Source organism: Rhinatrema bivittatum, chromosome 9, assembly GCF_901001135.1.
Source record: "Rhinatrema bivittatum chromosome 9, aRhiBiv1.1, whole genome shotgun sequence".
Taxonomy (NCBI): Eukaryota; Metazoa; Chordata; class Amphibia; order Gymnophiona; family Rhinatrematidae; genus Rhinatrema; species Rhinatrema bivittatum.
Window position 1 is genome coordinate 139,082,513 of NC_042623.1, and position 123,552 is coordinate 139,206,064.

General features: G+C 42.8%; 1 protein-coding gene and 1 long non-coding RNA gene across 2 annotated transcripts; one reads left to right on the forward strand and one right to left on the reverse strand.

The window, feature by feature from the left end:
* Positions 1-1,755: 1,755 nt before the first annotated feature.
* Positions 1,756-94,271, reverse strand: RBP1 (retinol binding protein 1). Its single transcript, XM_029617406.1, has 4 exons — positions 93,900-94,271; positions 92,676-92,854; positions 12,400-12,501; positions 1,756-3,035 (listed from the first exon to the last, which is right to left on the reverse strand). Exons 1-4 carry the CDS (start codon positions 93,970-93,972, stop codon positions 2,982-2,984), a joined length of 408 nt encoding a protein of 135 aa, XP_029473266.1. The 5' UTR covers positions 93,973-94,271; the 3' UTR covers positions 1,756-2,981.
* Positions 34,644-38,520, forward strand: LOC115099660. Its single transcript, XR_003858842.1, has 2 exons — positions 34,644-34,718; positions 35,921-38,520. It is a non-coding gene; the product is annotated as an uncharacterized LOC115099660 (long non-coding RNA).
* Positions 94,272-123,552: the final 29,281 nt, after the last annotated feature.

Consider the following 123,552-nt stretch of genomic DNA (forward strand, 5'->3'; position numbering starts at 1 on the left):
GCTCTCTTCCCAGCGCGACTTCACCCATCCCATGTACCATATCCTTTGAAGCAGCGCATGTATTTTCACTGTTCACACCTTCTCTATTCGCAGCACCTGGGCTGACTTTCAGAAGCTGGCACTATGAAGAGAGGCAGAAGGAGGACTGCTGAAGAGGTAGCGCATGTTGCTTCAGTAGCCCTACTGGCTGTGTCATGCTGTTTCTAGCCCCAGATTTTTCACATTTTTTCATCCCTGTGTCTGTCTCCACAGTTTGCTAAGTTGGGGCACTGTCAAACAGAATCAGACTACAGGGACCATGGATAGTGATTGTCCCTGCTGCCTAGTACAATTACCAGGCACTTGACAATACACAAATATGGTAGAAGGAAGGAAGGAAGATCACTATATATTCTACACAGTAAGATTCATTCCTGACCAGTTAGATGCAAAACAAAGAGGCCCCCCCAAAAAACAATTACTGTTTATAGCCTTTAAATATATTGAATTTTCTATAGGAGACTTTACCTAATATCACAATAAAAAATCTTTATTTAAACATAGTACACCATCTTTAATACACATTTCTCATATAATACAGCTTGAGGGAGTTTAGGAATCTAAATTAACAGGGGTGGGGTGTTATTGGTAAAAAGTAAGGAGAGTGAGATTTTTTGCATTGTTCAAATCCTAAAATGTTTTTTTCTATAGTATAGTCAGTTGATTTGTGTTTGCAAACATAAGGTTTTAATGGTATGTATGAGTGACAGATGAGTGGTTTTATTATTAATGTCCTCAATATGTATGAGTATTATGTTATATGAGAAATGTGTATTAAAGATGGTGTACTATGATTAAATAAAACATTTTTTATTGTGATATTAGGCAAAGCCTCCTATAGAAAATCCAATATATTTAAAGGCTATAAACAGTAATTGTTTTTTGGTGGCTTTCATGATTATTCCTGATTAATAACATTAGGTACCTGTGTAGATACTTTCAGTGAATTTTTGTTACCATATACAAAACAAACCCATCTGGAGACCTTACTAAAAAGCAAAATGTTTTTGTTTGCTGTTTCTCTCAAAATCCTGGATAGATTATTTGATTTTTTTTTTTTTTGCCATTTATGTGTTATTTAATAATTTTTCAACTGTACCATGCTTTACATAGAAATGTTACACAGTAGAATACCAGCATTAGTCAAGCAAACATGGCTGATGAGAAGGGCATGTCCACACACCTAACATCCATATGGAGGAACTGTCCTGATAGGAGCAGTATTGTAGAAGAAAGGACCAACCCTGTGATCATTATTACTATCATAAATTGTCAAATCCTAAAAGGCTAATACACTAACTTAAGTTCTTTATTATAAAGAAAAGTGACCTGGTGGGAGTCCTCATGAAAATTCTAATTATGGAATTGAAACACTGGTCTTGATTTATTAATTAGTAATGCAGTAAATTTACTTTTTGGTTCCTTACTTGGAGTTTCTGGCCATAACCACCTACTACTTATTACATGCTTTATGACTCTTTTACTCCCTAGACCTAATTTGCTAGTTTTACTGCTTTGCACAATAAATATTTCCTGGTCACTAATGCTCTGTTTTCTGAATCAATTAACCAGAAGCACATAAGATGTCCATCACTGCATTTTTGTCATGTTTTAAATCTCATACATGGTAGTAAGCTGTAGCAAATGCCCTATCCATCAAATAACAGCTGTCAAAATGTCCGTAGACTGTGAAAAGACAGGACATGAGTTGCTGAGAAGAGTAGAAAGCAAATGTAATGACCATGAACAGTGACATATCAAAAGCCAGAATAATATTTCACTACAAGGGAAGACAAAGAAAGGGAATTAAATCAGAAATGTATTCAATAATGCCTTTAAAACAGAACTTTTCGTTTTTGCTGAGCATCCTGTCATTCCTAGCAAAACTGTGACATCCTGTGAATTACAGAGAGGAGCACATGATGAGGCGAAATAGAACCACAAGGAATACATGCCATAATGTTAGCGACAGCGAGTCGTTTTATTACCAAACAAGTGTCTAATTGTCATTATAAAAGAGGAGAAAAGAGAGATTCTGAAAGGTAATAAAAATTTAAAACAAACTACACTAGAGTGAGACGTGTGTGCTTTAATATCTAACTACATCTATGTCACCAACTCCTACCCACCGTAGATGCGCCACAGATCCAAGGCATTTTATCATTTGTTTACACAGGAGAAGTCAGGGTTGAATGTTATATACATCTTTCTGTCTAACTAATCATTGTATTAATATATAAAGTTTTCTTACTGGGATACTTCAGATAATTTCACTCAGTGGCAAATCCTTTATTTTTGAAGAATCTACTCAATTAGAAATATTGATAACCTCACTGCTAGTACATACAGCACAAAACAATCAAGACTTCAATTGCTTTAAGTTTTTGTGTTTCTAAATAGAGAACTGAGAGGGCGGGAGAGATTGCAATCCATGGCTGCAGACTCCACCATAAACTGGTTATTCACTTACAGGCAGGCCTTGTTCAATGATGATCACAACATACAGTAATAAGAACTCTGGAAAGGGGGGTATATATAGCAAAATCTCAGGGGCTATTACTTTCCATTTAATTTTCTAGTTTCCAGGCTTCCTTTTGTAAATCTGTGATGGCTATCACATAATCTGGCTATTCATCTACAGAAAGAGTTGATGGGTGGGGTGAGCTGAGGTGAGATTTCCAATTGTGGTAATGGCATTTTTTTTTTTTTTAGCCCAGCTGTGTTTCTAGATGTTTTTTAAATTTTATTTAAATAGTTTCTAACCCCTCTCTCCCTTTTAAATAGGAAGAAAAAAAAAAAAGCACAAGACAATGCTCTGAAATCCTGGTCCCAAGGCTTGGAGATCTTCACTTCGTCATCATTCAAGGACACTTTAAACAAGGGCCTTTGGCAACCGTCCATATTTTCACTTCATCTTCATTTCAGCAGACAGCAAACTGAAATCATTGTACCTTCTTGAAGACTTGCTTACACACGACATCGCCTACTCTCATTTCCTGAAAAGTAAATTTTAATCATCAGTGACTGACAGTTACTCCAAGAGCCAGTTCAATGTAACAGCAGGTGTTTCTATATGTGCCTGAAACACTTGGCTCATTAATGAGTTTGTAGATAGGAAGGCTGGCAGTTTGAATTATTTGGTTTATTCCAATAGAGTTACAGAAAATTTAATTGTTTCCTTAAAAATAATCTATAGCAATAGCTGCTACTCGTGCAATATTAAACAGCTAAATGCCTGTGAAAAATAGAAAGCCTTTAATGGTTGAAGGCTGCCAGTAGAGGTGGCAGTCATCACATGAAGTACTACTGTTGTGTTGGACCAGCAAGAGATGATTGTAGGGGGAGGTGGGGAAGCAGAGAGAGGATCAGGTTTCAGCAGTTAGAAGAGGAAGGAGAAGATAGGTTTGGAGGGCGATCCTCAATCCTGGGTAAGAACAGCAACTGGGGCTGGTGCAGATATTTACTGGAGCTTGACTTCAATTGAAGCAGTAGTAGAGCAAACTCAGCCAAAACAACTAGCTGAAGATGTATTTATTTAACACTGAACAAACTAATTCTATGTTTTTGTTTTTTTTACTATTTCATTTTATTTTATCATTTTTGAATATGTATTTTTTGTTGAAATTCACCAACGTACTTCGGATCGTGCGGAGTATACATTTTTAAATAAATAAAACCAAACACTAAGGGCTCCATAATGTTGCAGGAGCAGCCAGCACCTCACATTCAAACCACAGCCGGAAGTCTGCTAGTGGAAGAAGCAGATGTAAGTATGAAGCACTACTCTCCTCCCTACTGGATGGAGGGGAGAAGAGTGCATGGGGGTGGAGGATGGGGGGAAAGGATAATGCATGATACAAGTGAAGAAAGAGAGAGGATCATAAACATGTGGGGGTGCTGGTGGGGAAAGAATCCCCTTACGATCTGGTAGGTGGATAATATGGGGGGAGAGTGGTCCTCCTGAAACTAATTTGTTGAGGATTTAGGTTCTGCACTGTGAAATATACCTTCTTTAATTAGAAGCAATGTCTCCAACTGGAATGGGGACCCTCCCATTCAAATTTTGGGGCCCAACTGAATGAAATGAATTTCGTGAATTTATTTGAAATAAATACATATCCCTACAAAACAGACTAGTAGGAAAAAATCCCTTCCCTTAAGATAAAGTACTAATCTCTAGCTGCTTTTCCTACTTCCTGCAAAGTGTCATTTACAGGTTTAGCACAGAGTTACTATTTTGGAAAGAAAATAGTTCAGTTTCTATAAATAAGTTTCCCCAAATATTTATTAGCAGCCCTCAAGGGCCACAAACAGGTCAGGTTTTCAACATATCCCTAATGAACATGAAAGAGTTATATGCACACTGCCTCCACCATATGCAACTCTGGCTCATACATATTCATTAGGGAGTTCCTGAAAACCTAACCCATTTTCAACACGGAGGACTGGAAATAAATACCACCGACCTATTGCATTCCCTAAGAAAAGTAAGGTTGCCAATCCTTGCAGGCAATAGGTAAACTCAGAACTGGATTAAGCCTGTCAGGAGCATCTGGAGCCAATTAGCTATCTTATCCTCAAACCATAAACCTACTCTTGGACAGCACCTGTCAATTTAAATGCACATGATTTCTACGATACTATTATAAGTTACTATGTTCTGACAGAGCTTGTGTGGCTGACACTCAGGCCTATACAGTACAGTGCGCTCCAACGGAGCGCACTGTTAGCCTAGCCTTGGACGCGCATTTTCCCTTACCCCTTATTCTGTAAGGGGAGAAAAACACGCGTCCAACCCGCGGCACCTAATAGTGCCCTCAACATGCAAATGCATGTTGATGGCCCTATTACAGAAAGCTGCACATTTTACTTTCAGAAATTAGCGCCGACCTTAACTTCTTCTGGCACCGGGAAAGTGCACAGAAAAGCAGTAAAAACTGCTTTTCTGTGCACCCTCCGACTTAATATCATGGCGATATTAAGTCGGAGGTCCCAAAGAGTAAAAAAAGGTAAAAAAAAAAATTTGAATTCGGCCTGCGGCTGTCGGGCCGAAAACCGGACGCTCAATTTTGCCGGCATCCGGTTTCCGAGCCCGTGGCTGTCAGCGGGCTCGAGAACCGACGCTGGCAAAATTGAGCGTCGGCTGTCAAACCCGCTGCCAGCCACCGCTCCTGTCAAAAAGGAGGCACTAGGGACGTGCTAGTGGCCCTAGCGCCTCCTTTTGCCTGGATCTACCGCCGGACTTAATTTAAATACTGCATCGCGTGCACCGGCGAGTGGCCGGTGCGCGCACCGGGAGAGCGGGCGTTCGCCCACTCTCCCATGGACTTTACTGTATCGGCCTGATAGTTCTCACAGGACAAGCAGGATGGTAGTCCTCACAAATGGGTGACATCACAGGATGGAGCCCTGTACAGAAAACTTTTCTGTCAAAGTTTCCACAAAGCTTTGACTGACACTGGCACACTGAGTGCACTAAGCATGCTCAGCCTGCAATTATCCCTGTGAGCCACAGGTGCCTCCCTCAGTCTTCTTTTTTCCGCTCTGCAGTAAGCATAGCGGTTGGAGCTCTGTGAGGAAATTTTAACTTTTTTCCTCATGGAAACACTTTACTTTTTACTTCAATAGACATTTTTCCCTGCACGGGTCTCCCTCTGCGGACATTTTTATGACGCTCGGTGAGTACTTTGACTTATTTTTTCGGTCTGTTCCTGTCACCTTCTGGCCTGCTAACAGACTGAGGCCTTCCCTCTCCCTATTTTTTCAGTTAGCTACACATAGCCTGCGAGTGTCTCTCTGTGACACACTGCTTGGTTATTAGCGCTAGTGGGACGGGGACTTCAATGGTTTCCGTTACCGCCAGGGCCCCTGTAGTTTCAGGTCCTTTGTTCCCCGGTACCCTCGCGCAGTCGATGCCCCATCGCTACCGTAGGTACCCCCCTCAGACCGCCCTGGATTTTTAGGTGCCATCAGTACCCCTCCCCCGTGGTTCTCTGATGCCATCCTCCCTGCATCGTTTTTCTCAGTGCTACCATGTTTTTTACTCCTTCACGCTGTTTTTTCCTTGGGCTCCTTCGGTGCCACCTTACCCGGGTGAATGCCCTCGATGCACACCTTGTCTTGTCGCTGCCATCCATACTCGGGTCGATGCCACCGTTGCCCGGGACACTTCCATCGATGTCAGGGTCACTTTCCTCGATGCCATCCCTTAAATTAAGGATGCCATCGATGTCCAGAGCCTTTCCATCGAGGTCCATCGATGCCCAGGTGTTTTCCATCGATGGCTATTGATGCCAGATCGATCCCATCGGTGGAGGTCGATCCCCAGGTTGATTCCATCGATGGGCATCCATGCCTATACCTTTTCCATGGCTGGCATCGATGCCAAAATGGATCCATCGATGTTGGTGTCTCTTCCATCCATGGGGTCCGTGCCAACATCAATTCCATCGGTGCCCAGGTCAGTGCCATCGACACCCCTGTCCGTGGCGCCAATTCCACGCACACATTTGCTACCCGAGTCTGTCCAATCGATACTGTCAACGTCCGTGGCCATGCCACTGAGAACATCGGCGCCCGCCCCCATACATCGATGCCCTCGATACCCATGTCATTCCCATCGGTGTCTTCGACGTTCCTATCGATGCGGTCACCGACTCCATCGATGCCGGTATCTCTTTTCGATAATGACGATGTTTTTCTCGATTATTCGATGCCACATCGTTCCCATAGATACCTATGCCGATGCTGTCAATGCTCCATCACTGGCATCATTACTCTGGCTGAGTCATCAACGTTTTTTCATATCCAATTTTGACGATGCCCTCGAGGCCGCTTCGGCTGCCATCGATACTGTCAATACTGACATAGCACCGCCACGTAATGCCCTCGCCTGCATACAATGCTCCATGCTTTGGGTTCTTTTTTAAGCCCCTTATTAGCAGAGCAGGCATGCTGACAATCTGTCATTGATCGCCATCCAGGACAGCGAGGGCTTCCATCTCGGCGCTGGGGAAAGACGGGTGCTACGGGCCGAGCACCGTGGCACCCATCATCGCCGACAGTGATCGTCCGCCGCTGATGCCATCCAGCACATCGGTGCTATCCTACTTGATGCTGGACAATGCTCGGGCAGAGCAACATCACCACTGCCATCAGCACTGATCCGTACAGTTTTGGCAGCCCTGGGTGATCCAGAAACACCGGATTGAGGTCCGACAGATTCTGCATTGGCGTCTCCCATCTGGCCGGATATCAGAGCGGCCACCCCACCTTGTACCAAAGTCCCAGTACACTCCCCCAAGTGCTACGAAGCACATAGGGGGGAAGGGAGGGAGGTCGGGGAGTTTTAATTACACTATTCTTTCTTTCAACAGAAAGTAGTTACTCTCCGCACATCCTGGACCTTAGAAGTACCAACTTCCTTCAGAAGTCACAGGTAAAATGGTAACTCTCGTTTCCATGCTTCCAGATTGCAGTAAGTACATTACTCTAATCTTTCTAAGTGCTTTATGGTGAGTCAACAACGCTGCTGCTGGCATCAGCTTCGGCAGCCAAAGTATTTCATTGAATCACTATTGGTGAATGCTGTTTCTCTGCGGACTGCAACATCATTCACTCTTTTCCTTGCATGGACAACTGCACAACCACAGTCAGTCCATGCAAGGAGCTCTAACTTCTTCATGACTCACTATACATTTCCTAACTGGGATTACTGTCACTGCCATAAATCCCTTATACAAACACTTCTGGACACCACAGTCATAAAGACCTTCCTGTCCAGCATACACGCAGACATTCTAATAAATTTTTACAGGTCCCTGCATGCATCTTCTATTACCTCAGGCCCTCAATTCTTCATTGTTGGGCCATGGGGCTTTTTCACTATGCACTTTCCTCATAGAAAACTGCTATGGGTTACATTCAGTGAAATTCCAATATTAGTGGGTCTAAGCTGTGCAACCGCTTTCGTCCCTCATCCATATTCCAGATCTAGAACCAAAACCTAGTCTGATTCTGCTCATGCTCGCATTTACTCAGGGTTGTAAACTTTGGCTTAAAAGCTTCCCAACCCTATATGCGTCTATCCACTCCAGGCACAGTTTTCTCAAACTTCCTGAAGCTTGTAGTCATGAGTTATACCCTTATGCCTTCCAATACTGCCTCTGCAACAAACCTTTGTGCATACAGACAGACAGCATAAGGACAATGTGCTTTCTAACACACAAGCATGCATTACCTTAGCTGCCCTGCTGAGAAGCTACGCAGCTCTATCCTTGGCCCTTGCTCGCTTCATGCATCCTTGGGCCACTCATCTAAGAGATTTTCTGAACGCACTAGCAGACCTTCTCCATGTAGGTTTCTATCCTCTCGAATGGTCTCCGACTACATGTGTAAAGAGAAAAATCTTCTAACGCTGAGGTCAACCGAACTTGCCTTCTGCATCTGAATCGAACCATACAGTGCACAGATTCTACTCCCTACACATGTTTCCAATGTGTTCCCATAGATGCCTTTCTTCCATCAAGGGTCTCTTAAATATATCTCTTCTGCTGCCTCTCATAGCCAGCACTCTTCTAATGTTGAACCAGGACGGGGTTCACTATTCCTCTAACCCTCGCCCTGACCGAGACCAGTATGCTCCCATACTTCTCAATCTATCACACCAGTAACCAATATACCTTCTCACCAGTCAGTCACAAATCGTAGACTCACTGATGTTCTCAGGTACTGGTAGTGTCACAAAACCTTCCACACATAAATCCTACCATTCAAAATGGCAGGATTTACCACATGACGCATACAAAAGGGTATTACCCTTTTTTTTTTCTTTTTCCACACCACTCTTTCTCTTGCTCCCTCGGATTCTGCTCCACAGACATCCTCCACATACGTACACCTCTGTTCCAACTGATGTATCGCTTGGGAGTGGGGATACCCGATTTATGGTACATCCCTTCTGAGTCAGCTTACCATGGATTTTCCACTGATCAAGCCGCCTCTATTTTCACTAATGGAATGGAACATATATTTCATGCTTATAATTCTCATACGTTCTCCGTTCGAGCCTTTCCATTCCTCTCATTTCACAGTTTGGCATGGGAAATTCTTCCCTCATAAATGTCATTTCTGCAGCAATGTCAATGAGTTACACACTTCTAGTTACATACTCATCTGACCCTGCGTTCCTCCGACACTGAGTGGTTTTCACGTGTTCAACTTTCTATCTTTCTTAAGGTAGACGTTGCATCTCACCTTACTCAGGATATACTCTGCCCATTTTTTCCAACACTTCTCTCTCACCAGACCGAGAGGATTCTTTCCATTCTTGGACAGAAAGGCTACACTTGCATTCTACCTAGCTTGCCTACATTCCATAGGAATTCCACCTAACTCTTTCCTTCTGTGGAAAGAGCCAAGCTGCGAGTTCCAGTTGGCAAACAGACCTATTCCTCCTAATAAACGGTCTGTATCTCTTTTCCTACCAACCAGCAGGCATCTCACTACAACACTGTGTGTAACCACACTCTGTTGCATCCGCCTCAGCCTTAATAACTTCCCTTCGGCCGCTGCTGCTTGTATACATGTTATCAGGCTGCAACTTGGAGTTCTCTCCATACCTTCGCAGCCCATTATTGCTTACATATGACTAGCCGGCATGCTCCATGTTTGGCCAATCCGTCTACTCCTATTTCTTTCGGGTTAACTACCCAACATCCTTCCACCAACCCTTTAAGGATTTCAGGATGCCCTCCGTTCCAAACTCCACCCACGTCATCGCGCCCTTCGCGCGTCTTGGGTGCATTTGGTGCACTCTCTGGCATCCTCAGCTCGGTACTCACCCATTTGTGAGGACTACCATCCTGCTTGTCCTGTGAGAAAGCAAATGTTGCTTACCTGTAACAGGTGTTCTCACAGGACAGCAGGATGTTATTCCTCACGAAACCCACCCGCCACCCCGGGGAGTTGGGTCTCTATACATTTTCACGTTTATTTTAATTTCACTTGCGCTTTTAGCTATAAGACGAGACTGAGGGAGACACCTGTGGTCACAGGGATAATTGCAGGCTGAGTATGCTCAGTGCACTCAGTGTGCCAGTGTCAGTCAAAGCTTTGTGGAAACTTTGACAGAAAAGTTTTCCGTACAGGGCTCCATCCTGTGACGTCACCCATTTGTGAGGACTAACATCCTGCTGTCCTGTGAGAACACCTGTTACAGGTAAGCAACATTTGCTATTTGTTGATTGGAATAAAGTTATCCAAGACAGAATGTGGAAGACTAAACATTTAGCTATCCTGGTGATTGTCAGCTGCGGTCCTTGTGGGCCCCAGATGGGTCAGATTTTCAGGATGCCCACAGTGAACATGCATGAAATATATTTGCATGCATTTGGAAGAAGAGCCAGGTTAATATACAAATACAGATTGCTCTGAAAACCAAATCTATTTGGAGGCCATGAAAACTGGTATTTACAATTACAGGAGTATCAAAACATGAGTACATGAAATAGGTGCATATTCTGGAAATAAAAGATCCTTTTTTTTTCTTTTTCAGTAATCTATACTGTAGTTGTGGCACACATCAAAAGTAAATTTGTAGCACTTTAGGTCCTACTAGAAAACAATCTGATCATGCTACATAGTTTATTACTGTATATACTGTATAATATGAAAATATACAGTACATACTCACCACCCCCTCCTATTTAATATATTTTTAGCCCCATTGGGTAAAAAGGTTTGGTAGTATAGGTTTGATATATTTATCTATTTCAGTGATATTCAGATCCTGGCTCCTTTGGGAAGAAATCAAGACAAAACAGTGGTTAGGTTAAATCAATCTTTGCAGGCAGTGTCTGGATGGTTAAGGAAGAGCCAAAGGTTTTTAAATTGTTCAAAAACAGAACTATGGAGGATGGTCCTGATCAGTTATTGAAAAACCCAGTGCTGAGAGAATCAGAATTGCATCCTAAAAAATAGGTGAGATCATTGGGAGTGATTGACGAAAATCTGTCAATGGAAAGACAGGCAGCTAGTGTGTTACGCCAGACATATGGGAAATTGAAAATAGTTTGACAGCTACACCCATATTTAGATCTTCAGGCTTTGAAAGCAGTGACATATGCATTGATTTCTTCATGCATAGATTACTGCAAAATTTTATATTTGGGCTTATCTGGAAAGTTAATATGTAAATCTGAAATTATCCACAACACCGCTGCACATATTGTTACAGGGTGATCCAGAAGAACCTCGGACAGTCCTCCGTTACTCCAACTTGTTTCCAGTATCCTTTTGCTGCAAATGTAAATATTCTGTAATCCTGAAGAAAAACAACTAAAATGGCATGAGACAAGAGGTGTCTACGATGAAAAGGGAAATCTTTGATACAAATTCCTTCAGTAAAATGCTTCTGACAATCAAGATGATTGAAAAGATCATTTAAAGACAGTGCTCCACACTCTGGAATGATCGCCCCCTTGAGGCAATGGAGGAAATTGATTTTTAGAAAGTTTAGAAGAAAGTTGAAAACTTGGTTTATGTCTCAATCTTTTTAACATCTGATGTGGTAGTTATTGAACAGAATGGAATATGGAGATCTGTAGGCACTGAGCTTTTTGTCTCATTCCTTTATTATCTGATTTCATGTATTAATGGGGATAGTTTGGGTCTGAGAAGAAAAAAGAGATATTGGGTCCAGTAATGTTATTAAGTTATTTTACAATTATTTTTATTTATTTATGTATGTGTTTCTACCTGCATCATTATATGTATTATGTCGAACTTCGTTTTGAGCAATTTTTAATCAGTGAAGCGATATATAATTATTATTAAATAAATAAATACAATGAAGGAGAAAATAAATATTTATTAAAAAGGAAATGCTTGGGGAGGGGGGGGGGGGAGGAAACAAAAACACAAAACTGAATCACTCTTGTTCCATTGGTGGGCTGCAATCTCTCTTTCATTAAGAGAAAACTGGGGTGGGAGAGACCCAGATTTCACCTCTCACGCAGACTGTTCATCGGTTTTCTTACCACATGGTTAAAAACAGTTCTGTTATTTCATGGTCTCCTTGGTATGATCAATTCAGACTGAGATATCAGAGAGCAGACAGTTAACAGAAAGCCTTCCTGCATTTAGAAAATTGCCTTTTACATAAGGGATGTGAAAGAATAATGGCATTGCACACGATATTACTTTAGACTCGAGCCCGATGCAACACCAAAGTACTAATTACTCCACAGTAAGCTCAGATAATGGATGGCAAGCTGTTTGTTATTATATATATTTCTATGACAAAAAATGAGGGGAGAAGCAATTGCAATTAAATACAGGTTAGCTGTTACAAGACTATACCAGATGCAGTTCATCTCCTTCCACCCACTGGGTCCATCCACGGCCTTCTTTTTCTCCTTTCTGTACACAAACCAGTTTATCTCCAGCCCAGTTCACCGTGGTCTACACAAACACAAAAAGATGGAGTATAACATGGATATGCAGTTTTATCCTAGCGGTTCTGTTCATACAGAGCTGCATTTCACCACAGAAAGTTTGCTGTGCCGATTCCTGCTTGTGAACAGGGCCGGAGGAACCACTAGGCGAGCTAGGTCTGTGCCTAGGGCGCCGCGATTTAGGGGGCGCCGCGGCAGGCGGCAGAATTTTGAAAGGGCAAAAAGTGCCCTTTCAAAATTCTGCCAGCCCCTGCCTCACCGTGCCACCCTCCCGACACCCCCCTTGTGGTCCAGCGGAGGGCCCATGTCACATGGTAGGGGCTAAAGGCCACCGGCGCCATTCTGCTTAGTGGCAGCAGAGGCCCCGGGAGCGGCAGATCGCTCCCAGGCCCCCCACCTGGACCACCAGGTATTTTGTAAGTTTTCTTTTGCAGGGGGGAGGAGTCGGGGCTGCGACCGGGGGGGGGGGGGGCAGGGCTGGGGGCGGCAGGACAGGAGGGTGGCACAAGGCTGAAGGTGCCTAGAGCGCCCAATCCCCCTTGCACTGGCTCTGCTTGTGAATTAATACATTTGACGTTTACCATGAAACAAAAACAGGACAAATCAGGAAATCAGCATTTCAGTGATATTGTTCTCCTCTCTATCTTCACCCCAGTGAACTGTTCATCAAGGCACTCTGGTTTCAAGCTGGTGAGCATGGTTTGGTGATACTGTGACCTGGGCATGGACCTGTTGCCCCTAATCATTGTCTGTTGCAGAATCAAAAATATTGGATTTGTCTCTACGATTTCATAATATTTTGAATCAATATCTCCAGATTGAATTACATCTGATTTTTCTAAAGAACATACAGTTTCTACTCTTTCACCATTACTGACACAGATGGTGAGGCTATCTAGTTTGTTATCTTAATGCCTTTTGAACTGGGTAGAATATCTTTTTGGATTTATTTTACTTATTTGGATTTAGCTCATGCATTTTCATTGGTAGCTCAAGGCGAGTTACATTCATTCAGGTACTGTAGATATTTCTCTGTCCCCAGAGGATTTTCAATCTCTTTGTATCTGAGATAATGGAGGGCAAAGTGATTTACCCAAGGTCACAAGGAGTATCGCTGGGATTTAAACCCTAGCTTTCCTGGTTCTGAGCTCTCTGCTCTAACCACTAGGTTGCTCCTCCACTGCACTTTACTTTGTAATGGATTGTGTGTGTATGATCAAGAATACTAAGATGCACTGCTTCACTGTTACTTGTTACATTTTCTATTCTTCCTTTATAGTTATAATCATGTAGCTCATACTCAGTATATAGTTAAATTATATGTCTGTTGTGCATCTTGCAAAAATTTTCATTCCCTTATACATTTTTCACATTCTACAGTCTAAAAAGCATAAATCAAAACAAACCAAAGAAGGAGTTTGCATCAGTGATCTACATCAAGTTCCCCAACCTTTCCAAGTCTAAGGCCCACCTACATTTACAAAATTGTGTGGCATATCCCCGTCCATGGAATGGGTAGTGTGGACATAAAGAGAATTCATGTGCCCAAAAAGAAGAGCAAGGGAAGCACTGAAAATCTCTTCCATATTTTAAAGGAAGGAAAAGTGGATGAGACACACATGAACCTATCATAAAGAACAAGCTCTCTTTAAGTGCAGGAAAAGGAAGAAATCAGTGTATTGTGGGTAGCTGTATCAGTAAGATGCCTTGGCTATTGTAGCTACTCCAGTACTGCTGCTCCTAACTCTCAATAAGTCACATCTAGTGCTCAGTTCCTATGTTAATTAGCCTGCAGATAAGACAGAGGTTGTAAGGACCCAAACTACTGAAGTCAACATTTTCCCCAACCTCTACCAGAGACCTCTGTAGTTCTTTTAAAGTAATCTTAAGCCTCACAGTAACATTCTGCAGAAGTTCCCTTAACCTATGGCTACTGATTTTGGATGGATGACCTGATCACAGCAGTGTCATGGTGGTGCCAAACTGTTTCCAATTTACAGTGATGGATCCACTAGTGCCCCAATGGATATTCAAACACTGACATTATTCCTTAGACGTCTTCCAGTCTGGTTCAGAGGGAGTTATCTTCGAAGGATATTAATGAATCATTAGGGTTAGAGCACCCCAATAGAGAGGATATTAAAGACTCATCTGAGCTAAAAGATTCCTATTTATCCTTATCAACTGAAAAGCAAAATGTTAATACAAACAAAAAAAAAACCACTTTGAAATGTGTGTGTTAATGCCAGAAATCTAAGTAGTAAGGTGGGAGAGTTAGAGTGTATAGCAATGAATAACAGATTTAATTGGCATTTCAGAGACATGGTGGAAAGAGGATAACCAATGGGATAGTGTTATACCAGGGTACAAATTATATTGCAGTGATAGAGAGGAGCAACTTGATGGTGGGGTGACGCTTTATGCCTCGGATGCAATAAAGTCTGACAGGATAAAGATCCTGCAAAAGATTAAATGCACAATCAAATCTTTATGAGTAGAAATTCCTTGTATGTTGGGGACGAGTATAGCAATAGGATTATACCACCATCCACCTGGCCAAAATGATGAGATGGCAGTGAAATGCTAAGATAAATTTAGGGAAGCTAACCTAATTGGTAGTGGAGTAATAATGGGAGATTTCATTTACCCCAGTACTGACTGGGTAAGTGTAACATCAAGACATGCTAGAGAGAGAAAGTTCTTGAATGGAATAAATGACAGTTTTATGGAGCAGCTGGTTTAGGAACCAACGAGAGAGGGAGCAATTTTAGATTTGGTGAGAGATGTAACGGTGGTGGAGCCAGTTGGCAATAATGATCATAATATGATCAAATTTGAATTAATGACTTGAAGAAGGACAGTAAGTAAATCCATAGCTCTACCACTAAACTTTCAAAAGGGAAACTTTGATAAAATGAGTAAAAGTTAAACCCCCCCCCCAAAAAAAAACAAAACCTGAAAGGTGCAGCCTCAAAGGTTATATAGTAACATAGTAACATAGAAATGACGGCAGAAGAAGACCAACAGCCCATCCAGTCTGCCCAGCAAGCTTTCACACTTTTTTTTTTCCTCATACTTATGTTAATCTTGGCCCTTAGTAACCTTTTTGTTTCTGTTTCCCGCCCCCCTCCATTAATGTAGAGAGCAGTCTTGGAACTGCATCTGAGTAAAATATCTAGCTTAATTAGATAGGGGTAGTAACTGCCGCAATAAGCAAGCTACATCCATGCTTGTTTACCCCGACTATGTAATTCAGTCCTTGTTGGTTGTTGTCTGTATATAGATCCACTTTTCTTCATTCCCTCCTGCCATTGAAGCAGAGAGCTATGCTGGATATGCATTGAAAGTGAAGTATCAGGCTTGGAGTAGTATCCGCTGTAACAAGCAAGCAACTCCCTGCTTTTTTGTGAATGGAAATCTTTTTTTTCCCACATTACCTCTTGCCGTTGAAGCTTAGAGCAATATTGGAGTCGCATTAACTGTGTATGTTTATTGAATAAGGGTATTATCTCCGGTAGTAGCCGTCATTCCCGCGAGCCACCCAGTCTTCATACACATCCTCTAGACTTTATGGATCCACAATGTTTATCCCACGCCCCTTTGAAGTCCTTCACAGTTCTGGTCTTCACCAATTCCTCCGGAAGGGCATTCCAGGCATCCACCACCCTCTCCGTGAAGAAATACTTCCTGATACTGGTTCTGAATCTTCCTCCTTGGAGCTTCAAATCGTGACCCCTGGTTCTGCTGATTTTTTTCTGACGGTTCAGAGTGCTGCAGCAGTCACAAAAGCAAATAGAATGTTGGGAATTATTAGAAAGGGAATGGTGAATAAAACGGAAAATGTCATAATGCCTCTGTATCGCTCCATGGTGAGACCGCACTTTGAATACTGTGTACAATTCTGTTTGCCGCATCTCAAAAAAGATATAATTGCGATGGAGAAGGTACAGAGGGCGACTAAAATGATAAAGGGAATGGAACAGCTCCCCTATGAGGAAAGACTAAAGAGGTTAGGACTTTTGAACTTGGAGAAGAGACGGCTGAGGTGGGATATGATAGAGGTGTTTAAAATCATGTGAGGTCTAGAACGGGTAGATGTGAATCAGTTATTTACTCTTTCGGATAATAGACTGGGGGCACTCCATGAAGTTAGCATGTAGCACATTTAAAACTAATCGGAGAAAGTTCTTTTTCACTCAACGCACAATTAAACTCTGGAATTTGTTGCCAGAGGATGTGGTTAGTGCAGATAGTATAGCTGTGTTTAAAAAAGGATTGGATAAGTTCTTGGAGGAGAAGTCCATTACCTGCTTTTAATTAAGTAGACTTAGAAAATAGCCACTGCTCTTACTAGCAACGGTAACATGGAATAGACTTAGTTTTTGGGTAATTGCCAGGTTCTTATGGCCTGGATTGGCCACTTTTGGAAACAGGATGCTGGGCTTGATGGACCCTTGGTCTGACCCAGCATGGCATGTTCTTATGTTCCTATAAGCAATCAAAGCTTCTCAGCTGGCAAATGAACATATCCTTAGCATTTTAGCAGTCTGGACAAGAATAAATGGGAAGAATGGATGGGTTTACTGGTCACCCTCTGCCATCATATACTATGTTACTATGTAACATTTCCATGGTTCAGGAACTTTGCAGAATTCAGGTCACAGTGTTTATTAAGGCATAAGGATCAGCCCAATGATGTTTATGACCCAGGTTCTACTATAAATGAAAGAATCTAAATCAGCCAGGAAACCACTAGTAACACCAAAATAAGATCCTGCTGTATATACTGGTCAACAATGTGTTTTCTCAAAGTGACCTCATATAACGTGCCCAGAAAGCTACAGGCTCGAGGAGCTCAAGGGAGCGTTAGGCCTTTTTAATCATTGGTCACTGAGAATATTTTAACTAGTGCTTCCGATGGAAGCTAAACAGTATTTGAAAGATACTTCAACTAATGAAGTTATCTTCAAAAAACACTTATCTTGTTGAATGTATTAAGATGCCCTCCAGTCTAGGTTTTGCTGGTAGTGACAACGGATGCAGTCCACAAGAAGGTAAATGAGCCAGGCTTGATGAGATGAATCAGGCGATATCCGACACTGCTGCCCTGCCGTGAAAGGTCAGCCTTTTGGCATCGCACAATGTTCATTGAAATATACGGTCGTAGTGACATAAGAATTTCCGGGAATTCACAGTCCCCGTGCCGACAAGAAAAATCATCCGACTCCCTGAAGAAGGAGTTCTCTCCGAAACACCGCAGTGTCGGATATCGTCAGATTCATCTCATCAAGCCTGGCTCTTTTACCTTCTTGTGGTCTGCACCCGTTGCCACTACCAGCAAAACCTAGACTGGAGGGCATCTCAATACATTCAACAAGATAAGTGTTTTTTGAAGATAACTTCATTAGTTGAAGTATCTTTCAAATACTGTTTAGCTTCCATTGGGATCACTAGTTAAAATATTCTCAGTGACCAATGATTAAAAAGGCCTAACGCTCCCTTGAGCTCCACGAGCCTGTAGCTTTCTGGGCACGTTATATGAGGTCACTTTGAGAAAATGCATTGTTGACTGGTATATTATACAGCAGGATCTTATTTTTGTGTGACCCAGGTCCAGCATCCACAGCATTTGGGAGAGAGGAAGACCCAACCAGCCAGACACCTACTCTTTGGCTTTATAGTGTATTTGTACTAGGTTACAAAAATGATCACTGAAATGAGTGCGCTGGATTGGAGGTGGTTCAAAGTAGGGGAAAAATCCCAGGGTAGCTGGACATCTTAGCTCAATTGGGACAGAGCTGGAAGTGCAGAGGCTAAACAAAAAATCTAAGAAGTGAAAGTTTTGAACAAAGGAAGGAGAACTGAGAACAGGCCAGAATGGTATTTATAAGAAAAATGTATTTAATTTAATATTTCTATTGCCTGGTCAGCCACTTCAAAGCTGCTCTATAATTTCATTTCAAGGTTTATTACAATCAACATGCACAAGAAGATAGTTAGCACTGACACAGCAGAGAAATAAATCACAGTGATTTCACAGAAGAAAGAACTGCAGACCTAACAAAGTTTAAAAGGCAATAAGGGGATTCTAGCGCAGCTCAAACCTATTATTACATCCATTTATCTACTCTTGCACTATATATTTTAAATCTTATAGAGAATTAAAGAGGCCACCAGCTTACTTTGCTCTTGGGATGTCTCTATTTGACTGAATATCTCCTTTGGGGGTTGGTAATATCTGCAAGCATGCTCTGTGCTGTCATGGCAATCACACCATTGTGCCTTTTGCCCCCCCCACACACTTATAAGGAGGGCAATGTCATGTCTCAGTCTATGACTCATGGAGGAGGCTAGTATAGATAATTAAAACAAGACTTGTGGTAAAGACCGCTGTGAGGACAAGCAGAGCCCCAGGGACCCCTGACAGGGAAAGGAAGATTTATCAGCAGACTTTAAATATCGGTTCCAAATGAAATACAATTTACTGCTTAGCCATTTCAAAGGATTTGAAGAAAGGAAGCATTCAATATCTGTCATAATTAACTGAAACTAGAGAGAGAAAGAAAATATAGGAATTAGGCACAAGTCAGTAACTATTCCAGCAGGTAGATTGTCTAGCAGCTGAGCTGGTCCTGGAGTAGGGCTTTCCAAAACTGTCCTGGGAACCCCACAGTACATGAGAAATTTGCATAAACTAAACCTCCAGGGTATGCAAATTTCTCTCATGCATATTCATTGTAAATATCCTGAAAACTCAACTGGCTGTGCAGTGTATAGGGACAGGCTTGGGAAACCTTGGCCTCAAGAAAACTGGATTCCTTGCAATTTATTATACCTTTTACTGACCCTGAAGAAGAATTCCCCTCCTTTTAAAAGAGTAATGTCTTGGACAGTAAGATGTAATGACTGAGTAAAAGCACTAGCTGTGACTGTCCTTTGGCAGTTGTACTAGGAATCAAACAGCAGAGTGTAATACCCATGAAAAGAAGCTCATTTTGAATCGCTGCATGACCTTCAATGTACTGGGGGAAAATGACAACACTGAGAATATCTTCACAGCAGAAAATGCCCTTAGCAGGTTTATTGCTTGTGTGCTCCAGTAATGGGACTGAAAAGCATCCCATGAATCTCTTGTAGCAATCACAGTAGCTCAGTTTTCTGCACTGGTCGACCAAGGGAGTAGCAGTCTCCCTAACAGCAGTGGCAAGCAATACCAGGATCTTTCAGGGCTCTGGTCTTAACATGTATAAGAATGCAACACAATCTGGATATTTTCACCTTGTAAGATGGTTATTCATAAGGAAAATGGAAAACATGATAACAATGCACCAGCTAACAATACTTTTGCTGTGCATCACATCTTACTACACTCTGTTCAGGAAGACAACTGATATGGGAATACTCTGGTTATGGGGCCATTATGTACATGGATTTTTGCAGTTTTATTAAGAGCCAATGCTCCAATGTAAAGTTAATGAACATGTTTTTGAAAAAAACAAAGCAATCTACACTGAAAAAAATTCCCTTTTTCTATTTACTAAATAAAACCTACCTAGACTATTAAAACACTGAAGTTCTATTTTATTTGGGTTTGCTTACATCTTTTTATTGATATTAAGCAAGCACCCATAGCTGCTTCTGTTGACAGAACTTTGTAGGCTACTACCTCCATGGCAGGTATTTAGAAATTGCTGGTAATATATAGAGAAAAAGAATAGGAAAAACTAATGTAAAGGCCAATTAAAAAAAAAATATATATATATATACAATCAGTGGTTACAATCTACAAAAATGCATAATGTTATTTATTGGATAAGAGAAAAGAGAAGGGTTAAAGAGGAAAGTTTTATTATCAATTTGTTTGCAAGATAATATACAACTGAAAATGTGTTTCAAATTTCACCTGGTGCTGAAGGATCTTGTACTGGGAATGTCTGGTAAGTGAAACATGTGGAACATAACTTTTAATTTATACATGTAGATAATCTGAAACATATTATAGAAAAATGAATGGCAATTATGTTTGGAGGAGGAATTCAGGAAATAGGGATTGGAAAAAAACAGTTAAGGACCTCTTGGAAAGAGATTTAGGTGAGAGATATGTAGAAGAAGGTATAGGTTATGTGAGTAGATACTGGTGATATTACATTACAGATGTGAACTTCATTTGTAAGTTATGCTCTAAATGATTCTTTGGGGGATGTGAAGAAACAATTGCAGTAAAACAGCTAGATCAGTTAATTTTTATAATAATTGAAGGTATATGGTTATTTCTGTTTAAACTATATACAACAACAACATACACTCGTATGTTGCTAAAACATGCATACAAATAGCTCATCTTTAGTACATGCATTAAAAAACCCCACAAATGTAGTAGTGATATATACAGAGTGCACGTGCCCTATGAAAACTGTACTAAACATAGCATTTGTGTGGTATGCATAGTGCAAGTAGTAAATAGGTTCCAATTTTTCCTGTGATAACCAATACAAGGGAATATCCCCTGATTATTTTACCTCCTGTAAAGACATCAGGACCCTGGATCCCTCAAAATAGGATAGCCCCCTTACCATTTCCCTGGCTTTTCCCTTCCAGGACCATTGGGAAATGACCCATGCCTTACTGCAGGAGGACAGTTCCTCACCTCCTACCAGTCAAGCACTCAGTGTTGATTTTGCACTGCCAAAGTGCCATCTTAAAACTTTGAACCATGTGCATGGGGCATTTTCCAAAGGTCCTAGGATGAAAGGGAGTGTGTGCTGGTCATGCAGTTCCCCATCTGGGTGGGTGGGAGAAGTGCTGTCTGGGATCATCAGTTCTTGCTACCAAGGTGGGAAAAGCATGTGATGTTTGATCAAGACCGGTTCCAGTCACAAGCATAGCTATTCTTATACCTACATTTGTGCACCTAAATTAGCTGGCTAGTATGGAAATTAGTGCAATTTGGCTAACTTCTCTGCCCAACCAATGCCTGTCTCAGGCCAACCCATTTTTTGAAGCAACTAAAGTTAGCCACCTAGTGAAACTAGGCAGTTAAATTTAACCACATAGCTGGTAAATTTTCAAGGGGGATGATCTAACTGCCTATCACTGGAAAGTTAGGCAACCAGATCATTTGAAAATCCACAAAAAGTAAGTCACAGAAATTAACTGAAGAGGCAGCATATGCATACAGACAGATGATTGTTAGTGCAGTTACAGGATCTAAAGCAGAAATGTAGTAAGTTACTTGGTCAATAGGAAGGTGCTATAAGTTGTGGTTCGGGAAGGGGTTTGCAAAAAGCTAGATACTTTTCTAAGAATAATAAGAGTCGTCATCTATTATGATATTTCAAAGCCAAGAAACGGAGAAAATAATTCTTATTAAAACCACAAAAGGACAAAGCTATATATCAAGATGCAGAGATTGTTCAAAAATTATTATTCTAAGCTGTATAGTTCTGAAGTTATAGATAGGTCCCAAGAGGTCAACTATTTTAGGTATCATTAGTCCATCCAGCATCGCAGTTAGCTGATAAAGAATTGCTAGATGCTCCTATTATAGAAGGCAACATTTTGTTAGCCATTAAATCTCTTACAAAGTTTAAATCATATAGAATGGATTGGTTTCCAGTTGAATTCTATTAGACCTTTAATGTTACTCTGTACCTAAACTTAACACATGGGGCCGATTCTGTAAAGTGTGCTCGGATGTGCTCACTGTTTAACATGCGGTTGGCCGTGGATTTTCAACACGCGTCTATTACCCCTTATACTCTAAGGAGGTTAGCATGTTGAAAATGCACGGCCAAACCCCCTGGAAACTAATAGTGCTCATCACATTCAAATGCATGTTGATAAGGTTTTTAGTTAGTCACTCAGAATACTGCTTTTCTGTACACCCTCCGACTTAATATCCTAGCAATACTAAGTAGAAAGAACCAAAAATGTAAAAAAAACCAAAACCCCTTAGAGTATAATGAATAATAGACACATGTCGAAAACCCACAGCCAACCATGTGTTAAACAGTGAGCACATATATATTAAAAAAAAAAGTGCCGGCCGGCCCAGTTAGGAGAACGGACGCTCAATTTTAGCAGTGTCCGTTTTTCTAACTGATGGCTGTCAGCGGGTTCGGAAAACTGACGCTCGTAAAATTGCACATTGGTTTTCTGAACCTGCTGACAGAGCCACCTCTTCTGGGCCAAGGAAGCACTAGGGGTGCGTAATCATCCCTAGCCCCTTCTTTTAACGCGACCCCTCATTTAAATACGGGATTGAGCACCCAGGAGAGGTGGCTGGGCGTGCGAGTGCTCAACAGAGCACCCGTTCTCCCGCACTTCTTACAGAATCGGCTAGATCAGGAATTCATAATCATCATGCAGGGTGGAAGGCAGCTTTAATGAAGCTACTATTGTTAGTTTAAGAAACGTTGGGTAGAGATCCCTTTTTTGTGGAAAAATTGTAGACAGATTTTGCTAATCAATGTACATTGTAATAACTATGTTAAAACCATAAAGGTGAATTTTAAAAGCCCGACCTGAGCTGAAATTAGGGGATGCATGAATATGTTGGGCTGGTGTGCGCCAAATGAAAAGTTTTTTAAAAAGGGGTGGGGCATGGGTGTGGTCTGGGCATTCCAGGATTTAACTATGAACTTTGCACGTAAATATGAGCACTGTGTGCCAGGGTCCCCCTGCTGTGATGTGCGAGAGGTGAAATATAGGCAGATTAGCAGGTTTTTAAAGGTCAGGGCTATCAGGAGGAAGGGAGGCTATTAAAACTAGGGAGGTTTGGAGGTCCTATCCTTTAACTTGGCAATCTGGGAATGAACTGGGAAAACGGCTAATGGCATTAGCGTGCATGTCTTATAAAATTCCATCACCTACACGGTAGAAGTGGCATAGGCACCATCTACTTAAAATTGTGCGCACATGTGCACACAAACTATTTTTTTTTAACATGAGCGCATATATGCACATATTTTAGAAAATGGCCGTGACCCTGGACATGGGCCAGTAAACATATGCAAATGTGCGCCCCTGCGCCTCATTGAAAGTGCAAAGGCAGGTAATGTTTTAGGAGATTTAATATACATAAATAATCTGGAAAGGGGTATGATGAGTGAGGTGATCAAATTTGTGGATGACACAAAATTATGCAGAGTAGTTAAATTGCAAGCGGACAGTGCTAAATTGCAGGAGGACCTTGCGAGACTGGAAGATTGAGCTTCCAAATGGCAGGTGAAATTTAATGTAGATAAGTGCAAAATGATGCATATAGGGAAAAATAACCCTTGTTGTAGTTACACAATGTTAGGTTCTATTTTAGGAGTTACCACCTAGGAAAGAGATCTAGGCGTCATAATGGATAATACATTGAAATTGTCGGCCCAGTGTGCTGATCAGAAAAGCAGAATGTTAGGAATTGTTGGGAATTATTAGGAAGGGAACGGAAAATAAAATGGAGGATGTCATAATTCCTCTGTATTGCTCCATGTTGAGACCGCACTTTGAATACTGTGTGCAATTCTGGTCACTGCATCTCAAAAAGGATATAGCTGCACTGGAGAAAATGCAGAGAAGGGTGACCAAAATGATATGGGGCATGGAACGGCTGCCCTATGAGGAAAGGCTAAAGAAGTTAGGGCTGTTCAGTTTGGAGAAAAGACGACTGAGGAGGGATATGATAGAAATCTACAAAATCATGAAAAGACTTGAACAAGTTAACGTAGATCAGTTATTTACTCTCTCAGATAACAGAAGGACCAGGGGGCACTCCATGAAGTTAGCAAGTAGCTCATTTAAAACAAATCAAAGAAAATTATTTTTTAATTCAGCACATAGTTAAGCTCTGGAATTCATTGCCAGAGGATATTGTTACAACAGTTAGTGTAACTGGGTTTAAAAAAGGTTTGGCTAAGTTCCTCAAGGTTAAATCCATAAACTATTATGATAGATCACAAGCTATTATTACATATTAATTATCTAATGTTTGGGTACTTGCCAGGTCCTCATGACTTAGACTGGCCACTGTTGGAAACAGGATACTGGGCTTGATGGACCCTTGGTCTAACCCAGAATGGCATTTCTTATGTTATGTTCTTAAGATCATTAAGGAGAACAAACTGTCAAATAATGCAGGATTATTTTGTATTATACTATACAATTTTCAAACTGTTTGTGAACCAATATTAGCTATTTCACTAGATGCCAAAGATTTTTGATCAAATTGAATGGGCTAATTTATTTACAGTTTTGGATTGGGTTGATATGGGAAAAATGTTATTAAATTAATTTAGATTTATCAAGGCCCTAAAGACTATTTATGTACGATTTATTGTTGGATTGCTTTGTGTTTGTTCTGTTTAAGCTGTCCTTAGAACCATACACTATTGCAATCCATCAGGAGAAAATAATTGTTAGAACAAGGTTAAAAAATATATTGAATGTAATTATCGGCATATTATGTGGATGACATTTCGCTTTACATTGCTAAAACAGAATTAGAATTTAAAGCTTTTCATTTTTTTCAGCTATAAAAATCAATTGAGGTTTTGACCCTTGGGGTCTGTTTTTCAAAAGCATTTGAACATGTAAGACACAGTTTGATATGCGTAAATGGGCTTTTTGTAAATTATCTCTGGGATTGTACACATAAAAGTGTGCATGGAAGCGATTTCACCCTCACTTAGAACATAGAACTGTCATACTGGGTCAGACCAAGGTTCCATCAAGACCAGTATCTTGATTTCAACAATGGCCAATACAAGTCACAAGTAATGGCAGGATCCCAAATAGTAGATAGATTCCATGCTGCTTATACTCAGGGATGAGCAAGTTTACCTGGGTAATAAAAATGTATGGACTTTTCCTTCTGAAATTTGTCCAAACCTTTAAGCTTAGCTATGCTAACTGCCTTTACCACAGACTGCAGCAATGACTTCCAGATTTTTTTTTTCAGATTTGGTTTACATTTGCTTAGTAACTTTATGGAATGTACTCTAGTGTTTTTATTTTGTGCAAAGGGTAAAGAACCTAAACTGCATTTACCCATTCCACTCTACTCATGATTTTGTAGATCTCTTGTTAGAATAGCCCAATCAAATACAAAAATCCAATCCAATCAAATACAAAAATCTATTAAAAAAAAAACCAAACAAACTTTTACACAATCTAAGTATCAGTTTTACATCAATTAATAAATCAGTTACAATTCTTCAATCAATTTCTACAAATGTGCCCTCCACCTTTTCTTATGGGATATAGATTCATATAAACATGCAAATAATAAAATCTGTTCTCAATCATAACATACAAACCAAGCATTCACACTACACCCATAACTCTGCATATACATTAAAAACATCTCAAACACTACCATAATCAATATGGATATATTTTGATGTGCACCCCTACAGAGGCCACTGTTTCACCAAAATTCACTTCTTCAGGGGGCATTTTATAAAAATGAACAATTTTAGAGCACGTTATTTTCTAAAGGAAGTATCAGCTGTGGCACAGGTCCGGGAACATTTCACAAACACTTTTTCAAGATGTCTAGTGGGTTAGATCAGTGGTTCTCAATCTTTTTTCGGCCGGGACACACCCAACAGATGGTTCTCACATGCTTGACACACTGAACATGTGACCATCACAGGGGCTAAATGTAAATACACATTCTGCATTCTCAGGAACCCCCTCGGCCCCCAACAATGGGTGCAGAGCAGAACTAGGGCATTACCCGTACAACTTACCATACAAAAAAAAAAAAAAAAAAAGATATTCTGGTTCTGATGACATCTCAGTAAAAGCAAAACAAACTCCCTTTACTGGCAGGCACAATAGCCCTTCCTTATGAAAAGACAGTAATTTACCACTAATGCATGTCCTATTGAGAAAACACAACAAATAAGATTGATACAAATGCCTACATGCTAGTAAAATACATCACCTCGGTCACACACCCAGAATTGACTTCACCAAGTACAGAAAGACCACAAATTATAAATATGGAAACAAACTGGAATGGAAAACCAAAAAGCCATTCTGCGTGCAGTGTGAACCTGGAGAAATGGAAAGGGAGATATAGCACCTAACATAATAATGCACACAAACTAACCCACACAAAATTACACCTGCATTATGGAACACACTCAAATAGTAACAACCCTATCTATGAAAAGGCAACACTACAAATATTAAACCAGGCCCTAAACACTAATATACTTCCTATTAGGAAAACAGAACAAGCCAAGCTGCTATAGATTCTCACACAGAAATAATTGTAAAACTATACTAATAAATGTTACAAAACAGCTGATGAACAGAATAACATCCAACAATTAAAAACTCATAAAAATTATTAAAAATTGTCCAAATATCAATAAAATATTTCAAAATAGCAGACATCACATAATATCCAAGAATTAAAATGGAGGTCAATCAAGAAAAATAAACTTAAAAAGCCACCTTTACTTACCCTCTCCAGCAACTTTATTTATTTAACAACCTTTCTATACCGTGGTTTAGTAGTATACCATCACAACGGTTTACAGATAGGCACATAAATAAGTCTGGTTAGGATTATAAATTAGCTAGTAGGTGCCAATAAAGTTTCGGTTACATGATTCAAATAATAAACGCTATTTGGATCGTGGATTGGAAATTCCATTTACATGAATAATAGGATATCCATATATGAGAATACTGTACTCTTAAATTAATCTTTAGGTATCCTACTCCTTTCCCTTGTAGACCAATAGCACACACCAGAAGCAGCAGTGGCTGCTGACGCTCTGTCTTCACGGTCCTCTTCCTTAGGGCCCACAACCAGTCAGTCACTCACACACAGTCTCTTCCTCACAGACACACCAGTCACCTCCCTGATCAGTCTCTGTCTCACTCACACACCAGTCATCTTCTTGACCAGTCTGTCTCTCTCTCTCAAAAACACATCACCTCCGACCAGTCTCGCTCTCAATCACATACATGCTCTCTCACTTACATACAAGCTCTCAATCACACACAAATGCTCTTGCTCCCATTCTACCACACACACACAAACCTGCCATTCACGCACCCAGGCACCCATTCTACCACAGGCACAGAAACTGCCACTCTCATACACACACAAGCTCAAGTGGAGCCTCTTCATTGTTTGGCCCAATAAGCCTGGCCTCCGCTCTTCAGCTGCCGTCAGCCTGGCCTCCAGCGGCGGCACGCAGGGTCTCTCTGCACTTCAGCCACCGCCGGCCTGGCCTCTGGTGGCGTCACTCCCCTACCAACTGCATCAGCCAGTCTGCCCCTGGGGAGAAGGGAAGCACAAGTGGGGGCAGTGGGACACCGGGAGCCGCAACACATCAGCCGGTACTTGGCGACACACCGGTTGAAAATCACTGGGTCAGACAATGCCAGTTATCGATGTGAAATTCTTATTGATATCTTTTATATCCACTGTATGAATTAAATAAAAATAGATAAATGTCACCCAAAGGGGATGTTACGTGATCTATGTATTCTTTAAGTCATTGTTATATTTTAAAATGTTTACAGTGTATGGGTTATAAGGTTTACTCATGTTTAAAAATCAGTCAAGAAGGATGGCATTAACATCCTTTCCCCGTCTCTTAAAAGTCCTCCCACATTGGCTCATAAGTCTATTTCTCTTTCTAACCCAATTAACTATTTCTATCTATATGTTCCTAACCGCTGTAATCTATTCATTAATCTTACTTGCTAATCCTGTAAATATCAGCTGAAGAGACCACAGAGAAACATGCAGTGGGACAAGAGAGTGCCATGAGGAACCTGATGGTTCATATCCTATAATAGGTCAAGGTTTACCAACAGTCTCAGTACCTGCAGAGACTGCTCTGCAGGTGTTGCGATCCCCCCTGCTGCTGCGCTGCAGGAGGTCTCTTACCTTCCTCCAGAGGCCGCTCTGAAGCCAGGGCCTCGCCTGCGCATCATCCAGGACTTGCTCCAGGGCCTGAGAGGCCTAGCTGCTCCTGAGGCATGCCTGTGGCTTGCAAGCCTCAGCGTTTGGACTTCCTGTTGGGCGACGCCCTTCCCTAGGGGCTGGCCCGCAGCTCTCTACCCTAGTTATAGGACCAGCGGTGGGCGGTCCTGGCAAGCTCCTCCCAGGGAGTTGCCTTCTACCTCCAGTACTTAAGGACTTTCTGTTCACTGTGTCTTGGCCTTGGATCTGAGCATTACAGTCGCCTGTAACCTAGCCGATCCAGGTCCTCCATGGTTGATGGCGCCTTGTCCTGTCTCTGCTTATGTTCCTGATGTCCAGTGTCTCTGCCTTGATGTCTGTCTCTGACCCTGCCTAGATGTTTGTTCCTGTGCCTGCCAGCCGTAAGGGCTTCGGATGTGAGTTTCCCAGCATCAGGAGTCCTGTTCGCCTGGGTCTTCCCCGCGCCCTCCTTCTCAGCGTGGTCCGCGACCAGCCTCCCAGGGCTGTGTAGGGCGCGTCTGGGACAGGGTGGTCCGTGACTCAGTCCCACGGGTGGGCTGAGTAGGGCGCCCTGATGGACAGTGCAATGTTCCCGTCCAGCCTTGTCTACAGTGTCTGCTTCAGCCCGTACCCTGATGTCTTCCTCTGCCAGCCGAGGGGGCTTCGGATGTGAGTATCCCAGCATCGGAGTTCCTACTCGCCTGGATCCTTCTAGTGTCTCGCTTCAGCCCTTGTCCTGATGTCTCCGTCTGCTTCAGCCTGCTTCTGCCCTGTCTGATGTCGTCTGTTTAAGGACTCTGTCTGCCCTCGCCTCTGTCCGGCCTGCTGCCCATTGCCGTTCCCTGCGGCGGGTCCGAAAGGGCCGGGAACAGTCGGAGGACCATTCACTAGTCAACTTCCCCGTGTTGGCTACCATGGGCATGCAGGTCCGGCAGAGGGCCGGACTCCCTGTTTCTGTTCCTGCCTGCCTGGCTCACCATGCCTGCTCAGCTCACCTCCCACGGTGTGGCCTTGGGCTCCTCCTGGGGTCCTGCCGTGGCCCAAGGGCTCACCACCCGCCCGAGACGACCGCGCCCGCGCGCGCTCGTAACAGCAGGTACTGAGTCACCTGTCTGCAGCTTGACCTCTCAGAGGGACTCATCTCCATAAAGAACTGAAAGCAGCAAACAGACGGGAGGCAAAAAATAGACCGTGAGTTGCAAGAACAGCTTGGAAACCAGGCAAAGGAGCTTGCTGTGACAGAATTTGGGATATCAGAAAGCTCATGGTGGAGCTTCATAGCCTGGCCTGGAGAAGACAATACAGACTACCCAGAAAGGGGGAAAGTAGAATGGCTTACTGGAAGCAGCACCTATAGAAGGCAGTGTAAAAAGGCCTGAGAGATCCGAAAGAATGTACGTAAACACCAGGGAAAGAAAAGAGCTTTGGAAGCCTTAAGGTCCAAACTGGAAAATGCAGCAAAACAGCACCTGATAGAAAAGAAAGGTGTTTTAAGCAGATTGCAGCTGGCTACAATTAAAATAAAAGGAACCGGAGGAATTGCAAGTAAAATGCAAGAAACAAAACAGCTGTGATAGACCATTTTACAACTCAGATGAAAGTAGTTGAAAAGGTTGGTAAACCTTGACCTATTATAGGATATGACATGGACTGCTAGATGCAGTTCTAATTGGCCTATGGGAGGAAGTGCAGAGGAACTAGATGCAGGTGCTGCAGATAGAGGTACAGCAGATAGACCAGACAGAGGCACAGTCATGGAGCCGGATGCAGGTGCTGCAGGGAGTCCTGAGAGACGTGCTGCCAAGAGGCTGGATGGAAGTGCCGCAGAAAAACTGGATGGAGGTGCTACCGTGGAGAGCCCATAGAGGTGCTGTGGTTAGCCCAGCAGGAGGAGCTGTGGAGATCCCAGAGTGATGCCATGGAGACCCCAAAGAGAGGGGCTACAGTGGAGCCAATGCGTGGTCCTAAAGAGGGGCCAGGGACTGGCCAGAAGGCCCTGAGAGGAATTCCAGAGAGGAGGCACCAGATGCCGAAGAGCACCCGCAACTGGTACCGAGGGAACTGCTATATGATGTCACATATCCAGAGTCCGGCCAAGACAAAATTGGACCCAAGAGCCACCAAGGGAACTCAATTAAAGGATGGGAGGTGCAGTGGGTGTTGGTCATAGTGCTGTCTGAAGTAATCCTAATAGGTAGGAGGGAGCATAGCCCTAGAACCCCGACCCCAAGTCTAGCTGGTGGGGGGGCCTGTTGAAGGGGAATGTGAGGCACTTCCCTGGATGGGATCCAGGGGAGTGAAAATGCTCAGACCAATGGGTCCAAGCTGAGGGGGGTATTTGATGAAGGGGGTATTTTAGCCTGATATACCTTAAATCATACAGCGAGCGAGAGAGAGGGAGAGCTCTTTAGGTGGGACCCTGCTTGGACGGGAGTAATGTGAGCCCAGCTGGGATCAGGAGGCCCCTGTATCTCCAGGAGCAAGGAGCTCCTGACCCTCTCTGAAGTTGTGTTGGAAATATACTGCAAAAGATACAGTTATTGTCAGTGTGATTTTCGTTAATGTTAATAAAAGTTGAGCTTACATTAGAAAAGGCTGAGCTCAGTGTGGTTTTCTGCTCCAACTCAAAAGATTTGTTCATTCATCCTCACATATACATATTTGTTGTGAATATATTGAAAACTAGACCTATTTATTAGATATGTGAATCGGAACCGGAATCGATTCGGTTCCGGTTCCAATTCAAGTCATGCATTTTTTTTGTCCGGCCCGATTGGTTTTTTTTTTTTTTTTAATCGGCTGCGCCCAATCCGATAAACAAAAAAACCCACCCCGACCCTTTAAAACCGCTCCCTTAGCCTCCACCACCTTCCCGACCCCCCCAAAAAATGTTTTAAAATTACCTGGTGGTCCAGCGGGGGTCCCGGGAGCATTCTCTCACGCTCGGGCTGTCGGCCGATAAACAAAAAAACCCACCCCGACCCTTTAAAACCGCTCCCTTAGCCTCCACCACCCTCCTGACCCCCCCCCCCCCAAAAAAACGTTTTAAAATTACCTGGTGGTCCAGTGGGCCCTGGGAGCTATCTCCCGCTCTCGGGCCGTCTGCTGCCACTAATAAAAATGGCACCGATGGCCCTTTGCCCTTACCATGTGACAGGGTAACCGTGCCATTTGCCGGCCCCTGTCACATGGTAGGAGCATTGGATGGCTGGCGCCATCTTTAAAAATGGCGCAGGCCGTCCACTGGATGGGTCGGGCGGGTGGTGGAGGCTAAGGGAGCGGTTTTAAAGGGTCGGGGTGGGTTTTAGGTTGTCTCCTAACTTCCGTTAGTGTGCACTAACCCGATTAACGATTTTTTCACGATAAATCGGTGGAATTTCTATTGTATCACACTCTTTAACGATTAATGACGATTTAAAAAATATCGGACAATATTTTAAATCGTCAAAAAATGATTCACATCCCTACTATTTATTGATCTTGAGGATCAGAGTTGGCCACCTCTGTCCTAGATATTTATATACACCTTCATGCTCAAGTTCCTTTATATTATAGTCTTCAGTCAGGGAGAGGTTTCTAGTTTTGCTTAGTTTTTCTCTATGGAAGGTTGCCCTAGCACATTTGCCAAGGCCAAATATAATCCTGATGTCATCTCCTAAGTTCTTTACTACTTGGACTTATTCCACAAAATGGCCATCATAGGAGCTATAAAGCTTCAAGTCATTTACAAATAGTTGAGATGTTATCTGTGGATAATTAGAATCTCTAGAATTAAGGCTAAATCCATAGCCCAAAGAGTTAATGAGAGTACTCAGATGTATTACCAGACATAAGAAAAGTGGTGACAGGGAATCTCTTTGAAATATTCCTTGCTGGCTTTTGATGTTTGGCGTGGTAAGTTGTCTTTCGTAATTCAGATGGCGTGTAGTCTGCCACATTTTCATGGAGAACTTGATGTACTCAATCAATCCAGGGTTCACTCTGTACATTTCAAGGCAATTTATTATCAAAGAGTATCCTTTGAAGTACTGTGGAAACTGATGCCACAGTTTTTGGACACTTGCAAAATGATTTAAGTATTGAGAGATCACTGTCATACCTGCTCCAAACACTAGACATTCGATTTGAGGTTTCACATACCGCTTAGATATTAAAAGTTTCCTTTTACATTTCATGGAATTTGCTGCTGCAGGTTTGAATTCTTCTGCAAAACAGTTTAAGTACCAAGAAGGGAATGCCATTGCACCCACTCCATATGCACACAGTATCGAAGGAACACCATTGCACCCGCTCCATGTATCAAGGTATCCCATTTCAGATTTTGTGTACTGCATAAGGCTTTAAATGTTTTTCTTCCCGTTATGATGATGCGAGACTCTCCTGTGTGTTCCTCTCGATGCAGCACCCGTGCGAAACATGGCCATGTCTAGGAAGTATACACATTGTTACTTTGGAGGACTCAGCAAAATTAAAGGTGGAGGAGGGAAGCGGTATACACAATGGAGCAACCACAAAAGGATCGAGTGTAGCACAATTACAGATAAAGATACTTGGCATCCATTAAACTGAAGTCTCATTTGAACTCCAAGCATGTGTTTGCTCTTTACACCACCCTTTCTTTGTGCATTAATAATAAAATAAAAGAAATATTAAAAAGAATAAATGAAAGCAATATCTGCCATACCATTAATAAAATGCTGCCTAAGTATAGAAATATATGCAACCATTTATTGTCTCATGATGGTGACATCAGATGAACAGTCATCTTCGCTCTTGTAGTAGCTTATAACAGATTGCACTATGAGAAATAAGGGAGAGCGTTCCTAACTTATCTTATAATGCAAAACTGACTGAGCATGTCATAACTGCTTTAAATCAGTATTGATAAATCTATGCTAGAAGACAGTTAATTTGAAATAGGAGTCATAAGTCTGCCATTCAAAAAGGTGTGCTTAGATATAAATTCTATCTTATCCTATATGGTACAATTATAGAAAGTACAAAAACATTTTTAAAATGGCACTCAATCAATTATAAGGGCAGCGAGGGAAGGTGGGGGGGGGGGGAGTGCATCTTAAAAACAAATGCATGGGGTATTGCAAATCATACAGCCATCAGGTGCCTTAAAAAGATATCCAACGTCTCATTGATTTGTGGTTTCTTAACTGTGCTTTTCAAGAGAGAAACTGTCAAAGAAATGTGTGCAATAGCATGTATGGCTGCCAGCAGACCTATACAAGTATTTCATAACCCACGTATTTTATAAAATACTCGTAACTGTACCCCACAACACATGCAAATATATATAGGCTTGTGTGTGAAGAATACATGCAATGCATTGAAACCACATACTTCAATGCTGTGAATGTGCATACTTTTCTTACCTATTTTAAAAATAGAAGCTTCCACATCTCCACCTTCCCATGTCAACATAATGAATTTTAATACACAAAATTGAAAGTCTCCCAACTTACAATTCTGTGCTTTGCGATGTTTTACCGTAACTGCTTCTACAATGCCTCTCTTGACAGATGTTACGTTCCAAAAGTCTTGTCCTTAATCTCCTTTTTGTCTTGGCTACGTATAACAAATTGTAAGGGCACCAAATGATGTGCAGCACATTCACAGAATTACAAGTGGAAAAATGCTTAAGATAATTTCTACTTGTAACCAGATACATAAAGCATTTTGTCTTAATAGTCTGGGGACATAGGCTGCAACATCCTAATTCAAACGTGATTCAGTTTTATTATATAGACTAAAATCTGACTCCAACGCTGATGGGACTAATTTATCTCTAATGCTGCAGCCCCTAATGAAAGCTACAGTAACATTTTTCTTTTCAAAACAGCTAAGACCTTGGACTATGTGCCAAAAAGTTTCCTCAAAATCTTTATGATGTGTTTGGCTAAATGAGAAAACTAGACAGGACAACTAAATTTCTGATTATTGATCTTTTAGGAAATGTAAGAACTCAACTCTATCTGAATGCTTTTGTTCAAAGATATCCTTGTGTAACATTTCTTAGATTTTCTCCCCTGTGAAAAACCTCTCTTTCATGTCAACTGCTTGTGCTTGCGGAAGTACACAGGAGAAAGCCCCCAAAACACCTTAAAAGTCTGGATCCAGAGATCTGGCCCAGTCCACCTTAAGCCTAAGACAGCAGGGAATCCTGGTCCAGGTGGCGATCCCTGTTAAGGTGTATAACCAGCTAGGCCCAGAAGGGAACAGGAGGCCCAGGGGAGCAAAGGAAGCTTAGGGAAAGAGAATATTGCTGAACCGTAAGTTGTGATACTACATTTGTGTTGTTGAACTGTGAAGAATAGCAGAGCTGCTTTTGGTTGTTTTCTTATCATTAATAAGGAAGTTTATGCAAGCTTTCAGAGAGAGTCCAGCCTGAATCTTTCCTCTGACGACCATAACGTCACTCATTGGGCCAGTTCAAGGATTTCTGATCTAAAGCCTTGCACACGCAGAGAAACCACACCAAAAGAAAAAACAAAAAGAAAGGAGAGTTGTATTTATAATCAAGCTAAGGAGAAAAGCTTTTCTGAAGTGAGGGACTTAAATCTATAAGTCAGTGCTGAACAGCCAAGTTTTGTTTTATTTTCCTGCAAAGAGAAAGGAAGTTGAGTTTGAGTGTTCCACAACAGGGCACAGCAGCTCAGCAAACTTTTCTGGTGCCAGAGCCAATGGGCTAGCATGGAGCGAGCCATGCAAGCCCTCACTGAGGGCAGCAGAAAATCTGGGGAGCGTTCCACACCCTGACTGAAAAAATGGCCCAGCAGCTGGCATTGGTGAGCAGCCAGCAAATGGTACTGACCCAGGTAGCATAAGTGTAATCCCACCCTAGTGTGCCTGTCCTGCACAGATAGAGCCATAAAAGATTTTGTAAACTTTTTGGGGCAGGAACCATGGCTAGCTCTTCTTTGTGCCCCTTTACCCAGGGTTGGGGGAAAAGCTTACTTTCAGGGCCCAATGCAGGGGTGGCTTCTACCTTTCTGAAATTTCCCTGGGAGAGGGGTAATCTGTTCACTGTGTGCTATGTGCCAAAAAACCACATAGGACGCACTGGGTTAGTGTCCAAAATAAACTTTACTGTTCAGAAATCAGGTGAATAATGGTACAATAAATATGAATCCAGCACCACAGTCTTTTTTTGATTACAGTCTTTACCCTTTATCTGTGCAAGAATCAGAGGAAAGGGAGCCATCCACATTTGTGAATTGGTAAAGTGGGTCAAGATGCTGGATGGGTGTTCTGAAAGAGGTAGTCTCTTAGTCAGTAGATCTTTATTCTTGATCTTTTCTCTATTTTTTTTCTGTGGGGATCCCAATGGGGTGGGGTCAGATGTACAAACTGCAGCTTGGGCTGTTTTTCCATTCCAGGCAGGAAGGAGGGAAAAAAAAAATCTTCCTGCTGGACAATTAACCAAAGGTTTCTCATCCACCAAAAATACTAACACCAGATTTGTTCCTTGCAGCGGGTCACCAGTTCTGGGCATCCCAAACACAGGGTTCCCCATTCCCTGAGTCCAAGAAAGATGCAGGTGTTCAGCAAGGCTCCTACTATGAAAAAGTGCAAAATTCCAAAATATTCCCAGGACAACCACTCTGCACCTTGAGAGTACAGCAATGCAGTCCTCGACCTGTCCCGAAAGATCCCAGCAGAATGGAGCCCAAGTCCCCAGATAGGCCAAAAATACAACTGAGGCAAAAATCTACAACCATCCTCCAGAACTGCAAAATTATACAGTCTCCCAGAGCTCGAAGCAGAGAGCTCAGAAGTGGACATCCATTCCATTACCCTCAAAGCGAGGGGCTGCCCATGAATGGATCCTCCCCTAGCATTCTTCACTAACTGTACTAACTGGTACAAAGATTTACCAAGGGTATAACAGTAATGGAACCATAGGGTCTGTCACACAATTAATGCAAACCACAATGACGTAGGCACACCCTCCACTTCCTGTTCTGTTTAAGATGACAGGGGAAGACCTGGATGTGTTCTTAAAGAATTTTGAAAGAACTACCCGCCTGACAGGCAGGTCAGTAGCATATTGGACTACATACCTAGCAAACCTACTCACCAGCAAGAGTCAAGCAGCCTTCCAAGCAGCCAATCCTGATGGGAAAGCCAACTATTCCGTGGTCAAAACCACCATCCTGGAAAGAGCAGGTTACAACATAGAGACCTACTGACAGCATGTGTACAGAAGGTGTAATTACAGCCAGGGAAAACCATGTAAAACCTTTTCCATTGGCTAAAAGATGCCAGATGGAAGTGGTATAGCCTGAGGCAAAAAGAAGCCTTGAGGTACCCAATCAGGTCCTTTTGGAGCAATTTCTGGATGGACTGGATCAACCCATGTAGAATTGCATGTGTCAACACCAAGGACTCATTGTGGAGAAAGCCTTGGAAGTGGAAGTGGAAGATGCCTTTCATCAGATTCAGCTGATGCCAGAAGTAGAGTACAGACTGGAGAGATAATCCACATAGGCTCCCTAATGTGGCAGTGAGTGCACAGGATTGCAATAATCCTCACAGCAGGACAACTCTGCCTCTATACTTAAAGCACAGCTATTGGGCTACACTGCTTGTTTCAAATATGGAAAGTGATGACATTTGACCAGAGACTGCTGATACCAAGGAATTGAGGTCATGGATGTCAACATGGTAACTCAGCCAACACCAGAGGATAATATGTGCATTGACAAGAAGGAACCTTGTCAATGCACATATTAGAGAGGGACGCATCCTCCTGACTAGCAGGGGTCCGGACACTTTTTCCTTTTGCCAGGAATGGACATGAGGAAGAGCGTTGCCCTTATGACAAAGAAGAAAATGAAGAACCCTTGGTATGAATGGGGTAAACTTAAAAACTGAACAAGTGTTGTGACCATGTTCCTTCTGTAAGATGGATGACCTTGCTGATGAGGATTGCCTATAGCTGAAGAATATAGAATGGGACCGCAAGTTAGCAGAACAGCGCAAGAGAAAATGAAGCCACCTGAAGGGAGTGTTGAACCTTTTGTAAGCACTGTTGAAATCAAAGGAGAACAAATAATTGAAAGAACATATTAGGAAGAACCATCCTCAATGGGAGAATGAAGAGTGGGAGAAAGAATGCGCAAATACTTTTGCGAAAATGCAAAGCTGTAGCTTGGTAGATAGGACACGTGGGGAACTTTCAGACGTTGCAATTTTAGTGGAGCTGAATGAGGTGCCCAGCCAGTTCCTAATGGATTCAGGATGTGGAAAGACCCTCATATATAAAAGACTTAGCCCAGACAGGATGGATTAATTACAAGAGGTAGGTGACACTTGCCTGTGTACAAAGTGTTCAACAGCAGTACCCAACTAGTCAGGTTCTCCTGACGACTCCGGCGGGGTAAACCATTATGGACGTGGGAATACTTCCCGAGTTTCCATGTCTGGTGGTATTAGGGCGTGATTATTCCCAGTTTAAAAACCCGTGAGATCAGTTTATGGACAATCAAGCTAGGCCATACCTCTTGTTGGCAAGAACTCAGCTACACTGTTGCCAAAGGGCAATGGGGTATTCCAGAAACCCAGTAAACAAAGTAAAGGAGCATACTGGGACAAATTAGGAACAGCGGGCATCCAACGAACCTTTGAGCAATTTCCCAAATGGGATGGAGAAGAGAAACCCAAGATGGGTTAAACAGCCTCAGCATTGGGATGGGAAGGAAGAGAGAAATGGGGGGTTTCTTAGTATATCCCTAGTAAGGGCAAGCACTTACTCTCTCTTAGCTCAAACTTCCCAGGTTATGTGAAGAAATATACAGAAGAAAACCCCAAACACCTTAAATGACAGGATCCAGAGATATGGTCTGGTCTACCTTAAACCTAAGACAGCAGGGAATCCTTGTCTGGGTGGAAGGTATATAACTAGCCAGGCCCAGGAGGGAACAGGATGCCCAAGAGAGAGAAGGAAGTCTAGAGAAAGAGAATACAGCTAAACTGTAAATTGTAATACTACATTTGTTTAGTTGAAATGCAAAGAATAGCAGAGCTGCTTTTGTTTGTTTTTATCAGTAATAAAGACATTTATGCACGATTTCTGCCAGAGTCCAGCCTGAATCTGTCCTCTAGCTACCCTAAGACTGCTCATGGTGTCACAGTGCCTCCTATTCACTACTCATTGTACACAACCTCCTAAATCTTAAACTGGCTTACTGGAGGATGTTTCTCTTTCAATTGCTATTATTTTGGCTTTGAAAATCTAACAGTTTATTTCAATCATCAGGTTTTCAATATATGATTATAAAAACACTTGTTACTATTTTTTTCTTATCAACATGTCCAAAATAGGAATCTCATTGGAGCTGTTATTCATTTGACATTTTAAATTGTCTCCTAAATTCAGTTAATGTTAAAAAGCAGCTAATCTGTTGGAATTTCCTTTCCAGAGGACCAAGATATCATCAATGCATCTTTTTTCACAAGAGAGAGTGTTTTCTAAAAAAAGGATGATCAGTCAAGAAAAGTTCAAGTTTTGCTAAACAAAAAGGTTGATCAATGCGATCCCTACAACAGTGCCCTTTTATTTGTTGGTAAAAAAATAAATAAAAATAAAGTGTCTTAAAATGTAAAATAATTCTTTAGCTCCACCATTTTGTTTAGTCCACAGATAAATTATGTGGGGTCCCTTAAGGGTCAACTCGTTCAGCTCTCTTGTTCAACATCTACTTAGCACCTATTTGCAAGTTGCTAACTGGCCTTTGTGGGGGATTCCATCTGTAGGCAGATGACATACAATTTTATATCCCAGTTAAAAAGTCATGGACTGATACAACTGTGTCAATTTCATTATCCTTGTATGCTATTAAATACTGGCTATCCCATAACACACTAGCAACTCAATTTATCAAAGACAGAGATTGCGGTAATTTGAAACAGGAAACACTTTTCATTTCCCCTGCCATTAAACGTGTGCGACAATGAAATAAAGATTCTTCCCCATGCAAAAAGTCTTCATGTCATTGCTGATTCTAAATTAACAAGGACTAGAATCCGCTCTCCTATAAATTGCGCTTATTATGCTGCATCAAGCCTCTGTTACTCCCAGATTCTTTTCCCTCAGTTGTACAAACCCTGATCTTTCCTACATTTGGCTATTGCAAGATTATGTATTTGGGAGCCCCATTTACAGCTATCACAGAGCTCCAATTGCTCCAGAATGCTGCTGCCTGTCTTTCTGGTGACAGCATCAGAAACCAGATTACCCCTGTACTCCGACCTCCACTGGCTCCCTGTCCAATGGAGAATTAAGTCGAAAACAGTTGTTTTAGTGTATAAATTACTGACCCTGGATGCGTTTCCATGGATCAGTACTTTAAATTTACAATCCAGGTAGAGCACTGCGCCCTGCACAGACGGACTTGTTGAATGCCCCCTCTGTAAGGCAGGTGAGACTGGTGGATGGGAGAGAGTGAGCCTTTTTGGTTGCAGCGCCCCAGCAGCTCTGCTTGATGGGCTGTGAAAAAAAAACTTTTAGGAAAATGGCCAAGACTTTCTTTTTTTTAAACTGTCTTTTTCTCAATAGTTTGCTCTATCAGCAATTGTCCTGGTCTAGATTACTGATTTTGTACCTACTGTCTTTTGTATGTTTTATTTTGTTTGAATTATGAATGATGATTTGTACGCCACGTAGGGCCTTTGTTTAAGCGGCCTATAAATAAATAGAATTTGTCTCTTACCAAGGTTTATTTTTAAATAATGAAAACCACTTCCTTTTGTGATATATGTTAGCATATAGTGACTACGTCAAAAGTAACCCAGAAACAATTGGGACTTGTCACACTTAATAGGTTATAATAATTCCTCCAGTGTTACATTTTTTCTTGAGTTGGAACTGCTTTCTGTTTTATCAGATGAATTAACTGTGTGGATCTTTTGTTAGACCATAAGAACAAAATCTCTGAAACAGAACAAAGATTGGCTTCTGTGATCTTTCAAACAATATCTTTTCTAGTTCTCCTCAAGTATAATAGGCTTAGAGACCTCTCATTATTTTGCAGTTGAAATCAGGTATTTTCTTTCATTTAGCCGATTCCTTCTTGGACTCATGGAGTTTTGGCCTTTTTCTGGTCCCTTCCTCTAAGTTTCAACAACATTTCTCCTTGTAGTTTTGCTACAGTTCTGAATTGTACACACTCTGGTTCATAAAAGCTTCCACCTGAAGCAAAATTTTTGATCAACCTTCACTGAACAGGATTTTGTTGCGCTGTATCCCAGAGCTCTTCCACTCTGCTGTCTCTTAGCAGTCATATGACTTCTTTTAATGTGGTCTTAAGACTGTAAGGTTTGTCAAAAAGCAGCATTTCCTATTGCCATTGGATGATATGGCCCCTGTGTCCTATTAGAATTTTCTCAAAATGTATATTAGTCTTCTCCATGCAGTATCCATTAAAAAAACAAAAATTAAAAAAACAAAACAAAACCATAGCCTTATGTTTGTTAGTAATCCGAAGACTACATAATTCTAACATGTTCCAAAACTGTGAATATCTGCAGTGGTAATGGAGTCTATGTAGCCAACTTGGGGATTTCACACAGCTTTTAACTAGGTGACATTTTACAATAAGTTTAGTTCATGGAGCACTGTTAAATGTGAGAAACAAACATTTTAGATTTCCTGCTCCCTTACTCAGATTATGAAGCCAGGTTTTGTTTGCATATAGAAAATAAAATTAGCACATCAAGGCTCTATTTTCAAAGCAAAAGTCTTAATGTGGACAGTAGGGCATGCTGATTGAACAAATACAGCATTTGTTAACACATAGGAAAGTGAAAATTCCCAGTATGATCCAAGAGTCTAAAAAAAGATAGAGAAAAATAGCTCAGTGTTAATGAAGTGGTATGCTCACTAGCACTTCAGTTAACCTCATTTTTACTTCCAGACATGAAAAAGGTGAAAATAATTGACTTTATAGGAATCATAACAAAAAGAGAACAAATTTTGTAAGCATTATGAATTCCAAAAATTAAGAATATTTCCAAATTCAGTTTCATCATAGAAACTTCAACTTCCAAAAATAAATACTTATGTATATTATATAATATGTGAATTTAAAAGCTGTGGTATACTATCTATTCTGTAGCATTTATCTTATTAAATGAAACTATTCCTCCTAAAATAATCAATACTAATTCCATGCCAAATATTACAACGAAGACTCAAAGTTAGCCTTATATATACAACCTGCATTTATAGATATAAAAGATCTTCTTGTAGCTATAAATATTCATAAAAGTAGTGTTAATCTCAGTATTCAATTAAAAAGCAATCTCTAGATTAAACACCAATCTTAGCAATTAGTGAATTTTCTGCAAAGATAACCAGTTATCTCTAACTTCATTAAAAGAATAGAAGACGGTATGTTGGGAAGAGGTCACTGACATTGATATGAACTTCTGTGTGGGTCCTATATCAAAATGTTGTGGACTGCCACTCCTCCTAAAAGACAAAAACAAACAGCCCCCATAACTTCTTATAAAATGGAAATGGAAAAAAAAAATTCTAAGCTGGGGTCTCAGGTATTTTCTAAAATTGAAATATGATGGCAGTTAATGGCCAACGTACAAGACCAGCAACGCCATTAGCAATGTGACTTGGGAAATAAGAGCCCCAAATAAACAGAAATTACAACAGTGACAATAACATTGTTTTCAAGAATGTAATGGAAACATTTTAGTAAATAGCCACTTCATTAAATAAGCCTGCAAAAATGTATATTAACCGCAGCAGATAAAAGCAAAATAAAGCAGTGTTTATGTTAATATGTAAACAAGCGGTATAATAAATCAGTGTATTGATAACCATTCAATAATACTGAAAGAGAATGGAATGGATGCAGAAAGACTAGGGGGCACTCCATGAAGTTAGCATGGGGCACATTTAAAACTAATCGGAGAAAGTTCTTTTTTACTCAACGCACAATTAAACTCTGGAATTTGTTGCCAGAGGATGTGGTTAATGCAGTTAGTATAGCTGTGTTTAAAAAAGGATTGGATAAGTTCTTGGAGGCGAAGTCCATTACCTGCTATTAAGTTCACTTACAGAATAGCCACTGCCATTAGCAATGGTAACATGGAATAGACTTAGTTTTTGGGTAATTGCCAGGTTCTTATGGCCTGGATTGGCCACTGTTGGAAACAGGATGCTGGGCTTGATGGACCCTTGGTCTGACCCAGTATGGTTAAAAAAAAAATTGTTTCAAATGGAAATGTATTTCTTATAGTATTATAATATAATCAGTCCCACCCAGTACTAGAAAGAATCACAGCAGCCTTCAACTCCCAAATCATTAACTATACTACTTGGAACCATTATTAGCTACAAAGTTCATATAGCAGAAGCATTCAGTTCTATTTAGACCTCACTTACCAGAAGATGCTCATTATATAATGAGCTGGGACCTGCTATATGGGAAAACTCATTGCTGGTACAAGTTTACCTTCAAACAATGCCATGCATTTAAATGGCTATCGTGACAGTGAGCCTGAAAGGGTATAAGGCTTCTTAATCATTAGGTAACTTGTTTCTATTTGCACATGACATTGCAATTGTTGAAGTTCACTGAAAAAAATTTTTTGTTAGTGCCTGTAACTTGATTCACGCTACTGCACTTATCTTGTTGCAGAAAACATTGGAGCCGACATCACGATGTTTCGGAGTAAAAATACTCCTTCAGGGGAATGTGAAGAACTCACAATTTTACGCTGCTGGCGGTGATTATAGCGTGCGAAAAGCTATCGCTAAGTTTATCAGACCGTTTCACTGTCCATGAAGAAACGGCGGGGCACTATGACAAGCTGTCACTGATAGCCGTGCTGCTTAGCGGTGATTGAAGCGATGTGGAGGCTATCGCTGCAGATTGTGTTAGAAGATTTGGCGGCTCTAAACAAAAGGTTGATGTGGTACCTTTAATTGGCGCCAATTAAATTGCATTTAAATTGTGGTACCTTTAATTGGCGCCAATTAAAGGTACCACATCAACCTTTTGTTTAGAGCCGCCAAATCTTCTAACACAAACTGCAGCGATAGCTTCCGCATCGCTTTAATCACCGCCAAGCAGCTTAGCTAGCAGTGAGCAGCCTGTAGCGATAGCCTCCGCCGCGCTTCAATCACCGCTAAGCAGCACGGCTATCAGTGACAGCTTGTCATAGTGCCCCGCCGTTTCTTCACGGACAGTGAAACGGTCCGATAAACTTAGCGATAGCTTTTCGCACGCTATAATCACCGCCAGCAGCGTAAAATTGGTAGTTCTTCACATTCCACTATGCCAAGGTTAAGCCCCTGAAGGAGTATTTTTACTTCGAAACATCGTGATTTCGGCTCCAATGTTTTCTGCAACAAGATTAGTGCGGTAGAGTGAATCAAGTTACAGGCACTAACAAAAAATTTTTTTCAGTGAACTTCAACAATTGCAATGTCATGTGCAAATAGAAACAAGTTACCTAATTATTAAGAAGCCTTATACCCTTTCAGGCTCACTGTCATGATAGCCATTTAAATGCATGGTATCGTATGAAGGTAAACTTGTACCAGCAATGAGTTTTCCCATATAGCAGGTCCTAGTATATTACGTGAATTTTTTACATGCTATACTTGTGGGTTTATTAAGCATTATATAATGAGTTCATTGCATATGCTTTCCTCTTTTATACATTAGGTGTCTAATTTTCAAATAGCCCACATAAGAAAGTCAACAAATCCATGTGAAAGTTACACATGCCAAGTTTGCTTTGAAAATCAGTGTCAGCTTTGAAAATTATTCCACGAAATGTACCTGCAAAATTCAAGAATTTATGTGCATCCTTTAAAAAAAAAAAAAAGGAATCAAAGAAAGTATCAACATAAGTCTAAACCCCTCCCCAATTGTGCCCCCAGCAAACCTTCCACTTACTCTGGGTAAAATTACATACAAACATGACATACGTTGATATATGGGCAGCATAACATGAAGACTTTGGCTCAGGCCTTTGGCTCACTTACCCAGAATCCTTTGCTGCTTTAGCCTAACTCAAACAGACTCTGGTTATGAAGGAATTCAGACTGACCTGAGCTGGAATGGCTACTGGGAGACATCTGGAATGAATTCAGACCTAGCCAGATATGATGAAAGGTCATGAGGTCATAACGAACATATGGACCAAACTATGCTCTCACAGACTCCTTTCTCTCGACTGAAGAGGCCCAGTGTACTTGGATATTCCCATAAGATTAGGAGTCTGATCAAACGACTTGCACAGGAGTGACAGAACTGCTAAGAGCTACTAGAATGATTGATAGCCATCATCAGACACGTGGCCTACTGAAACTAATCATCAGACATGTGGGTCTCTGCTAGGCCTAATTGGAGCTTAAGGTGGGAGGTGGGACCAGGGGAGGCTTAGCCATAGGTCTCTGATGTGGACCCACGTGGTACCTGATACTCTATGCAGTCCTATTAGGGATCATTGTATGTTTTATCTATAAAAAGTCAGCCCTCACAAAACGTGGAGATAGGCAGGCAGAGCTTGGAAAAATATAAAGCTCCCTCTCTATCTCCCAGAGGTCTCATAAGATTGGCTTTTAATATTAAATAAACTTAAATTGGTTTGTATAAAAGTTGGACCTCTGTGTATTATTGAAGCTGCACAGTTAAGCTACTTTTAATGGCACTAACAAATTAGACAACGTGCACAAGTTTACCCACCAGTAGTTTGGGCAGATTTGTAAAAGGCCACTTCCACTTATGTAACTCCATTGAAAATTCACTCCATGCATGTAAATGGACTTTTGTAAAATTTCTATGATATATGCTGCTATTACATGTATAAAATCCTTTTGAAAAGTATGTCATACACTTTTGAAAAGACTTATTTGAAATTACCAGTTTGCCAACATAGCTGCAAGTTCATCAAGTCCATCTCCATTTTACTTCGATCCTCTAGCACTTCACCCTAAACTTCCATCAGTTCACCCAGACCTCCCCTCAAAAGCTGCAGTCAGACAAATTCAGTTTTCACTTGTACAAGTCAATTAGCAGCTGTAAAAAGAGTGTACAAATTAATCTGGTAATGTATAAACACATCTCTCTTACAAAATAGCAACTACCATGATTCTTCTGAACCCTGCCCCAGAATATCCCTAAGCCCATCCCCTTTTTCCACCGGTAAAATGTACATATGAAATGGAAAATGCATGTGTATTCTGGATGTTTATAACACAGAAATGTGATGGCAGAAAAAGATCATATGACCTATCTAGTTTGCCCATCCAGCTTACAATTCCCATCATTCCCTCAGAGATCCCCTGTGTTTATATCATGTTCTTGAAATCAGCTACTGGTTTTGTCTCCTCTACCTCCATGTGGAAGGTATTCCATGCATCCACTACCCTCTATGTAAAGAAATATTTCTTAAGATTACTACTCAGTCTACCCCCTTTCACCTTCATCCCATGACCCCCTTATTCTAGAACTTCCTTTCTGTTGAAAGAGACTAGTCTCCTGTGCATGGAAACTTTGAAAGTATTTAAGTTTCTGTATCATAACTCCCCTATCTTGCCTTTCCTCTAGGGTATTCATGTTTAGATTTTAAAGTCTATGCCCATATGCTTTAGAATTAAGACAACTGACCATTTTAGCAGCCATCCTCTGGACTGACTCCATCCTGTTTATATCCTTTTGAAGGTGCAGTTTCAAAACCTGTACACAGTATTCCAAATAAGGTCTCACCAGGGACCTATACAGGGGCAATATCACCTCCCTTTTTTTGCTGACTATTCCTCTCCCTATGTGGCCAAATATCTTTCTGCGTTTTGCAGTTACTTTATCCACCTATTTGGCTACCTTAAGATCAGATAGGATGATCCCCCAGATCGTGTTCTCCTTTCATGTTTAGAAGAATTTCATCCCCATACTGTACCTCACACCCTTGGGCTTTTGCAGTCTAAATTCATGCTTCTTCATTTTTTAGCATTAAACCTAGTTGCCAGACCAAAGACCATTCGACAACTTCCTGGCTGTCTACCCATTTGGAAATTTTGGTATCATTGACAAAAAGACTAATCTTTCTTGATGATCCTTCAGCAATGTTGCTTATGAAAATGTTGAAAAGAACCAGTCCAAGGACCAATCCCTGACACACACAACTAGTAATGATCCCCTCCTTGAAGTGAGCTCCATTTACCACTATCTTTTGTTGCCTCCCACTCAACCAATTTCCATCCCAGCCACGCACCCTAGGGCAGCGTTTTTCGATCGGTGTGCTGCGGCACACTAGTGTACCATGGCTGGAGTACAGGTGTACAGGGCTGCAGTCTCATGTCCTCCTGCCAGCAGGAAGTATCTGAGAACAGCACTTATTGGCAGCTGCTCCTGCTTCCCCCCTGCTGGCTCTCCTGTGCAACAGAAACTGCACGGGGCTCTTGTGAGACTTGCTGGTCCCGTGCAGTTCAGATTGCAGAGGGAGGCTGGCAAAGGAGGAAGAAGCAGCACTTGGTAAGCTTGCTCCCAGACTTCTGCTGTTCAGGGATTGGGGAAAGGGACAATTGAATGTGTTACTGTGTGTGTGTGTGTGTGTGTGTGGGGGGGGGGGGGTTTGAAGGAGAGAGGGAAGGTGATAATGATACCAGGGAGTGAGGTTGAGGGAAGGTGATGCCAGAGTTTGGGGGGAAAATGGAAGATCTATGATGATGTCAGTTGGGGAGAGGTGTGGAGAGAGAGGGCAAGTGATGCTAAGGTTGAGAGAAAGAGGAACAGAAGGTGACTGGCATGGGAAGAGACAACAATGACAGGGGAGAGAGAGAGGGGGGGGGGGAAATTGATGATGCCAGGGGGTGAGGGAAAGGAGTGGATGAAGAGGGAAGGTGATGCAAAGGGGTGGGGGAAGAGGTTGTACAAGGTGATGATGATGCCTGGGGGTGGGTAAAAGGGAGGGCAATTATGATGCCAGGAGATCGGGGAGAGGGAAGGTGATAATGTCAATGCTGGAGGTGAGGAGGAGGGAGAGAGAGAAGATGATGATGCCACGGGATGATGTTGTCAGGGGTGAGGTGGAGAGAGAAGGTGATGCCAGTGAGTGCAGGAGAATGGTGGTAGGACAGGGAAGGTGATGGTGATGATGATGGTGGTGGGAGAGGGAAAGGAAAGATGGTGATGATGCTAGGGGTGAGGAGATGGAGAAAGAAGGTGATATTGATGCCAGGGTGTGAGGAAGAGGGAAGCTTATGATAATATGGAGGGGGGAGGGAAGAGATGTGGAAGAGGGAAGGCGATGATGATGATGCCGCCAGGAGGGTGGGGGATAGGGAAGGGAAGAAGATGATGCCAGGGGACGGCATGATTATGATGCTAGGAGAAGAGGGAAGGGAGGTGATTATGGCTAGGGGAGAGGGAAGAAGAGAAAGTGATGATATAGGAAGTGGGTGGTGCACCACAACGAAGTGACCCCTGTGCCAGGTGGTTAGAAAATACTGCTCTAGGGCCCATACCAAGGGCGCTCAGTCTATTTATCAGTCACCTAAACTGAACCATGTTAAAGGCCATACTGAATTCCAAGTACACTACAGCTAACGGTCTCCCTCGATCAAACTGTCTGGTCACCCAATCAAAGAAATTGATCAGATTCATTTGACAAGTTCTACCGCTGATAAAGCCATGATGCCTCGGACTTGACTTTGCAATCTATTGGATTCCAGAAACTGTACTTTCCTCTGTTTTAGCAGCGATTCCATTAATTTGCTTATCCCAGAGGTCAGACTATCTAGCCTGTAGTTCCCAGTGGAGCACCTCCCTCAGGTTATACGGGTACCTGGTTGCCAAGTAGGTGAGAGGGCTGCACAGAAGATCTCCCTCATCTATCTTTGTGGATATAAGCAGACAGGATGGGTGGGTTGTGGTTTACCATATAACAATTGAAAGAAGGGGAGTCCTTTGCACTCCACATAAAAAAGGTACCCTTTTCATCCCCTGTACCCTGATGCAGGTCATTACTAGCAATAGTCACCGCAGGGAAGTCTGCAATAACTCTGAACATGAAACAGTGACTAAATCTGTACTGGTGAATAGATATTAGAACAAGAAACCATAGATAACAGATATAAGGTGGTTAAACTATGTGACATAACATGTGTCCAACAAATCTATAATGTAAATATATGGCAGTTGTTGATTCAACTAGTAGTGCAGGTACCCCCCTTTGAGTACTCAGGCAAACTAAATTTCCCCAATCACAGACTTAAGATATACATATCACTAGTTGGGGCCCTTGAGGAATGGGATTACCCAAGGAGGAAAGAAAATCAAATGGGTGTGCTAAAGTATGAAATGGCTCTTCTCCCTGGGCTGCTGCGGCAGGCATTAGTCCAAAATGCCCTGCTAGTTCCAGATATTCAGGGATTAAGTTGCCCAGGTCTGCACAGAAGGCAGTATTCAACTAGATGCTATCACAAGCAAGAAGTCTGCACTCCACTTAGGCCGAGACTGACTCGGCTGTAAAGATATTGTTGCGTTGTCGCTGCTCTACGCCCTCACTCCGCTCTCTTTACCTCTGTGGCGACTCCCTCCGGGTCTGATGGACGGCTGGCTGCTGCGTCGTCTCCATGCAGTCTCCCTCCGGCGTCCCCGGACCGGCTCAACGTTGCATATCCGCCATGTTGCTTGATGACCTAGGGCGCGCGCGTGTGCTCTGATTGAAGTACCAGCAAGGGCACAAACCTCAGGGGCGTCCCCCTGAGATGACGTCATTCACTTCCAATATTTAAAGGTCTCCACTATCTATCTGAGTTAGCAAGGAGAGGATTCGGATACGTTTCCTCCAAGCTACTCTACCTCCTCGGACTTACCAGAGGTACCCGCTCCTTGGGGGCCTCACTCTTTTCTTTACTTTCAGATTACAGATAGGAAACGTTACTCGCTCCTTGAGGGCCCATGTTCCTGGACACTCTGAAGATTCTCTACTGCCTGGAAGCTATTGCTGCTACAAACAACTGAGTTATCATCGCTGTCTCAGAGCTTTCCCTGGAACCAGGTACTTGCTCCTCGATGGCCCAAACCTTTCCAGATCCTGAGCTTCATTGAGACCTTATGTGAGTTTTATCATCTAGTTCTGTTCATGAACCTTGTCTACTCTACCTACTCACTTTCTACAGTTTCTCAACAGCTCAGTCATCCTGGATTGTGGTTCCAGTGCCTGAGGGACTACAGCCCTGCCGGGCATATCAGCTCACTACTGCACCTCTGGTGGTTTCCAAAACCTGTTTAATAAAAGAACTAATGTGTGTCTGTCTCCATACTCAAGCCTAGCCGGTGGTCCCTCTCGGGGTATTTCCCCGGGCGCGTGGTCATCTGCCACCGGCCCAGGGATTCACCACTACTATCTCAGATTCATAACAGTCTGCTAACTCCTCACAGAGAACCCTAACAGATTGCTACTCCCAGCATAGCGGAATATACAGAATCTGAGACACTACAAGATAGCTGACTCCTCCTTCTTAGGAGCCATTCATTCAGATTGCTCCTCCCATCTAACGCCCAGCTTCTTAACAGATTTAACATCAGATTGCTACTCCTTAGCAGAATTCCAACAGATATATTACAGATATAGGGGAATGAGAGAAGAAAAGAAAAATTCCCTTCCCTTGTACTGAAGGGTGGTTGTGTTTCTGGTCTTTGCTTGGATTTGTCACTGTAGGTTTACTTACTAGTTTAAATCTGCAGCCTGCAGAACAGTCAATCCAATTCCAGGTGCCGGGGATTTGCTACATTCCTCCTCCCACTGTGACTACAGCCTCCTTCCTGCTGCAGGGGAAGCCTTTTGTGATCTGACCAGAGCCCAGCAGCTGAAATCTCAACTCTTTTGCATCAGCTGCATATAAAAGCTGCCTTCCTCTATTCCACAGTTCTGACCTCTGCCTTTTCACTTCAGCTCTCTCAGGTATCTTGAAACTGGCCAGTTTATTTCTCCTCTGCCAGATCTGCAACTTAACAGTTCACAAAGGGGCTGATGCCATACAGTGAGCCCACAAGAGCGCACTGTATAACCCGCTGTCGGACGCGGGTTAAATAGGTGCTAATCCACCCCCTAATGCAATAGGGGGATTAGTGCCTATTTAACCCTCGTCCAACACGGAGTGAATGAGATAGCGCTCATCACATGCAAATGCATGTGAATGAGGCTATTACTCATTCACTCCACATTAAAAAAAATAAATGTGTGTCTCAGACGCACATTTATCGCGCCTGCCTGGAGCTTCCCTTCCTTGGACTTTACAAATGTGCTTTATTCCTCTGCCTCATTATTGGCTGAGCACCATCCGAAGTCTTGCTTCCTGGATCAGCAGGGGTTCTCATTTGCTGTATCCAGTCAGAGGACCTCTTATGTCAGCTTCACTAGCATGAAGGAGGATTTCTGTCTCTATAGATTTAACCCTGTAACTCCTCGTTATGAAGAAAGGTACAAGATGCTTCAAATGAAACCAATCTTTAGCTCCCTATGGACAGTTCCTTTGAGTTTTGTTTTTTCTTACAGCAGGGAACTGCTAGCGGGCTGATGAATGCATACCTTTGATATTGATAAACTAACTACTTAACATACTATCTTAAATTCATGAAACAGCAATATCACCACATTAGAGGAAAATGCTTTTGCCCTATAAATCACTGGTACTAAGATGCAGTGTTATGATATAAGAGTTTTTGCTCTGCAAATTTAATAGAAACTTACTTTATTTTGTATAGGGGTTTTTTCACTTTTTTTTGTATATAAAGACACTATGTTTTTGCCATTCTATTTTTCTGGTAATCTGTATATTACACTGATATAACTAGACTTAGTTTTTGGGTACTTGGCCTGGATTGGCCACTGTTGGAAACAGGATGCTGGGCTTGATGGACCCTTGGTCTGACCCAGTATGGCATATTCTTATGTTCCATTGCCTCTTTCCAGATTACCTCATAAACCCTGCAATTTCATTGCTTTAATTTTTTTTTATATAATATATAATGCCATGCCTCCTCTCGTTCTCCCTACTCAGTCCTTCCTAATAGATTATAGCCCAGCATAACCATGCCTCCATGACAGTCTCTACATCCAAGCCAGCTTCTTCCATGACTGCCTCTAGATCTATTCCTTATTATCCATTCTATGAACATTAATGTACATAGCTTTCCAGATGTTGTCCTTTTATACAAGTATTTAATGTTTTATTTACCTTAGAGTTTTGTTCACACATCCCCGATGGCCTCAGTTTAAAGCCCCCAGCAGGTTTGCCAGTCTGTTGGATAAAGCTGCATCCCTTTCTTTGACCGGTAGACCCCATCTCTGTTCATCAGTCCTTGAAATGTCATTCCATGCTCCAGGAAGCCAAACATTTTGTCGACATCATCTATGCAGCCATTCAATCATCTGCAGAATGTAAGCTTCCCTTCCTTGGACTTTATCCTTGACTGGCAGGAAGAAGCACATACCTGCTTTACCCTCTCTCCCAAAGCCATGAAATCACTTGTTTTGATAGGATCCGTGTGATACTTTGCAATATCATTTGTGCCAGCATGGATGAGCAGCATCGGATAGTGGTCAGTTTGCTTGAGAACTTTTGGCACTCTCTCTGTAAATGTCTTGGATTTTGACAGCCAGCACACTTCCCAGGACATCATCTCTTACGTATGTGTGTCCATGCTTTTTTCACACACAAAACCCCTTTGAAAATTTGCTCCATGGTGCACATAAAAACATAAACCATGTTTTCTGCACATAAAACCCTGATTATAGATCCTGGCACTGGAAATCCAGCTTCCATCCATAGACTAATTATAGACCAGGAAACTTTACTCCATCTTGGACTAGGAGTTAAGTTTCCAATGCTAAGAAAACACAAGGTAAGCCAGCAAGGTAAAAGCAAATGCCATCATTAGCATGGGATTTGCACGAGAGGGCACTAACCTATACGCACATTCTTTGTACACAAAACACCTTGCTGCATCTACAGTAAAGTGTGTGTGCAAATGCACAACTCTGGGTTAAACTGTACCCTTTGCCAAGTGCACCTTATAATGTTGGTCTCCTAGTATGGTTTGTCTAAAACTCAAGGCAAAGAAATCTATACTAAAACCTCACTCCAAGAACCTATGGGCCTCATTTATCAAAGGTTTCTTCCTATTCTGGGTAAACACGAACGATCTTGACAAATCAAGTCCTCCTGCCCTAAGGATAGTGTAGATCAAACTCCTTAGCTCTTATTTTATCTGTAGCAGATTTTGTTTTAGCTGCAATTTAAATTTTTTTTTTTGGGGGGGGGGGTATGGTTTAGAATTGTACTGTCTCTTTAAAATCTAGTCATGCATCCTATGTGGAGGAAAAGAGCCTTCCAGCAAGGAGTGAGTGTGCGATTCTCAGTTTGAAAGAGGGTTCCAGTTCAGCCAGCTGGTAGAACTACTTTGCAGTTGAGCTGGAGAATTTCACCAAGTGCACTCAGTTTAATGTGTATAAACAGGAGTGCTGGAAGCATGTCTGAAAGCTCAGTAGGTCTCCAGGAGGCACATAGTGGGGCCAATTAATAAGGGGCGCTAAAGCTGGCATGGGTTTGTGCATTCCTGTATGCACATTTTCCTGTGCAAAACCCTATTTGGGGATGTAATAAGGGTTTTGTGCGTGGAGAAAAAAAAAAGCGTGTGCAAATGCGCTTACAGACCCATGTTCTTTTTTCTGCGCAAGAGCATGCTAATGGCATGCAAAAAGGGCAATTATCTAATCCTAGGCAATGCAGGGAGCCATGGTAATGCTAGTGTGGGTTTTTTACCGCCACGGTCAGGGCATGAGTTGAATGTGAACACCGACTCGGGGGGGGGGGGCTATTTTATTCCATTGCATGCTTTGTATGGTGGTTGTGTGTTTGTGCAGCTCTGGTGTGATTTCTAGGATGGAGATTTTGGATTGGGTCCAGTGGTTCCTGTTTTGTGTAGCACACAGTTATTTAAAATAATAAAAAATACATTCCAGGGTCATACTTTTACTGAACAGGGAGATGTGTCTGCTGCCAGATTCACGATTAGCTGGCGATTTTCTGGGCCCCCGAGCACCTAGGGAGCCACATTTGCTCGCTTGCTTTTATGCACGGATTATCAGCACAAATCTTCAGCGTGGATGAGGCCGCTTATTATATAGGGCCTTACCGTGCTTAGGTATGCATATTTCTTCATGAATGTGTGGATTTCTGCACGCAAATCATTTGCGTAATTTGGTTGTTTTTTTTTACATCCCGCGGAAGCGGCAGTTTTAGCCACATGCGGTGATCAAAACCCATGCTCATAACTAGGGCCTGTTTTGTCCCGGGTCTCATTACATCGGCCCCAGTGTGTCCTTTTGTATTCTGCTATTACAAGTTTTTTGTATCATTGAAACGTGAGTACTGTGACTGGAATCTACCTCATCTTTGTACCTCAGTCAGACTCTAATGTTGTCTGTTAAGTAAGCAAACCCCAATCAGTGCTGAAACACCAATCAGCGTGAGACTTCTGTTTTGGGAGAACGGGCTGCCGTGTGTCATGGGCAACTGAGATCAAACCTGTGGTCCCGGGTGTTCAAGACCAGGGCATCTTTCAGTGGAGCCATGGGGATTCTGAATCAGTAAGAATAATATTGGAAATATCAAATGAAGTAAAGCTCGGGAAACCTGCCGCTGGAGGATTCCTATTGGAGCAGCATTAGGTGTGGCCCAAATAAACAGCTAGATATAAAGAGCTCCAGCCTATCACACCTTTGTTGATCCAACAGATAATACAGAATTTGCTCTGTGTTAAACCTGTTGCCTGAGTGTATGCCTGAAATTCCTGATTCCTGCTTCTGGCTCTGGCCATTGCCTTAGACTACATTTCTGCTTCCTGCTCCAGTCCATCCTGCTTTCACCTGGAAGGCCTGGCAGCCGCCTGCACCCAAGGACTTAATCTGCGGGGAACAGTGACTGCCTTAGGAAGAAGACAGACAGTGGCTCCAGACCACTTAGCCAGCTGGCCTTTCCTATCACCAGAGGCATGGGCTGTTCAGCTGGGATCAGCCCACAACAGAGATCAGGCTATGGCACGGTTTCCAACATGCATAAAAGGACCTTATGAGAGCAGTGCAAGGAGTTGCAGGTCTGGTTCCATGCTCTCCAGCTAAAAGGTGGAATCTCTCCAGAGATCTATGCCACCTCCAGAACCTCGATTACCACTTCCGGCGATGTTTGATGGCAAAGGGGTGAGTTGTGGGGTTCTTGCAGCAATGCAGGTTGTGCTTCAGTTTACACCTGCACTCCTATCCCTTGCAAATCACGGAAGTTGGGTTTTTTGATCAGTCTGCTGACAAAGAAAGCACGGTCATGCACGATAAAAGGGCAGGTAAGGCCTATAAACAGCCAGCTAACCTCTGAGGAGCCCATACTGGTTGAGACAGAAAAGGAGCAGCGCTGTCAAGAGAGCTTGTGCCTTTATTGTAGCTTGTCAGGGCATTTTCAGAATTCCTGTCACAGTAGACCTCAGAATAAAGGTCTTCCTCAGCAGGGAAACATGGACTCCTGGACCCTGTAGAAGGAATGGATTGGGGGATAGCTATCCTTCTGACTATAACACTGCCCTGGGGACATGTCTCTCTCATGTTACGATTCAAGATAAACTATCCTGAGAAAATAATTTCTGCTCTAGCCAGGATGGACTCTGGAGCATTTGTTTGTTTTTTGGAGCTCACGTTCATTCAGCAAACACCAGGTCCCCATATGACAGAAGGGAGTAAGCATCATGGTAAAGACCATAGATGGCTCTGGCTCACTATTTTCATCAGGGCTTGTAACCATGGAGACAGAACCTCTTGTTTTGGCAATATATAACTACCAGGAAACTCTTGTTTTTGATCTTATCAAAGCACCACATTGCGTAATCACACTCAGTCATCCAGAGTTGGAAAGACATGTCAATTACAAGCAAAATTGTTTGCATAATGAAGTAGCCTGGGAAGTGGGCACCAAAGAAGAAAATCCGGGCCATCTATATTGTCTGGCACTTTAAGATGGAATCGGACAACTGCAGGAAGAGTATGCAGCATACTGAGATGTTTTTAACAAAAAGGAAGCTGCACTTCCCCCTGCACAGACCATATGGCTACCCTATAGATGTATGCCAGGAACAGAAATTCCTTTTGGAACAATCTATTCTTTATCAGCCAGAACTGAAGGCCCTTCAAGAATACCTAACAAAAGAGTTGCAGAATGTTTTATTCAACTTCACCAGCAGGGGCGCCCATCTTTTTCATGCCCAAGGAGGATAACATGTCATTTGCTGTCCTCAGTTTATATATGCTTCCTGGGTAAAAGACTCTGCGGTTCTTGTTGTCAGAGACCTGGGAAAAGAATTGGAGACAGAGTGCCTTACCCCTATTTATGTCCTTATTTTGGAGACCTTTTGTTACCTAAAGAGGACAATTTTTCCACCCTTCCTGCCTCTTATTTGGTTTCCCCTTTTTGAGTAAGATTATTCCTTCTTGTTATTTTACCTACCAATTGCCCTAAGGCCCAGGGACTCAAATTTGTCTCTTTCACCTAGAAAGAAGTTGAAGAGCAGCCATGTTAGCCTGGAGCAGTGATTCTCAACCGGTGTGTTGCCACACTTCCCAGTCTCCTGCTGACCTAGCTGCTCCCCATAACCGTGCAAGATAGGTCCTCCACCCGGGCGGAACGCAGCAAGAGAACTGGAGTCAGCGGCACCGGCATGATCTCTTCTTCCTCCCCCCCTCCCCCATGGGCCGGAAGAGGAAGTGTGAACAGCAGGTGTGTGTGCGAAAAGAAAAGACCCTGCTAGTGCGGGGGGGCAGCGTCGGCCCGAAGAAAAGAAGAGAGGTGCGGCCTAAAGAATGAGCAGCGCGGCTCAGAGAAAAACAAAGAACGTCATCAACCACCGCAGCAGATGGGGCTCTTGTTCTGCGAGGGCTGAAAATGAAGTAGGTTGCTGCTGCCTTTAGGGTTAGAAGTGGAGGAGGCTGCTGCTGCCGCTAGTTCGGGGGGGGGGGGGTAGGTAGAGTGAGTGAGTGAGTGAATGAGCAAGCATGTGTGTTTGAGATCCTGTGTGTGGGTGTGAGTGAGATAGCATGTATGTGAATGACTGTAAAGAGAGTATGTTTGTGATTGAGAACTGGTTTAGGTGAGGGAGCATGCGAGTATGTGATTGAGAGCCTGTGTGTGAGAGAAAAGGTCAGCATGTATGTGTGTGATTGAAAGCCTGTGTGTGTAAGCATGAAAAGATAGATAACATGTGTGTAAATGTGTAATTAAGAGCCTATATAACGGGCCAATACAGTACAGTGCGCTCCGACGGAGTGCACTGTTAACCCGCCATTGGGCGCACGTTTTCCCTTACCCCCTATTCAGTAAGGGGCCGAAAACGCACATCTAACCCGCCGAACCTAATAGCGCCCTCAACATGCAAATGCACCATCAGGGGTAAGGCACCATCAACATGCAAATGCATGTTGATGGTGCCTTACCCCTGTGACATGCAAATGCATGTTGATGGCCCTATTAGGTATTCCCGCGCGATTCAGAAAACAAAATGTGCAGCCAAGCCGCACATTTTGCTTTCAGAAATTAGCGCCTACCTAAAAGGTAGGCGCTAATTTCTTCGGGGACCAGGAAAGTGCACAGAAAAGCAGTAAAAACTGCTTTTCTGTGCACCCTCAGACTTAATATCATGGCGATATTAAGTCGGAGGTCCCGAAGGGTAAAAAAAAAGTAAAAAAAAAAAAAAAATTTTGAAGTCGGCCCGCGGCTGTCGGGTCGAAAACCGGACGCTCAATTTTGCCAGGGTCTGGTTTCCGAGTCCGTGGCAATCAGCGGGCTTGAGAACCGACGCCGGCAAAATTGAGCGTCGGCTGTCAAACCCGCTGACAGCTGCCGTTCTGGGCCAAAAGGAAGCGCTAGGGATGCGCTAGTGTCCCTAGCATCTCCTTTTGCCCGTTTCTACCGCCGGGCTTCATTTAAATACTGAATTGCGCGCACAGGCGAGTGGCCTGAACGCCCGCTCTCCCGCGGACTTTACTGAATCAGCCCGTGAGAGAAAAAGCATATGTGAGCGATTGTGAGAGAGAGGAGAAAGTTCCAAGCAGACCAACCCTCCTGCTAATTCAAAACAATCTCAGGGCACCTGCATATCAAACGTTTCCAGGTATGCAGAGCAATACATTTTTTGTATCCTTATTATTTTTCATTACTGGGTCTGTGTGTCTGCTATTCTGAAATATTTTATTGGTATCTAGAAATTTTTGCTATGAGTTTTAATTATTGGATATTCCATTAATCCGCTGTTTTGAAATAATCTGTTCTTTTTATTAGTATGGCTTTACTGCTACTGATTTTATATTTCTTGATTGGTTTTATAAGGACTGGTGACGTTTCTTTTTTTTTTCCTTTGTTGCACTGCATACAGAGACTCTGGCTTGTTGCGATTTCCAATTCAGTTTTTGTCTGCATGCTTCTAGTTATGCGTTTTGGTCTCTTTATTCTTTGTTAGGTGAGGGTCAGCACATGTGATTCAGGTGAGATTCTCTGCTTGCGTGTAGTTTCTGTGTAGGGCTCTATAGCAGCCTGACTTGGTCCGTTTTCCTAATAGGAGATGTATTGGTATCTTAAGGCCTGATGTAATATTTTCAGTGTTGCCTTTTCTTAGGTAAGGTGGTTACTGTTAAGAGCTGGAAATTGGTGCTGTTTTGGTGTGGGATGTTTACCATTTATACATATTCTGTCTGAACAGAAATTGCATCTTTCCCTTGTGTCATTCATAACAATAAAAAAAAAATACCATATTTTTCGCTCCATAAGACGCACTTCTTCCCCCCCAAAAGTGGGGGGAAAATGTATGTGCGTCTTATGGAGCGAAAATAAAAAAAACAAAACTAAAAATCTAACAAACACCCCCCCCACCCTCCTGACCCCCCCAAGACCTGCCAAAAGTCCCTGGTGGTCCAGCGGGGGTCCAGGAGCGATCTCCTGGGCTTGGGCCGTCGGCTGCCAATAATCAAAATGGCGCCGACGACCCTTTGCCTTTACTATGTCACTGGGGCCGACCAATGGCAGCGGTAATCCCTGTGACATCATAAGGGCAAAGGGCCGGCTGCCAGTAATCAAAATGGCAGCGAGGGCTCTTTGCCCTTATGTCACAGGGGCTACTGCTGCCATTGGTCGGCCCCAGTGACATAGTAAGGGCAAAGGGCCGTTGGCGCCATTTTGATTACTGGCAGCCGACGGCCCATGCCCAGGAGATCGCTCCCGGACCGCTCCTGGACCACCAGGGACTTTTGGCAGGTCTTGGGGGGGAGGGGGTCAGGAGGGTGGGGGGTTGTTAATTAATTTAAAGGGTTGGGATGAGGGTTTTTTTGGGGGGGTTCCCAGAGAAAGAAAAGTTTTCTGATCTGGGGAGTGGACCGAAATGGCCCTCCCCAGACCCGAAAACAAAATGGGGAGGAAAAAAAAAAAGTTATTCACGCCCCTAATTTGCTCCATAAGACGCACAGATGCCCGGGGACAGAGCCAGTTTAGCACAAAACTTTTTTTTTTAATTTTCCCCCTCTGAATCCTAGGTGCGTCTTATGGTCAGGTGCGTCTTATGGAGCGAAAAATACGGTAAAGGTCCAGTATTATTTTTATTTCCGCTGTAAATTGAAATGAGCAGTGTGTCACACATGTGAACGTGGTCTGTCAGGTGTGTCACGATGGGGAAAAAGGTTGAGAACCACTGGCTGGAGGAATGGATTCACATCCATTACGAGAGTGAGAGAGTACATCATTCCAGAGCCAGAGCCATTCATTACTAACCCAGATGAGAAACCCTTGGGATTTAGAGAAGACAAAAAGTGCAAACTTGATACTGCTAGGAGAAAGGAGACTAGGGTAGACTACAGGAGAGGTTTGATATGTGGGACTCTTCGTTCTCGTGATCAATAGGAACTGCTACCCATTCTATGATGGAAGTGCATTTTCAAAAGAATTGGCTTTATTTTATTTATTTGCTTTTCTATACCGATGTTCACCCGAAGTATCACACTAGTTTACAGTGCATCGTGGGTTTTCTGTTTTATATAGAGATTGACATTTTTCATTGACATTAGCATAATAACATTGTGACATTTATATTGTGACCTTGTACATTTGTATTGTAACATTATGAGATTTAAATAAGTGCTTAAAACATTTATCATATAATCTGTAACGAGATTTAAATAAGTGCTTAAAACATTTATCATATAATCTATGAGGAGTCCTTGTTGTATGTTTTTTGGGGGGATAGTCATGCTTTGAGGTCCTCTTTTGGCTGATTGTGATGTGGGTTAGGTTGGGTTGTGGGGGTGGGGTGTAAGATTGTGACATTTGTATGATGTGTTTGAAGTATTTAACATATAGTCTGAGGGGAGTCAATGTGGTATGCTTCCTGGAATAGCCATGTTTTGAGGTACTTTTTGAATGATTGGGTTGTGGGATTTAGTCTGAGTTGTGGGGGAAGTTTGTTCCAAATGGTTGGACCTGCGACTGTCCATGCTCTTGCCCTTGATGAGGTGAGTTGGGCCATTTTTAGTGAGGGTGTAAGGATAAGACCAGTGTTGGTGGATCGTAGAGATCTCTGTGAGGATTGAAAGTGAAGGGCCTGGGTTTGCCAGTTTAATTTTTCGGTGTATAATGCTTTGTGTATATCTAAATACATTTTGCTGGAGGTAGAAGATTATAAATTTATTAGAAATTCTGGTTGTATTTCAACATCTATGAGCTGTAAAGAACTTTTCATTTATCTTAACCAACCATCAGTAAAACTGAATTGAAAACCATTTACCTTCCAGCATGCTTATTGCTGCTATATGAAATTATCTGTGCTGTTTACATTGAACTAAAAGGGGCAGTTTAAGGATCTAAGCAATGCAAAAGAGCCTATCAATCTCCCCCAGCAGGGAATCCTGGACTAATCACAGTGAAGTGACACCTTTGGAGACCTGAAATTTTAATATCTGAACTGAAATGGGATCCCTTGGGCCACTATCTGGATTTTCCCACCCAGGGGTTACAAAAACAAAAATATAACACTTTTTTGGATCTGTCATGAAAACAAAATGTATCCAATCCAATGTCTTTCAATGTCAATCAAAACATGTTCTAAAAGCCCCCTTATTATAGCACTTCAGTGTTGACCACTCCCTTCTAGAAATTTAAACTCATACATAAAATTTAAGAGGAGATTAAAGAACTCCCGGGTTCAGTCTTCCCATTTTACCTATTTATGCAAATACCGCAGATGTTATTTCTCTGATTTTCATCCTCTCGCTAAGGGCGTGATTTATTCAAGGTTTGCAAAAGTTTTCTGATGGCACAAAACATCTCATTTTCAATGGAGAAAAAGCTGGCACAAACTGGTGAACTTTGCAGAAGAGCAAATCTGGTGCAAGGTTAATAGAGAAGCCTTCAAGCATCTGCTGTCTCTCATGAATGCTTGAATTCTGATACCATGTTCAAGTACTTGGAAATAGAACTATAAATTCCTTTTGCCTGGTGCAGTAAAATTTTATATAATTTGTACTCATTTTCAGATATTTTTGGATGCAGAGTCTTTGCAGCATCATAAACTTAATGAATCAAATTACTATTTTGCTTGCCTTAACAAAACTCGCTATTGCCTAAAGCATTTTTTCTGCTACAGATTCGTTTTGTTAAACAGACCGATGCAGACAGGTGTGGTCAGCCGAACGCACCTTTCTGCCGGTACTTCAGCGCACATTTTCTGCGTGCAAGATTTACTGCCGAAGCAGCAAGGAGTTTTGTGCACAAAAAATGTGGGTTCCTAAATGGGATGTCCTGCTTAGTACCTTTGCATGCAAATCCCATGCAAATGAGGGCATCAGGCAGTATACTCGCTGATGCAGAGAGACTGCCTTTGGCCAGCATACATTTCTTAACTCCTGGGTCAGAGCTGTAGTTAAAGTTCCAGTGCTACTGTGCTGGCACTTAAAACCGAAAAGAAAAGGGCAGAAAAAAATGAAAAAAAGTCTGGAGCACTTAACCAGATAAGCACTGACTTATCCAGCTAAGCAGCAGCAGCCATCGCTACTTACATGGATGGATAAGAACTGATTAATGTGGCTATCTGGAAGTGGCTCGCTGCTGTGAGTCTGCACTTATCTGGGTAAGTGGCAGCGTCCTGTCAGGGGTGCATTTGGCCTGTGCTGAACACACATTTTACATAGAACATGCTTTTTTAATTTTTTTTTTTTTTAACTCCCAATGTATTAGCAGAGCATTAGAAATTAATTTTAATATGTGTGCTGAAAACCAGTGCACAGTTCAACACCCAGATTACTGCATCGGCCTGTAAATGAGTGGCAATGCCTCCCTTTTTAATATTTTGAGATTACAGGTGTCTTTGAGGGGAAACTGAAATACACCATAAATTTGATTATATTTATTGATTGAGAAACTTTAATATGCACTTTATGCCTTCAGCATAGTGGAACCAGTCATGTCCATAACAAAAGAAAAAAAAATGGTGCAAAAGATGTTTCAGAGAGCACCAACACTGCCTTCAATATATAAGTTCAGATTAAAAATTTCTAGAGCTTTTTTCTATTTAAAGTCTTTTTAAAACCTTGTTGCTTTCTTTTTATTTCTTTTAGCCTTAATTTGATATTGAGAGGCTGTGGTTTCTGTCTTTGCGTGTGTCCCCTCTCTCCTCGTCAGCTTTTGAACAGCTGGACCTAGGCTCAACCAAATTTGGTTTAGAGCTAGGTGGCAGTGGTGGGTGGGGGAAGATGGGGGTGTTACTTTTCAGTTTTCAAACTTGGGGAGTATTGTTGGGGGGGTGGTGTGTGGAGGGCTGCAAAGTTCATAATTTTGCCTTAAGAAATGCATTGGGACTAGAACAGAGATTAGGTAGAATGTTGCATCTTTTACTTATTAACAAAAAGTATGCATCTGGTATTCTAGCCATGCCCTCTGTTTTTAAAAACACTCCTCCCTAATCCATTTGTACTTTTACATTTATCAGTGTAAAACCCCACTAGGGATCCAGATAAGGATGAACACAGCAGTGCCTCAATTCACTTATCTTCATAATGGTGGAGATAACAGTGTTTCCCAGTATTCTAAGTTTTTCTTATCTCTCTGTTTTGGGATCTATGTATCTAACAATATACCCTGTTTTCTCATCCACTTGACCTCTGTTATCCTTCTTATATATAATGTGTTTATTTTTGTAGTATTTTATTTCCTTTTTTTGTGCTACTTTGTAACTTAACATAAACAATATAAAAAATGGTGTCAATCTATGGAAACTACAGCTTCCAGTTACATGCATTGCATTGGGGAGTCTTCTGCTCCAAAGGACATGGATCCAGCTCAGCATACATAGCAACCAAAGTAAATATAGTTGTAGGGAGACCAAAAGTTCTGCTTGTTAAACCTTCAGCTGCATCTCTGTTGGGTTCCTAGTGATGTTCCATAAGAAGGCCTAATCATCTACTGACTTAATCTGTATAAAATTAGGCAGCTGGTACAAGGCTCAGAATCTGTGGAGTGATATAGTGCAGAGGCTGCGTGCCATCATGCAGAATTGGGTCAATCTGAAGAAAGAGGACAGGAAATAAGAGCAGAAAAGTACAGAACAATCAAATCTGTTAGCTAATTAGCAAATAATGCAGAATGTGGTAACATTATGGTTTTTATTCTGTTAGGAGGAAACTACTGTATCTTGATTATGACAAAATAAGCAAAATAAATCATTCAGCATGTTCAAGCAGTCAATAAGTTTACAGTAATAGCAAAACTATTATGCAAAACATACTATCCAAAAATGTACTGAGACATAGTTTTAAAATCTATACATAATTTAACTTTTCACCAAGTATGGTATACATAAAAGCAATGTGCTTAGCAAAGATAAGTAAAATTGTTCTAATTTAAGCCATACTGTAGCAATAACACCACCATCCTACAAATACACCAAGAAGAAGAAAAAACCCCCAAACATTTTTTCCATTTGAAAGGATTATCCAGTATACAATAAAGCTGGTTCAGAGCATAAATACAGTTCCTGTTTATTCCTCTGATGGACAGTATTACCTAAATGTAGACTTTTAATTAATTTTTGGTGGAATAATCATTAGAGAACATATGGAAATGCAGATTACAATAGTGGTTACTGGCATTCAACAGCTTGAATCAACCCTTGCATTCTATTTGCCGAACATGGCACAACAGAGGAGAAAGGATTTCTAATAATTGAACAGAACAAGAATAACTTTCCTGAACACTAAATGGCTTTACTTTTTATTAGTAACACTAACAAACACAGTCTTGCTCCTTGTATGTCACAGGGATCAGATCCATGCTTTATATATGGAACCATGAGCACAATGGGGTAGATTTTAAAAGGTGCACGCGCTACCCAGCGCGCACATATGTACGCCAAATTTTATAACTTGCGCGCAAGTTATAAAATCGGGGGTCGGTGCGCGCAAGGGGGTGCACAATTGTGCACTTTGCGTGCCGCACTGCCTTCCCCCGTTCCCTCCCAGGTCAACCTCAGAGGGAACTTCCCTACCCCACCTTCCCTCCCCTGCCCTTTTCCCCCAACCTCTGTCTTTTTTTTTTTTCTTGTTTTAAAAAACTTACTTCAGCCGACTGCCGGCACGTGATCCCCAGCACAGCAGCAAATGGCTGCTGTGCCAGGAGCCTCTCGTCCCGTCCCAGACCACCCCTTTAGTAAAGCCACAGGACTTACACGTGTCGTGGGGCTTTACGCGTGTCGCTGTGCCTTTTGAAAATAGGCCCAGTGCGCGTAACCCTTTGAAAATCCGGCCCTTTGTGCATTGTAAAAGCATGGCTTTTAGTGCTTGTTACAGCTTTGCATCACCATACTACAGGGCTACAAATTATACAGGTTACCAGTGCTATGTGCCAAAGGAGCTAGATAAGGTTAGGATTTTTAATCACTTATTTCCATATGTATGGTGCTGTCCAACAATTTACATACAAGTACAATGATTAGCTTATCATCTAAATGGGCAACTGAGGTAACAGGAGATGACTGGGCTTATGTAACTCATAGTACATTTGGAAGATTAACCTGGGCAATCTTCCAGATTTACCATGCACAGTTAAACAAACCTTACCAAGATATGTACTAGACTAATCGGATACATACCTCGGTTACACTGATTTTTCAATTTCATGGTACCCATTCCTATGTTAAAGTGACAATTCCCTGCACTAATAAACCTGAGTTGAAATGGCCAGTTACAGCAGAGGTGAAAAATATCATCCCCTCCCCCAATGCAGCTAATATCAGTATCTGGTGGGGATTTGATTAAGGGGAATACATCTTCAGACATCAAACTTCACTCATGAGGTGCTGTCACCGGTCTTGCCCACCTAGGGAGTAGAGTGGAGTTCACGGGCCTTCAGTCATCTGAGAGTCCCAAAGAGCATCCAACCCAAAACTCTCTCACTATAACTAATAGTAGAAGGACCCTCTGGCAGGGACTGCACAATGAGAGTTCTCTTCAAAAAACGAGAAGCATGGTGAAGCTGAGAGGCTTCACCAGAGATTAAAAAAAACGATATCCTCACTGCACTGAGGCTACATAAAACTGACCATTCCAAACACTAAAATGGCTTCATTAAACAGGCACAGCCAACCAATCCCAGCCCTCCAGGTTGGGAGGAGCTGAAAGGGTTGGAAGGCTCACAGGAATGTGGTTTCTAACTAGGGACCTAGAGTCAGCTATGTCCCAAGGGGGCACCACATACGTTTTTGCCCAAGTAAAATTTATTCTGGTAAAAGTGGAGGATGGCAGCATTCCAGGGGCAGGGCTTAAGTTTAGCTGTGTAGTCATGACATTCAGTGCCACCTGGCTAAACTTACCTGGGCACATCTGGTTGTAAACTGTATTGGCCTAAAACCTTACAAGGGTAATTTCTGGCTTCTAGCACTGCTGAAATTTGACTTAAAAAAATAAAAATAAGTCAGAAGGCGGACTGACTGTCTTCCCCTGTGCTTCCTGGAACATAGTCCAACCAGAGGCCCTCAGCTGGGAGTGATGCCCGTGGGAGAAGTCAACTCCGGGCATAAGCAGCAGCGCACCAAAGCCACACGCTCCTAGGTGCCATTTCTTTTTCTTAATTTTTGCATTTCACTCTCAGGGAGTTGTTCTGCTCCATTTCTTATTTTTAAATTATGGTCAAGAGGAGAAGCCAGGTTTGTTCTTTGGGATCAGCCCCTTGCCCTTCTCAGATAACCATTCCTCAGGTTTTCTGGGCTATGGAGCAGTTATAATCAGGCGTATCACGCGTTGCAGATCCTGGGTTGAAGGCAGTGCCAGGTCAGCCAGAGTTGGAAACTAACTTGAGTCCCGATGGTCATCTACGAGGAACAGTATTGGTTCCATATCTGAAGTGGGAGTTTGCTATCAGTCTGATGTCCTCTCAATAGCAACCTGAAGATTTGGGGATAGCTTGCTTGACAGCAAACACACAACAAGGTGGAATCGGTGAAATGGACTTTATTGAATCTTGCCCGACTCTGGCCGAGTTTCGCTATACAAGCTGCTTCAGGGGCTATTTCAAACAAATAAAAACATGTAAAAGAGACATACAAACATATATATTTGTATCAACAAATAAATTGTAATACAAAAAATCATAAAAATATTAAATATAAAATGAATTAGAATTAAAAGTAAATAATAAACATATTGCACTATGTCTATATTTTCATTTTATAGTGCAATATGTTTATTATTTACTTTTAATTCTAATTCATTTTATATTTAATATTTTTATGATTTTTTGTATTACAATTTATTTGTAAATTACATGTCTCTTTTACATGTTTTTATTTGTTTGAAATAGCCCCTGAAGCAGCTTGTATAGCGAAACTTGGCCAGAGTCGGGCAAGATTCAATAAAGTCCATTTCACCGATTCCACCTTGTTGTGTGTTTGCTGTCAGCCATCTTGGATCGGTTACCGGTTTGTTTTCTTGGGATAGCTTGCTTGACAAAACCTGCTGTCGTTACCCTTGAGGATGTGTGGAAAGTGATTACATTTTTAGAGAAAAGTGTAGGTAGAAGATGATGTTAACGCTTTTGTTGATCTAGTTAAAGGACAATTAGCTGTAGTTCAATCTAATACTAATCGAACATGATGCTAAAATCCAAGTTTTGGAATCTCAGAATTCAGGTCTTTAAAATAGCTGCTGTAAAGACAGTGCTTTGATTCATTGACGCTTGGAAATGTTTGAGAATAGATCTCATTTACTTAATTTGTGTATTCCTAACTTTCCTAAGACCCCTTTTATCTCCCCTACAGAGTTAAGAAATATTTGATGGAAGGTCTTGGCCTTTCCAAAAAATCTCTCCCACTTTTGCTCAAGGCTTATTATTTACTATTTAAGGGTAAGGAAGAGCCTAGAGGGAGAGAATCTTTCACCCCTTTGAATAGCCTTAATATTACTAAATTCTTAGACCAGTCTTCTGAAGAGATAAAGGAAAGAGCCATCTTATTGAATACATGTTCTTCTGAAGTGGAAAAGAAGCAAATTTTGAGATTATTTTTCTGTAATCATATTTCTTTCATGGTCAAAGTATGGATCTTTCCTGATGTATGTAAACAAACTCAGGTTAGAAGAAAAAGCTTTTCTTCAATTTAGAGATACTATTTTAACAATGGAGGGTGGGGGTGGGGGGCGGCTCTTTTTCTCTTCGTTATCCAGCTAAATGTAATATTGTTCTTTCAAGTCAAAATTATATCTTTTTTTTGAACCTAGCCAGTTGAAAGCCTTGGTTGACAATATAATTGTGAACCCTCCCACATCTACTCCTTGAGTCAAATGGTTATACGACCAATATAAAATTATAAATAGCTCTCTGAATAGTGGTTTTTAAAAAATATTTTCTTGATTGTATCTGCCTCTTGGTAATTCTGTGTTGTGGACTAGATTTGGGAGTTTTTGTTATAAAATTTCTTGTTTTTTCTTGTCTTTAATATGTTTCTGACATTAATCCTTATTTTTATAAAGTATTTTTGCTTGTATTTGATTTGTAGTTAATTATAGTTTAACAAAAAAAAAAAAAAAAAGACCTGCACGTGATTTGTCCTTTCTCCTCCCATTTCCCTTATTACAAAAAAAAAAAAAAAAAAGTCATTATCAGCCAAATGCCTTCTTCCCACCCTCAGTGTATTTTTAGAAAAGAAAGTGGCTGGCAAAAGGAATTCTCCATATCTATATACCTGCATTTACAAAAACGGCATGCCAAACCCACCTCTCTCTCAGAACCTTTTAGGGAGGAACTGGTGTTGGGCCTACACAGGCTGTCTTTAGGTTGGTACAAATTGTGCAACAGCACCAGGCTCCGTGGCTGGAGGAACTTTGCAATGCTTGCACTCGTGTAAGCCTAAAGACAGACCAACAGGAGCAGCAGTAGAAGAGGTTCTTTATAGTGCCACCAGCAGAAGGGGCAGAGCAAAGTAGGGGTGACAGCAAAACAAGGGGGTGGGGGTGAGAGATGTGAAATATACCTGGTGCGGTAATGATATGTGGCATTTAAATTCCAGATTAAAGATGGTTTGATATAAATTATAATATGTCACTGTTGAGTGGAGAGGCCTGCTAACTCTAGAATACCAGTTGGAAGTATAGAAAAGGCAAAAGTTTGTCTGAAATTTATTTTTTACTTTGTTAAGGTAGGGACAGACAGCAGCTCTTTTCTGTAATTTTAAGTGTATAGCTTTCTATTTTATTATTATTGTTTAAGATGTTGTATTTTTATGTTTTGAATGTCAATTTGGAAGTTTTATGATATTTATTTATTATTTATTTATTTAAAGCTTTTATATACCGAAGATCATATACAAGTACATATCGCTTCGGTTTACAGATAACCAGAATTAGAAATACCATGGGCATGGTGTACATGGAACAATTAACATTAAACAAATAATTAAATTATATAATAATAGTAATAATAATGATAATAATAATATTAATAATAATAAAATAATAATCAATAAACCGTGAGCAAGCAACAAACAGGGTATACATTGAGTATGTGGTACATTGAAGTATTATGCATGGAGAACAATAAATAAGGATGGTACAATTAAGGTAGCATAGGACTTTATTTTAGCATGGGAACTTTAGGTGAAGGCCTCTGTGAATAGCCAGGTCTTCAGCTTTTTCTTGAAAGTCCATAAGCATGGTTCTAGACGAAGGTCCGATGGTAGATTATTCCAGTGAGTAGGACCAGCTATTGAGAAGCGCGTTTCTTCATTGAAGCCTTGGTCGGGGGTACATAAAGGGTACTTTGGTACGTTGTTCTAATTGGTCTGGATGCTGAGTGAAAGCTGTGATCTGCTTTATTCAGGTTGGTGCCAGTAAAATAAAGAATATGTTTGTAAATTAAATTATTTGATATTAGCTTGGTAATGCTATAGGTTTGGAAGACTGATCTATGGTAGAATGGTACAGTTTGTAATGCTAGAATGTTGTTACAATCTGCTATGCTGATGGGAGGAATTAGCAATCTTGTTATGATATAAACTGATGAGTTGGCAGTCTGTACCAGCGGAGTGCTAGAGAGGGTACTCAGCTGGAAAGGAATATAAATAGGTGAATCCTTGGGCTGATGACAGCGCCCCCAGGAGGATATCCTGAGAGGGACCACCGGCTAGGCTTGGGTATGGAGACAGACACAGATAGTTCTTTTATTAGACAGGTTAGTAGAACCACCAGAGGTGGCAGTAGTGAGCTGATATGCCCGGCAGGCATATCAGCTCACTACTGCCACCGTCCCCAGCCGGTCTGGGGACGCTGGGGAGAAGCGGCATGGAGACGCCGCAGCAGCAAGCCATCCATCAGACCCAGAGGGAGTCGCCACAGAGGTAGAGAGGGTGGAGCGAGGGTGTAGAGCAGCCATGAACGCAACAAATGTTAATTGAGAACTCTGAAAATTGACAGAACTCTGCTTTGAGATGCAGTGATCTCAAAAAAAGATATCATTGAACTGGAAAAGGTGCTGAGAAGGGTGACCAAAATAATAAAGAGGATGGAATGTCTCCCCTATGCGGAAAGGCTAAAGAGGTTAGGGTTGTTCAGCTTGGAGAAAAGACGGCTGAGGGGGTATTTGATAGGAGGTCTATAAAATCAAAGGACTTGAATGGGCAAATGTGAATCAATTATTTACTCTTTCAAATGTAGCAAACTACTATTAACTAGATTCCTGCCCTCATGAGCTTATGGGTTTGAGCCTTAATATGTGGACTGAGCTGTGTCTGTATCTCTGATTGATGTGTTTTGGACCTGTCAAAAAGGGGTTTTCAACCCTGCAGAGACTGCAAGTCAACACAGCCAAGCTGAATGAATATAAAAAATTACATCAAAACCCCCCTCTGTGAATGACAAATATTCTGCAAGAACCAGCATCCAGCACTCACAGTGTTAACAAGTTGGGAAAAGGGCTGTACTATTTAGCCTGCTCAGAGAACAGCACTATACAGCCAGCAGAGGAGGAAGCCAAAAGAATACTGGAAGATCATTTAAGGAAGAAAAGGCACAAATTTGCTGTCTGTGGGGAAAGCCAGGAGTTAGAGCCAGGAAGAGAGGAGTGCATCTGGAAGCCTGCAATCAGTTCTTCTCCTGAAGAGCTAATTATCAAGAGAGAGAGAGAGAGAGTTCTTGCTTCATAGATGAGCTAGATGTAAAATCCCAACAAGGGACAGAAGAGCCAGGAACTGAGAGAATTATTTTCCAGAGATATCCAGGCCCAGGAGCACATGGTTGAATCACTCTAAGAGACTGAGTTAAGTAATCTAAACTTTGCACAGAGAGTACCTTAGCAGAGGAGGGAGAAGATTTGCTTGCCTTTGTCACAAATTCAGTATCTCATCTTAACTGCTTCAGCCTTTCAGCCAAAGTCAAGCATAAACCCTAGCTGGGAAAGAGAAGCTGATGGACCGTGGTCTCTCTGTAAGAGACTGAAACCAGGCCAGCTTTCTGTTTAGTACCAAGTAAACCATTTGGAGAAGCTCTCCAGGAATGAGAGAGACTTCACACATACCCTTTAGATAATTTAGGAGTAAAAAGGGCACTTAGAGAAGTCAGTTCATAGTGGAAAAACTAAATGAATTCTTTGCTTCAATGTTTACAGAGGAGGATATTAGGGAGACACCATTTCTAGCATGAGTATTTAATACTGATGATTTAGAGGAACTGAAAGAAATCATGCTTAACCTGGAAGGTGTAATAAGAAAAATTGACAAACTAAAGAGTAGCAAGTTACCTGGATCAGATGGTATACACCCCATAACTCTGAAAGAACTAAAAAATGAAGTTTCATAATGGATTAGTGATGGACACTGATTCCATGCTGCAGCCCTATAAAAATGTCTTGAGGATTCAAGATGGTAGAAATAGCCAGCATTCAGGTAACACCTCTCTGTTGGTGGTGTTACCTGGATCCAAGGGTCGGAAGCTTAAAGGCCACCTGAGTTTTTCCAGCAGTTCTTCCCTTTGCTGTCCTAGGGCTGATTGATTCCTTCACTGTTCACCTAGAGACCATAATGTCTGCTCTGGCGTAGAAGTTGTTTTGGTTAATGGTGGAAGAAGGCCCATTGACTACCCCCACAGATCAGCTTGAGCTAAAGTGTGATGGGTATGGTGCCTGTGAAGCCTTAGTGCTGTGGCATAGTTAGCACAGCCTCATAGGCTTCGTAGGGTCACCTATGCAGACAGCTGGCAAACGCGCCAGGAAACAGGACATGCTGGAACTTCACCTATACTATCCGCCTCCCCTGCAGGTTAAGCTCTTAGGTTCTGGTGACTGGCAGACTTCAGTGAGTACCTAGACCAGTCAAGTAAGCAAGAGTCCAAGACAAGCAGTACAGAAGACACCAAGGACAGATCAAGGTTTAGGGCAAGCAAATGTAGTTGGGTCTGAAGCAAACATCAGGTACAGGCAGCAGGTAAGCGTAGTCAGGTCCAAGTCCAAAGCAAGAGGTCAGTACCAGGATGTCAGACCAAGGAGAGGACAAGGACATATGAGGCAAGGCTGACCGAGGAAAAGACAGAAATGCTGCAACAAGTACTTTGAAAGCAGGAGACCCATTGCGAAGGCGTCTAGCTGGAGTTGGCATGAAGCCATGCAGTGCCGAGGTTTGGGTGTCCCGCTGCTAAGGGCATAAAGTGGGTGCACATGTACACCCAAGGAGGTCACCAGCAGGGTGAAAGGGGACTGCTTCGAAGTAGATCGGTATGGCTAGATCTGGCAGCGACTGCGGCTAGTTGCGGGCCTACCCCATGACCAGCCAAATATGAGAGAGGCAGCAGTTAATTGCTGCAGTGCCTACAATTCTTGGCATGGGTGGTAGCAGAGTCGGCATGTCCCGATGAGGTCAGCATTTTGATGAAAGCAGGCCACTTGTTGACTCTTTGAGTGGTGGTGGTGGTGGTGGTCTTAATCCAGGAGGGAACATTACTATCCTTACAGGGAAGAGAGGTGGATTGGTATCCAAAATCCTGTTACCCCCTACAGAAGTTTATCTAGCAGTTTCTGAAGACTGGAGAATGGGGAAAATTCCCTGGCTGAGTTGGTAAATCTTCTTTTAAAACTTTGTGGCAGAGTGTCTATGATGCAACAAAATGATCTCTGTCTAAAAGTCCTTTAATTTTGAACAAACTCATATTTTTTAGAAACAGATGCAAAAACTAGAGGTTGCTAATATTGATTAGTGTCTTGATGCAGTCGAGGTCCAGTCTTAGTAGGGATGAAGCTTTCAGGACTCTGTAGTAATTCACAACACATTTGAATCTGTTAAATGCTATACATAGCTGTAGGAAAATTGAATTAAATGCAAATTATGCCTATCTCAGCTTTGGAAATGTTCAAGAAAAAGAATTTTGAAGGTGCCACCTGAGTTTGTTCTGCCTTTCTCCAGGGTCTTTTACCTACCTTTGTATAAATGTTGTGAAGCTGAGAGGCAAGTTCTGTCTTCCCAAGCTTCAATGGATATTTTGGATTTAATTGAGTTCCTGGAGAGATTGGAGACAGACCAGTTTGTATTGGCTACTATTGTTATTACTTGTGTACTTTAACCTGATTAGACTTAAAGATGATTTGGTTTTTCAATTGCAGAGTTTGAATATTAGGGAAACTCAGAAAAGTTCTGAAGCCCAAAGTTTTGCAGCTTGGGGGATTATTTTTCTATGATATCTTTATAAATATTTAAATTTCAGGGAGTTAGATATGTATTTTTATACTCTCCCAACTCACTTTTTCAGTAATAAGTTCTGATTAACCTCTTAGTAGTTTTGGCTATAGTGCAATTTGCATCTTATTTTCTTGCTTTCATTTTTCTTTTGTATTGTGAACTGGATTCTCCTCTTGTTTTTGTGGACTTGTAGAATTTCTGAGTTTGTCTTACTTTTCTTTTAGGATATGCATTGTTAAATTTGTTGTTCTCAGAAACTCTTTTTCATCTTACAAGTATATTACTTCTTAATTTTGATAATGCATAAATAAAAAGAAAAAAAAAAGATTTCACAATTATCGTTAAAATTGTCTTTTGTCCCTGAAAATTGGAGGATTGCCAATATACCATACTTACTGGCGTATAAGCCTGCCCATATATACCCCAACCATCATTTAACCTTCTAAACTGGGAACATGCAAAGCCTGTGTTTAGGCAGAGGTTCAAAATTTGATAGCCTACAATGCTGCTTGCAACAAACTGTCTGAAATAGACCAAGTAGATATCACCCTAATCATATAGTGTGATATTTGTCTTATTTTTAAGAACTTTCAGATGTAGCTTTCTTGCTTTGCAAACATCTCACTGCCCTAATGTAGTAAGGTAAATTTCATTTAAAAACAAAGCTGGTATGTTCTATCAGTTGATCTTACTGACTGAAGCGATGTTTTGTTATGTTCTTTTCCTAACATGCACACACTGGATGTTGAATGTGTTTCCTCCAATATAAACAAGGCATGATAATTCACATTTCACAAAATGATTTAAAAAAGGCCATAGTGCATAAATATTGCATTAAAAAATCAGCATAATACCGTACCTAGTTTATATTTTGCTAATACACTAAGAGATAGCTATGCGTGGCATACTCAAATCAGCCTCAATGTGTAGCCACCATACTTTGGAATAAAATTTGGCTCTGATCTGTGGATTAGCCTAACAACTTTTCAGGCATATTTTAGAGCATATAATTCTAGGTTTAGAGGCAAGTATATTCAGTAGGGATCCAGAAGTGATCTGGGAAACTCTAGCATGGTGAGACTGACATTGGTGCTGGTAAAAATCATAAACTATTCTAAAGAAAAATATTTCTGAACATATAGATATACATGGTTTAATGGGACACAGCCAATATGCATTTACCCAACAGAAGTTTTGCCTCACTAGTCTGCTACATTATTTTGAAGGAGTTAATAAACATGTGGATAATGGTGAGCTAGTGGATACAGTGTATTTGTCAAAATGCCTTCTAAAAATTCAAAAGTTCCTCATGAGGCTGAGAAAACTAAAAAGTCATGGAATAGAAGGCATTGTAGACGTAAACTGGTTAAGAGAGAAGAAACCAAATGTATGGCTAAATGGTCAGTATTCTCAATGAAGGAAGGTAAATAGTTCAGTGCCCCAGGGATCTGCCTTGGGACCGGTGCTTTTTAATATGTAGAGATTCTGTTAGATCTGCACCAGGAACCATATAGAATATATTCCATTTGTGTGGGGAGGAAACAGTAAAACTCTGGGCAGGTAGCTCTCCCATGTGGGGGAATGTTTAAGCTCTGACCACCATTTTTATGTTGTGGAATTTTAGTTTCTCTTTCTAGGGGGCAACATGCTTCTGGCTGTCCCCTGCTTTGATTTTGTTGTAGTACAGCCCTCTGTGAGGTTCTCAAAATGAGTCCTGGGAAGGAGATGGAGTCAGAGAGCATTCCTTTATTTTTGAAGAATCAAAAGAGTCAAAAGAGCAAACAATGTTAAGAATTATTAGAAAAGAATGGAGAATAATACAGATAATATCATAATACCTCTGAATCGCTCCATGGTGTGACTGCAACTAGAGTATTATATGCAATTCTGGTTGTCACATCTCAGAAAAGATCTAGCAGAACTGGAAAAGGTTCAGAGAAGGCATGGATGGAATGGTTCTCCTATGAGGAAATGCTAAAAAGGTTAAGAATCTTCAGCTTGGAAAAGATGGCTGAGGGGAGATACTGTATGATAAGAGGTCTATAAAATCATGACTAGAATATAATGGATAAATGCAAATCTGTTTACTCTTTCAAAAAAATAAAAAAAGACTAGGGGACACTCCAAACTAATTGGAGGAAATAATTGTGCACTGAGTGAAAAAGTAAGCTCTGGAATTCATTGCTGGAGGATGTGGTAATGTAAGTTGACGTAACTAGGCTTAAAAAAAAAAAAGAAAGAAAGAAGGATTGGACAAGTTCTTGGAAGAAAAGTCAATAAACCATTGTTAACCAGCAGGCAGATACAGTCGGATGCGTAAAAAAAAGAGCCGCAGTGCCGGGCGCCCGCGCATTTGACGTGCGCAGATTTTGGTTCACAAGCTGCTCGATTCAGTATTCAATGAAGCAGTAGGCATTCGCAATCCATTTTACTGTATAGAGCGGTATACAGCGCCTATACAGTATCCAGGGTGCGCTGGCACCATACCTGTCATTTAAAATGTCATTTCAGTAGGTAAGTGGATGGTTCTTTTCTATAGACCCCGCATGGTTTCTATTGTATACACACATACCTATGCTTTCCCTTCAGTAAAAAAAAAAAAAAAAAATCTAGCTTTTCTGCAAATACTGCATTTGATACTGGGATTACTGTCAGCTGTTACTGAAGTCCTTCTTTGGAGCAATAATCTGTTTTGCAATATCTGGCATAGAATATTTCTCTGTGTCTGTGGTAGTAAATCTCCACATTCCTCAGATTGTCTCCAATGGGAGAAAACCTCTGGTCAACGTTCCAATCTGAACTGAGATCAAGAACAAGAAAAAAAATGGCTGCAGTTTTGTTCATCATGCCGACAGAGAAAGAATGAGATTCGTGTCAGCTATCCCAGCTAATACAAGGGTGCCACCCAGGCATTCAAACAACCCAGGGAGTGTGGAAGGAGTATCTATCAGGTTACAGAAAGAGAGAGAGAGAGAGAGAGAGAGAGAGAGAGGATAACAAATGAGATTCAAGGAGTTAACGTATCCCCCCTCCCCCAATACAACCCAAAAGACTTCTGGCATTTTGAGATCATCCTCAGGAGGTCCTGAGACATGTAGAGGAACGTTCATCCTCAGGAGGTCCTGAGACATGTAGAGGAATGTTCAACTGTGATTATGACTGCAGCTCTCAGAAAATGTGCATTTTACCATGATCCAAGATACTCTACACAGAAGTAAACTTTAATTTGACATGAATACCTATTGCTGAGTGGAGAATTATTTTTGGAGACTGGAGAAGTCAATTCTACAAAAGCCCAGAGGCCGTTCTTCCCCCCATTCCAAAGAACACCACTAGATTGTGTCAATTCACTACAATTCCCCAGTGTCCCCTGCTACTGAGAACACAGATGAGGGGCTACCTATAATTTGTTTTTATTTTTCTGTACTTTATATCGTTTTTATGTTTGGTTTTCTTTTTCTGTCTCCCTCCTCTTCCTCATTTTTTTTTTCTGAGTTAAAGTACAGATCATACCTCTTAGCAAAGTCCAAACCAACTAATTGAATGCCATTAAATTTCACCAATATTGCTACAGACACATTCACACTCGGCAATAATAACATAAGCCCAAAAGCCTATTAACATTAGTTCAGAGAACTCATCATGTCTGTTGTTTCCGACATATTCGCTAATGGGGGTTAAAATTCGGCATATTTCTTCCAGCATTAAGCCTCCACGTCTCCTGGGAAACCACAATGAAAGGTCACTCTGAAGAAGGGCTCATGAACCCATCAAAGCAGAGGATGAAAACATCCTTAGCACAAAATATATTAGCAGTTGCTACTCTTAACAGCCTTATTTGCTTTTCCATCTACTCCTAGCAGCCCTAGGAAGATAACTGAAATGTAAACAGGAAGCTCTGTCCTAGCAAAGAAACAATTAACTTATCAGGTTCAGCTAGAATTAACAAACACAAGATTCCTTTCACACAAGTCAGCCTGGTTTCAGGGCTTCCAACCACTGCTTGACAAGCTCACTTTACCACAGCCGTGACCTCTTCCAAAAGGAACTGCCCATAGGAAATTCACCAACTGTTTTTCTAGGTTTGATGTTCTGTTTCACTGTGAAAAGATATTTTGTTTAGGACAGAGCTTCTTCCCATTTGTATTTGTGTCTAATGTTTTTCCTGCACTGTCCCCTATACAGGGGTGGGAAATGACTCCTATAGGCCCAGGAAGCATTATTGCCCACAATGATGGTTTGACCAGCTCCAATCTGCCATGTTAGCCATTAGTTATGCTAGCAATAGCCATATGTTAGAAGCCATATATAATGAAATGTAAATATTTCATTGTTATAGTAAGGTTACCTGGCAAATTAAATTACATGTTTCCTGCTTGCCATCGGTAAGAATGCTTTTTTTTTTTACAAACACTTCCCCCATCAGTCTCATTGCCATGTGGTAACATAGTAAATGATGACTGACCAAGACCAAAATGATCCCAGCCAGTCTGCCCAGTAGAGATTAATCCAGTTTGGGTAGATGCATACAAAACATCCCTTATGCAACTCAACACCTACAACTTCTCCTAACCCCAAAATATTGTATTTGACCTCCCAACCCTTTTCCCATCCCTGGCCTGCTCAGATACCCTTCCATAGTCTTTATATGTACTGGCATTGGCCATTTATACACAAGTCTAAAACACTGAAAAATAACTTTAGTTTTAAAATACATTTAACTCAGAGAATACTGGTTTGTCCTCCAAAACACTTTTTTTTCTCTTCCATCACCACATGCTTCCATTTACATTCAAGGCTGGCACATCAGACTAGGCAAGCCATGCACTTGTACAGGGTGGTGACATGGGTGCCACTGGCAGCCGAAGTTCATAGGCAGCCATGGAGCCACCCAGCGGACTCCATCCCACCGGCAGCCAAAGATGAGCAAGAGCCACCCAACAGGACCACTTCCTGCAGTCAGCAGCCGGAATCACATTTAAAACACTGTCATCTGCTGCTGCAGGGCTGACCTTGCATACTATGAGATCAGCCCCACAGCAGCAGGAAATGACATTATTTAAATGCAAATCCTGCTGCTGCTTACAGACCATGCCAGATACCACTACCACAGATGGAGGGTGGCATTGCCCCCCACCATAAAAAAAAAAAAAAAAAAAAAAAAAAAAGAGGGACCCACAACCAAGGTGGCCATCAGTGGAGTTTGTTCTACTAGAGGCTGAAGGAGAAGGGAAGGCAGGCCCTGTGGAGCCCAGCCCTCAGTGGACAAAGGAGCAGAGGTCCCAGTGAAACACATCCCCCATTAGAGTCTGAAGAAAGAAGAGCTGGCAAGAGGCCGTGAAGCAGAGAGCCCAACCATTGGTGGCAGAAGAAGAGGCCAATTAGAGAGAGGGGAGCTTGTATGTGTTAGGAGGAGACAGCCTGCTTGGGTGTGTATGAGACAGAGAGCGAGCAACATTGAAAGGATAAGCTACAGGGTTGCTGTCAGACTAATACTTTGGAAGCTTATGGGAAAGCAATGGTGGACGTTATGAAGGATTGCGGTATAGGTGTACCACGATCCTGGTGGCACACATGGTTTAGGAAGGTGCCAGGGGATTAGGATTGGAGTGGTGGTGAAGGCATAGATTTACTGCATTATACATTAACTGTTGCAAAATCTTTGCGGGGGGGGGGGGGGGGATTAGCCTTCCTTCTCTCCATTTAAGCCAATTATATAATTTGAAACCTAACCAACTATGTATTTCAAGAATGTTTCAAAATTATCCAGCTTAGCTGGCTAGATAAATCCGGGTAACTCTGAGGATATTCAGCAAAACATTTATCCTGCTGCATATCCTGTATTAAAAGTTACTCTGATAAGTTACCAGATTTAGGCAATTTTTTTTTATAACAACCTCATTGTGTCTATTGGTAAATCCAGGCTGAACTCATAGATTTAAGGTAAAACAAGTGGATTACTTCAAGGCTGTGCGCTAAAGCCATTTCTTTTTATTATTTTCAGTAGCAGAACAGAAGGGAAAAAATATGCCAAATCACAGATAACACAAATCTGTAACAGGACAGATATACTAGCAGGAGTAAAAAAAAAAAAAAAAAAGAGGATGTGAAAAGTAACTGAAGGAATAGTCAAGGATTTGAAAGCTAGGCCTCAAATCAAAAAAGTGTAAAATTATGCATCTGAGCTACAAAAATCTATTAGCCAGGAGGCCAAGAAATGTTAATTACCAAAAAAGGAAAAAGGACCTAGGAGCAATCTTTTTACTAAATGTTATTAGTCAGTAGTATATCAAAGCAGCTGGGAAAATCAATAGTATGTTTGGGTATATAAGGAAAGGTATCACCAGCATGAAATGTTGTTCTTTATGAAGGTCAGTAGGAAGATCCCATACCTTTCTAAGGACATTAGCAACCCTTTTCTGAAATGTTTCCATCTTATCAAAATAGTACAGGGCCTGCAGCACAAATCCTACAAAGTGGCTTATGGATTAACAAATGTATTGGAAGAAACAAAAGAAAGAGGCTATAATAGAAACAGTCACATTTAGTAGGCTTCAATAAAATACAATAAGTTAGCATTAAGAAGAAATTAAAAAGACAAGGGGTCATAATATGAAATTGGAGGGGGGAAACTGAGGCAACATTTCTTTACTGAGAGGGTGGTAGATGCCTGGAATAATCTACCTTCAGAGGCATTAGTTAAGCAAATCCATGACAGAAATTAAGCATGCTTGAAGACAGTGGTAAGAATAGGGCTGGGAGGAGTAGCAGTGCACATGAAATAGGAAACCTGGTAGTTGGTTAAGCAACAGTAGCATGGTACAGACTTAGTTTTTGGGTACTTGCCAAGTTCTTATGGCCTGGGTTGGCCACTGTTGGAAACAGGATGCTGGGCTTGATGGATCCTTGGTCTGACCCAGTATGGCATGTTCTTATGTTTTCTTATGGAAGCTTATATGCTCATTTGGCTAGAATAGAAAGAGCCAGAAAGAGGAGATGGCAAAGCTAATTTGGACAGAGCAGCAGCAGTATAGCTGCATTATGGTCCCTAAAAGGTAAGGTAAACCAACAGGCAGAAGTGGTAGGCTTTAATCCATTATTAGATATATTCAAGAGGAGGTAGCAAGTCACTAGCATGGTCAACAGGCTAACGTGGCTACACTTCCCAGGTAAGGACAAAACGTAAAGTAAGCAATCTTGTGCAGGTGGCCAAGTTTGTATACCTGACAGCACAATGAACAGCAATTGAGCAGAGCTAGGGAAATGTGGGTGGGCAAGTTATGTGTGACATCTGGGAGAGAGTAGAACAATGCGTCTACTGGACAAAATGGGTGAGCCAAAAGGTCCTTATCTGCCAACATTTACTATGTTATTAGGTTAAACCTAGTTGGTCCATGTTCAATTAAGCTGGAAAGCCACAGAAGTAGAAGAAAACTGTGGGTCAAAAAAAGAACAGACCTACATATCATACCTGAAATAATTGTAAGTTCAGGACTAAAATATAATTCTTTTTGTCTCAAATGTTGTTGCTTGGCTTACCCAAATTGTTAATCTGAACATGGACTGTAAAGGCCAAAGAAAACAAACTGATTAAAAAAAAAAAAAAAAAAAAAAAAAAGTTCTTTAATTGGCAACATTGGAAGTAGGTTGTTTTTTTTTTATTAAAATTTTAATATTCTGGAAATATACAAATTACTCATCAGTATTAAAATACATACCAAAATGTTGCTGAATTGTGGAGCTCCAGCTCAGTGCACTGCAGATACTTGTGTCACTTATGACCATAACATTAATTTCTAGGATTAAAAGTATAAATTCTAATTTCTAAAAAGGCCCAACATAAGAGATTTCTCACATAGGCATAATATGGAAATAAAATCTTTTGTAAAAAGGGAGCTCCCCAAAAATACCATTAAAAATACTACATTGTAGAGCTCTTTGGAGTAGTGTGCAATTCCAGATCCCCCAGGTCTCTGTTTTAAAGCAGTATAACATACGGCCTTATTCAATAAAAATTATTGTATGTAAGCTCTTTTCTATACTGTGTTTTAGCTAAATAAAAAGGTACCTTCCAGCAGTCAGCTGTCCATGCTACTGGGCTTTGGGCAATTTTAATTTGTAAAGCAATTAAGAAATGCTGATAAATAAATACAATAAAATGCTTGCTCCAATCAGGATTCTTCCATCGGGGAATAGCACATAAAAACCCTATGGAGGTCCAAGGGGAGTCACACACCCAGCATTAAAAAAAGAAACAAAACACAGTCCACATGCCAAGGGTTGTGCCAAAAAAAAAAAACAAACTACAGAATTTACTTCAGACCAAAAATAAAAGTCCAATTAGAGCAGAAAACAACAAAAACAAAAAAACACTTCAGTAGCACGAGACCAGCATTCAACTTCTCATTCAATCATAAAAACAAAACAAAAAAACAACAACCAAAAAAGAACTTCCCACAGGTACTCACAACTCTCTTTACTTTAAAAGTTGACCACTTTTCAGAGGCTTTCCCAAAGACCCCTTGCTCCTATATGGGCACAAATGCAGCATGGGAACTCCTCTCTGACAAAACTCTGCCCCAAACTGTAAGCTTCCCAAGTTAGATACAAAAATAATAATAAAGATTCCAAACATATTGGGCAGAGAAGTTGGCAATCTGGACAGGAATAGCCAAAGTGTCTCAGCGCTGTCTTTCCTATCCACCAACCAGTGTGCCCAGTGAACATATGTTCTCAATGGCAGGGGACATCCTAAACTCTCAAGGCTGGCACCAGAGTTGATGGAAGAGCTGGTCTTTTTGGAAACCTTTGCTTGGGTTTCCAGAAGTTCTATGCAAGAGACAAGATGACTGAAAGGAGCTTGAAGGTCTTGATGCTCTGCCTACCTTCCATGCCCCTTATATCACCTTAGGGGTCTTGCTGCCAATGCTCTGCCTATGTGCTATGCCCCATATGTACCATCTTAGGGGTCATGCTGTTAATATGCTTATCTGCCATTTCTATAGTGTACCAACATGGGAGATTTGGCACCTATGTCTTTGTTGTTTGCATCTCAGCCTAGTGGTCTCAACGAGTTTGTTGGCTATATTGGGGTGTTTTGTCCCCAGAAAAAAAAAAAAAATATCCACCACACCTCTTTTCTGGTTTTCTGTCTTGCTTTCAAAGCCTGTCCAGGCCTTTATATTATTTACGATTACCCACACTGTATGCCTTGGGGATCAGTACTCATTGGCATGTATTAGCTCTATAGTCACTACAGTTATACAAGTAACAGATAGAAACAGAACTGATTTAATGAGCTTTTTGCAGTTGCATATGCTAGATCACTAGTGAGATCAACCACATTCCTCCTTCTGAGACAGGCATCCTCCACTCTGGTTGCAGGGGCGTCATCATTTGCACCGGGCACATAGGGCCTGTGCCCTGAATCCAAAAATCAGTGCCCAGGGTCTCAGCCATAGCCACCACTAATTTCTTTTCAGTCCACTCCCACTTCTGCTCCGCTGGGTCCCTACTCACTGCCAGCTGAAGAAGGGTAGTTGTTGTGCCAGACTTCTGGAGAACAAGCAACGCCGACATGGCCATGTTTTGCACCTTGAACCGCTGCTTCAGGGCATTCTGGCCGGAAATGGAGTAAGCAAATGGAATGCCCTGAAGCAGCGGTTCAAGGTGCGAAACATGGCCATGTTGGCATTGTTTGTTCTCCAGAAGTCTACATAAGCCTTTATAAGATAAGTACTGGTTGTTTGAATGATGTTGGCTAAACAAGAACTATATACAAAATTTGCATTGCAACAAGAAGAGGAAGCCTTTTTTTGGATCTAAAAGTAAATAAAGTAGTTGGCAAGATTAATATAACCATTGCTTTAACCCAAGTGAACAAGTATATTTTTTTTTCCAGTGATGGCAGCCCTAAGTGGTCTGAATCTTAGTTCTCCCCCATCCCAAAAGAAATATTATTTTGCATTGTGAAATACATGTCATCATAATGCCATAAAAATATGGTCATATAATTTTTCCTTGGAGTGGGACTGCTTATTTATCTAATTCTATACATGAAGTGGTAGGTGCTTGGTACAAATCCTGTCTGATGCACAATGTTTGTTGCCTTCTAGTTACAAATTCATAGGTTTCTTTCCTCCTCCCCCCCAACATTATTCTTTCTGTACCATCAAATAATTTCATTCTTGTGATATCCTTACATAACATCACACACTGCCAGGTCCCAGTATCATCTTGTAGAGACCAATAATTTGACTGGATAATCCAATCTTCATTTCAGGACCACTCCACATGAAATGCTATTACAGATTCAGGGATTTCATGTGAAAAATGTGCTATTGATTTCCACTGTTATACTAGGAAAATAAAAGGTTAACAAAAATGGTGCAAGCTATGGCTAACCAACTCCCAGGTCTGGTTTTTAGGACATCCACAATGAACATGCAAGAGTATATTTGCATACACTGAAGGCATATTTATAGTGGATAGCATGGAAACCAGACCTGCTTGTGGCACTGCAGGACTGGAGCTGCCTACCACTGTAAGAGGAGTTTTGTTTTTTTTATTTGCCTACTTCATGCATTTTCGGACATGTTTTTGAGAGCTACATTCCCTTCATCAAGTGAAGGTTTATCCTGCAAACTTACATTTAGGCACCTTAAGGAGAGAGGGTGGGGATTCATCTTTGCCTAGATGGAGACAAAACAAGTGTTTGTCTCAAAAAAGAAAAAACAAAACGCTAATTTTTGTCACCTCATCATATATCTTAACTTGGATCTCAACCATGCTACAATAATAGCTTGAGAGAAGGATTTTAAAACATAGGTTATCCAGGCACATCTCTGGGCTTCAAATTCTGCTCCCCCTCCCCACCTCCAGCAGCTAAATCTAGTTACACAAAGCAGCTAAATTTAGCCGCAGGAAGAGGGGGTGCTCTTGGGGTGGGAGATGTTAGATGTCAGGGAAGGAAAACTATATTATAGGATCTGATTTTCAAGTCCCTGTGCTGCTTTCCCACATGTAGTTAAAAGCATGTGCAAAGCCCCTAGTAACTTTTCATACCTGCAGAACTTACCAAACAGGTCATGTTTTCAAAGAAACTACCCTGGTAATTTCTCTTTAAAAATGAGTTTGAAGGTCCATGGGTAGCAAGTACATATAGACATTTTGTCATATCGACCTGCTGAACATTGTCTCTGCAATACTTTTCAAATGTTACTTTACCTGATAAGTCAGATTTATCCGGCTAAATTGCAGCCGCTGAAAATCCAGCTATATTCAGTGCTCACTTAGCCAGATAAGTCACTTATCTGATTACCGTATTTTTCGCTCCATAAGACGCACCTGACCATAAGACGCACCTAGGATTCAGAGGGGGAAAATTAAAAAAAAAAAAATTGTGCTAAACCGGCTCTGCGTCTGGGCGTCTTATGGAGCAAATTAGGAGAGTGCATAGTTTTTTTTTTTCTCCCCATTTTGTTTTCGGGTCTGGGGAGGGCCATTTCGGTCCACTCCCCAGATCAGAAAATTTTTCTTTCTGTGGGAACCCCCAAAACCCCCCCCCCCCCATCCCAACCCTTTAAATTAACAACCTCCACCCCCCTGACCCCCCCAAGACCTGCCGAATTAATTTCCTGCAACCCCCCACCCTCCTGACCCCCCCAAGACCTGCCAAACGTCCCTGGTGGTCCAGCGGGGGTCCAGGAGCGGTCCGGGAACGATCTCCTGGGCGTGAGCCGTCGGCTGCCAGTAAACAAAATGGCGCCGACGGCCCTATGCCCTCACTATGTCACTGAGACCGACCGCTGCTATTGGTCGGTCTCAGTGACATGGTGAGGGCATAGGGCCGTCGGCGCCATTTTGTTTACTGGCAGCCGACGGCCCTATGCCCTCACTATGTCACTGAGACCGACCAATAGCAGCGATCGGTCTCAGTGACATAGTGAGGGCATAGGGCCGTCGGCTGCCAGTAAACAAAATGGCGCCGACGGCCCTATGCCCTCACCATGTCACTGAGACCGACCAATAGCAGCGGTCGGTCTCAGTGACATAGTGAGGGCATAGGGCCGTCGGCGCCATTTTGTTTACTGGCAGCCGACGGCTCACGCCCAGGAGATCGTTCCCGGACCGCTCCTGGACCCCCGCTGGACCACCAGGGACGTTTGGCAGGTCAGGAGGGTGGGGGGTTGCAGGAAATTAATTCGGCAGGTCTTGGGGGGGTCAGGAGGGTGGGGGGTTGCAGGAAATTAATTTGTCAGGTCTTGGGGGGGGGGGGTTGTAGGAAATTAAGTCGGCAGGTCTTGGGGGAGTCGGGGGGGGGGGTGTTTGTTAGGTTTTTTTTTTATATTCGCTCCATAAGACGCACATACATTTTCCCCCCACCTTTGGGGGAAAAAAAGTGCGTCTTATGGAGCGAAAAATACGGTAAGTTATGGGCGGGCAGTGAGCAGATCAGGGTGTGCTACTTATCCGGCTAACTTACAGGGTCATTCATCAAAATGTGTTAGGACCCTAACGCCTGTGACAGGTGTTATTTATGGAATTGTGAGCTAAGTATGCAAATTTCAAAAATTTATTCAAGTGGGTTGATTTAGGGCAGAGTAAATGGAAATGAGAAGTGCTAACATTGTGTGCGATAGCATGTATAACGCATGCATTGTGCTATGTGGGATATAACTACACTTGGCTTCTTATCGTTATGCCTGTGATAGGTATGCATTGTGGCTGAAACAGGATGAGAGAGAGAGAGAGACTGACTTCTGGGGTGGCTCACATATTAATCAATTATTTATACCACTGTAGGAGGATCAACTAAGTAACTGAAGATGAGGTTTTGGTGGTGGAATAGGGTTTGGGGGGGGCAGTTTTACATACATCTAGGTAGAGTGTACATCAAGCTAGGTTGAGAGTACAATGTACAAATCTCATCTTTGTGCACCTTTCCTCCCTTCAAATCATCACTGATGTGTACTATGCTGTTCGTACCTCTGACTGTGCATGTAAAACTGCCCCCAAACCCTAGACCACCACCAAATCCTCACCTCCAGTTATTAGTTGACCCTCTTATAGTAATATAAATAGTTTACTAATACGATAGCCTTATGAAGAGAGTCTCTCTCTCCCCTTCCTCCAAATGCGATAAATTTAACTCATGTTGCGATAAAATAGCTGTGCGATGCGGTAACAGGAAAATTTCCCTAAACACGCCCCTTTTCCTTATCATGGGCATTAGGCTTGCAAAATTTGTAGCAAAATGATGAATCTAGGTCTTAGTAGCGATATTCATACTTATCCAGTTAAATTAATTCTATAAAGTTAGTCCTGTTATAGAGCCATACTGCCGAATATCTCATGAATGTTAACCAGGTAAGCCTCATCTGGCTAACTTACCTAAACTGATATCTTTCAAGAATGAGGTCAAGATATTTAGTATTACAATTCTCTTGTTTTGCTTTTCATGCATTTTTTTCCCAAGAAAAATATATTGGGAGTACATAGCAGGTTGTGAAACTGATATGTATGTCACAGGCTTGGGAGAGTAGACCCTGGAACCACTGACTGACAAGGCCAAGGCATGGTAGCAAATTGTGAGGCAGAAACATGGTCAGGGAGGCAAGGTTAAGGCAGGTGGAATCTGTTCAGAAGCAAGAGAAAAGCAAGGATCAGGGTAGGCAGAGGACAAAAGCAGGTCAGGTCTAAATTGGTAGTCAAAATCAGAAACAGCCAGATTCAGAGGAACAAAGAAACAGAACCTGTTGCTCAGGCACCTATGCAGAGGAGTGAGCTTCCTTTTACATTAGAGCAGTGATCATGTCATCAGTGCACACCACAGAATATCATAAGCACCGGCTATGTAAAGTTAGTGAGTTTCTACAGGCCCTTACTCAAAGCAGGATGTCAGGAACCATGCTGAGAGGCCCAAGCAGGTCATAGGACATACAGCCAGGTCTGGGACCATGAAGGATAGGACGCCCACCATGGTGCAGCACCCCATGGTTGGTGACATATTACAATGCACCACCCAGACAAGAGATCTGATGATCTCAAAGTAGCAAAATAAAATAAGGCTGTGACCAGACCTTGAGGAATGCAAGAGAGCATAGGGCGATGAACAACCAGTAGAAAAAAAAATTAAAGGAAGGGGCAATAAAGTACTGTATAGATAGTGAGACTTCACCTAAAAAACTGTGTCCAATTTTAGAGACTTTACCTTTGAAACAATATAGACAGGCTTGAGGTGGGTCAGAGAATGGCTGCAACGAAAACCATATGAAGTGAGACTTAAGAGACCTATATATAAATTCCCAAGAGTATAGGAGCAAGAGACGGTGGATATGAAAGATTCATATACGCACAAGAAGAAACCCTTTTACAGAGGAAAAAATGCTCTACAATAGTAAGAAAGAGTTCAATAGCTTATAGTATTCGGCTCCATGGTGGGGAGGGGAAAGTGTATGCTTGAGAACAATATACAAAAATATTTTTTCACAGAAACAGGCCAATGCAATACAGTGTGCTCAGCTAAGTGCTTGGAAACATGTTATGGATGCGTGTCCAACCCCACCGCAAAGGTAATAGCCTCATCACATGCAAATGCATGTTGATGAGGCTATTAGCTATTCTACCCCAATTAAAAAAAAAAATAAAAAGTGTGTGTTCAAAGTGCACATTTTCAGGCCAATGCAATGTCGGCGCGTGTTAAATGGGCAGTCATGATTGAGCACCCGCTCCCTTAAGGCACGCTGATCCACCTCTCCTGTGTGCCCAATTTAATATTTAAATCAGCTGCTGGGGAAATTGCATGCCCCTAGCACCTCTTCGGCAGCAGGCGCACGGGAGAGGTGGCTGTCAGCCAGTTAGGAAAGTGGATGCTAAATTTGAGCGTCCCTTTTCCCAGCCCGACTGCATGCACACTTTTTTTTTTTTTTTAATTCTCCTATTTCGATTCCTGAGACTTAATATAGTAATGATATTATGTCAGAGGAACCAAAAAAAAGGAACAGAAAAGAGTATTTTCTAGTTTTCTGTTATTTTTTTGGGCTCCTCAAGAATTAACAGCCAAGCTGCCAATGCGGCTGGCATTAAAATTTGCCGCATTCCAATGGACACATTGGCTACGTGGAAATTTGTTTAATCTAGCGGTAATAGCTAATAGCCTTATCTACATGGAATTTACATATGATGAGCGCTTTTAGCTACGCGCTGTTTGGACGCATGTTTTGGATGTACTAATTCCAGTTTTGTCTCAGGCTTAAGTCTAGCGCATCCAAAACGCACATCCAACTACGTGTTAAGCGGCGCTGACCTCAGCGCCCAATATTGCATCAGTCTGCATAATCTCAGCTGAATCCTAAGTCTTGGAATCATAGCTGCAGACTGAACAGTGTGTGTTGCAGCACCTCTCTAGTGCTAAACTTTCAAAAGGGAAACTTTTATAAAATGAGAAAAATAGAAAAAAAAACTGAAAGGAGCAGCTACAAGGTAAAAAGTGTGCAAGAGGCATGGACATTGTTAAAAAATACCATCCTAGAACCACAGTCCAGATGTATTCCACACATTAAGAAAGGTGGAAGAAAGGCAAAACAATTACCGGCATGGTTAAAAGTTGAGGTGAAAGAGGCTATTTTAGCCAAAAGACCTTCATTCAAAAATTGGAAGAAGGATCCAACAGAAAAAAAAAAAAAATAGGATAACGCATAAGCGTTGGCAAGTTAAATGTAAGACATTGATAAGGCAGGCTAAGAGAGAATTTGAATAGAAGTTGGCCGTAGAGGCAAAAATTCACAGTAAAAACGTTTTTAAATATATCCAAAGCAAAAAGCCTGCGAGGGAGTCAGTTGGACCGTTAGATGATAGAGGGGTTAAAGGGGCACTTAGAGAAGATAAGGCCATCTGTGCTTCGGTGTTTACTGAAGAGGATGTTAGGGAGACACCTGTTCCAGAGAAGGTTTTCATGAGTAATAATTCAGATGGACTGAACCAAAGATGTAAACCTAGAAGATGTGGTAGGCCTGATTGACAAACTGAAGAGTAGTAAATCACCTGGACTGGATGGTATGCACCCCAGGGTTCTGAAGGAACTAAAAAATGAAATTTCAGATCTATTAGTAAACATTTGTAATCTATCATTAAAATCATCCATTGTACCTGAAGACTGGAGGATAGCTAATGTAACCCCGATATTTAAAAAGGGCTCCAGGGGTGATCCAGGAAACTACAAACCAGTTAGCCTGACTTCAGTGCCAGGAAAAATAGTGAAAAGTGTTCTAAAGATCAAAATCACAGAACATATAGAAAGGCATGGTTTAATGGAACAAAGTCAGCATGGCTTTACCCAAGGCAAGTCTTGCCTCACAAATCTGCTTCACTTTTTTGGAGGGGTTAATAAACATGTAGATAAAGGTGAACTGGTAGATGTAGTATATTTGGATTTTCAGAAGGCATTTGACAAAGTTCCTCATGAAAGGCTTCTAGGAAGTAAAAAGTCATGGGATAGGTAGCGATGTCCTTTCGTGGATTACAAACTGGTTAAAAGACAGGAAACAGAGTAGGATTAAATGGACAATTTTCTCAGTGGAGGGGGGTGGGCAATGGAGCACCTCAGGGATCTGTACTGGAATCCATGCTTTTCAATATATTTGTAAATGATCTGGAAAGAAATAATCAAATCTGCAGATGATACAAAATGATTCGGAGTAGTTAAATCACAAGCGGATTGTGATAAATTGCAGGAGGACCTTGTGAGACTGGAAAATTGTGCATCCAAATGGCAGATGAAAATTTAATGTGGATGTGCAAGGTGATACATATAGGGAAAAATAACCCTTGCTATAATTACACGATGTTAGGTTCCATATTAGGAGCTACCACCCAGGAAAGAGATCTAGGTGTCATGGGTGATAATACATTGAATTTGTCGGCTCAGTGTGCTGCGGCAGTCAAAATGCAAACAGAATGTTAGAAATTATTAGAAAGGAAATGGTGAATAAAACAGAAAATGTCATAGTGCCTCTGTATCGCTCCATGGTGAGACCGCAATTTGAATGTGTACAATTCTGGTCGCCGCATCTCAAAAAAGATATAGTTGCTATGGAGAAGGTAGACCAAAATGATAAAGGGGATGGAACAGCTCCCCTATGAGGAAAGACTAAAGAGGTTAGGACTGTTCAGCTTGAAGAAGAGGTGGCTGAGGGAGGATGTGATAGAGGTGTTTAAAATCATGAGAAGCCTAACAGGTAAATGTGAATCTGTTATTTACTCTTTTGGATAATAGGACTAGGGGGCACTCCATGAAGTTAGCAAGTAGCACTCAACGTACAATTAAACTCTGGAATTTGTTGCCAGGGGATGTGTTAGTGCAGTTAGTATAGCTGGGCTTAAAAAAGGTTTGGATAAGTTCTTGGAGAAGTCCATTACCTGCTATTAATCAAGTTGACTTAGAAAATAGCCACCTCTATAACTAGCATCAGTAGCATGGGATATACTTAGTTTTTGGGTACTTGTCAGGCACTTGTAACCTGAATTGGCCACTATTGGAAATAGAATGCTGGGCTTGATGGACCCTTAGTCTAACCCAGTATGGCATGTTCTTATATTCTCCAGTTTCTCCCTATGTGCTGCCAGCAGTGGCGTGTGCTCCAAGCTTACCTCTCCCCTACTATTTCCTTACTGAAGAGAAGTGGCTGGAGCTGTAAACCAAGACCTGGAGCTTTTTAGTGCTTCCCAGGAAACTTGGCAAGTGATTCAAATTCCCTGAGTTTTCAGGTAAAATCTGAGAATTCTCAGGTATGCCTATTGGTCTTTATCTGCCATCAGAGGGTTGTTAATGAAGGCATTAATTTTTGGCAAAGGGGAGGGGTTTGGGATGGAAGCATCACCACCCAACACTGCAATCATTTATTAAAAATATTTTTTTAAATTTATTTTTAACTTCTAGGCCACCTCAACAGATGGCAGGGTCTTCCATGAACCCCAAGAGGGGGGGGGGGATGTCTTTTTACATATTGGGAAGGGCTATTTTGGGTCATGAGATCCTTTAATATGGGTGGTGGCTCCAGACGAAGTGAGCTGCCATCACGAGTTTTTCCACCTATCTGTGCAATATTTTTCTCATGGAATTTTCCCATGAGAAAAAATAATCACAGAGATACTGGGGCGGGGTGAAATATCACGGAACATGCTCCTGCGATATTCCACCCCCTTCCACAGTAAAATATCATGGCTTAATAAACAGACCCATAAGTTAGCAGGACATCTCTGCTCCACCCCACAATGTCCCCAGACTGCTCTGACTTAGGCCTACATTTAACAAAATGTGGTTTTTGGTAATAGCTTGTTTATCGCAAAGTGCACTATCTTAGCGCGTCACATAGGTATTACCGAAGAGTGCGATAAGTACCACAATTGTTGGGGGGGGGGGGGGGAAGAGAGATAGAGAGAGAGAGGTACTAACAGAACAGTATTTTCTTGTGAAGATTTGATGAACTTCGGAGTGAGGAAACTCATCCAAAGATGAGGTTTGTACAATGTTCTCTCGACCTAGCTTAATGAACTCTCTACCTGGGTAACATCAAGCTAGATTGAGAGAACATTGTACAAACCTCATCTTTGGGTGAGTTTTCTCAGTCCGAAGGTATTCAAATCTTCACAAGAGTGTACTGCTCTGTTCGTACGTCTCACTCTGCATATCAAAGTGGCCCCTAACCCCAACACTACTACCTAAACCTCACCACAAGGTACTAGGTGGGCCTCATATAGAGGTATAAATACCTACGTACTATAAGGGCCTTATAGCTAGTCAGTCTCAGTCTCTCTCTGATAAAGCCATATTGCACAGCATAACGCAAAATCTAACTCCTTAGCTGGATAAGGCAGTGACATTGAAACCAGTGGATTTTCAAAATGTGTGGTTTGTCCAGTTAAAGTCTGGAATTTAGCTGGGAAAACCATTTAAATAGAAACTTCTTTTTTTTTATTATTGACTGCTAGGTATAAATACATATTTATTTTCTCTTAAATTGGATTAAATCTGAGTTTGAGCCTATGCTAATCATCTTTTCAAATAAATTTGGTTAATGATCTAATCAATAAACATGTCATGATGTAATATTGTCTCTCTTAGCTATTGGGTTCTTAATATGTTTGATATATTTTACTATGATTTTTTTTTAATCTAGAGAGGTGGTTTATATTGAAGTTAAATTTAATAAAGTGAGCCTTTTATAACAGGCTAATCTACAACTTAATCAGGTACCTATTTTATAAACAAACGGGTAGATTTTAAAAGGTGCGCGCGGTACCCGGCATGTACACATGTACGCATAGGCGCGCGCATATTATAAAATTGGGAGTCGGCGCATGCAAGGGGGTGCACCGAGCCATGCTGCCTTCCCCCGTTCCCTCCCAGGCTGCTCTGAAATCGGAGCGGCCTGGGAGGAACTTCCCTTCCCCCTAGCCTGACCTTCCCACCCCTTCCCCTAACCTTTCCCCCCCCCCCCCCCCCAGCCCTACTCTAACCCCTACCCTCACCTTTGTCTTACCTTTTGCGCCTGCCTCTGGACAGGCACAAGTTGAGCAAGCAGGCAGCCTGCCAGCAAGCAATCCTCTGACACAGCGGCAAATGGCTGCTATGTCAGAGGCCTCTGGCCCTGCCCCCGCTCCTGGACTGCCCCTTTTTGCAAGCCCCGGGACTTACACGCATCCCCAGGCTTTACGTACGTCGCCGGGCCGTTTTAAAATAGGCCCGGAGCGCATAGGGCTTTTAAAATCCAGCCCACAATCTTCAAAAAAAGTGGCATGTCACTTTTAGATGTTTTCAAAATAGCTCTTCACAATTAACATAAAGTCCCATAGATTTCAAACACTAATTTTGTTATACCATAGTTTCACTCACTGAGACTTGGGACTATTATTCCCTTGTGTAATAGAATCCTGTAAAAAATAAATAAATAAAAATTAAATTCTCACCATACATTTGCGATCATCCACCCCTGACAAATCCTCTTCAAACTCTTTCCCTACATCAAAATCCATTATGTAGTTTCTAAAAGTACTTAGAGTTTTAATGACCATGTGATCCCCATTCTGAATGATGTCTTTGTCAGGTTTCAACAAGGTGGCAATTTTTCGCAGAGCAATATTTACATCTACAAGCAAAAAATAAAAAAGGATTGCAATAAATACATTACAGTACAAAACAAAACTGATTAGACTAGGCAGGATTTAGATGCAAAGGAAAAAGGTGAGTACAATTAATTCATGTAATAATGACATGGTCAATCATATAAATTTATCTAGTAAAGAGGACCATGATCTATTAAGATGACAACATAAAAAACAAAACAAAAAACTCAAACACTGAAAGTACTGCACAGTGGGTATAAAAATGACTAATGGATTATGCAAATTTGTAATTACAGCTTTCAGGACAAATTAGCTATTCATATCAACAAGCACTCAACATGCATTCATTATGTCACCAATTACTATTAATAAGTATTAAATGCACATTTCCACATAACAAATGTACACGTTCTAGAACACAACTCAGCAAATAATCATTTGTTGCATGAGGCACGTTTAATCATGCTTCTTCCTCTACTTCCAAGAATCACACAGAGGCTTAGGAAAGAAATGCCCACATGCCTTTCCTTTTATCTACTAGGTTACAACAGGATTGCTAACTGGCTCCAGATTTTCGGGACAGGACATGCAGTTTTGTAGTCTTGCTTTTCAGGGAACGCAGAAGGGAAATCAGAACAATGGGGGTAAAAACAGGAATGGATCAACCTGTCCTGAAAGCCTGGAACCAGTTGGCAACCCCATATTAGAAAAAGGTCTTTCATCTTTATTACATGTTTCTTTCTGTGAAGATAAAATCCTATAGTCTCTCATTACGGTGCACACTACTTTACACAAACACTCCCATATTTTGTCCGATACTATTCTTCCTAGCTTTGTATATATTATTTCCTATGCAGCACGTTTTCAATACTGTAATTTGGCTGTAGATACATAAATACATTATTTTTCCTTAATGCCACAGTATCCTTAAATTTGCACAGCTAGTGCATATCATGTACCAGAAACCTTCAAAGTTCAGTCTTTCAAAAAATATAAGAGACTTTGTTCAGTTACTGAAGTGTAGGAAAACATTTCATTGATCCTAAAGTAAGATGAAGGGAATCTTACCCAGTGCCTTCAAATACTCCTCAAAGTTGTCATTGCTGAGCATTTTCCAGTAACCATTGAAATCGGTAGGCATTTTTGCTGCAAAAAGATTTTTTTTAAAACCCTGACGACAAATAATGGTTTGCTGCTGCTTACACGAACGAACTGCTCTTCCACTCTCACTGGCTTTGAACTCGCTGGCTTCTTTTATCTGATCTTCAGACCCTGCAGTTATGCAAGTTCCCCTAATCCGATTACTGTTCAAATTTTAACTTTAAATCCTCTTCCAAAGCTGAACTCTTGATTTTTAATGGTAACAGAACAACTTCCTTTCAATGGAATACACAACTTTTCCACCCCCCCATTTTCTTTTGTGTGCAAGGGCGGTGAAGCTACAGATTAACTGGCTATTCAGTTTACACCGTTGCTCCACCCCTTTCCTGTTTCATTAGAGCCCTAAAATGAATGACCCAGCCTGTTTATGACAAGAGATGAAACTCAATGCCTACCAAACTGATTCTACTTCTTAAAAGTGATGAGTTAAAAAAAACCCCCAAACTATGTTTTGAGAGTGCACTCTTGTTTCCCTCTCTTTCCTATTAAGTTCTGCTTTTTTTTTTTTTTGAATAAGACGTGTGTACCTTTTATTATGATTTTCCTTTTACTTAACAGAGTCCATTTCTCAGTTATTCATGCTGTGCAATTGCTTCATATGCAACAATGTGATACTTGCATGGAAATTGCTATGATGATCAATATAGTAGCACCACCGTTCGATTAGATTTACAATAGGTGGCACAGTAGAAGCAGCATTGAAAGCACTAACGATTAACATCTCTCCAGAAAAAGAAATCATAAATGAAAAGGAAGATCTTATTTTGTTGTAGGTGCCAACCAAATTATCTGCAATTTTTTTTCTAGTGCTGCTTAATTTTTGAATCCCCATTTTGTATGCCATTTTACTTATTTAATCCATGATCAGATGTTTAGTAATGCTGCATTTACTTTACATATCCTTATTCTAAGCCATCCCAGCTTTAAGAGGAGATGCTGGGAGGTTTTATGAGATCGGATTCAATGAACTGTTTTTACAGCTGGAGCTCTCGTTTACCCCATCAGTCACATGGATCATTTCTAAACGACTAAGCAGACCGCCCTTCTTGATAACTGCGGGTCGTATCTGTGCGAGGAAAAGGGAGGGGGCACAGAAGAAAAATGGGGAGGTGCGGTGAGATCACCGAAGAAACCAGGCCATGGGAAGGCAGAGAGCAAGCGCTTAACAATTCCAGGAATGTTTAAACACATTTGCATCTGAAAGATGCAGGCTTGCTTGTGGCTGTGCTCCATGAATTGAATGTTTAGCTGTTTTATTAGCGTGAGTATAGGCTGGTGACCGGAAACCTGCTGAGAGTATGCAGCTGCAAGAAGGCAGAAAAAGTTCAACTTTTGTTTTGTCCATTACAGGGTAGAAATGAAGCTCACCAAATAAGTTGTAGATATGTTTTAGTGGAGTAACTTAATATCGTTTGACTAGCTGTCAAGAGTTATGACCTCTCCATCAGTTTACAAAACTAGGTGAATTTTTCTCTGTTGTGATTTGAAAGCTCAGTGCCTCTGAAAAGTTAAGGTATAAATAATTTAAAATTGTATCAAAGTAAATTGTTATAAAAGCTTTCAGCAAGGTGTCTTAAATCTGAAAAATGATTTCTTAGGAACCTGTTCTACTTAGTTATCTCCCATTATGTGTCTATAAAAAAAAAATTCCTAATTAAACAGTATCTGTGATTTTGATATATGATTATGTGGCACAGCACTCCTAGAATCTTCCATCTTCTTAGTCATTTAATTTAAAACATCTGCAGTTTCACATCTAAAGAAAAAAGACAGATTGTAAATCTAAAAGTGTTGCATCTCTAAAACATGATCTGCAACCACTTATAATTTAATTAAGTCTCAAATTTGCTTAGCTTTTCTTCTTTAATGCTATATATAAACTATTCTTTTTTTTTTTTTTTTTTTTTTTTAAAGAAAGTTATTCCTTGAAATCTCTTGCTTTTGGGAGTAGTTCTAACTTGTCCTCCTGTGCCTAGAATTAGCATTGCTTTAGAACAGCGGTTCTCAACCTGTGGGTCGCGACCCCGGCGGGGGTCGAACGACCAAAACGCAGGGGTCGCCTAAAGCAGGTCCCCAACCACCGGTCCGCGGACCAGTACCGGGCCGTTGGGGTTTTTTGCCGGTCCGCGGCGCCACGGCTGCTGCGGGGAGGCGGGGCGAAGCTGACGACCTGCCTCCTCCAACCCCAAAAGGGAAGAGACATGGCCCAAAAAGCTAGCGCGTCGCAGTGACATATGTTGCTGGAGCCGCGCAGGCAGGAAGGAGGTGTATCAGCCACTGCAGGTGCTCCTCCTACTTCCTTCCTGCCCGCCCTGCCCCGGAAGACAAATGTTACCGGAGCCGCAAGGGGAGGAAGGAGGAGGCGCGTCAGCCGCGTGGGTAGAAGAGGCGCTTCAGCCGCGTGCAGAAGAGGAGCAGCGGGGCCGGGAAGACTAGGGCCACTGCAGAGCCCATCCTGTGGCAACCCGTAAAGAAGAGGCCCAGAAGTGAGAGAGAGGTGTGTGCGAGTATGAGATGAGTTGAGAGACTGTGTGTGTTTGCAGAGACAGCATGTGAGAGCCTCTGTGTGTGTGAAAGAGACAGCATGTAAGAGTGAGAGCCTGTGCTTGAGCAAGGCAGCATGTGGGGGTGTTAGAGAGCCTGTGTGTGAGACTCAGACAGCCTGTGCCAGTGAGAGCCTGTGTATGTGTGTGTGAGAGAGAAATGCATGTGAGAATGAGAACCTGACTGTGTGTTTGAGGGAAGAAGACAGGTGGAGAGAAAAGAAATAGAAAAAAAGGCAATATAAAAGGAAATGGCAAAAAATTAGAAAGGGAAGCAGATGTAAAAAAAAAATACTTTTTACTGATTGGCACATGTAATCTTTGGGAATGTGCAAGAGTAGCACTTTCTCTATGGCGGATCTCACAATGTACGAGATCAACATGGAGGAAGTGGAAACCCAGGGGGCCTGCACAGAGGAGGCAGCAGAATGGGCTTCAGTGCCAATAGCAGCAATCAGTGCCTCCCCAATAGCCACGTGGCAGCAGTGGCAGGAATTAGATTAATTGTTTGACTCAGCTGGAGGTGACAAAGTATGAAGTGGGATGTGAAATCAGCTTGATCTGGTGGAGAATTAGGATTGCTGTTACACATGAACTGTATTTGGCAAACTTAAAGGGAGCCAGGATAATCAATTGATGCCTGCAGCTGAGGACTGATTCATTATGACTCATGTAGAAATTAGTGCATTTTCCAGATTAGTCTGCATAACACAATTCTCAACATTCAGCATTATTTCTGCTGCATAGAGTTTTATCTGAGAGGCTCTGAGGTTGTGAGGGAGCCAGTAAGAGTGAGAGCATGAGTGTGTATGAGAAAATCCAGGGGAGTAAGAGTGTGTGTGAGTGGGGGGGGGGGGGGGAGAGAGTGTCTTACACCCTGAGAGTGTATCAGTGTCTGTGAGAGTGAGAGGTTATGGTGGGTATAAGAGCATGAATGTGTAAGTATGTGACAGTGTATGTGTGAGAGAGAATGGACATGTGAGTATGTGTGAGAGAGAGAGGATAACCTCCTAATCCTCGACAATATCAGGGTGACTGGAAATCAAGAGCTCCCATGTATGGACAGCAGGGGCTTTTTAAAATCCTTATTAGTTTTAATTATTGTGTGTTATTTGATATATGTGCTGTTTTGAAATATTTTATTGGTGTTGGGAAATTATAAAAATGTATATGATTTTAATTAATAGAAATTCTATTTATCAGTAATTTAAAATATTCTTTTATTAGTATGGTTTTACTATTATAACTGATGCTTTATGTTTCTTAATTTTATTGTTTTATGAGGAATGGTGGTTCTGTTATAAATGTCATAATAAATAAGTATGCACTAAAATCCAACCCCATCCATAACCCCGCCCCCATATGACCAAAGCCCCACCCTCACCCCGCCCTCGCGGGGCGAGGGGCGGGGTGAGGGTGGGGCTTTGGTCATATGGGGCGGGGGGTCATATGGGGCGGGGGGTCACCGCAACATGAGGAACTGTATTTCAGGGTCACGGCATTAGAAAGGTTGAGAACCACTGCTTTAGAAGCTACTCAAAGGCCATCATTCTTTACCTACCGGTAGTTTTCTCGCTTAAAGGAAAAGTACTTATCCCTTCAGACATCAATATTTGGGTATCTTGTTTTTATTCTTTCCTCTATTAGTTTTCCTTTTTACTTCTGCCAAAAAATCTTTTTTGAAATCTTTCAATGATAGTAGCTACTTGCCGTTAAGCATGTCTTCTAATAGGCCATTTTTCATCATTTTATGTTTATTCTTATATTGTACATATCAAGGCAGACTTATCATGGATTAATGACAACAAACAGTACAGCATTACCCTCCAGGAAGAATTTATAGTCATAGTGGTTTGGAGTGACTAGATAGCTGGGAGAGGTTTAAAACCTTTCCAAAATGTATTCTCAGGTCTAGGATAAAACCAAAGAAAATGAGTTCTTCTGGTATTTTGTTTTCTAGTTAATACCTTTATTGCATTAAGTGTTTTGCCATTTCTTTGGTCAAAGGAAGTCTGCATTTAAATACAAATTTTCCAAGTTACAATAACATATTCTTTTGTATCCAAGTAGATTGTTTTTGTGTTTTTCAGCGCAATGGTTTTCAATGGTAGAAAGCTCATGCAGATTTAACTATAGTCTTTTTTTGACCTCAAGTAAATGTTTCAAATTGAGGCATGTTTCATTACTCACCAAGGACAAGTAGGATAGCTATCTTCACAAGTGGGTGACATCATCCAATGGAGCCAGCCAGAGAACCTTCTGAAACTTTTGACTGTGCCTTTTTTAAAATCAATTATAATCTCCTGCCAGAGTGCATAAAAAGGGGTCATCCCTTCCATCTTTTGTGTGGGTTCTTCAAAGTAGGTTATGCAGATGGTGAAGTCAACCTAAAGGGATCAGCATGCTTTTTTTCATATTTTACGGTAAGAACAGAGCGGATGTCCCCTCACTTCTCTCCATGATCTCTGCTTCCATGCATAAGGGCAGGCTTCCTCAATGGCTAACATTGTATCAAATTCCAAAACTGCAAGTTTATTTTCTGAGAGGTCGGGTAGGCTTCATGCCTGCCCCGACCAAGATAATATGGCGCGAGGCTCGCTAATGCAAGCCTGGCTGGCGTCATGCAGGGGGAAGGGAAGCCTTGAGGTGGCTGGCCGGCCGGCCCCCAGGCTCCTCGTGCTTCCTGCTGCTCTGGGATTGGTGGTTCTTTTGAACCACATAGTGGTGGGAGCCGATTGGCTCCTGTGGTGTTAGTTGAGAGGGGGGAGGAGGAGTTGGAAGAGAGACTACCAGATTCATCGGGTCTGTCTCTCTTCTCGGCCTGGCATCTGGCGCTGCATCCCACCCACCCGCCCTTGTTGTTATTGTTTGTTGTTGGGGTTTTATCATTGTTGCAGCTTCATTTCCAGCTGAATCAGCTTCCAAGTTCATTATCCTTGTTTTAATGTAACTTTTTTACTTTTACTTCCTTACTTTTTTGCTTCCTCGGATTATAAAAAGTTGTTCCTCATGTTATATTTATCTATCCCCTGTTCGATGTAAACCGACCTGATATGGTACTCTTCCTTGAAGGCCGGTATAGAAAAATGTTAAATAAATAAATACATAATTTTTTTTTTTGGGGGGGGGTAGCCCAAGCCAATTGGTGGGGGGTTGTGCTGTGGTAACTGGTGGCTGACCTGGCAGGGAGCAGGTCAATGGTCCCTAGCCAAACAACTGGGTGCAGTTGTGGCTGGTATGGCTCCTTGCTGGACGGTGGCGGGGGTCGACTTATTCAGCTCCTTGCTGAATGGCGGTGGGAGTCGTGGGGATGTGATAAAGGTGAGCGCTTCATAAAGGCTGTGTTAGCCTAGGGAGTGCCCATCTGGCAGGCTGGGATAGCCTGGGTTTATACAATTTGCAGGCTGGGTTAGCCTGGGTTGCCCATCTTACTAGCGTGCGGCAGATGGGTGTAAATGGGGGAAATTCAAGGTTATATGTGTATGGCTCGGGCTCTGGGGTGTTTAATAACACTGCGGCCTGTTGACTCCCAAATCTGTGTTTGTGTATTATGTGATTGTAAAGGGGTGGGCTTGGGCAGAAGTGTCAGTCCTGGCTGCCCAGATTATGGAATATCTAGTGCGTCAAGAACTATTTACAGGGATGAGATATTTTAACACTTTGCATTACTGAACACATCATATCTGCACAGGTCATAATTACAGACCTGTGCTGATACCATCCAATGCCTTTTTCTCTCTTTCTGCCCTATGGGGAGAGTTGTGTTTGTTTGTTTTTTTTCCCCTTCAGACATACATCAAAATTCTCATCCAATGGGCATCAAATACATAATCACAAACTTCCATGGCATTATATTACTTCATTGTTGCGGATCTGGAGGTGGACCCTTACTCAGAGGTAGAGTTAGCGCTACCTCGGAGAAAATAAACCCTCTTAGGTCCCTACCGTCAGAAGGCAAGGCCAGGTAAAGCAGAAGTTGAACAGGTACTTCGCCACTGGAAGCCCGCGGTCCCCCCAAGAGGGGCCCATAGCGACCTGGGCTGCTTGGACTTAGGTGAATCACTGAAGATAGGTCTGGATGCAGATGCCTCCTGCAGGTCATAGAATCCAGACAGCTGGCGCCTCCAGCAGGTCGTAAGCCAGTCCAGGAGTTGAGGCCGAAGAATGGTCGGAAGCCGGTCCAGTGGTTGAAGCCAGGAGAATGGGCGGAAGCCGGTCCAGTGGTTGAAGCCAGGAGAATCAGTCCAACGAGAGGAGAAACAGAAGCTGGGATCAGAAGGGCAGGAACAAGACCGAAGAGGACCAACAGCAGAGACCAGGATCAAGACAGGAACAGGAACTCAGAGCTCAGGAACCACACCTGACTAGGAGCCAAGATACCAAGGCAAAGTCTGAGGAGCAGACCTTACCTTATATACAGGAACTCAATGAGGAGTCCCAGGGAGGAGCCGTGACAACTTCCTGTCATGGCCCCTTCAAATTTAGTCTTCAGCCGCGCATGCAGCTCTAGGCAGACCCAAAGGAGGAGGAGTCAGCACCGCAGGAAGGAAGCAATGCAGCCAGGCCTCAGCAGCAGCAACGGCCGCGAAGAGTGTTGGGGACGGCTGCCTGCTCCTGCAGGTGCCTCGGAGGCAGCCCAACACCGTGGGTGAGTGGCCGGCCCCGGTTGCGGACCGCCGCAGCCAGCGGCCATAACATTCATCCCTTTCCCCAGCGCACTGTTCACACCTCACAATGTCATAGACCTCTTTACCCAACCCTTCAATTTATCATCCTTCTGTGCTGGTTTCCCTTCATACAGCACTAGCAAGACGTCTATCAATAAAAATTTATTTCAAAGGTGTCAGAAAGCTCTGTTGTTGAAGCTGGTATTTAGCAATATGTAGTTATTTAGAATAGTTGTGGGTGGATCCTTGGACCAGTGGCAAGTGACCATGCCCTCGGGGGAAATCCAGAGAGGGACCACTGGTCAGGCTTAGTGTAGGAGACAGTCACACACTAGTTCTTTTATTAGACAATATAGTAAACCACCAAAGGTGGCAGTAGTGAACTGGAAGCGCCCGGCTGGGCTGCCGTCCCTCAGGTACTGGAACAGCGATCCCCAGGTGCCTGAGCTTTAGAGAAACTAAGAAAGTGAGCGGGCAAAGCATGCGGCGTTCAGGAACAAGTCCTTGATGGTAACACTCCCACAATAGTCTCTTAAGGCAGCCCAGGAGAAGGTATGCATTAGACCCTCGAGGAGCGAGTACCTGATCCCAGGGAAAGCTCTGAGAGATAGATGGAAACTCACTGATGTTGTAAGCAGCGATGACTTCTTAGTAGAAGTGGTATCCAGGAGCAAGTCCGGGATGTGGGCCCTCGAGGAGTGAGTACCGGTTCCGGACTGCGACCTGCAAAGAAAAAGAGAGAGTGAGGCCCCCGAAGAGCGGGTACCTCTAGTGAAGTCAGAGGAGGCAGAGTAGCTGGCTTTGTGGAGAGCGAATCCCATCTGCAGCAACTAGGGGGAAGCGAACCCTTGCTAACTCGTCTTGTTAGTGAAAACTGAGACCTTAAATATCTGGAGCTAGTGACGTCATCTCAGGGGGACGCCAACGCTGGTACATCAGTTGGGCCGCGCACGCGCCCTTAGGCATCTGGTCAACATGGCGGCCAGCAGCGTCGAGCCAGTCCAGGAACACCGGAGGAGGACGATGTGGAGACACCGCAGCAGCCCGAAGGGAGTCGCCACGAGGTAAGGTGGGCGGAGCACAGACGTTGGACAGCGACGGACACAACAAAAGGAGACAATAAACATTTTAAAAAGCCCGACTCAGGCCGAGTTTTGCTCCTGTCTTGGAGCTGCTTCAGGGGCTTAATGTGCTTTATAGGAGTTATACTGTTCAGCTTGAGGGAATAGGATGGCACTTTTTCCTCAAATCAGATTTGCAGAGTCATTGGATGCAATGTCTAGGAACAGCTTTTTGCTCTTACTGTCAGTTCTACAATATTGGATGAGCTGTGCAACATGAGGTGATATATTTTTCAATAAAACCAGTTATATGCTAGTGGATGAATTGTGTGTAGTTATTTCTTTGATAAAACCAACAAGGTATCAGCTGCTATAAGTTCCCTCTGAACTTATGCTGCTTCTAGATATCCTTGTCTGTGCAGCGTGCTGTGTTTAGTCTCCATGGAAAAAGTTCAAAAGCCCAATTGGTTAACTCACACAATGCCTGCACTTCTCCATTTGGTTGCATGGTGGTGCTCCTGGGGAAAAGAACCCACTCCTTGCCATTTCAATACTTCTCTGCTCCAGTCGCCCCATGAAGGGGAATGGATTCCATATCTTCTCAGGCCTCTCTCCCCTTGAGTCAGATATGCCCTTGTAAGCTCCTGTTTAGACCAGCATTGGGTGTGTCCCAAATTGGGGGCTGTATATAAAGAACTCTAGCCTAATACACGTTTGCTGGTCTGACAACACTCTTTGCGTCAATTCCATGGATTTGCTATATGTGTGATTCCCAATTTTCCTGTAACCATGGTCCTGCTTGATAAACCTTGTTGTCCTACAATCCAGTCTTCTGTTTGTCTCCATTTCTAGTGTTCCTGCCTCATGCTTCTCCCTTGGTCTCCACCAGCCTTGCCTCTCTAAGCACACACCTTCTCTCTGGAGAGATCCTGATTGCTGAGCCCAGATACTACTCCTGGGAGAATTTTGTGCATAAAAAATAAAAATTCTGTACACTTTATGTTGGTCAAAATAGCACAAATACATGACAGTCTTTAAGTAATTAACTTAAAATGTAATACAGAAAATAGTTATTACTTAAAGATGCAGACTTTCCCTAGAAGTTCACTGTAAAAATGTCTCTTCCACCCTCTCTCCCCTGGCCAGTCTCCTTTCATTTTGCCCTTTCGGGTACCAACTCCTCCAACTGCCATCTCTCTCCTCCCCCTCTTGGCTTAACCCCTTCCACTCTATCTCCACTCCACCAGTTGGAAACCTTTCTCAACACTGCCCCTCACAGGCTCCCTCTGTCCCTCTCTCACATACACACACAGACTCTCATACAGGCTTGCTCTTGAATGCACACACCTTCATACAGGCTCCCTCTCTCTCACGCACACACACATATCCCCTCGTGTAGGCTCTCTCTCTCTCTCTCTCTCTCTCTCACACACACACATCCTCTCATCCAGGCTCCCTCTCACTCTCGTGCACACACATCCCCTCATACAAGCTCACTCTCTTGCATGCACACACATATCCCCTCATATAGGCTCACTCTCTCAAACATACATCCTCTCACCCAGGTGCTCTCTCTCTTTCTCATGTACACACACCCCCTCATACAGGCGCTCTCTCGTGCACACACACACACTCCCTCATACAGGCTCCCGCTCTCTCTCGCTTGCGTGCACACACACACCCTCATACAGGCTCCCTCTCTCTCTCTTTCACACACATCCATGCACACTGACTCCTTTTCTCTCTCACACATCCTTTCACAGGCTTCCTTCTTCACAAACAAGCACCTTCACACCTTCATTCTCACATATGCACACAATCCTTTTTCACACACATCAGCTCTCAATTTCTCACATACATACATACTCCTTCACAATCTCCTCACATAAGTTCCCTCATTCTGGCACTCACACAACCTCACCCATGCTCTCTCTCACCCCTACAGGCTTGCAATTTTACACACACACAGACTCACTCTCACAGGGGCCTGCTCCATCTTCACTGCAAGAGGGATGGGCTCCGCTCACAGCACGCCGGGACCTGCTCCATCTTTGGCGGGAGCGAGATGGGCTATGCTCGTGGCATGCTAGGGCCTGCTTCATCTATACCGTGAGCGGGATGGACTCTGCTTGGGACATGCCATGGTCTACTCCATTTTCACCAAATTCTGCAAAGAAAATGGGAATTCTGTGCAGGAGGAGAATTCTGTTCAAATTCTGTGCTTCATTGTAGCGCAGAATTCCCTCAGCAGTAAGATACTCCCTGACACCAGACAAACCTATTCTACCAGGAGCAAGAGGAAGGGATTTTACTTCAAGTATTTGCTGATTCTAAAGAAAACAGGACCTTGAACACATTTTTCAAAAGAGAAAAGTTCAAGAAGGCATCTTAATTCCCTTTCTTCAAAGACAGATCTGGCTATGCTCTTTGGATGTCAAGGAGGCTTTCACTCACATAAAGATATTCCCACATCATAGGAAATATCGCATATTCATGATAGGTAACCAGCACCTCCAGTACTGTGTACTGTTATTTGGCTTAGTTTCAGCCCTGTATGTCTTTACTAAATGCCATGGTGGCAGCACAATTATGCAAGCTGAGGTGCATGCGTATCCCTGTTTGGATGATTGGCTGGTCAAGAGCACATCACAGTGGGGTGCTGCAGAATCAATTCAGAAGACCATCTAGGTGTTGGAGTTACTAGGGTTCATTCTTAAGTACTCCAAATCCCACTTGAGCCCCTCTCCTCAATTGTAATTTATTGGAGCTCTGCTAGACATTAGGGATGTGCAGCCAAAACATTTTCGTTGCATTCATGATACGTATTCATCGGGGGTCATTTCCATTGCATTCGGACGTATGGCGCGCCCCATACGTTGATATGTGAATTCGTTTTCCGGTTCCCATAAAAGTCAATGGGGGAAGGATTTCCAGCCTATTTTTGGCTGCAGAATTGGGGTTTTATTATCAATTTTGATGAAACTTCTGGGGAGCAATCATCACAACAACAAAAGAGCTCCAAGGTACTTAGACTGTGGCAAAGTGGCACAAAGTGGCATGAATAGCCTAAGGCACTTTAAAGGTGCAAGAGTGCAGCAAGAGTGTCAAAAACACACCACAGCTTCAATAGAGAGCACCAATAACAGATGCATGAACCTTCGAAGGCAGCACGACAGGCAAAGCGGCAAAACAAGTGGTATTGACATCCTACAGCACAATGAAGGGGGAACATAGCAAGCAGAAAGACTAGCAACAACACACTGAGGAACCATGATAGTGGCAATAACACCACAAGGAGTTGAGTGAGTCATCTGGTGATTGGCAACAAGGCAGAGTGGCAGAAAGTTGATAGGGGCAAGCAGGCTGGCAGAGCCGAGGTAGTCAGGTCCCTGTGGTTTGATAAGGGAAAGACAAGGAGGCAAGACAAGACGAGGCTCAGCATGTGGTGGGACTGTCAACTGTGCATACTGTGCTCCCGACCCGTCTTGAAACAGGGACCAGGGAATCTAACACGAGTGCTAGGACCTGAAACATGATGAACCATGCCTGGGTGGAGTGGCGCATCTGCGGGTGCCGATTTTGGTGGTAGTAGCAAATATTCAAACAAGAGCCCTGGGGAGAGTTCCCTTTCCTATGAGCAGGAAAGGGCTCCCTAGAATGGGTTCGCCCCTAAAGTGGGGGGTTTCCACTGGGGTCCAGTGGGCTCTCGCTGGTCTTTTAAAACAGGCTGGCTGCACCCGGGATTCCCAGGGACTGTAGTGTGAGAATATCCTTGACAAAAGACAGGTAGGCCGGAAAGCAGTCAGAGTACAGCTTGGCAAAGAAAGAGGCTGATTTCAAAATGGAACAGCGGTTCAACATGGGTCAGAGGGTAGAAACAGGCAGGCTACACCCGGGGAGAGTTCCCTTTCCTACGAGCAGGAAAGAGCTCCCTAGAATGGGTTCGCCCCTAAACAGCGGTTCAACATGGGTCGGAGGGGAGAAACAGGCAGGCTACACCCGGCGAGAGTTCCCTTTCCTAAGAGCAGGAAAGGACTTCCTTGGAATGAGTTGGCCCCTAGAGTGGAGCACGAGCCTTCAAAGCGTGGCGACAGGGAGCAGGGTGCCATGTGAACAGCGGTTAAACATGGGTCAACAGGTCCTAAGAGAGAGGCTGCAAGACCGGGGAGAGTTCCATTTCCTAAGAGCAGGAAAGGGCTTCCTTGGAATGGATTGCCCACTAGAGTGTATAATGGTACAAATTGTTCAGATTTAATCATTTGCAAACAGATCATGACTTCATAAGCAAGACGAAGGAAGTTCTCTTTTCTGCCCTGAAACTAAAGAAAACTCTTTGTTTTATTTAAGGATCCATGCTGTGAAGGATTACTAGTTTTAATTGCCAGAGACTGAGGTTTCCCTTTGCAATGAGGGTTCAGCCATTAGGACTGGACATAAGGCCTGGACAAACAAGCACAGCATTCCAGGACAGAGGTGAAACACTTGTAGGAACATAAGGCCTGGACGGACAGGCAAAGCAGTCGAGGACAGAAGTCAATCCCACCTAGGGACATAAGGCCTAGACGGACAGGCAGAGCAATCAAGGTCAAACACTTGTAGGAACATAAGGTCTGGCCGGACAGGCAGAGCAATTGAGGTCAAACACTTGTAGGAACATAAGGCCTGGACGGACAGGCAAAGCAGTCGAGGACAGAAGTCAATCCCACCTAAGGACATAAGGCCTGGACTGACAGGCACAGCAATCAAGGTCAAACACTTGTAGGAACATAAGGCCTGGACGGACAGGCAGAGCAATCAAGGTCAATCACTTGTAGGAACATAAGGCCTGGACGGACAGGCAGAGCAATCAAGGTCAATCACTTGTAGGAACATAAGGCCTGGACTGACAGGCAGAGCAATCGAGGACAGAAATCAATCCGACCTAGGAACATAAGGCCTGGACTGACAGGCACAGCAATCAAGGTCAAACACTTGTAGGAACATAAGGCCTGGACCGTTGACAATCAGGCACAGCATTTGAGGTCAGGCCCTTGTAGGGACGTACGGCCTGGGCAATGGACGGTCAGGCACAGCGTTTGAGGTCAGGTACATGTGCTGCAGTGCTTATATTATCTGGAGCATAGGAGGCAGTTGGAGCAGCTGCAAGGCTTTGAATGGCTTTTATTCATCTTGCCATTCACAGGGAAAATTTGGAAACCCAAGCAAAGGCAGATTTACTTTCAAAAACACTAGCATTTCCATCAACTCTGGTGCCAGCCTTGAGCAGTGAGGGCTCATGATATCCCCTGTCATTGAAAAGACACGTTCACTGGGCACACTGGCTGGTGGACATGACAGATATCGCTGAGCCACTTTGGCTAGGTGTGGCCATACAGTGGACTTGTGTGCCCAATATGCCAGCGGATCTGTCTGCATGTTCTGTATCGACTCTGAGAGATACCATGTCACTGACAGCTGTGCTGGTGTCTCCTTTGCTTGGGCGGGCTAAGAGTCACTCATGCCAGCTGCTTTCTCTCTCGCCCATTGCACAATTGATGAATCTTTATGGGCAACATGCCTTGGGCGTTCTGACGTGGAGGAGGAGGTACTATCTGTCGCTGACACAGTGCTGCTCCTGCTTGGGCTAGCAGCACAACTCTCTGAAGTGCCTGCTGTTTCCATCTCTGCTTCAAGCCTAATGTGTCTCTGCTTATGGTGCTCCTGTTCACGGACTTTTGCTAACAGCAGCTCCTTCACAAATGACAGACAATTGGACTGTAAGGCAAGTTTCCCTTTCACAAGGGGATCACAGACTGAAGCGAGCAAGTATGTGCGGTATTAACCTATGCAGGTATTCATTCTCTTTGTCATTGGACTCTGAGCCCAGCGCTGACTTCACTACCAGGTGCAGAGTGTGTGCAAAACATCCGATGTTCTTAAAGCACCCGTCGGTTATTGCCTTAACCATGTTTGCACCATTGTCTGTGACAAAGAACCCTGCCTGAGTTTTCCTGTCTTGCTGGTGTAGTTGCCAGCCCTCCAGCATCTGTCTGATACATGCTAGAATATTGGCTGCGGTATGGGCCTGGTCCGTCAGGTGGGTGTGCAGTAAATCCCACCTCCACCCTGATACTTCTTCAGTAATAGAGCTGCTGGCTGCCCCTGCCTCAGCCATGTCCGACCAGTGTGCTGTCAGAGAGAGGTAAGAGTGTGCAGCATTCATGGTGGTCCAGATATCGCAGGTGAAATGCACTTTTCCCTCTGCCTTAGCTAGCAGCGCTTGATTGCGACTGCGACACTGCTTGTACAGGCTGGGGATGACCTTTCTACTAAATGTGGTTCTAGAGGGGATTTTGTAATTTGGAAGTAAGACCTTCAAAAAACGCTTGAAACCCACATTCTCCACTAACTGCAAGGGCTGGTCATCAAGGGCAATCATTTCCCCAATGGTCCTGGATACAACTTTTGAGGCTGCCTGCCTGCCTCCTACCCTGGGATAGCGTTACTGCATTCCACCCCATTTCCTCCATGGTGGGTTGTCGCTTCTGCCACATGTCAGGGGGTTGCTGGCCTGCCACCTGACTGCTAGAAGGGGATGAGGGCATGGGCTGACTCTGCTGCTTTCCTACCACTGTACACTGCTTGGAAGGGGTCCCCCGACATGTACTGCCACCATCCCCAGATGGCAGTAATATTGTTGGGTGTTGCCTCTTCATATGATGGAACTGCAATCATTCAACCATTCACACATTAAAAACCAATACACTGATGACACAATGTAATTCATACAATTTTTCACAATAAAGTGGAAAAATGCCTCAAAGCGCTTATAATAGAGAAACACTTTTTTTCACAGAGTTTCCAATCTTATTAGGGTACAATCGTGTGCTCCATATGTTTGTAATGTTCAAACCCTTAATCACAACAAGTGAGGGTACTAATTTCATACACGCACACAGCGCTGTTCTGTAAAACTCCACCGCTTCTCAACTTATACCGAAAGGTGGGGACTACCCCTCTATTGCATCATCCATATACATCTAGTCCAACAATGGATCCTTGTTTCACCCACGGCTGGGCTTCCTCAGGGACATTTTCAAAAAAAATCACCTACATCCGACAACCAAATAAAAAGTATAAGTTATTCTTCAACTCAACAAGTTTTTTATATCCATCTCTATCATTTAAATTTTAAAGCGCCAAAATTTAAAGTGCCCAAATTTTAAAACGCCCGAGACATACCAACATCTTACCTGTTTTTACTGCTCTCAATCTACACTTAAATGAAGTATCACTGTCAATGTCTTTATATCGGTTATAATTAATACCTATAAAAACAAATATGTCAAGGATCAAAACTATTACCTATACCGAGACTAACAAACCAACATACTAACAAACCAACTTCCTCAGGGACATTGAATATGTCCCTGAGGAAGCCCAGCCGTGGCTGAAACAAGGATCCGTTGTTGGACTAGATGTATATGGATGATGCAATAGAGGGGTAGCACTAGAGCTAATAATGGTGGTAGCAATACTGCAGACCCTTCAGTTGTGGCAACTCCCTCCGTGCCTGATGGATGGCTTGATGCCGCGGCGTCTCCATGCCGCTTCTCCCCGGCATCCCCGGGCCAGCTCGACACTGCGGATCCGCCATGTTCCTAATGACGTAGGGCACGAGCTCCAAAGTATGTACCAGCAAGGGTGCGAACCTCAGGGGTGTCCCCCTGTATTGACATCATCCGTTTCCAACATAAAACTCTTTACTTTTGCTAACAGATCGAGTTAGCAAGGACTCCGATTGGACTAGCTTCGGCTGTCCAAGACTACTTTGCACCCAAAGGATTGCTTGCGGGATTGCTTCGGACCCGCTTCACTCTTGCAACATTGCCTCTCCGGACCTACCAGGGGTACCCGCTCCTCGGGGGCCTCATTCTCTTTCTCTATTTCAGATTACAGAAAGGAACCGGTACTCGCTCCTCAAAGGCCCATGTTCCTAAACTCTCTGAAGATTCTCCTTGCCCAGAAGCTATCGCAGGTACAGACATTTGTGAGTTATTATTTCTGACTACAGATAGGAACCGGTACTCGCTCGCTCCTCGAGGGCCTATGTTCCTAAACCCTCTGAAGACTATTGCCTGGAAGCGATCACAAGAGACAGACATTGAGAGTTATTATTTCAGACTAGCGAGAGGCCTATGTTCCTGAATATTCTGAAGATTCTCCTTGTCCAGAAGCTATTGCATGTACAGACATTTGTGACTTACTATTTCAGAAGGTATATAGGAACCGGCACTTGCTCCTCGAGGGCTTATGTTCCTGAACACTCTGAAGATTCTCTTTTGACTAGAAGATATTCCAGATACAGATTATTATGAGTGACCACTGCTCTCTCTGAGCTTTCCCTGGAACCAGGTACTCGCTCCTCGAGGGCCTAACCCTTTCCAGCTACTGAGCCATCGCAATACCTTATGTGAGTTATTATCTAGTACTGGCTATGTATATCTGCATACCCTGTCTATTCACTATCTACAGTCTCTTTGCAGCTTAGCAACCTTGGGATTGCAGTTCCAGTATCTGAGGGACTTCAGCCCTGCTGGGCATACCAGCTCACTACTGTCACCTCCGGTGCTTATACTACCTATCTAATAAAAGAACTATCTGTGTCTGTCTCCATACTCCAGCCTAGCCGGAGGTCCCTCTCAGGACTCCCTCCTGGGAGCACTGTCATCTGCCATCAGCCCAAGGATTCACCTATCTACTTTCTGACAGCTGAGCACCATCTCTAGTACTCCGCTGGTACAGGTTGCCAACTCTGAACTCTACATCATAACATATTGCCATTACTTAGCAGACCCATAGGAGGCAGTTCACTACCGCTTGCTACTCCTCCCCTTTGGGGAGGAGATTCTATCAGACTGCTATTCTCATCTGTTAGCGACTCCCATCCGCATAGCAAATCCCAACAGATTGATAACCAGCTAGCAGATCCCACAACACCCAGGTAGGCCACAAGGCAAGGCAGGGGGCCCGCCTGGGCCACAATGCAAGGTAGAATAGAAGGAGGTAGCCAATTCAATGAGCCAAGGTGACTCAATAGGCTGGGTTAAGTAGGCCTGGGGTTGAGGCATCAGGTGATTAGTGAAGTAATGACATACACAGCTGGGAGGACCCCTGGTGGAGGGGAGACTGTGTAGGAGGAGAAACTATGGCATGGGGAGGCTGCATAGCAGGCAAAACCGTGACAATGCGCAGAAGGGAGAAAAGGCCCTTCACACCCTGGGACTGCAAGAAAACTCTGGCCTATTACCTCATGACACAGCCTCACTATAAAGCTTTTCAGCTGTTTATGTCTTATGTTCCTAATAAACTGGGTGTAGCTGTTGCTAAACATACCATTTCCAAATGAGTGCTGAACTGCATCATGCACTAGTATGCGCTGGCTGGCCTTCAGATCACAGAGTATATAAATGCTCATCGAGTCCGAACCCTGGCCACTTCCTCTGCTTATTGGAAAATGGTTTCTATTGAAGACAGCTGCAAAGCTGCAACCTGGTCATCTGTCCATACCTTCATGTCCCACTACTGTCTGGATAATATCTCAGGAGCTGACTAATTTTGGACAAGCAGTTTTGCATAACCTGTTTACAGAGTAGTCCACTTTCCATGATGGGGAGTGGGAGGAGGGGGGAGAGGAGAGAGTGGGGCCAGGTTCGTTATTTCATTAAGTGCTCCACAGTGCAACCCTCAGCTTGGGACTCCCCATGTCATGGCTAGTTCAGCTCTGCTTGTCAATAGAGAAATACATGTTTCCTTACAGTGAACAGTGGTATTCATAGACAACAGGATGAATTAACTATGTTTAATACCCACCCGCCTTCCTGGAGTGTTGACTACCTAGCAGAAACTAAGCTACACAAGAACTTATGCAGCTCACGAGGCAGTAAGGAAGCAGGAACTCCTGTGCATGCTCAGTACAATGTAAAAACTCTTCTGAGCTAGAGAAGAGTCCGTTGGATGCCACCCATGTGTCATAGTCAATTCATTCTGCTGTCTACAGAGAACACTGTTTACGATAAGCAAATATACTTGTCTACCGATTTTGTTCCCCCATGGATTACAAGAATTAGTTTAGTTTAAAGTAAGACAAAAATATTCTATTCTCCAGTGAAAATATTTTTTTATATAAAGGACAGAAATAAACCTATGGTTTCTATTTCAATAAAATTAGTTTTACTTGCCATGTTATTGCCTCACTTTTAGTTATCTTTAAATATCAGCTGAAAATTGTGTATTCTCATGTATTCTGCTTTATTTCCCTTGCTCAGGAATCACACAGACCATTCTACCTGCAATAATTGAACAAAGGATTTTAGTTTCTTTTCATCAAATGGAGTTTATGCAAACCATGCTTAGCCTGCAGTCCGTGAGTGATGGCTGCTGCCATCAGATATTGACTACTTTGTGAGTTGAAGGCATAGGAAAAGCCAGTCATTATTGAGCTGATATTGTGCTGGTCAATTCCCGTTACCGTCAGACTTCTAAGTCCATGTGTGCAGCAGTGCAGGTTATAATTTGTCAAACATCCTTCAGTTACATGAAAGCAAATAACTTTCAGATGCTGAGAAAACTGCTGTTTTCTCAGCTCCAGTCCTCAGAGCTGCCAAACAGGTTTCTTGTTCACAATACCCACATAAGATATATTTATTCCTTAGATTAACTACACATAAGATATTTATATGCAGTTAATCTAAGAATTAAATTAATTTGTGTACATTGGTTAACCTGAAAGCTGGACTCGTTTGCAGGTTCAAAAGACCAAAGGCAAGAACCATAAACATATAGGCAACTCTACTATATATGTGCTACTTATGGCAGCATGAGGGTGTATATGTGTGTGTGCGCGTGCGCAAGTGCTTTGTGTCATAAAACAGACCAGAGGCTCTTAATGTAGCCAAGGGATAGAACAGTAATTATTGTAACATGCTGCAGTCAGGGCTGGATTTAAGATTTTGGCGCCCATAAGCAGAACCACAGTGGTACTCCTTTGAAGTTGTGCCAGCACACTACCCCGAAGCAAGCAGGAGCAGGCTCCTCTTTGGCCTGGATATTTGGTTCCTTCAAAATCTGGCACCCTAGTTAGTTGCCTTTTCCTAAATCTGGGCCTTCCAGCAGTGGGACTTGAATCTGCAGTGAGGCAATAGGGGGATAGGCAGTGTAATACCATGCAGCGATTATGGCATTCACTCAAAAAAGTAAAAGAAAACTCATCTTGGCAAATAAAGGGAAAACAGGCAAATGGAAGAGAGGGGAAAAAATGTTTTAGTTATCTTTCCATAACATTCAAAGTTGTCCAGTAGATTTAACCTATTCCAAAGGCTTAGAGATTACGAACTAAGGAGTATGATCTACAAATAGCATAAAGCAAAATTCTCCTAAGTGGTCAAGAGACTTTTCAGTCATCAGTAGATGTGCCCCAGATGCAAACCACACCTCTCACTTTACACACCACTGTCATAATCTTTAAAACTATGGAGGGGCATATATGTCAAAAGTATTAGTATTCAACATTTGCAAGATTATTCTAGTCTGATATAGTTAGCATCTTTACGTACACAAATCAATTTTTTCCCAATATTAATGTCCACAACCTGTCCTCCCCTCATGCTCTGCAGTCTGTCTTGCATCCATTCCCTCAACTCCCTTCCGACAGCTTTTCTTCCCACCCTCTATTTAAGCCTGGTATCTCTTCCCCCTACAGCTTAGCTTTTCTCTGAACCCTAAAACACCCCCAGAAGCCTAAATCCCCTTCCATGTAGCCTGGCTGTCCTTCCCTCTTCTCCCTAGTGCCCTGTCTCCTGGTGTTGTGGATACTCATAGGCACTTAGTCTCAGTGAAACACTTTTTGACATGTCATACAAGAAGTCATTATTCCTGTTCTAAGTTTTTTTTTATGTTTGATCATAAGCAGCATTTAACAAGTATAACATAATATGATATTTGTGTTCCAACTTTGTTTTTCTAGACAGTCAGATGGTATAAGCTGGATAAAAATGCAGAAACAACTGGATCACAGGGTCATAGAAACATATCTAGAACAAAGACAAGGCATTCTACATAAAGTTATATTAAAAAAAAAAAAAAACATTCTTAGGGCACAAGGCTGCTAAAGCCACAAAATTCCAAGAAAACTTTTACATATGAGATGAGGATTAATTCATTTGGAGAATGAGAGCAAAATTACCATACAGTCATTTAGCTTATTTGTTTATAATAAAAAGCCAATCATAGAAATTGACAATTTTGTAACCTAGTTTAGGGGTTGGAAATATACAACTGTAAATTCTGTATAATGCTTTGTTATCAGTAAAATCATTTGAGAGGGTGTTTGGCTAATGCCTTGCATGGCACTCTGCTTCTCCATAAGGTGCCTTATTATTTAATGTTTAAGATCTATATTATTTTATAGCATTTAATAAAAATGCTTTTCTATACAGCTGTTTGCTTTAAGCATATATTTTTAGACCACAACACCCCATTGACTACACCAGGAGTGGACAAACTTTTTTGTGCTGGGGCCACATTACACGTTATCAAGCGCAATGATTTAATTTTTAAAGTGTTATATAAATAGATGAAATATTATGCAACCATAAATACATGAAAGGACCAGAGTTTATAATTTATGATTAAAAATCTACTATCTAAATAATAGACATAGATGTAACATGTAAAAATGTAAATATCATGGAAACAGTACCCATCAACTGGTTTGTCATATTTGAATTCAGCATATCAATATCAATAATAATAGCACATTTTATTGCTGAAGTAAACAACTTCTAAAAATTTGTATACCAGTAAAATCTGTCATGCTACCAATGACCACTCATATGGTTTGAGGATTTGACTCAATCTGTTTGCCAGGACATTTGGCCCTAAGAACCATCCCTTAAGAGATGTCCTAGACCCACATCTGGGCAGCTTCCTGACACAGATGGTACGATTCTATGCCTCTCTGCTTGTTGATGTAATACCTCGTAACCTGATTATCAATTTGAATTAGGATCACTTTGTTGGCCAGACAGTCTGAAAGCCTTTTACCTCATACTAGATCTCCCTCAGATCTAAGATGTTTATCTGATGAAGCCTTCCCTGAGCAGACCAAAGACCCTGGGTGCAGATCCCCTCTACCTGAAATCCCCATTCCATGTTGGATGCATCCAAAGAACAATTTGGCCCGTAGAAATTTGGAATGTTTTACAACTGGTCAGATTGGACGTCTTGCCACTAGAACAGGGAGTCGCTGAGCAGTTGTGTAACATGGATGCTGTCTCATAGATCCTGGGTGGCCTATTGCTACTAAGATCTGAGGGCCCATTGGTGGATGTCATATGGCCCAACATTCCCATGCTGATGTCCGATGACTCATTTGACTTCTTTCCATTGTTGATATCAAGGTAGTAGTCCTCTGTTGTGGAAGGAAGGCTTTTGTTCGAGTCATTGTAGGGGTGTGCATTCGTTTTCGACGTATTGGCGATCCGCAACGTATTTTGTCATATCCAGTAAATACGTGGGCAGGTGAAACCCATCGCAACTCCCCACGTATTTAACTTATTATCCATGTAATTCGGTGCGGCACGTGCTTTTCTTCACCCCCTTTATTTATTTATTTATTTAAAAACTTTTTTATACCGGCATTCGTAGGACACATCATGTCGGTTTACAAATAACTGAGAAGGAAAGGAAATTACAATGAACAGGGGAGGGGGTAACTGGGTGATATACAAAGTAGAGGAGAGGAGAGTCAAACAGGCAGCGTTACAAAAGAACCAGTATACAAGGTTAATTGGCATGTGCACTTGGGATATTTAGTATATGAAACTTATTTACAGTAGGACATGGGCAGGTGCACGTAGGAACGATTAAAGGGGGGGGGGGTAGGGAGGGAGGGGGGGCGGGGGGAGGCGGGGGTGGTGGGAACCGGGTACAGACGGTGATAGTTTTCAGGGAGAAGTTGATAGTGGCGTGGGGGAGTAGGCAAAGGAGAAAGGAGAGATAGAGAGAGAGGTGGGAGAAGGGGGAATGGGAGAAAGGTAGTGGGCTAGGTTGGCTATTAGCTACTAGCTACCTATGATTTTCACAAAATGGCAGCGCCCATGCCCTACATTCCGGTATCCATGTCAACCTGTCTGACCTTTTCCTGTGAGTCAAAGTGACTCACAGGAAAGAGTCGGACAGGTTGGCATGGATACCGGAATGCAGCGTATCCGCACTGAAATTTTGTGACATGCACTGAATACAGCCAATAGCGCTGTCATTCAGTGCTCTCTGTCGATTTTACTGATGAGCCAGCACTATATAAATATCAGCACGAGGAGCCAAGCACTTATTTACAGCGATGCTGTGGGAAAGTGGGCTGGGTGTAAGAGAAGGCTGCACTGAGAGATAGGCTAGTTAAGCTAGTTAAGGAAAGAAAAAGCTAATTATTCTTTGTTTTGCTGCAGTGCCAGTGTCAGCTAGTCCTATTTCTTTCAAGCTGTTTATTTTGGTGATCTCTGACTGAGAAGAGAAACTGTGCTAGGTCAGCTAGCACTGACAACCATTTAGGGTGTTGGGTTGGCTTGGAGAGATATATTATTTTCAATTTCATCCATTTTTCTGGAGTGACAAAAATTCTAGCTTTTTTAAACTGATTTTTTTTTCATTCAAATCACTTAATCTCTCTGTGCACTGGGCTTTACTGGGCAGTTTAACAGACTGAACCTAACTATTGGGTGGGTCTGTGCAGTCAAGTTCCCAGGGAGTGTGCCTCTTTTGTGCTTACAAGCAAGCAGCGTCTCTGTGTACACACCACACACATTAGTGCACAGCCAGGCACCGTGGCAGTGGGTATTTTTAACAGACTGAGCTTTATTATTGAGTGGGTCTGTGCAGTCAGGTGCCCAGGGAGTGTGCCTCTTTTGTGCTTACAAACAAGCAGCGTTTCTGTGTACACACCACACTCATTAGTGCACAGCCAGGCACCGTGATAGTGGACAGTGGGTATTTTTAACAGACTGAGCTTTATTATTGAGTGGGTCTGTGCAGTCAGGTGCCCAGGGAGTTTGCCTCTTTTGTGCTTACAAGCAAGCAGTGTCTGTGTGCACAGTACACATATTAGTGCACAGCCAGACACTGTGATAGTGGGTAGTGGGCAGTTTTAACAGACTGAACCTTATTATTGAGTGGGTCTGTGCAGTCAGGTGCCCAGGGAGTGTGCCTCTTTTGTGCTTACAAGCAAGCAGTGTCTGTGTGCACACCACACATATTAGTGCACAGCCAGGCACCATGATAGTGGGCAGTGGGCAGTTTTAACAGACTGAACCTTATTATTGAGTGGGTCTGTGCAGTCAGGTGCCCAGGGTGTGTGCCTCTTTTGTGCTTACAAGCAAGCAGCGTCTCTGTGTACACACCACACACATTAGTGCACAGTCAGGCACCGTGACAGTGGGCAGTGGTACTACTCAGTGACATTAAATCCATAATGTCAGGGAAAGAGAGATGTAATCGAGTGATTGGGACTGGCAGAGGAGGCACCTCAAAAGACACTAGTGCAACACCACCAGTACAGCTAAAAAGGCACCTGTTGCAATCTAAACTCTTTGTAGGGGCTGGCAGTTCCATGCCGAAAAAAATGAAATCTGACCGTGATGCATCGCCATCGCCACATGTTTCTGGCCCTGTAGTTTTGGAGGTGAGGGAAGGGGAGGCAGAGTCATGCCAGACAAAATGTAGTCACCCAAAAGCAGCAGGGGGACAGAAGTCTCGACTAACACTTAGCGTTGACAAGGTAGCGCAGTCACTGTTTGCTTCTGATTCAGATGAAGAATCTTCTTGTGTGGGATTCTCATCAGAAATGGAAGAAGTAATAGCTGACGAATCTTCGGTAGGATCAGTTAGTCCTGTCTTAGCCTCCACAAATGTGCAGCAGGGGAGAGATGAAAGTGATAAGGAGGAGGAGGAAGAGCAGTCAGCACAGGCACATAGGGTGACTGAGAGCCCCCCCCCCCCCCCCTGGCATTGCTTCTCAGGGTGCACCCCCTACCTCAGCTCCAGTGCAAGCATCCACCCCCAAGGCTTTAGAGAGGGGAGGATCACGAACGACATCTGCGATCTGGAGCCACTTTAAAGTGACGGAAGACCCGCGTTGTGCTCGGTGTAATTACTGTGCCAAGGATATTAGCAGAGGCAAGCAAATGGGACATCTATCTAATTTTGGCATGAACCATCATATGAAGAACAACACATAGGGGTAGATTTTTAAAAAATGCGCGTTCGCGTACTTTTGTTGGCGCACCAGTCGCAAACAAAAGTACGCTGGATTTTAGTAGATACGTGCGTAGCCGCGCATATCTTCTAAAATCCAGGATCGGCGCGCGCAAGGCTGCCGATTTTGGGCAGCCGGTGTGCGCCGAGCTGCGCAGCCTGCCTCCGTTTCCTCCGAGGCCGCTCCGAAATCGGAGCAGCCTCGGAGGGAACTCTCTTTCGCCCTCCCCTCACCTTCCCCTCCCTTCCTCTACTTAACCCACCCCCCCGGCCCTATCTAAACCCCCCCCCTCTACCTTTGTCCACGGATTTACGCCTCCCGGAGGGAGAAGTAAATCCATGCGCGCCAGCGGGCCGCTGGCGTGCCGAGACGCAACCCAGGGGCGGTTCCGGAGGGTGCGGCCACGCCCCCAGACCGCCCCAGGCTGAAACCACTAACATCCTGCTGTCCTGTGAGAACACCTGTTACAGGTAAGCAATTCTGCTTTCTCACAGGACAAGCAGGATGGTAGTCCTCACATATGAGTGAGTACCGAGCTGAGGAGGCCCGAGCAATGCACCAAATGTACCCTAAGACATGCAACAGGCACAACTGGGGTGGAATTTGGTAGATGGCATCCTGAACCCTGAATGGGTTGGTGGAAGGATGTTGGTACTTCAGTTTGCAAATAAGTTGCGTAGCACAGACTGGGCAAAGATGGAATCTTGTCTGCCAACCTTGTCTAAACAATAATGGGCTGCAAAGGTGTGGAGAGAGCTCCAGGTAGCAGTCTTACAGATGTCAGCAAGTGGCACCGAGCGTAGGTGCTTTACTGATGTTGCCATGGCCCTGCTAGAGTGTGCCTTGACACGGTCTTGAAGCAGAATGCCTGCCTGCTGATAGCAAAAGAAAATACAGCCCGCTAACCAGGAGGAGAGAGTCTGCTTACCCACAGGTTTACCCAATTTGATGGAATCGAAGGAAACAAACAACTGAGTGGATTTTTTGTGGGCAGCTGTACGGTTTAGATAGAAAGCTAGAGCACTTTATAGTCAAGGATATGCAGATTCTGTTCCCCTGGATTTGAATGGGGCCTGGGAAAGAAAGTGGGTAGTATAATGGATTGATTAATATGAAACTCCGACACTACCTTAGGCAGAAATTTAGGGTGAGGGCGGAGTACTACCCTAACGTGCAGAAGTTTAGTGTAAGGCGGGTAGGTGACTAAGACCTGTAACTCATTAACTCTGTGAGCGGATGTGATCGCCAAAAGAAAAATCACTTTCCATGTGAGATAGTGGAGATCACAGGATTGTAGAGGTTCAAACGGTGGTTTCATGAGCCGCTTCAAAACCATGTTGAGGTCCCAGGAAGGGCGCAGTGGAGGTTTAAGGTGGAGCAAGCCCTTCAAAAACCATGTTACAAGGGGTTGTACTGAAATGGGTACATCCCAGACACCTTTATTAAAGGTGGCTACTGCACTGACATGTACCCTGATAGAAGAAGTTTTGAGGCCTGTCTCTGACAGGTGCCAGAGATAGTCCAGAAACTTCGGCATGGAACAAGTGAAGAGATCGATGGACATGGAAGTACAACATACCGTAAACCTGTTCCATTTATAACGATAAGACTGCCTTGTGGAAGGCTTTCGTGAAGCTACGAGGACATGGGAAACCGGCTCTGAAAGGTTAAGAGGTTGAAGTATTAACCTTTCAACATCCAGGCAGTCAGGGAGAGGGCCTGGAGGTTGGGGTGACAAAGGCAGCCATCGTTCTGAGTGATCAGAAATGGGTCCTTCCCCAGAGGAATGTGCCGGTGCACTGATAGGTCTTGGAGAATTGGAAACCAGACCTGGCGAGGCCAATGAGGGGCTATCAGAATCATTAGTCCCTTGTCCCTTCACGAGAGTCTTTTTGAAATGAGTGGAAGTGGAGGGTACGCATAAAGGAGACCGCTGGTCCACGAGAGGGAGAAAGCGTCTCTTGGCTGAAGGTGGTGGCTGCGAGGGAGCAGAAGTTCCCTACTTTGCGGTTGTGGATCAACCTTAAGAAGTCTATGTGAGGGTAACCCCAACATTGGAATAGTGAGTCCGCTACAGTGAGGTTGAGAGACCACTAGTGCGGTTGAAAAGTGCGACTCAGCTTGTCTGCCAACACATTGTCCATTTCTGGCAAGTAGGTGGCCCTGAGGTACATCGAGTGGGAAAGGGCCTCCGCCCATATCTGTACAGCTTCCTGACACAGGAGGTAGGAGCCCATTCCCCCTTGCTTGTTGATGTACCACATGGCCACTGGTTGTCGATTTGAATCAGGATGACCTGGTTGAAAAGGTGATCCTGAAAAACCCTGAGAGCATATCTGATTGCACGAAGCTCCAGGAAATGTATTTGGTGTTTGGCTTCCTCTGGAGATCAAATGCCCTGAGTTTGCAGGTTTCCAACATGTGCACTCCAGCCGAGGTTGGAGGCATCTGTTGTCAAGGTTATTTGAGGTTCTGGAACTTGAAATGGAAGGCCTTGTAGCAGATTGGATTGGTTTGCCCACCAAGCCAGCGATAAGTGGAGCTGTTTGGTGATGAGGACAATGGTGGACATTGGCTGAGAAGACTGAATCCACTGCGATTTTAGAGTCCACTGCATTACTCTCATGGCAAGGCGGGCCATGGGAGTGACATGCACTGAGGAGGCCATATGACCCAGTAAGATAAGAAAGTGACATGCAGTTGAGTGTTGTCGAGACTGCAGTCGATGAGCCAGAGAAGAGAGAGCGAGAGTTCGATCCCGAGGTAGGAAGGCTTTCGCTTTTAGAGTGTCCAAGTCGGCCCCTATGAACGATAGGGTTTGAGAAGGAACTAGCCTGGATTTTGGATAGTTTATGAGGAACTCTAGGGAGATCAGGGTATGCAAAGTGAGACGTTGGGACTTCAGTGCAGTTTGCTGTGTGGGAGCCCTGATCAACCAATCATCGAGATAGGGGTAGACGTGGACACTTTGACTCCTGAAAAAGGCAGCAACCACTACAAGGCACTTGGTGAAGACTCGTGGGGCAGATGCTAGGCCGAATGGTAACACTCGATATTGGAAGTGTTTTGGGCCCACTAGGAACCACAGGAATCTGCGATGTGACGGAGTAATTGAAATGTGTGTGTAGGCGTCCTGGAGGTCTAGAGAGCAGAGCCAGTCTTCCCTTTGGAGAAGGGGAAGAAGAAGAGAATCCAAGGTCACCATCTTGAACTTTTCTCTTTGTAGGTATTTGTTTAAGGTGCGAAGATCCAGGAATGGGCGAACACCACCTGACTTTTTTAGTATCAGGAAATACCAGGAATAGAACCCCTGCCCCTGTTGGGAGAGGGGCATTGGCTCTATTGCTCGGGACTGGAGGAGGAGGGAGACCTCCTGCTCCAGGAGTGATGAGTGGTTGGATGTTCCCCACGTCAGCTGAGGTGGGGAAATCCAGTGGAACAGATAGAAAGTTGAGGTGGTAACCCTGAGTTACTACAGTGAGTACCCACTGATCTGTGGTGACTGTGTGCCATGGTCTGGAGAAGTGGCACAATCGGCCTCCGACGGGAATAGCTGGAAGTGGAGGCTGGGTACTGCTCTCTAGGAAGGAGTCAAAAAGCCAGACACTGGACCTGGCTGGGGGGCTGGCTGTGACTTCTGTACTCAAGGTTGCCTGGATTGGCCTTTTTGGTAAGGCTTAGAAGGCCAACCCCTGGACGCCAGGGGACAGTATCTCCTTTGCCGGTAGACTTGTCTCTTGGAGTCTCCCCTAAAAGATCTTTTGGAAGAGGAAGAGAGATCAGAAGGCAGTAAGGAGAGCTGGCACAGTCTCTTGGTGGTCATTGAGCTGCGCCACTGCTTCTTGAATCTTTTCTCCAAAAATATTATCCCCCGCACAGGGCAAGTCAGCTAACTTGTCCTGTACCTCTGGTCTGAGCTCTGAAGACTTTAGCCAGGCCCATCTCCTCGCACTAATTCCTGCCGCCGATACTCTGGAGGCGGTGTCAAAGATATCGTGTGCTGACCGTACTTCATGTTTGCCAGCATCTAGGCCTTTCTGTGCTAGGGCATGAAGCTGGTCCTGGAATTGCAGAGGTAAGGCTTCAGCAAATTCCTGAATCTTCGTGAACAGGGCCCTGTTATATTAGGTCATGTACAATTGGTAGGAAGCAATGCGAGAGATGAGCATTGAGCCATGGAATACACGCCTTCCAAATGCATCCAGGGATTTTTGTTCTTTTCCTGGGGGAAAGGAAGAATGAGGTTTGGAGCATCGTGCCTTCTTCTGGCCTGACTTCACAACCACTGAGTGATTATCTAATTGAGTTCTCTGGAAGCCAGGGGCTGACTGAACTAGGTAGGTGGCATCTGCTTACGGTTGACAGGTGCCACAGAGCCAGGGTGCTCCCAATTTCTCTTTAAAAGATCCAAGAGGATTTCATAAATAGGGATAGATATGATGTCCTTAGGAGCATCGAGAACTGGGGAAGCTCCAGCATCTGATGTCTAGAGTCCTCTTCAGTCTGAAGCTGGAATGGAACCGTTCAGACATTTTCTTTACAAAGTTGATAAAGGACAAGTCCTCTGAAGGAGAATGCTTCCTTTCACCAGGAGGAGAGGGCTGTGAAGGTAAATCATCAGTATTCTGGGATGAATCATCGGTCCAAGGATCGTAAGGCTCATCACCAGCTCCCATATGTTCATCAGAAGGGATTAACGGTGTTATTCCGGAAGGCCTGGGCCTAGGCATTGATGGCCTCGGAGGTGGAATCGAAGGCATCGATGGAGGCACTGATGGAATCGGCGACATCGATGGTTGTGATGGTGGCAGCACTCCGGAGGGCGGAATGGAGATCGGTGTTTCTTCTTCTTCTTCCGATGACAAGGGTATCAGTGAGGAAGGAATCGGGGCCATCGGTTCCCTCGGATCCACCGGTGGAAGGGCACCGATTAACGCATCCATTTTTGACAATAGCGGTGCAAGCGCCATGGGTATCGGATTGGTGGCCGGATCAGGAAAC

Excerpts from the sequence above, each read along its gene's own strand:
- RBP1 (XM_029617406.1), bottom strand. The coding sequence starts at position 93,972 with ATGCCTACCGATTTCAATGGTTACTGGAAAATGCTCAGCAATGACAAC. Across the intron at positions 12,502-92,675 it reads TGGATGATCGCAAATGTATG|ACCACGGTGAACTGGGCTGG; the intron begins GTGAGAATTTAA and ends GTGTTTGTGTAG. Across the intron at positions 3,036-12,399 it reads AAGGAGATGAACTGCATCTG|GAAATGAGAGTAGGCGATGT; the intron begins GTATAGTCTTGT and ends TTTACTTTTCAG.